Source organism: Lygodium microphyllum, chromosome 19, assembly GCF_053477565.2.
Source record: "Lygodium microphyllum isolate KBCC chromosome 19, Lygodium_microphyllum_v1.1.10, whole genome shotgun sequence".
Classification (NCBI taxonomy): domain Eukaryota; kingdom Viridiplantae; phylum Streptophyta; class Polypodiopsida; order Schizaeales; family Lygodiaceae; genus Lygodium; species Lygodium microphyllum.
The window spans coordinates 67,045,817-67,189,995 of record NC_141153.1 but is presented as its reverse complement, the minus strand read 5'-3'; the positions used below and the strand labels follow the sequence as shown (position 1 = coordinate 67,189,995).

General features: G+C 41.7%; 2 protein-coding genes across 8 annotated transcripts; one reads left to right on the top strand and one right to left on the bottom strand.

The window, feature by feature from the left end:
* Window positions 1-9,874: 9,874 nt before the first annotated feature.
* LOC148019976 (uncharacterized) lies at window positions 9,875-14,120 on the bottom strand. 3 transcript variants are annotated; one of them, XM_087700203.1, is made up of 11 exons: window positions 13,686-14,120; window positions 12,596-12,831; window positions 12,378-12,515; window positions 12,180-12,269; window positions 11,997-12,080; window positions 11,116-11,178; window positions 10,993-11,028; window positions 10,831-10,905; window positions 10,663-10,737; window positions 10,511-10,583; window positions 9,875-10,355 (listed from the first exon to the last, which is right to left on the bottom strand). In XM_087700203.1, the coding sequence occupies exons 1-11, from the start codon at window positions 13,933-13,935 to the stop codon at window positions 10,303-10,305; spliced, it is 1,173 nt and encodes a 390-aa protein (XP_087556329.1). In that variant the 5' UTR covers window positions 13,936-14,120; the 3' UTR covers window positions 9,875-10,302. The 3 variants fall into 3 exon arrangements, with proteins under 3 accessions (XP_087556329.1, XP_087556328.1, XP_087556327.1); XM_087700202.1 differs by having other exon boundaries at window positions 9,879-10,355; window positions 10,511-10,570; window positions 12,596-12,789; window positions 13,686-14,119; XM_087700201.1 differs by having other exon boundaries at window positions 9,882-10,355; window positions 10,511-10,570; window positions 13,686-14,119.
* Window positions 14,121-77,671: 63,551 nt separating this feature from the next.
* Window positions 77,672-120,905, top strand: LOC148019975 (histone acetyltransferase subunit NuA4-domain protein). Of its 5 annotated transcripts, none has more exons than XM_087700200.1 (8): window positions 77,672-77,830; window positions 78,016-78,128; window positions 102,296-102,396; window positions 102,530-102,599; window positions 102,819-102,849; window positions 102,999-103,062; window positions 120,356-120,467; window positions 120,553-120,905. In XM_087700200.1, the coding sequence occupies exons 1-7, from the start codon at window positions 77,800-77,802 to the stop codon at window positions 120,462-120,464; spliced, it is 519 nt and encodes a 172-aa protein (XP_087556326.1). In that variant the 5' UTR covers window positions 77,672-77,799; the 3' UTR covers window positions 120,465-120,467; window positions 120,553-120,905. The 5 variants fall into 5 exon arrangements, with proteins under 5 accessions (XP_087556326.1, XP_087556325.1, XP_087556324.1 ...); XM_087700199.1 differs by having other exon boundaries at window positions 102,996-103,062; XM_087700198.1 differs by having other exon boundaries at window positions 102,819-102,867.
* The last annotated feature ends 23,274 nt before the right edge of the window (window positions 120,906-144,179 follow it).

Here is a 144,179-nt window from a genome sequence, read left to right as displayed (position 1 = left end):
CTTCATGGAAGATCACCCGTGGCAGTTTGGTTTTTGCTAGAGGTGCCAAGATTGGTAGCCTCTACCCTTTGCTTCTGTCTGAGTCTGTCGACCATATATTGGATGTTACTGATCTTCCACATGTGTCTTAATGGCATCATTATCTTGGGCACATATCTTTGAAAGGAATGAAAGTCTTGACCCATTTACAGTATCTTCCACCCTTGGATTACTCTTGTTTTGATTCATGTGATCATTATCCTTATGTCAAGCAGACTCATAATTCACATAATAAGTTTGGTTCTACACATGTAGGTGAGCCTTTGTCTCTTGTGCATTCGCATTTTTGTGGCCCTAGCCCCAATGCCCTATCTCTTTGGGTTATGTGAAGTATTTTGTTACTTTTATAGATGATTTTTTGGGTAAGGTTTAGGCCTATTAGAAATGAGATGTTTTGCTTACATTTTAGTGCTTTCTCACCATGGTTGAGAACCAATTTGGGTATAGACTGAAATGCCTATGGTATGAAAATGGGTGAGTGTGTCTCTAAGGCCTTTGTGCAGATATGTGATCAGAGGGGTATTAAGTGTCAGTTGACTGCCCTATACACCCCACCTTAGAACACTATTATAAAGCACATGAACAAGATTATTCAAGAAGGATTCCATATAATATTCTTAGTCAAGCAGACTTATCATAGTACTTTTGGGCTTAGGCAATTACTACTTATGTGCATCTCATTAATAGATCCCCATTCACTCCTCATGGAGGTAGAGTTGTAGTGGAGGTATGGTATGGGAAACCTCCCTCGTATGCACACTTGTGAGCCTTTGGATATGAGGTTGTTTGCTATATTCCCAAAGATAAGCGCAATAAGTTGGGTCCAAAGTCTATCAAATGCATCTTTCTTGGATATGGGGATACAGGTGTGAGATGGACTATCATCTTTGGGATTCGAAAGCTTGGAAGGTTATTGGCAACCATGGTATTATCTTCCATGAGGATAAGATGCATATGAGACTAGAGCAAGTGAATGAGGTGTGCATGGTGATCTTTCAAGAGGAGCCTCATATTATCGTACAGCCAGCTTAGTGAGATAACCTACTATAGTTGTTGATGATGTAGTGGCCCATGATGCATGCATTGGGTAGGATCATGTTGTTAGATAGAAAGAACATGTTGTACAGGCCCCACGGCCAACTTTGAGGCACTTCACTAGAGCTTCACGACCTCTTAATTGCTATGAGCCACTTACCTATGAGAAGACTATGCACAAACACATGATTCTCATTCTTGGGAGAAGGCTATGTAGTCTAAGCTTAATTCAGTACAGAAGAATCATACATGGGATTTAGTTTTCTTTCCTAATGGAAAACATGCATTACCATGCAAGTGGGTATATAAGTTGAAGAGTACCCCTAGTCACCCTAAGCCAGCATATAAGACTAGATTGGTTTCAAAGGATTTCAAGCATGACCATGATATTGACTTCAATGAAGTCTTTTCTCCTATAGTCAAGATGACTACCCTACACCTAGACTTGCCCTTGATTGCTCAATTGGATTTGGATCTTTATCAAATGGATGTTAAGATGGCTTTCTTAGATGAGGACTTGCATCATGAGATTTATACGCACCAAGCTAAGGGCTTTGTAGAGAAAGACAGAGTTCACCTAGTGTAAAATTTGAAGAAGACTCTTTATGGGCTTAAGAAGGCACCTAGGGAATGGTACCATAAGTTTCATGCTTTCACGCATTTGCAAGGGTACTCCCACAATGATATGGATCCATGTTTATACACAAGGGAGGCTCGTGATGGTAGCTTTATTATTTTAGTGTGTTATGTTGATGATATGCTTATAGCTAGGAGTGCTCATGCTCGGCTAGATGCTTTAAAGACTCGGCTCAAGAAGAGCTTTGAGATGAAGGATATTAGTATGTGTATCATGTGCAATTGCTCTACTTGTCCTAGGAGTACATTCATAGAGTACTTGAGCAATTCCATATACAAAATGGTAAGCCTATTGGCTATCCTTTACCTTCTCACGTGAAGGTTAGTCAGAGCAATTGTCTGCAATCCAATGATGAGAGGGCCGAGATGGCCAAGGTTCCCTATGCATTTGCAGTGGGTGGTTTGATATATGCCATGATAACCACTCGTCCTTACATAGCATTTGTAGTGGGAGTTATGGCATATTATATGGCTATACTTGGAAGGCAACGTTGGGAAACTATGAAGGGTATCATGAGATACTTAAAAGGCATAGTAGATATGTGCATTTGCTATGATAGCTAGGATACAAGAGTTATAAGTTACACTGACTTAGATTATGCAAGACATGTAAATAGTAGGAAGTCCAGTGTTGGGTATATCTTTACCGATGCTAGAGCTACTCTCTTGGATGTCCACCTTTAGGTATGTCATTATCTATGCTAGAGTTCATATCTCTTGGATGTATGCTATAAGATCCAAGATACACACTTAACCTTCTTATATGCTTAAAAGATATATGGTGAATATTATGCTAGCACAGAGAGAGTAGAATAATGTGCCTTTCTTATTTTCCTTGGAATGAAAATATATAGTTTAACAATGGGGACCTATGGATTATGAATACTTGTCTTTACAAGACATTAACACACGTCCCATTGGATTTAAGAGCTTGTATTAGATGTAGGAATCAATAAGGAGTTATTATTAGATACAATATCACACCATTAGAATTAAGAGTTTTAAAGATGCCTTACCTACATAACTAGATAGATTTTGTGCAATACTTGAGTGTGGGAACTTGTTCTTAGCTGCTAAGTTCAAGCTCTTCATATGAAGAAACTTTGTAGAATAGTCTTATTTTAGTTCAATTTGTCACAAAGGTTGGCACTACCCCTTTTTTACCCTCAAGCTATGTTTGCAATGGAATTCGAAATTTTATTAAGAATGTAACTAAGTGTTTGATGCTTGAGGAGGAGGATGCAAATATGAAGTGTGGGTGTACTAAGACCAGAGACAAGGCACTCCCATGTAGGCCCTAATAATGCACAAATTAAGATGCAAAATGAAGTCCACCCCTCAACAAGGAATTGCAAACAGAGATATCAATCATAGTAGTGGTTCTACTACTACTAGCAAGAAGGTGATCAATAAAGGTAATGAAACTATTAAGATGCAAAATTAAGCCCACCCCTCAACAAGGGATTGTAAACAAAGATACCAATAATAGTAGTGGTTCTACTACTACTAGCAAGAATGTGATCAATAAAGGTAAGGAAACTATTAAGCCTAGTTCACATTGCAAGGGGAGTTGTTTAAGGATACCAAACAAGAGATTTCACTTAAAAAGTTGATGATAAAACATGTTTTTAACAAATGTTCAAAATACCATTGGAGGAAGGCTATGAATGAGTGCATGACCTATGGACACATCCTCTATGTGTGCATCAAATAGCTCTAGTGGTCGAGCCCTGAGATGGAGATAGCTTTAATTACTAGAATGGAGTTTGAATGCACAATCCTTGTAGGTGATTGGACTATCCATCCAAGTGGTAGATCACATCACATCTTGTGTGTGAGAGGGAGAGAGGGGCACTCTTATGCTCAAAGATTATTTGCTAGAGTTAGCATTGGTTTTTCATATCCAACCCCCCATTTGGCATTAAAAATATTTGAGCAATGCTTGGCAAGCTACTCAACCCTTGTCACGACGAGCTATAATTAGCACTACAATATTATTTTGACTATGGCTTAAGGAAGCCTCAAACCTCCAAAGGGCCTCCCAAACCTCCTCCCATCTCTCTCATATGTGGCTTCGCATGCACTCCTCTCTCTCTCTCTCTCTCTCTCTCTCTCTCTCTCTCTCTCTCTCCAACAACTTTTAAACATTTTTAATTATTTTTTTAATTTAATTAAATGTTTACTTAAAATAGCCTCAAATGTTTTGAATTCATATATTTTTAAATTAAAATAATCAAATTTTATTAAGTATATTTAATTATATATATTTTTAAATCATTTTTACATTTAAAATTAAAATTAATTTATTTGTTTGATATAGTTTGTGAAAAGAGAGAGAGAGAGAGAGAGAGAGAGAGAGAGAGAGAGAGAGATTTAACACACGCACACACATATATATATATAAAGAGAGAGAGAGAGAGAGAGAGAGAGAGAGTAAAGTGTGGATAAAGAAAGATAAGGCAAGTGAAATACAATGTGAGGGGAAGAAGCCAGGAGAGCGAAGCTATCGTGCATAACTTTCCGCTTCATAATGTGTTCACAATAACTTCACATGATAGCTATTGAGAAGCAACCTGACGTTCCCTGCGTGTGAATGGTTATGTCATAACGATGATGACTTTTAGAGTTACTTGGGTTTCAAAGATCTTCTCCAGGGCCGCACGTTCCAAATTTTAAGTGAACGTTTCGACAAGATGATCTATAGGACTTTAGAGTGTGCAGGTCGAGTGGCAAGGACTGAGAGAGTAGTGGAATGTCCTTATAATAATTAGGAAATCAGAAAACGTAATGGTCGATTAAGGAAGTGACACGTGTCACTCCCTGCGAGTGAGTGAACTTGCATGCAGTGCAATGCATGGGATCCGGTCCCCGGACCTCGCTCAGGCCAGGAGAAGAACGCAGAAGAGAGTGATCACATGGAAGTGGAGAGTTTGAAGGTATTGTCTCTGATGAATACTCGAAGATGGTAAGGAGCGCCGAGTCCAGCACTCAGAAGGGGAAGACAGAAGATATCTCCACCGAAGGTGACAAATCTGACTTGGCAACACAGGCCCTTGAAGCCGCTGCATAGGAAGAAGCTTCTCTTGACTTCTCTTAATGGTGAGGATGACCACAAAGTTAGGCTTCAAGCAAGCCCACAGTTGTTCTCGAAGATCCTGGCAATCGCCTTGTATGCAGAAGAACATGGAAGATCAGGCTGATGGTTTGTCCAGGAAAGTCAGCTTGGATTCTGAGAAATTCTATAGCAACATCCTTTGTTTTAACAAGAAGGCAGTCCTTGTTTGCTTCACCGTTAAGCCTCCCAAGGCTATGGATGCAGCATGCTGCTTCAATACAATACTTAGAGGTGAGGGTTCAAAGGATCGGTTCTATTATGGGGGTAGGAGCTTCTTCAAAGTCGTGTTATAGAAGTGAGGCAACACAGAAGATACTATTGCAAGGAGTATATTTATGGGGCCTTGACATTGTTTATGTCATGCCCCAGCAGATAATAGACACAGAGAAGGACTCTCTCAGGAGGGAATGCCCAATATGGGTCGAGATTCCAGACTTCCCAGCATATCTCCGGAATCATGTACCCAACACTGCTAAGGGTTTGGGAAAGCCGCTATACATTCCCCCCTTGGCACATCCCTTTAGGAACCGGGTTTACCGGGTTTGTTTATTATGGAATACTGAGGAAGCTAAACCGGAGTATTTGGAGGTATGTTGGTTCGCTCAGGCTCAAACTTGCACGGAGTAAGTTTTTCGGGGCATGCTTTAACTGAGGTGCGTGGGGGCACTATTTCTGAGAATGTCCAAAGGCTGCAAAAGAAGAAGAAGAGGAAACGCAGAACAATAATCAAGCTGCATGGAGGGATATTATTAAAGGAAACAACCTAAGGAAGGCGGGTAGTGGAATGGAGGAAACCAATCAGTTAACAAGGGTGGAGAATGAGCATCTTCAAAAGCCAGAAAGGGAAAGAAGCTACCAATAATCAAATCCCAACCATTCCAGATAGCACACCAACGAAGAATTTCAAATGTAATCTGGTTCTGGGGGATATGGAAATTATAGAGCCAGGAATGTAGGTGGTTTGAAGCGCAAACTCAAACTAGCAAAGCAAGTTGATTTGGAAAATAAATTGGCGCATGTCTAGATCAATTATCATATTAGTGCTTTGGGTAGCCAGGACAAGGGATATGATAGAGGGGGAAATGATCACTGACTGATAAACATGACTTGAGATCAAATTCAAATAGCAATAGCAACATTTAATGCCAAGGGACAAGTTGAACTGCTGCATCAAGCAAAGCCTATCCTGAGAGTGCTCAATCAAAATCTTGATGCTGTGTTAGTCCAAGAGCACAAACTAGACTCATGGAGTGGATTGCAGTTTATCTACAAAGGTGACAAATGCTTTGTTGGAGGAGAAGACAACAATAGTTCACTTGTCTAAAAATAGTGTGGATTAGTAGGTACCCATAACTTAAATTCAGCTTTGATGATGGAACAATCCTGGTAGTTTAGTTGCAATGTAATAATCATCTGATGGATTTCACTAATATGTGCACTTTAATTGTGCCAAGTTAAGGCAAGCGCTATGGAGCATGTTAGACCAATGGGTGGTGATTTCAACATGGGCACCACCAAAGAAGATGCTTCTACAGACATCACTAATACCAGGCAAAGAATTAGAGAACCGGAGAGCTTCTGAAGAGTGGCTAGGCCTGGTCGACATGGTGGAATACTTGCAAGCAAAAGAGAAGATTCACACCTAGGACTCTCTAAGTCATTGAGGCTATTGGGCACGCCTCAATAGATGGTATTGTGTCAATGCAGGGAACTGGGTACCTCCAATCATGATATTAGATGATGATTTCAAATGCTTGCTGTCTGAACATGCTTTTGACATAGTGGGTTTCAAAGTGGTCAAGCCAATCAAAACTGAAGGCAAGCATAAGTGCCTAGTCCATTTCAAGCAAATTGCCTTGGGGTAAAATGGTTTAGGGTGCCATTAGCAGGATCAAGGAGGATATAGCTGTGGTGCATGCTGACCTTGGGAGACCTTTCTATGCACCACCCAACAGTGTATTAATCTGCTGCAGGGCATATGGCTGTGGCAAGGAAAAGGAAGAATTGCAATGGGCAAAGGAAATATCAAAATTGTTGGCAATAAGGGTCAAAGGAAGAAGGCTAAGTGATTGGGAAGTCTCTCTGCTCAATCATGTGCGTCTTATTAAGAAAATCACATTGGTAAGGGAGGTAGAGAAATTCTCTATTCTAATTAATAGGAAAATGGTTGTTCACCTGCAGTGAAGTTTTGAAGAATTCCTGAGAAACCTTCAGCTCAGGAAGATCAAAGAAAGCGTGGTAGTGATACAGCAAGAAGATGGGTCACGGCCAACCAATCTGAAGGACATAGCCATGTGCCCAATGCATTTTCAGAATCTTTATGGAGAGGGTGGAATACACAATCATGAGATCACCACCAGCTTGTCTGGAGTTGTCAAGAGGGGGATCACCAAGGAGGAGAATGCAGCATTAAACAAGAGCTTTACCATGGAGGAGCTGGATGCAGCTATAAAAGGACTTGGAGCAAGGAAATCCCCTGGCTTCAATGGGATCACTGTAGAGATGAAGCATTTTTGGGATAAAATAGGAGATAAATTGCTCAAATGATAAACCACTATTGGGAGGAAGGTTGTCTCTATCCTCGTGGAAAAAAAAAGTATCATCTCTCTCATCCCTAAACAGAAGCAGCGGACCTTCAGAATCAACCATTCAAGGCCAGTTTCCCTTATGAGCACAGCATAGAAGATTATGGCAAAAGCGCTTGCCAATAGGTTGCTGGAAGGTGTGGTAAAGAAGATACGGCATCATTGCTAGATCACTCCATTAGTAAGGGAGTTGGAGCATGCAGTTTAAGGTGGTGATGAGGGGGAAGGCACCAGAGCCAGATGATGTTCCCCAGGTCTGCAATTTGGGATGCATGCAAAGATAATCTCTGGAGTGCACAGTCCTGAATAATTGCAGGTTTACCAGAACAATAGCCAGCTCCATCAATCAATTGTGATGAAACTGGTTCCTAATAACCAGGAGAGGAACCAAATCCCACCAACATCCTCGTAGAATGCTTGATGCCCCATAAGATTATGGTGAAAGCTCATGTGCTTAGGATCAAATCTTAGTGTGAGGCAATATGGGTTTGTCCGTCATTGTAAGATATATAGACTTGCTTATTCACGTCTTTGCAAGGCCCAAGGTTTTGCATGCATGCTATTAATATGTTAGATATGTTGACTTGAAGGCAAGTCCAGCTGTCAGATAAAGTTGCTTCTGCCAAATGTTTGCCTGTGACAACTGAAACTCAAATGCTTGCCAGCAACAATTCAAATGTTCTGCATACTGATCAGGTCTCTGTGAAAGAGCTTATGGAAGTCTATGAACAATTTGCCGCTGTCTCTGGCTCCTCTTTCAACAGGGGAAAGTCAAGGTATTGATGCTTGACTGGAACAACTCCCTAGAGTGGATTGCACAATTGGGATGTAAGGAGATCAGGAAAGGTCTTTAGGTCTTAAGTTGCCAAGTTGGTTTAGGGATCTCCATGAAGCAACACTTCACCAGAACAAATAAGAGCAGAGCTATACCTGAGAACCTTTGCACCTTCAAGCTGAGCAGTTAAATAATCATGACCACATCTATCTTGACTTCTTTGATGGTCTTTGTAGGATCTATTCCTCCCTTTAACTAATCATACTCTGGAGTAGAATCTAGAGACTGAGCTGTTTGTTTTGTCTGCCCAAGGGATCAAGACCTGGAATGCAATCTAGAATCAGTTCACAGTTACCAAGTTCAGGTTAGTATGAGAAGGATATAAGTCTATAACATTGATAATGTCTGGAGTAGAATCTAGAGACCTGGAATCAGTTCACAGTTACCAAGTCCAGCTTAGAATGAGAAGGATATAAGTCTATAACATTGATAATGTCGGGAGGATATTTGGATTGCATGCCTTCTGCCAGTCGCAATTTATCCTACAGAGAACTGTGGTCTACAAACTCCCTACCAAGGATAGGCTCTCTAGCAGTTTAAGTGCAATTTTTGGAATCACAGGTGCAAATTTTGGAATCGCATTGAATCTAGGACCTTCTGAATCAAGGTAAGAAACATAACGGAGTCACAAGGTTTGTAACATAATCAGTTGCAAGCAATACATTTTATAAAGATAAAGGAAACCTGAATGAGGACAGACCATGGAATTCCAAGCCTTATATGCATGTGCATGTATGCATGGGTGCGAGCCTGTGTGACAGATAAACATTACTTGACTAGGGTACAGGGACCAATAAGTTGATGTAGCCCAAAAATTAAATAATGAAGGGCCAATATATGTGCACAGCTTCGAGGGCTTGGTGGCATGGTTTTAATGATGTGTTAAAAGCTTACTCAAAGGTCACAAGTTCAAACTTGCCAATCTTTTGGTCAACACAATCTCTTTAGATCTATGGGCGTATTTTTTGTCTTCTGTGGCTATTCATTTCTACAACACCGAATCTGCAATCAGAGGGTGCAGGAATTTTTTTGCAGGGCACTACTTCATATGCACACTTCTGTGGCTATTCATTTCTACAACACCGAATATGCAATCAGAGGGTGCAGGAATTTTTTTGCAAGGCACTACTTCATATGCACATCTGTGCAGGTCATCAAAATCTCAGTCTATGGTACCTTCTATATGAATTCAGCCATCAATTTTGGTGACAACTTATCAGCCCTTTACCCTATAACATTAACAGCAAAGCACTTATTCTTGCCTTTGCTCTGATTGGAAAATCTCCAGCTTTAAGTCGGCACACTAGCAAAGCAAACTTATACTGTGCTTGAAGATCTAGGTAACGTTAACTTTCACATTGTAGCAAAGTTTTTGGTGCTTTGTAGAAGTATTTCATTAGTATTTTGTCATGCTAAATCATAAGGTCACACGTGTTAACTTTGACCTCCAGAATTCTCAAGGTTTTGGCTTTTGTTACTAATATTTTTATGCCTTTTATTGCTTAAGATCCTTGAATAACTCTCCAATAACATTATAATTTAGCTCATTCATCCAGAGATGCGAAAAATTTAATAAAAGTGATTAAGAACCTCAAACTCTTCAATGACTTCGTGAGTTGTTAGCTGGTTCATGCAGAGATGAGAATGAGATTCAGGTAAGGGACTGTCTCAGGGATTAATAACATTGAATAACTCTTCAATAACATCATGAGTTGTTAGCTGGTTCATGCAGAGATGAGAATGATATTCAGAAAAGGGACTAAGATGGTGTTTAAATTAAGACAGGCCAACATGGGAGAATTGGCAAATTATCTACAAATTGGCACACGGTAGAAGATTAGAGCTCAGCTATAGCATCAAACTTTGCTTCTGTCCTCAAAAATCCACTAAAAGTTATTTCCATGAGAGATCAAACAGCCTTCGGCGACTCCCTAGTCCTGTGTTGCTGATGATGCAACTCCTCACAGGCAATGCCTCAAGTCCTCATTCTTTTATTGAAGAAAAAGATTTCATCTGGACCTATTGCACGGGTCAGAATATTTGGATCTTCCCTTGCCTTAAATTCTATGGCAGCTCTCTTTGCATTTTTCACCACCATATTTGCATCTTCCTGGACACCAATCGACAAAGGAAGGTTGATATTTGCACCATCACAGTATACAAAGGAATACATGTTTGAACTCTCTGCAGCTTCCTGACTCAACCCTAGAAAGCAGCTGAGAACAACTTATTATGTAACAAAAAGAGACAGACTATGCTAAATACCTGAACCCACAGGCTGCACTTCTGACAAGACGTGCAAGAACGACCAGGATCTCTTACATGCTGAAATCATCAACTGCTCTCATAAGGTTTAAGGTGTCTAGATAACGACACACAAGGAACGCAACACCAGCATCTTAGAACAATAAACAAACCTCACAGAAATGGCGGTAATCTTTGATTGGCTCTCTGCATATGTAGCACATCGTCTGCCCACACCTGCAGACAATCTGGCCAAACATAAAGGAAAGGTATCAAAAAAATTTGTTTACAGCTGCTGATATCTGGAAGTTGAGAAACTGCAAAACAATCTAAATACATGCCTTGTTACAGCCGTCTTCTTTTATCAGCTTGGCTTTGCATGAAGTGCATTCCCTTATCAGAGTTTGTGACATGATCTGGCAAGTACTACTATTTAGATCCCCTTATAACATTATACTTATGGTTGTAACAGTGTCATAAAGATGAGGCTGCAGCAATTTTACCTCTTCCACCTGATTTCGGACGTTAGTGTCTGATGGCTGTATAGGAGAAATGTAATCAATGTTCCAAAAGAGAATCAAACATATTCTGCGTAACTAAACTTGCAAGGTCATCTATTAACTCACCTTCTCTACTTCCTCACAACGGAGTGGTAGATGGGCTAACTCCTTACATTTTAAGCATGATTCCTGAAAACAAGCAATGCTAAAACCACATGAAGGGTGAATGATTTCATTTTCATTCCAGACATTAAAAGTCACAAGGATAGCCATAAGTATCAACCACATGATGTGTGAGCTTCACGTACCACATGACAAGAAAGCATAAAAATTCACTAGACCAAAAGAAGTTGATCAGGGGATCGATTGAATGTTTTGAACGGGTATGTGAAGTTTACTACAAATGCAGTCAATACTTGTGTGGTCCAACTGGTGACTTTCACCACCATCTGCAGTGTCTGAACACCTACTGCAAAATAACACTGCAGTACTTGCAACTAGACTTGGTTTCCTTTTCTGGAAAAGTTGTCTTCCTGCTCAGCATCGTGCATAAATAAGAACCAGAGAATAAGATGCACATTGTGACCGTATGGCAAGGCAAACTAACCACACCTGCATTGGCAGCAGAATGATTGTGTTCCTCCATGAACTGAAAGAGGCATTCAAAGCCAAACACCGAAGTGTTTTGAGCAAGTTTGTGCTTACCAACCGTGTTTACAGGCCAATCAATGTATATTGAAACATTTCATTGGTGAAAGTGTTTGGTGGTTACCTAAAATGTACCTCACAAAGGGAAGAAATAGACCAGATTTGTGTCTTTTTAGGCCATCAAGCAAAAGAGACATGAAGACAAAGAAAAGCAAGCCATTTAAGCCCATTGATGTAAAATGCAGGTACTCTGAACAGGGCACAGTTAAGCACACCATTGCATATATGTTTCAAGTTTACAACAAACATCTGCTATCAAATGATTTCTCCAAAAAATGCTGCACCCTAACAAGTATCACCTTCAAGCATGATTTGTTTGGACATTTGAACACAACTATGCCTTCATCCACCTCACAGGCAAAATCGCAGACAGGGCAATAGACCTGAAAAACAATTGTTTGACCTGTATATTAGTAGAGTGAAAAAGCAGCAATAAACATCAAAAGTCGAACAAGGGAAATAATTCACAATGGGAGACCAACCAGGCCTTGAAGCTTAGCACGGGCCACTGAATCACTAGCCTGGCGTTCTTCAAACTTCGTGAGCAAATCAGCCTCTATTGCCCTTTGCAGCTGACAACAGAGAACACTGTTCGCTTTTACACGATCACTACAATGTACATCTCATATTGAAGCTTAAATTACGTGCAGAGCTTTCAAAATTTTCAAAGCTAGCTTTACCTCTGACCAGGGAATGGTACTTTCACAGCCACTCATGTCCATGCATGGAAGGGGGCCACAAGCTGAAAGACCTCCAAAGATGGACTCCTCTACTCGCCGACGTAGGCAACTGAAGCAGAAAAGATGCCCATCTGCACACTGATTCCAGTAGACAAGATTAACTGCATGTGAAACCATACAAGCGTAACAGTTCTCACAGTAGCCATGCAAACCTTCACCTGCACCATTTTTTGGAAGGGCACATCTAAGCAGCAGCATCCACATTGAAGATTGGGCTCTTCTAGGTCAATTTTGACATTCCAACAGCTCAGAAACAGTGCTGATAGCTGAGACCACTCTTTTTCAAAAACTGGGCATGGGGCATCAGGCACATCTGCTGGTATTGTTCTTGGCATTTTCATTAGCTTTAAGCCTGTACAAGGGAGCCATTTGACATTTCCTACTTTCTTGTTGCCTTGTACCATCAGCATACGAATAAATTATTAGTAAATGAAATTTCTAACCCAACGACGAGGAATATCTGAACTATTAAAGTGACTTCTCTACTGTACTTATGTTTTGCAAGGGTCATCTACCAAACAGCAGGTTTTAAAAGGCACCACTGCAGGGTAAATCCTAATAATCGTCAGGATGGAGTCAAGGAGCCTGTGAGATCCTTTGTAATGTCAATTGCATTTGCAAGAGGCTTTCTGTTATACCTGTGTATGAAATCAATCCAACAGGAACTGGAGGTAGAGCCTGCCACTATCAAACATATGAATATTTATCGTTCATGTCAAAAGACAGTAGCTGATGCAGACGAACCACTGTTGGCATCCATGCATTTCCAGTGAAAACAGAAGTAAATCCTTCCCTACAAACAGCTTTTGTAAATAATTGTGCATTTTTTTAAAGCCCGTATCCAATACAGCAGCTATGCGCAATCTTACGACGCATCCTCTAAGGCGAACTAGCAATTATCTTGAAGTCAAATCTCATGTCTGTCAACCAATCCACCTTTCATGTCATAAGGTCATAACTTAATAGCTGTATCAGCTTCTTAGCAGGAGCTCGAGAACACTGCGTTAATCAGCTTCAGGAATAATGCTAGCACTATTTATATCCAGCTGTGCTGAAGTGTTTACGGTCACAAATGGCCAACAGTGATTCCATGAAGGATACAGTGTCCTATAATAGATGTTCTATACGTCTGACATGAGAAAAATGTGTGTAATATATATCCGACATGAGACAAACAACTTTCAACAACGACTGATTGAAGAAGGGTCGGATCATTATATGAATGCAAGAGCGGGCGTACAATATCACCTTGTGGGGGAGGGAGCTTCTGCTCTTTTCGCACCGCAGTTTCGTAAGCGAGAGCAATGGCTTCATAAGCAGGAAGGAGGAGGCCTCCATGGCATTTGAAGGCGCTGCGGAGGTCCACCATCTTGACACGGGGGAAGTCTACACTCAGCCGATGGATGCTCCATTGCGCATACAGAGGCAAGCCATGAGGCCTGGCAAGGGGAGGGGAGGAGGCATCATCGTGGCCGTCCAGAAGCTCGATCACCTCCATAGGCACCTACGTTTTATCAGGCGCGCCACAAAGCTTGCGATTGGAAGTGCGCTGGCGGATTCAAACGCGCGTCCATGTGTCAAGGTGCGCCATGCCAGCCTTGCTGATGTCCAAGAACCATTGGATTTAATACATGTATCTGTGTATATATATCTGATACAGACACAGAGAGAGAGAGAGAGAGAGAGAGAGAGAGAGAGAGAAGAGACCGCCGCTGGGGGACAGAAGTTTATTATTACACTAGTTTTGAAAGGGATCTCCCGCCTTCCCCAATCATAAGATTTGGCCCAAAAACTTTGCCCTCCCATGCGCTTTCATCACAAATTATAATCATTAGGGTAAAATGGACCTTTATAACCTTAGATTTGGCTAATCCAAGACTCCATAGCCAAAGGGGCCTTTACTCTCCTAACATATCAATCTATATACTTATGCCAAATCTAGGATTAGATATTTCCTTAGCACATTAAGTTGCCCCTCCAATCGTGTTTTGACCTGCCTCTTCGTGAACATGCAACCTTACCCCTCACAATCGCAATGGTGGTTTTACAAGCTTGGCTTGTAGAGGTTTCTACATTTCTAAATATCATGCCATGCTTCATCACATGATTTGATATGAATCGCCCCTATTATACACAAAGCATTCCAAGGTTGAATCTTGATTGAAGTCGTGCAACTATACTAATTAGATATCAAATTGTTGGGTGTCCATATGTTGATGAAGAAATTACTATCTTTTGGGACACTAGTCTAAGCAAACCTTCATGGCACAAAAAGCCTCAATATCAAAATATTCGTACGAATGCATTTGAGATTGCCAAAGCCAAGGGGAATAAGCCTCTCTCTTGTTTCTTCATTCCTCACATACACGCAAATATAACTTTTTAATATGTGAATCAACATATTGAAAAAATATTTACATTAGTAGATGAGCAAGCATATGCCTAAATCCTTTCTAATGCTTCAACAAAAGCTTGACTGCTATCTCAAATGCATTATCTATTTTCCTAAGTGAATTAAAGACCACATGTATTTATGACTTACAACAATGAAATGTCACATTAGATACACCAAGATATAGTTGCACACATGTCAAATAGTATGCCAAAACAAAAACGTGTTCATAATCAAAGTCAATCATAGCCTTACTAGAAGTCTCCTCTCTATAACATTTCATTACATGATGCAAATTTATAAGATTATCAATTTAGAAATCTTTGACTTCACTGCACACCATTTGTAGTCCTATTTGACATATTGTTCAATGGCAAAGCTCGTGTGGAGCAATTGGCAAGCATAGGCAGCAACACAATCAAGCTAGCAAGGTGTTGTTGTTGCATGAGCATGCTCAAGACTTCCTAAATGTCATTCATGCAATAACTTCAATCACTATGGCATGGTTCATAGTGGAGGGTAGTTAAGAACAAAGTTGTGTCTTTTAACAGTAAGAGCTTTATAGAATTTGTTCCCATGTTTCTTTGATTTGTTGGGCTATCACAATTGTTTCTATGATTGTAGATTTTCTAGGATGTCTGAGAGGTGCGTTGTGTTGGGGTGGTGGGTTCTTGACCACTAAAGTATAAGTGGCGAAAATTATTGTACTCGTACTTGAATGTATAATCCCAACATTCTCTCAATTCTAGTACATTATGTACCCTCAAATGAGCATCTTCATCCTCGAGAGAGAGCCACTAGAACAAAACCTAGTATCCAACTTGACTCCGAATGCCCTCAACCAAAGTTATCACCTTAATCAATCCTACATGATCGAGATAGTTGTATCTTGGTATGCTAAGACCTAGAGGTCCTATTATGCTTACATCATCAATATACGTTTCTGTGTTCTAATGCCTAGAAGTCCAAATGGAAACCCTCTTAGTTTAACCCCAATAAAAATTTATAATAAAGGAGATATATCTAAGCAACAATAGAAGGAAGATCTTCTCATTGACCATACAATCATGAAGGCTAAATTTTTGTGCCTTTAAGACATAAAGAACAAACACTGGCCAAAGTTGCCTAAATAGGTACATATGCCCTCTAGCCATACCACCATAAAATGGCATGGGCGAACAATTTGTATTCACACACCCTCTCCCCCCAAAATCCCCTTGTGATGACATATAACAACATGACTTTTGCAAATCTAAAGCTATATAGAACGCCAGCAAGCAATTGTGAAAATTGTAATTAAGAGGTTTGCAAAGATTCTATAAATATGTATTTTAAAGAAACCAATAGGAGATTTTAACATAAATATGAAAAAGCAAACAACCACTACATCCCACCTACTAGAATTAGTTTTAAACAAAATCCAAAGCTACCAATTCATCATTTTCTAGATCTTCCAAATGCTTAGCAACAAATGTTATTGTTTGGTAATAACTAGTTTAATTCCTTATTTTAAAGGCAAGCCATTGCAATTTCATCACACTATTCTACATATCAAGTTGGTTAACCTCATATGTTAAATTATAAGAGTTATAAAGAAGGAAAAAAGATAGAAAATGAACCTTTTGCCAAACAATTTGATATGACCTACTAATTAAGCTACACTAAGTGTGTGCGAGAAGTGAGAATTTGAGTGAGCTTTTCTGGGCAACCTCCATTTCTTGTTCCACATCGTCCACTTATTTCTCCTTTTCTCTTAGGCATATATCAAGCACCACTATTGCCCCCCTAACTACTGCCACCATCTCCACCACCACCACCATGAGCTCTATCATTGCTATCACTACCACCTCCACTGTCACCATTCCCATCGCTTCCACTACCATCTCCACCACCACCTCTATCATCGTTGTCACTACCACCTCCATTGCCACCATCTCCACTGCTTCCACCACCACCGTCTCCACCCATGTTTCTCCCTCCATGTTAATTACCTCAAGTACAAGTCAATCTCTCTCTCTCTCTCTCTCTCTCTCTCTCTCTCTCTCTCTCTCTCTCTCTCTCTCTCAATTAGTGACTTCTCGCTTTCTCCCTCTCTTACACTCACCCTCTCTCTTGCTTGCTCTCTCTCTCTCTCTCTCTCTCTCTCTCTCTCTCTCTCTCTCTCTCTCTCTCTCTCTCTCTCTCTCTCTCTCTCTCTCTCTCTCTCAGCAACTTCTATTTCTCTCCCCCTCTTAATTTTGCAAGGGTCATCCATCCATTTTTCACAATCCTCTAAATTTTGAAAGGGTCAAGGGTTTGCATGAGATCCATTATCTTAGACAGTTTTAGTTGTTAATATCAGGACAAATATCACATTGTTACTCGCACACATATATATATACATTCACGTACCTCTCACTTTTAAGCGCATGATTTGCTATTACATCCTGATATATCGCTTCCATTGTGCACACATAAGCGAAACTACATCGCACGTGTTTTCACTACTTTCAATTGAGCATTATTGTGTGGACATACTACAAGAGAATACGATATCAAACAGTTTGCTACACTTATTACAATAATGTGCGATATCTATTGTTTTTCACATTGTTTGAATAGTTAATATCAGGACAACGATATTACCTCATTGTTACTCGATCCATTGTGCACATACACATTCACATGTGTGCATGTATCTACGCTCCACCCTTCCCTAGATTTTTCACACATGCTTTATTTACGCATCTTGTAGTACTGTAATTGAGCAAATGCATATACACAATCTCCTTCACTTACACATTCCTCTCTTTTTCTCCTCTTCCCTCTCATCCTCATTTCATTGCACTTGTAAATCAACACAATCAAACAATTATGAAAGTACATATTCATCATGCACATCAAGTATCAATCGAGTTTCATTTTTTGTTAGAGGGTGGAATGGGTGATCCCTAACAAAGTCTAGGACTGAACCATGGAAGCACACTAGCTTAGTCTCAGCTTACTTAAGTAGGGAAGCATGTGCTCTAGGAAGAGTGCGTCCATGGGGTTTCTCTCAAACGGGGGTGGACATGTAAAGATGTTGGGTGGGTTCCTTTGCATCTTCTCCATGCTATCATCCACAAATAATGTCATTGTTGGGCTGAAGTGTGGCCAATCAATGTCATCAAAACATTTAGGAAAAGGGGCTTTGTGTAAGTCCTTTCGAAAGAAGTGGCTATGGAAGTTGCTCTACACTTGCCTTATCCATATTGAAATATGAAGGTTGATGCTTGCTTTGACGACTTCACACATTCACTTCTAAGGAGTTAGAGTAGCTCACTTAAGTTGTCTTTCATCATTGAGCTCCAAATGTCAATGTCAAACAATGTGGATATTTTCTTTTAAAACTTTGCTAGCCCTAGCCACAAAATCACAAAATACCTACCCACTTCCAGGGGCTTCACTGGTAACAATCCCTTTTACTGTAGCCTATGTAGAAGCACCCCATTCACATCAAACACAATTAATTTTTGGGTTGTAGAAGGTAGTTATACATGGCACGGAAAGGTGAGCACCCATGTATTAATATGATGAAAAAGAGCACTACATCACAGTCAAATATTGTACAAATTTATGTAAACATGTTACCTTTGCTCTTAGATATCTCCTATCTTCGGCAGCAAAGCAACACATACATGCAAATTTCCTATTGAAATTTAGTGCTACTAATGCAAGGTCACTATATCTCGCATTGCAATCTAAAATGGTGCCCCCTTCTTTTGGGTATGCTTGCAAAAACCAACTCCAAAAAGTCTTGCCACATTGCTTGCCACCTCACTAGGGATCCTAATGTATATGCACCCACTCATTTGCAATAATGTCATCTTTTGTGAGCTCCTAAGGGATAATTCTATTGTAAGCAACATCTGAATGTATGTATGCTAGAATATATATCACATGTACGTGTATTTAAAGCATGAAATACTAATTTTAGCAATTGTGGACTTTAAAACTCTCACCTCTCTACCTCCAATGACATAGACAGGCGTCTCATAATGAACAACACGTGCCATGCGTAAGGCCTAAGACTTTTGCCCCGACTCTATCCATCGTCATCCATCCTCCACAACTTGCTCGATGAGCTCTACCATGGGGTGTGTGTGGGAAGAAAAAGTAACATCCTTGTGTCCTTGAGCACATGATTAGCTAGATGCATAGCATTGACTAACTCTGCCTCAGACATATGGGAGTTCTATAATGGAATTCCATCCCCTAATCCATGCACGGCACTATCTTCAAGGAGACAAACACCATGATATCACATGTTATGTTTGTAGTTTCTTCGTCAACCTCGACCATCTTGTGTTGGTTGATCTTCTTCAATGCCTCTATCAATCAAAAAAATGTCTCATTTGGCTTATCATTTCGTAATGCATTTCATGTCTCGAATGGGTCGCACAAAACAATATGCCACTCCACCTTCACCATCATAGTTGCATGGGATGCAGTGACTTGCAAGGGGTCTTCCATGTGGCTTTTTTTCTTCAAAATGTTACTGTAGATAATATTCTTGTGCATGTTAGTTCACCAGTGTTTGTGATTAGCACATCCTCCACCATTATAGGTTCATAATCAAAAATTGTATCCCCTCTACAAAAAGATAGACCATTCTTATTGACATTGTATTGTGAAAAAAAAAACCACAAGTCATGCTTGTTTACCGATAGTTGCCATATTCCCTGGTATGGCTAGTCTGTGTTCTTGCATTCTTTTCTTCCCCACATAGGTAGGCACATCACTAATAACATTGTATAATAATAGAATGTTTTTAAGCTCTAGCGTCATTTGATCATGACACATGTGAAATTCATGAGCATCGTTTCTTTGTCTCTCTACGCACAAGCCACGTCCATTTGTCACCTCAAATCCAAGACCTTCAATTCATTCACCCTCTGTAGAATAAAAAACGTTCTTGTTGTTACTTTGGTGATGAATAAGATTTACATGCTTTCACATGATGAGTTTTGTGCATAAGCAAGCTTACTATCTTATGCTCTATAATATGTGTGTCAGTTTGATGTGATACCATATCCTCAGTTATTGCCTCACTACTTCTCATCATTGTCGTGCATCTCTTTATAGTGGTGTGTAAGGTAAGACTCTCCATTGCAAGATCTAGAATAACTTGCTCTATCATTCTATCCATGCCAATGACACAGACCTTCTCAGTGGTGCATTTCACTACAAATCAAGTCCATTGGAAACATGTCAAGGAATGGAACAATATGGATAAACATGTTATAAATGGAAAACTTGCATCTTTTAGTTGTCTTACATCTACTGCTTGAGTGCATTGTTTGTTGCATCGTTGGGATTGCGATATGTTCTTCAATACAAGAGATGTTTAGGCTATAATACTTTAAACCTTTTGGTTGTGGAGAAACCAAATTAATTGGCAATGAGGGCTTTTGGCCTTTCTTCAATGACGCTAGGTGTGCACTTCTTGTAAATTGATCATGGTGTCTTTATCATGAGATAACAAAGTGTAATATACTCCTAAAAATGCAACTCATTTTACTTACCATGCATCTAGAAGCTTGTGTATTTTGTCTCATTGGAGGGGTATTCACCTTCTAGGTAGTCGAGAAAAATAGGGCATCTTCGATATACCTCCTCATCCCACCCTTGCTCTATCTGGTAATCCTCATATATGCAATGATCATCCTGCAGTCCACACCCAGTCCTTGCATTCTCTTGGTAGAGTTTGTATAGGTCCCCTCTCCATCAACCTGTACATGAACCTGATAGGCAAAGTCACCATTACATTTTTGGAATGGATCAGTAAGATAGCACTACAAACATGCTACAAAAGAAAGGATATTGTGAATTACCTATACAAAAGCCTTCATGAATGCTGCCAACTTTGATGACTTCTATGACTCTACTCTTGCATGTATTGGAAGAACAAATCGTGTTCCACTTGAATGTTATAATAGTTCTCCCAACTCAAGAGCAATCTCCTTATGCCATCTTGCAACATGGCCTATAAGGTCTCTTATCGTACCCAACTTCGAAACTGTGCATTTTCATTCGCTCAAATCAAAGTTATATCATTCAATACCAAATTGTCAAACTTACAATATAGATAATATAGACAAATAAGAATAACATATGTTCAGACATGCTCATAAATATTCGAATTTTCCTATCAAAATTCTCCATGGCGAAGGTGATAGGGATAATGTAAAACCTATTGAGTCGAACTCTAAATAGGATGATAAGGGGACACAAGTCCATAACCCTGATGTGAAAACGGATCCTCTAAATGACGTTGATGGCAAAGTTGACTCCAATAAGGAGCTACCAAAGAAGAAGATAAAAGCCAAAAAAGAGGCATCAAAGCCTGTTCAATATGACCGGGAGAAATAATGGTCTACCAAGAGAAGATAATCATTGCTAATTATCATGAATTTCTTAGCCAATTCTCTTTGCAAGGTAAAGCTTGATGTAAATCTCCTACATTTGATCAAGTTATCTTTAGGAGTGCATAAAGAGTTTAAGAATATCCTTTGCATTGGTTATATCACTAAACCCTTGGGAGTAGCCCGTGTGGGAGATGACTGATTTGAACATGCTCAAAAGCATTGTCCAAGGGTGGTAGCATATGTTGATGATATATTAGTGGATCATGCCATTGTGGGAGATCCTCTATCAATATTATGAGTTCAGAATTGATGGAAAAGTTGGGACTGAAAATCCAAAAGGATGCCTCTACAATTCCCCAAATGATTGATTGACAGTTTAAGGCAACCAAAAGGTTGCATTACCAAAGTCTACATGATTTTTGCTAATGTGTAATACATTTTTGTACATTAGGGTTATTAGGTTTGTAGGGTGGCCAAGCTATCAATTATTATTAGGAAGGCCATGGGTCTTACAATCCGATGATCAAGTTGATATATGTTAACCTCAAATCGAAATGGCGAAAAAATAAAGGAAAAAGTGCAAAAAGAATAGAAAGAGAGCAAAGGCATAAAGGCGGCCTCGAAAACTAAACTGAGGCAAGAAGAGCAATTTTAAAGGAAAAGCGCCTCAAAAACTCTAAAAACTCTTGTAAAAGAGTGCTCCCTCCTGTGCTACTTGTAAAGGAATAGACATGTATAGGCATGAAGCAAGAAGAGGGAATTAGGAAAAGGGACCTTGCCACAATGGCCAGTCATGTAACAAGGGATGGGCGCCCATGGGGGTTCTAGAGTTTGTATATGTAAAGTTCAAAAAGTGAATGAAAGCTTATTCTTTGGTGTGTGGCTAACAAGAGCCCTCTCTTCTTCTCTTCTTCTCCTCTTCTTGCTAGTGTGTGTGCTCTTGAGTGAGGGAGTGAGGGAGTGTGAGAGTGTGAGGGAGTGAGTGAGTGTGTGGAAGTGAGGGATCAAGAGGGTGAAGCTCTTCACCATCTCCTCTTCTCTTTTCCTCTCTCTTCCCTTCCCTTCTCTTACCTTGCACGTGGCTATGGAGAATGGAGCTTGGAGATGGAGGAGGCTCAAGGATGCTTGAGCTAGCATCTAGGATCGTGGGGCTATCGACTTGTGTGAGAGAGGAGGCAACTCATTTCGGCATCAAGGTAAGCTCACTACACCCCGAGAGGATCAACGACGCGTCGGCTAGGTGAGAGATACCCATGAGAGCTCGCTTGGAACGCTTGAAGCAATAAGCAATCCGTGGGTCTTGGCAGTTGAGTGAAAGCTCCCACATTTTGGTTCCATTGCCGGGACCAACGGATTCAAGCTTGAGCCCTCATGCGCCGCATATCAAACATCGAAGTAAGGAATTCATCCCCGAATCGGAGCTTGAGGTAGGTAGGAAGTTTGGGTTTTTTTTAAAAAATCTTCGAAACAAGTAAGTATTTTGGGTTATTTTGCTGGTTTGATGATTGGAAAAGATGAAAAAATCATTTCAATTTTTTGCCTTCAACCGTTGTTGCATTTAGAGTAGGATAGGATTAGGAAATCGGATAGGAAAAGCATAGGGTTTACTGCTGAAAAACAGGGTAAAACAGGGCATAAGTCAGGCAAAAATGGAAAAAAAAGAGTGCTTGGGATGTTAATGTCGGCAAGTGAGTGATTGGGGACACCGAAACCTTACCCAGCAAGGGATTTAAGAGCCAAGGGGACTGGGAAGAGCTCATTTCATGCCCTAACATTGAGAGAGAGTGAGAGTGTGATTCCAGCATTGATTCAATTCGATCTTGCCATTGAGGAGCTCTCCGCGCGATTCAGGTATGTCAGGACCTCTCTGCTATGTATTTATTGTGATCTGGAAGGCATTGTGCTCGGCGGTTGTGAGGATCGTTAGATTCGACAAAATCATTTTCGATGCGGCCGTCGTCGCGCACGGCTCGGCCCGTCGGAGTGTCGGTGATTCTGGGCCAAGTCCCAAAATTGGCCCTCGGACCACTCGGCCAATCGGCCCTCGGACCATTCAGCCATTCGGCCCACCATACTTGGATGCCTTTCACTCGGCCCGTTCAAGTGAAGCATTTAGACTAACTGTGAAATTCAGCCCTCGGCCCTGCCGATTAGCCCAACCCCACTCGGACAAGTTGACATTCGGCCTGGTCGAATTCACCACTCGGTACTTGGCCCACTTGACTCGGCCACTCAGCCTACAACACCATTCGGCCCTCGGCCCATTAGCCTTGACCCTCTTGACTCGGCCCTTGGCCCTCGGCCCATTAGCCTCAGCCCTCTTGACTCGGCCCTTGGCCCATTAGGGCTAGTTACCATTTGGCCCTCGGCCCATTTGAGTAAATTCACTCGGCCTACAACCCCATTTGGCCCTCGGCCCCCGTCCGAGTGACACACTCGGCCCCTGCAACTTGGACGAATAACCCAAAGATGGACAAGACGGCCAGACGCGGGTCGACAAGCCTACTAGGCCTAAAACGAAGCGAGAGGATACATAAGCCGTTTAGACACTTGTTTTTTACACTCACCCTGAATTTTCGCACCTGAAGTACACTTAAGGACAGCGGAAAGCTTGATTGAGAACAAGTGCACGGGAAAGAACACACACATTGAGAAGGGGTAAATTGAGGATTGGATGCAATAAGTCAAGGAACTCACTCAATTAAACACCTCAAGGAACCCACCAGTAGGAGAAGATCCCAAGACATAGACGGACAACCAAGGTGCAGGGTAGGACCAAGCAAGTAGCACTAGAGAAGTGAATCTCACCAACTTGTGCAATCTGATCGACAGCTTGGTGGAGCATGAGAATGCGATCATGTCAGAGGAAAGCTCAGACCGCAAGCCAAACGAGGAACTCGACTTAGGAGTTTTTCCAGAGGTGATCCAGTAGAGCTGGTAAGCAGCTATGATGTGTACGCTCAATATGAGCATCGGGGTAGAACAACAGAAGCCATCATAACAAACTTGGAGGAGGAACGGAAGCTAGCCCACACAAGGCACTGCAAGGCATAGTGAAATACAACCAGGATCGGCATGCTAGGAGCTTAAGGCAGAACACAGAATTGCGCGAGGTACAACGGGTGTTGAACTTGGCAGGTGGGAATCAGACCGATCACGAGAGAGCCTTGGAAGGAGACTTGACATTAAGTGAGATTCTCGTGAAGCTATTGCTCGATTACACCGCAGCAGAGCAGAGTGCTGCAGCACTAGTGACATCATTACTAACAGGATTAGGAACAAACCAAGTCTCTAAGGGCCAATCTAGAATCCCAATCGTTCCAAAGTAACTCGACAAGTACCAATCCCTGACGACCCATGCAGTTTTGTGGAGCAATTCGAGCCAAGGGTAGGACTTGGTATACACGAGTCTAGATGCCGGAGAACGAGTGAATTTAAATGGCCTCAAAGACCTCTTCATCAAGAAGTTCTCTGAACTTGGATACTCTGACAATCTGCTAGTGAGACTGATGAATGTCAAGCAGAAGAAAAAAGAGGACATTTGCAACTATATCACCCACGTAAGGAGCCTCTTCAAGAGAATCCCCGTGTGGGTGAACGGCCTACCGAGAGAGCGGTGTCCACCGTATTTATCAGTGGAATACGGAGCGAGGAGCTGTATAAGGCCTTGGCAGGTAATTCAAGCTTGTAGCGAGACTCGATAGCTAGGGTGTTTGAAGAGGCCATTTGAGTGGATGACCAGTTGAAAGAGCGGATCTCTAGGAGCTCAAATACATAAGAAACCAACTCGCAAAGTTCAGAGAGAGCGTCAGCCTCTAGCGAATGATTAGGTCCAAAAGCCCAGGACAAGGGGAAGGCGCCCGCACGTACAATGCGTGTATTGTGGCAAAAGCCACTTGCCGACCGAGTGTCAAGACCCTAGGTCATGACCTTGCGCTAATTGCGGTAGATTTGGTCACGACGTTGCGCATTGCAGATTACCAAGAAGACTCCCTTACTCACAACCCTACGGCCAGCCATACCTAGTGAGCAGACCCCAACAATTCTTCGAAAGGTCGGCCCCATTGGCCCTTCCTATGCCTAATGACGTTAAACCGACTGTTCCTAGAATGGACATAAATCCTATAGGTATACCAAGACCGCCTGGTCCCTACGTGACTTATCCACCAACTGACGCGCCAGTCCACTATGTGGAGGAGCCAAATGAGGAGGAGACTTACGTATACCCATACGTCTCGCACAATGACGAGGGCAATGCAGTCCTTATGGACTATCGGCCGTGCTAGTGATGGTGTTAGGAAGAGGCCGAGGTAGAGGCCTAGGAGGGCAGACACAAGATCCAATCATATGTTGGACTTGTGGTCATCCAGGGCACGTCTCATCACGTTGCCTTGAACGGGAGCAACCAAATAGAGATAAGGCAGACCTAAGGTGCCCAAAGTGCAAAATCACTCACCTATTCATTGACTGTCCCAAGCGAAAACCATCCTCAAGTTCAACCAACGTGCCATCTGTCCCATTGGGGCTGTTCGGCATCGAGAATCTCAATGGGGAGGCCACACCTATCCCATTGCATGTCATGACCCGAGCACAGACAAAGCAGGCCGGCATATCGTTTCCAGGTCCGAGCAACCTCGATGCAGCCTCGATCGGGAAGAAGAGTCGTAGATGGAGAAAGAAGAAACTCGAAGCTAAGATCACTCTGAAAACCAAGACTGCCAACACTCTGCTTGTGGGAAAGAAGGTTACCGATGCGGAGGCAGAAACCTTAGCCCCTAAGACGGTTGAAAAGGGAAGTGCTAGGGTAGGGGAGTACCTGCATCCTAAGCGCCAACTAGAGGCTATCAAGAAAGTGAGGAAATGGGTAAGAGAGGCCCAAGAGCACCTAAAAGATGCGGAGTTCATCCTAGAGGACAAGATCGAAGATCTCTCCAACATAAGCACGCCAGTCTCACCCCTCACTCAAAAGCAAGAGATATAACTGCATCACAAGCAGTACCGCTTAGGCAAAGCCTCGACGCTATAGGCCAACAAATCAGTCACGGCCATTGGCCAGGACAATCCGGAATAGGAGAAAGGCAAGCAGTCAACGACCTCCTTACCATGCTAGTGACCACCCCTGTGATGCTGAGCTTGGGAGACCTGCTTAGGTTGTATTCCACCCTTTGGCAAGACCTAAAGCAGTGGGTTGAAGGATCACGAGAGCAAGCTACTGTAGACATGCATGACCGTGACGCAGAGACACAAATACCAAGCCTGACGCTGCACTCTGTGCCTAAGTCCTTGCACGTTAATGCTTTCTGGGAAGGCACCGAGACGCATGCAGTCCTACCTGTCTTAGCCCTGGGCGGACACAACTCGAAAGGGGATTATAGACACAGGAGTGGGGGTTAGTGTACTGAGCCACACAGTGCTTTAGATGTGGGGAAACTCGCATGTGCGGAGACTGCTAGGTTCAATGTCACACTAGCAAAGGTATGAAAGTGAAACCATTCCGGGCACTTAAAAAACTGGTTGATGAAGATCGCAGGTGTCGAGTTCTCAGTCGACTTTATAGTCATGAAGGGAGTGGACTACGACATCCTATTAGGCCAACCCTGGATGCGCAATGCCAGAGTCATCAAGGATTGGGGTAACAGCTTAATCTTCCTGGGTAATAGGATAGAAGCTGTGAGAGTAGAGATGGACATGTGGAAAACCTCACCAATCGACTTGAATGCCATCTTCGCGATGCTTAAGGGTAATGCTCAGGTCAAGAAGCCCTATGGACCCTTGACCAAGTATATCCCATACTCAGAGGATGAGCGAGAGTGGATGCATGTCCTTTTTACGATTGACGTGCCATTCTCAGATCATGAGGCATACGGATAAGCCATCCAGACAGTTGGCAGGACAACAGACACACCCTCCACACCAATCTGTATGATGATAGGAACCCTTGTGGGCGACCTAAGCTTGTCATGTTCCAAGTGCCAATTAACAAGAAGGAACTCCAAGAGATTCTGGAGTATTTGATTGGCACGCTAGCTAGCAATCCAGCAGCAAACTTCAAGCCACTCTAGGATCTGCTACATGGACCTAGGTGGCAATGGACCAAGGTGCATGACTTAAACCTCATATACAATTGGGCTCTTGTCTTTGACCAAAGACAAGGGTTGTGCCAAAACTTTTAAAGTGTCAATTCCGGGTGAAACATGGGTGCATCCTAGGGCACGTGGTGTCAAAGAATGGCATTGCCACTGACTTCTCGAAAGTCAGGGTTATTGTTGATCTTCTGTCCCCAATTAACTATAAGGGAGTTCAATGCTTCCTAGGCCATACGGGGTACTATCGCCGGTTTGTGTTGAACTATGCATTGATTGCCAGACCTTTGTACAAGCTATTGATCATTTTCGAATGCATTGAAGTATGTCAATGAGTGTATGAGGAATTGAATGACTACTGCACCGATATTACGAGCCCCAGATTTGGACCATTATCTTCCACGTACATATTGATGCTTCGAAATTCGCCGTGGGGACAGTACTGTGCCAACTTGGCGAACACAACCTCGACTATCTAGTGAGCTTTGCTAGCAGACAACTCACTGAGACCAAAATGAACTACTCAATGACTAAGAGAGAAGGCTTAGCCATGGTATTTGCGGTAAAAAAGTTTCGGCATTATCTTTTGGCTACGCCTTTTACTTTCTTCGTGGAGCATCAAGCCTTGCTGCATCTAGTGAACAAACCTTGCGCTACAGGATGCATAGCTCGATGGCTCCTTCTACTTTTAGAATTTGACTTCTCCATGGTGGTATGGAAGGGAAAGCAGCACTACATGGCTGACCACATGTCACGCATTTCCACAAGAGAGGCCGTTGGACAAGGCATTGCCGATGAATTGCTTGATGCCCATTTGTTCAACCTTTCAAGCGAAAAAGATTTATTCAAGGCTGATCTAACACTATACTAGGTAGATGACATCGTCCATGTATTGGAGCATGGATTGCCTCAGCGCGGCCAATAGAAAAGGCCGACTTAGGTGACTCATCCTCAAAATCCAACCCTATCAGTTGATAGCAGGCCAAATATATAGATTAGGGCAAGACGGGTTACTGCATAGATGCATATGCGGGCATGAGATGCACGATGTGCTCACAAAGGCACATAGCGGAATTGCTGGAGGACACTTTAGCAGAGACACGACAGCCTATAAGGTGTTGTAGTCTCAACTATGGTGGCCCATGCTTTTTCGCAATGCAACACGATTCATTAAGCATTGCGACGAGTGTCAACGGACAAAGGTACCGATTCACAAGGATCAAATGGAGTTAACCCCAATCATTGCACGACAACCCTTCGAAAAATGGAGAATCGACTTTGTAGGACCCATTAGTCCTGTAGCACAGTATTTGCAGGCCAAATACATCATTGTGGCTACGGACTACCTAACGAAATGGGCGGAAGCGAGAGCGACACGCAAAAATGATGCTAGAACTACTGCTAAGTTCTTATGGGAACATGTGATCTCACGGTTCGATTGCCCCATCGAACTAGTCAGTGACCAGGGCATGCACTTCATCAATGAAGTCATAGTGTACCTTCTATCCTCCTATCTCATCATCCATCAAAAATCCTCCCCATACTACCCTCAGGCAAACGGACATGCAGAATCCACAAATAAGATCCTTGTAAATGTCCTGACCAAAGTAGTCTCCGCTTTGCACAGCGACTGGGATAACAAGCTGATGGGAGCCCTGTGGGCTTACTATACAGCTTATAAAACGGTTGTCAACCAAACCCCCTTTAGGATAACCTATGGGACTGAGGCAATTCTACCAGTAGAGTTATTCGTCCCTAGCGTGAGAATAGCACTTCAAGAACGGTAAGAAGGGAAGGAGGCATGGACGCAATGCATGGTAGAGCTTGAATGCCTCTCGAAAACATGCCTTCTGGCCACTCATACGCTCATATGCGAGAAGGCATGACGTAAGAGCTCGTTTGACAAGCATGTCAAATAGCGCGACTTTGAACAGGGCGACTTAGTGCTCCTATACTCAATCAAAGGACACAAGCAAAAAATGAAGTTTAGAGGTCTTGGGCCTTTCAAGGTTCGGGCAATTAGCTAAACCGGCAATGTTGAGCTCAAGACTCTAGACGGTGAAGCCATCGGCTTCTTTAATGGTAGCCGCGTTAAGAAGTACTACCCTCCCTCGCATCCGCTGCATGAGCCACCAATGTTGAAACCCCTTGTCACGATACAAGTCGCCATAATTACGAAAGTTGGTGATGAGGACGAGGAAGCCGTAGAATCCGCATACCTCCACATCACAGTCACTGCCAAGAAAATATGCGCTTTCAATGCCTTGATTGACGAGGGAGTAGACTTCAATGTCTTAACTCACAATCATTGGACCCAACTTAGTAAACCACCACTACATCCCACTAATGCCCAATTATACCCATATGGGGGCCGCTCATACGCACTCCTCGACAAGGACCGCTATTACTATCGAGTCTGAGACTGTACCAATGTTTTTTTAAATTGTTGCTAAACACTAAAAACGAGGGCATAGAGTCGCTACTAGGGTGGAACCTTCAAGAAGCAAACTCGCTGCAATGTCGATTATGAGTCGCAGCGCATCCACGTCACCATAGGCAACATCCATATTGATACAACTTCGACAAGGGCTACGCGATTTCGTTAAATTCTGCAAAGCCACCGGTAGAAATACTCGCAGCCAAGTCCACGAAGGGGAGTAGGGCTCAACCACCATGCACCAAGCCTCATGGGCCACCACTCACAGCGACAAAAGCTAAGGCCCAACTACTCGAGTTTCAATGGAGGCTTAAACAATTACGACCGCCACCTAGGAGTAGACGCCCACATCTTCGTAACTCAAGAGACTCTAAGCTCAGGAGGTCGAGACGCCGTTACGGAGATTGAAGCATGATCAAGCCGAGATGGGTTCCTTAAGCCCTCTTGCACGTGTAAGGATACTATGAGGGGAATGTCTGGCTATGGATCCCTAAGGCTAGAGTGGCCCACGGCATCACTCAAATGCCAGCCTCTTGTTTAACCAACTCGATCCTCGTGGAACCTTGAAACCAAAAGCCGCAGCGTTTCCTGAGCCTACCTACTACCAGCTCACCCACGCATGAGCTCCAAGGAGTTGAGCAAGATCATAGGCCCAAACCCCAAACAACGTTACCCCCTTCAACCCCTACTAATGATGACAAGACTTGCTAAGCCCAATCCAAGTGTAGCAGCCACTACTCCGACGTCTATCCACGGGACTCAACCACCGCATCATGGGTAACTACCACCATCTACCGCTGTGCTTACTAGCCCCATCAAACTCCAGCTACCTACGGGCCTTAAACCATCTTACGAGTGGAAATCATTCTTAACTTTAGCCGCAAACCTAGCTGAAGACACAAGGGATGACGTTATTGCTTGTCTTAGATGCTTGGATGCCACATTCATGTCACTTGCTTTAAGTTATGACCGCTTGGACTTGGGCCTACTGCAAGAGCCCTTAGCGACAGAAGTTTGCACGATGCCTTGTTCCTAGGAAACATTTGAATTTGCCTTTGTCAAAACACCCCACTCAACTGCTGAGTTGCTACGCATTGAGATATCAAGAGACCAAGCCATCAAACAATGCCTCATTATGTCTTACGATAAGCACGTGACTTCCTCCATCACTGACAAAGAAGTCGAGGAGTTGAAAGCATTAGCTGATACCGGCTCCCCATTTTTACGAAACTGGTACACTCTGCGATTGCAGTGGGAACTTGAAGGATGCCAAATCATGACCAACGTTGTGAGCAATGCCACGCAATCAAGACATTAGAGTACGACCTAACCTACGTCGCACCCACCTCATATAGAGTGTTAACCACTCTTTGTGGCTGACCCATGGAAGACCACATCAAGGGACACCCATATCTTGATCGCCTCTTGACTGAGGAGGAGCTCATATCACTAGCAGCATTGATTCCAGCGATTTCCTAACCACTGCCCTCACTTACATCACACACGCAAGTATCTAACCCTTCACTCTGGACCCCAAGGCTCAGTTGTAATACAACCCAGAATTCTATGCTTAGCTCATGTGCAAGTAAGCCTTATATCCGGACGCCGAACGCCTTGGATCTCCTAACCTTCGATCCTAGGAAGGATTCTTCTCAATCTGGAAGGGAAGAGGGTACGAGGGTAGTGTGAAGGTGAATAGGGTGAAGGTGAACCAAATTAAAAGCCCATCTAGATCAAGTAAACACAATAAACACCTAAGAAACGGGTGATGTAGAAAGGACGTCACAAACCAAGTCTGAAGAGGAGAATTTGTATTGGAGTTTAATGTTGTTCTTCAACAAACATAAAATCTCTCTTTTCATCAAATTCTTGTATGTATAAAAAGGTTGGCCGAGGAGACAAGGAAAATAGAAGAAGAGAGAGAAAAAAGAGGTAGGGAAGAGGAGGCAGAGTTGAGAAGACAAGAGGATGAAGACATGGCCAAAGCAATTCGCCGGTCGATAGAACAACAGAGCCGACTTGATGGCCTAGGGGCCTTAAGTCCACCTAGGGAAGATAGACTCGACTCAAGCGCACAAGTACCTGAAGCCATGTGTCCACAGTCATCGAGGGCAAGAGTAAGGCCCCCCTCCATCCCATCCTGACCCCCTTGGTACCCGACAACGAAGCCACCACTGCCATCCCCAGCATCCCGCCCAGCACCGACATGGATAGCTTTGTGGCATGGATACAATACTTTATCAATAAGGAACTAGCACAAGGAAGGAGCACAGAGGCCACAGCCATCAAGCACAGAAGGCCAACTACGGATGCCGAATCCAGGCAAGAGCCAAAACGCCAAAAAATGGAAGCCACCTAATCCCCACCACCATGATGCCACACGCAAATCATGACGATTACGTCAATGAACTGCTCTCATAGTTAGAAAGGGCAAGGGAGGAAAGAAGGATCGCGTGGTGTTAACCATTAGACAAACAAGGTGGAAAATCTAGAAAAGCTAAAGCAGAAGACAAAGGCCAAGGCAAAGTGAAACAGAAGATGAAGGTGCACCAAGAAAAATCTAGAAACATAAGAAGCGCAAAAAAAGTCCTAAATAAGGGAAAAAGGTGCACAAGGAAAAGCATAAGTCAATACTTTTGTAAAAGAGCGCAAGTGCATCATGATTTAATTTAAGGAGCATCGGGCTCTCACCCGTGCAATTTGTAAATGTAGAAGGGCGATGGAAAGGAAGCTAGGAAGATAGAAGGACAATGGGAAAAAGGGCCTAGGCCATGGCCCGCCATGTAAAAAAGGGGATAAGGGGATGATCCCCCAAAAGGGATTTAGGATTTTGTATATAAAGTTGAAAAGTGAATGAGAAGCTCATTCTTGTGTGTGGCCAAAAGTGGGTCTCCTCTTCCTCCTCTTCTTCTTCTTCTTCTTCTTCTTCTTCTTCTTCTTCTTCTTCTTCTTCTTCTTCTTCTTCTTGAGCTTGTGCTTGAGAGAGGGAGTGTGAGAGTATGAGGGAGTGAGTGTGTGAGGATGAGGCACCGGGGAGAAGAAGCTCTCCATCTTCTCCTCTCTTCTTCTGTTCTGTTCTGTTCTCTTCTCTTACTCGTGGCTATGGAGCTTGGAGCGTGGAGATTGAGGATGGAGCTTGCTTGAAGCTTGGACTTGGATCGTGGAGCTACCAGAGTGCGCGGGAGAGGAGGTAACTCGATCGGCATGGAGGTAAGCTCACTACACCCGTAGATATGGATGGCGCGTCAGCTATGTGAGAGGTAGCCATTAGTGCTCGGCTTGGAACGCTTGAAACAATAAGCGATCCATGGGTCTTAGCGGTTGAGCGAAAGCTCCCACATTTTAGTTCCGTTGCCAGGACCAACAGATTCAAGCCTTGAGCGCTTGCGCACTTCGAATCGAGCATTGAAGTAGGGTTTTTTCTGAACCGGTGCTTGAGGTAGATAGGTAGGAAGCAAGGGAGTTTGAAGAGGTATTCGATCTCCTTAGCAAGTAGGTTTTTGTTGTTTTGGACTTAGGAAAGCATGATGGAGTAGTGTACGTATTTTTCTTATAATTTTTCATTGCATTTAGAAAGGATAGGAGGAAAATGTTGGAGCAAACAATAGGGTTTTCTGTTGCTGTATAACAGGCTGAAACAGGGAAAAGAATGGCAAGAAATGAAAATTTGGATTAAATGTTAGTAAGGGAAGCAAGATTAAGGTGAGTGCAGGCCTAGACAGGGTGATAAGGGGCCAAGAGTGGCAAGAAAGGCCACATTGTACATTGCAGGGTTTCAACAGAGCAGGAGAGAGGAAGGAAGCTTTGTTGAGTGGATCCGCTTCGATTTGGCCATCCAGAAGTTATTTGCCCATCCTAGGTAATTTCACACCTTACACTGCATGACTAGGTTGAATCTGGAGCTGCTCGACTAATAGGACGGCCTTCATCGCTTGCGTGACGAATTTCATAAAGTCCGACGAAAAAAACACATCGTGCTCGGCCCGTCTGAGTAATCATGATTCTGTGTCGAGTCCCAGAATCGGCCCTCGGACTGCTCGACCATTCGGTCCTCGGCCTTGCCGATGCGGCCCAACCCCACTCGGACAAGTTGACATTCAACCCGGTCAAATTCACCACTCAGACCTCGAACCACTCGGCCATTCGGCCCTCGGCCTTGCCAACTAGGCCCACCTGACTTGGCCCTTGGCCCACTCAGTGACTCGGCCCTCGGACAACCAGATTCGAACTGGCCGAATTTGACATTTGGACCGGTTACATTCGGCCCTTTCTACTCGGCCCTCGGACGGGCCGAATCGGGCACTTGGTCCCTGCAATCCGAACCTATTGGGCCGAATTTAGATTTTTTCAAATTTAAACCTTAAGACAGTGAAACTGACTGAGAGACCATATAGAGCCAAAGCCATATCATAGATCGATCACTGGACTGAAACTTAGAGCAAGTAGTTCAAAATTTGGCTATAAACTGTCTTTCAAATCACGTATGGCATTTACCGTAACGGCCCTGCAGGCCGGGGTGCTGCCCCCCCGACCCCCGCAGAGGGGGCTCTGCCCTGTGCACCTCCCCCAAGTAGGTTGGAGAGAAAACACGCGCTGTGATAGGTCCTCCAAATTAGACCCTAGTGTAGTAATGACTCTACATGAGCATGGATTCTCACTTGCAAAAGAGCAACCAAAAGCCCATACTCAAACAGAGACAAATGGAGACCCTAGAACCTCAATGGGCCAATCTAGCCAACAAGGGCAAAAAGGCCACACTGCAAAAACATGTATGTGTTGCATTCGGACTGCATTTAGTCAAAGCGAAAATCAACAACATCAAGCTACAACTACGAGGATGACTAGATATGACAGTCGTGACGATAGATGCACCTTGAATAGCACTGCACAGATGATCCAAGACATTAATGGAGAATCCACATCTGGTCGTGCAGTTGGGGACCCAAGGGCATTTGTTAGAAGGCTTAAATTTATAAGCCAAGACCCAGAAGTTGAAGACATAGTATCGCCTACTTATCTTAGGGTCAAACTCACTGCGAAAAGAGAGCACACTATCGATGCTCTGATTGATGAAGGAGCAGATATTAATATCTTGACCTATGAAGCATGGACCCTACTAGGCTAACCAGAGCTCACACTGACTAATGCAACTCTTAGCCCTTACGGGGAACACCCACAAGCACTCACAGGGAAGTGCAAAATCCTTGCGACAATTGAAACTGAAAGCTTGCCTATCTTATTTCATGTTCCTCCAAATAGTGCTAATTGCGGCAAGGAAACCCTCCTAGGAAGACCCTTCAAAAGGGTGACCAAGTGTGAGGTCGACTATGTAGCATAGAGGATACACCTAACACTACCGGGTGTGAGGATAGTCATAACCTTTAGCAAGGGTGACCTCATCAAACCTCGAGGGAAAGGCAAGGAAGGTGCTGACATAACAGTCAAGCCTGCTAAAACGAGAGCAAGAACTTGTTGGAAGAGTTGATACAAGCACAGGTTGAACAACGAGAACCAGTGAGCGAGGTCATGCCTGAAACAAGAAGGTTAGGAGAAAATGCCAAGGAGGATGGCCTTTGGACTTACAAATATCGTAGAACACCCCAAAAGAAGCCCAAGCCTTATAGACGAAGGCATTGATGGAGGGTCAGCACAACACCGCGATGGATATCCAAAGCATTGCTACATGCTCAAGGGTATTACGCAGGTAACCGATGGATTTGGGTGCCAAAACCCCATGCTAAACCTCCTATGTCCTTTGAAGGCCAGATTGTATCAAGAGCAAAGAAGCGTAGGAGGAGATCTAAATGAAAGACCAAGTGTCGAGTCAAAAACATTGGACTGATCGAGCCCCTCACAATTGAAATCAAGAAACCAAACGGAACTAATCGGAGGGTAGATCCTCAACCTAGCATATTTGACAAGTAGATATCAGATGTAATCGTTGAGGATACACAAAAGCCACTAGTGCCCAAGGAGCCTTTTATTCCTCGAGAGGATAACATGCATCATAGGCACAACATTTCTCATGGCAAGGTTAAATGCTCAACAAAGCAAATGGTAAAATCATCTAATAGCCACCACGAGCAAATCTTCCAGCCAATGTCGGAGCCACTTAGGAGTCCCAAGTCTCCTACACCCTCTTTCCCTAAACGAACACAAGAAGCACAATAGCAGTCATCAAGTGTACTTACTCAATCCCAATCTCTATCTCCATCTAAGCTTCCAAATGTCCAAGAGGTGGGACATGACACCATCCGTAGCTCTCAGCCCAAGGATATGCCAGTACAACCTAATGTGACTAGATCAACTCATACTCAATCTACACAAGTGAATGCTCAAAGGGCAACAAAAGACACGACCGCTTCTGATCATCCTAGGGACTTGACACTACAATCTACTAACAGTAGCCAGTCCACTGAAATAGCTGCTACTACTTCCAATCAAGGATCACAACAGTCACAACCCCTGGCCGATACAACGCCCCTTGCGGAACGTGTCCTTAGCAGTTCACTTGTGGAGGAGGTGCCACAACCAGTATCCCTGACAACTCCAGCACTTTCAAAGTGCTTAAAGCCTAGGTTAGAGGAGTTAAACAGAAGGGAATTGGCTGAAGAGCTAGACTCTCCAAAAAGAGAGGCAGTTGTACCCTCACAACCTAGCGAGGCTATTCGGTAGGCCACGGCTATGCCCCATGAGGACACACTAGAGAAAGAGAATGCTGAGGCCCAGCCAAGTACATCAATGATTGACCTAGTTCAAGGTCCTGAGTCTTCAAGGGATACACCTCGATTGCCTAAGAAAAAGAAGAGAAAAGAAAGAAAACAACAACGGTAGTTGTAAGTGGCTGTAGACCCCAAGAAGATTGAAACCAAGAGTACCAAATAACTGAGGAATAAAGCATCGAGACTATCCACCAATGAACCCATTGATGTCTCTCATAATAGCGGTGAAACCGCAGACACATCCGTGTGTTCTGAAAAATCAAAGCAGTCGTTACCATCAACGGTTGCTTACAACACTCAATCCACCAACAACAGTACTCGCATTGACCAATCAAGAGTGGATACAACACTGTCACAACAAGGTGACAAATTTATACCATTCACATCTAAGGAGAACCATGACGCAATAACAAAGCCTCAGGGAAAACATGGAAACCTTGAGAGCATAAGCAACACTAGCGTTAAGCAATCTTGCTCATCTAGGCCTGAGCCCCTAACTATGCTAAAACCTAAGGAAACTCCTAGAACCTTACATGAGATAGCAACTGAGCAAGCCCTCATTGAACATAGAAGTGTCGCAGAATGCTTAACTGAGTTGGATGCTAAGCTCAAAGTATTCACACGTGTCTATGTCCTAGCAGACATGGGCGCATTTCCTAAGGAGCAGCTTGAAGAATACTTGCCATTTCCCCTATCCTGGAAAGAGAAAGAATATCTTAACGAGCACTGTGACAAGCTCATGCATGAACGCATGCGACTCACCTCTAACGAGGAAGCCAACAAACTACGCTTAACTATAACATTCAATGATGTGCTCTACCAACCAAATCTCTTAGGGATAGAGCAACTAAAGCGACAATCGGAGGGTCAAAGTCAATTTGAGAAACGTTGGTTTGAAAACCGTGTTGCAATGGCTGAATTAGGAGCCCAAATCATGACAATCTCAGAAGAGCGATTAGCCAAATGGCGGTCTCAAAGAGACCCAATCTATATGGCGCCAACTTCTTTTCGAGTGCTAACTGCCATTCGGGGTACAGACTTAGCTGGAACTAGCCAAGAGAACTCTTTGGCTGATAAGGTTCTCACTGAGGAGGAGCTACATATTGCAAGTAGACTCAGACAAGGTACCATGATATTTGATGTTGCAAAATACCTGATGTTATTAAGAAGGCTGCCACGAGTACTGGATGCGTGTTCCACACTCTAGTACAATCCTGAGTTCTACAATTGGTTTATATCCTTGTGAAGTGACATGGATTCGTAAACATGTATATAAATAAACAATGAATTTTGTGACCTTGTATAGATAATATCAACACACACAAGCAATGATAGTCCGCCTCCAATTGGAGGACATACAACCCTCATTATTGCCATAGAAAGCCTTGACCAACATCTTTGATGATGTAGATGGGACACCGTCCCTTTCTATACACCTTTTCCCTTTTTCGGTCTATCCTTCCAAGGATGAGCCCTGCTCCACTCCATGACAACCACTCTGTGCAACTTAGCATAAGCCAAGATCTGCTAATGGTTGGAGGCAAAACAAACATCAACAGGGGGCTATCCCTCTACAATAAACGCTGCATGCCTCACCTCACCCCTCCTCATCATATACACTTGATAACCCACTGTAGGCCTAATCCTTGGTTCACATTTTGCAGGTCCCCCTACAGTAGCAGTCATGGACCACATAGTACAGCTGGCATGCAAGGAAGCTCTTTGCCGTTGGAAAGAGCATAAGGCGCTAGCACCCCCACCAGAACGCTAAGTGCCTACTCTAAAGAGGTACGTGCCGAAAAGAGGCCCAAACGACACTGCCTAGGACGCAGACTGAAAACCCCCCAAGCCAAGAGGACGAGGGCTCAAGGGAGCACATGGGATGTGGCAACACCAGCCATGCAGGCTCCCACCAAATGCTCGGGCACCAGGTGCTCAAAAGAGGAGAGGGCAGCTCGAGACAAGCACGAATTTGCTGCATTATTTAAAAACATTCTGGAAACAGTTGCGGCCAGGGACTACACCATCCGGGTCCCGGCCGACATCTTTCCCACCCAGCCTCATAGGAGCCCCTCACTAGCAGAGCCTTAGTCGCTCAATCACCTGGACTCGCCCCGCCTCGTGCAAATAGAGTAGCCTCTATGATATATAAGCAACTTAACAAAGGCCATCCTACCATAATTTTTTTTCTTTAAATGATTAAAGGAGCAGGCTCCCCACCTGTATACACTTTCCTTACCTATTGCTAATATATGCCATGCCTTTAACAAGCACTGGAATATGCATCGCAATCAGCATCATATGATTTTAATAAAGTAATATCTTGACATGATTGTATCTATTCATTGTACTTGATGCATGCGACTTACATATAATCTCATGAAGTGACAAGTGGATGCAGGACGACACAAGTCTTCGTGCAAACGTGTTCAATGCCCAAGTCACCGCAAGACCACCAACCTCACAAAGAACTGCGACAAAGCCATGCTGCACTGAAATCAAAAATCACCCTTGCGAGTGCCCACATCGCATGGCCCAAAGCATGATTTTAACCACTTCCTCTTTCTGGGTTACACTCTACGCCGGGCACTCATGGCAGCTGTTACCCCAATTGTACCAACATCGCATGTTCCAAAGAGGGTTGCAATATCTCAAGTGTATCTCCCCATCTCAACGACTACTTCTCTAACAATGAGGCTAGGGCACAATCATCACTGTAATATCCATTTCCTGAGCCTTCGAAGCTTGACATTTCCCAATCCATTGAAAGGCTGATAGCCTCAACATATTGTAATGGTCGTACTCAGGCAAGTCCAAAAAAGAAATAAATAAATAAATAAATAAGAACAAGAAAAGGAAATGAAAAAGAAAACAGAAAAAGAAAAAAGAAAAGAAAAGAAAAGAAAAGAATGAAAAGATACGAAGTACCCACGATGATCACAGCACAGTACCTAGGGGTCCTCAAATTAGGTACGTCTAGTGACTTTGGTAGGCTGGTTCCGTCCCTAGTCCCCTAGCCCTTTAGCATCACCCACAATTGTTCAGGGCACATTGAGGGCAAGACATACCTAAGGAGCTTGTCTCGCTAAGATTAGACTTGTCACCTTGACCCATTCGCACGATTCCCTCTTACACTTTACCTTAATACCATTGCAATTAATTGTGGTAAGTACCGCACGAATGGCCATGAAAAGTACATCGTCCTCATCAAGCAAGTCCAATAGCTCCCAGCTACCGAAAGTGCGGTGTCCCTATGTTCAATTATGCTATGTCGTGCAGTCACAATGCAAAGGATGTCTCATACACCTTCACATGTACTTCTTCTCAACATGGACAACTTTGCTTCATCCACACATTGCTACGAGAAACCAGCCTACGGTCTTCTAACTACATAATATCTAAGTATGCACAAGCACTCACATAATATCTGCACTGAAATATATACAAAGTTTGGGTCCTTAAGTGTGGGACAATACTCTCATCTTGCTTAGAGTTCGACATTTCTCCCAAACTAATTGAGCTATGTCTTGTACACGATAGAGAAGACTAGCACTACCCCTAGGGAGAGACCACCTATGAGAGGTTTTCAATTGCAAGTATTAAAGAATCCAACAAAAGTCTCATTCACTCTTCATCGACACCCAACTTTGAATTCTTATCCTTTATTATCCTGCAAGCCTGCCAAGAATCGTCATGTGCAGAATCCCCAACAAACCAACACTTGTGCTGGCCATCAATGCAATCCCCAACAAAGAACAGCCCTACCACCAACTCCAACAACCCTAGCACCAGCCATCTATGCCACCAACGTGCCCCCAATGACCTTCCTCCACACCACCACTGACACTCCTCCACGGTAACCACCGATGTCCCTTCCACCCACATCTTCAGTGCATGCCAAAGCTTGCTACCTATGACAGCGAGTGCCATGGGACTGGCACTCATCTAGGAGGGGGGTAATGTTAACCATTAGACGAACAAGGCGGAAAATCTAGAAAAGCTAAAGCAAAAGACAAAGGCCAAGGCAAAGTGAAACTGAAGACGAAGGTACGCCAATAAAAATCTAGAAACACAAGAAGTGCAGAAAAAGTCCTAAATAAGGAAAAAAGGCGCACAAGGAAAAGCATAAGTCAATACTTTTGTGAAAGAGCGCAAGTGCATCATAATTTAATTTAAGGAGCACCGGGTGTGCAATTTGTAAATGTAGATGGGCGATGGAAAGGAAGCTAGGAAGATAGAAGGACAATGGGAAAAAGGGCCTAGGCCATGGCCCGCCAAGTAAAAAAGGGGATAAGGGGATGACCGCCGAAAAGGGATTTAGGATGTTGTATATAAAGTTGAAAAGTGAATGAGAAGCTCATTCTTTTGTGTGGCCAAAAGTGGGTCTCCTCTTCCTCCTCCTCTTCTTCTTCTTCTTCTTCTTCTTCTTCTTCTTCTTCTTGCTTGCTTGCTTGAGCTTGTACTTGAGAGAGGGAGTGTGAGAGTATGAGGGAGTGAGTGTGCAAGGATGAGGGACCGGGGAGGAGAAGCTCTCCATCTTCTCCTCTCTTATTCTCTTCTCTTGTCTTGCTCACGGCTATGGAGCTTGGAGCATGGAGATTGAGGATGGAGCTTACTTGAAGCTTGCACTTGGATCGTGGAGCTACCAAAGTGCGTGGGAGAGGAGGTAACTCGATCAGCATGGAGGTAAGCTCACTACACCCGTAGATATGGATGGCGCATCGGCTATGTGAGAGGTAGCCATTAGTGCTCGGCTTGGAATGCTTGAAACAATAAGCGGTCCGTGGGTCTTGGTGTTTGAGCGAAAGCTCCCACACGTGGCCAAGCTAGAGGCAAAAAGGGAAGTGGTAGCGGCCTTCCAACTCAAAAAAACAAAGCAAATGGCTGCGCAACAAAAGAAAATTCTCGACTTGAAGAGGGAACTGAAGACCAAGGAAGAAAAGGAGCAAAGCTGGCGGCGACAGCTCATAGATGAAAATCAAGAGCTTGAGAAGATGCAAAAAGAATATGACCTATTGATCATGCAATATGAGGATCTAGCAACGAAAATAGGGCGGATCGAGCAGGGCATGAAGGAGTTTACCACAGGGGAGGAAGGGAGGAAACAAGAAGAGGAGCACCACCACCGAGAAATGGAAACAATGATTGAAAAGCTGAGCCTCGAAAGAGAAGAACAAGAGCGAATGGGCAGAGACTTGGAAGATCAGTAGAGCGGAGGCTCACAGCCTTGGTGCAAAGACAAGAAGAAGGCATGGAAGAGATGAAGAAAAGGGCTGAAGTGTGGGCATGCCAGAATGATCAAAGAGTGAAGACCTTGGCACATCACCTAGCTTTGGCGGAGAAAGAGAAAATCCTAGCAGAAGGCAAAGCAAAGGCCGCCCAAGTGGCCTTCCACACTCAGCAACAAATCTTCCTGAACACCTTGATGGATGCCATGCATGAGGAAGAAGGGGAATCCGTAGAGGCAGTGAAAAAGAAACTAAGCATAGTGCGCAGAGCCCTATGCGTAGGGCTACACATGGCCTCCCAGCCCATGGCAGAGGGACTAGGCATAGGGGAACACCATAGGTATCTGCTATCGGCCGGCCTAAATCCCCAGGAAATTGATGCCTTAGGGTTCGTAGAAAGGATGCAACAGCAAGAGTGCCTAGGGAGTGAGACAGAATTGCACATTGACCTAGGAGGATTCGAAGAAGAGGTGGTTCCACAACCCCCTTCACCTCATCCTGAAGGGCAAGGGCAGCCAATAGACGCATCTACAGACATGAAAACCACCTGAGGGAGAAGAGGAGGAAATTGGTGGAAGAAGCCATACAAAGATTAAGAGCTAATCCTATGGCCCAACCGTCTATACCCCTCCCACCATGCCTAAATGACATGCCCCCAATTCTCATGCAGAGCTCATACTTTGGGAGAGATATGAATAGACGAAGCAACCCTTCACCTTCAGTTTTCTCAACCCCAATGCCCTACGCAGAGTTCTTTCCACCAAAATAGTGGACGAGGTGATCAACGTTGGAAGCTGCATGAGCCAACAGTGGCTACAAGAAAGAGAAAAGAATCCCACCCTCTGGGACACCGAGGATGCAGAATATTGGCAGAACAAAGTTTTTGAAGTGCCTCGGTCCATGCCTGGATATGAGTGCCAACCACTGTGGCGAAGGTGCATCTGGACGACAACATCTTCACATGGATGGCCTTCTGTAACACTCTCCCTTCAGAGAGGAATGACCCTGTCTACATGGCATATCCTCGATGAATAGGAGTAGACTTTGATGCAAATGCCCACGGCCGTTACAACTTCCCTGTAATATACAACCCATGTACCACCACTTTAGCCCAGGCCCTCACCTTCACCTCCGACAGCTTAGATGCCACCATGACACGCTTTATCGCCGATTTCTCCTCCTGCTCGGATCCCGCCTTTATCACCACTTATAACTATCTTAGGCTCCTAAGAATCCTACTTAGGCAAGACCCCACCCCGGCCGAACGTCGCCTTCCCTTGCTCTTTTTTAATCCTAATGCAATCGACAGCTGCGTGATGACCCGCCTCATGATGCGGGCTAGCCTCCTCCCTTCTTTCTGCATCGCTGTTGTTGAAGACATGAGCGACAGCCGGTTCACTCGCTGCAGCCATCCTTTCCTCTCCACCACTCCCCTCCAGGTTCATTCGAACCTTAAGAATTTCATGTAGGGTCGGAGATTTTTGAGCCACTCCATTAAATCTCCTTCACCACCCCCCTGAGGATGAGGACTAACAAGTCCCTACAACTAAACCCAATCCAAAAAAAAAAAAAACGCATCCGTGCACCGGTCCCGGCACACTGCTCATAATCCCTCCACCTAGGGGTCCTTAAGTTAGGCGCATCCGGTGACCGTGGTCGACCGGCCCCGCTCCTAACCCCCTAGCCTTTTTTGCCCCCACTTCACGCCTAGGGCCCACCAAGGGCAGGACACACCTAGGGAGTTAACTCTCGCCTATGGTTAGACCTGTCACCCTACGCTACACTCATTGCACCTCCCTACTGCATGAATAGGGTCCTCAAGTGTGGGACATCACTCAGGCCTACCTATGGTCAGACCCAGCTTCCCGTTCCACCAGCACGTGCACAGGGCATCCCATAATAAAGAAGACACTCCCCTTAGGTAAGAGCACCGCACTTTCTCCTCGCAGCCACTGCAAGATCTGCCCAACCATCAACTTTGGAGGCCCCATCACCCACTTGATAGTATTGCCCACGCTTCGAGAGTAGCCCAACCCACCTATGGCCCTATCACCGCCTGCCCTTCCCCAACAAACAGCTCGACGTGCCATGGGACTGGCACCCATCTCAGAGGGGGTAATGTTAACCTCAAATCGGAATGGTGGAAAAATAAAGAAAAAAGTGCAAAAAGAACAGAAAGAGAGCAAAGACGTAGAGGCGGCCTCGAAAACTAAACTGAGGCAAAAAAGAAATTTTAAAGGAAAGGCGTCTCAAAAACTCTAAAAACTCTTGTAAAAGAGCCCTAGGCTCCCTCATGTGCCACTTGTAAAGGAATAGACGGGTATAGGCATGAAGCAAGTATAGAAAATTAGGAAAAGGGACCTTGCCACAATGGCTGGTCATGTAACAAGGGATGGGCGCCCATGGGGGTTTTAGGGTTTGTATATATAAAGTTCAAAAAGTGAATGAAAGCTCATTCTTTGGTGTGTGGCTAACAAGAGTCCTCTCTTCTTCTCTTATTCTCCTCTTCTTGCTAGTGTGTGTGCTCTCTTGAGGGAAGGAGTGTGAGAGTGTGAGGGAGTGAGTGAGTGTGTGGAAGTGAGGGATCAAGAGGGTGAAGCTCTTCACCATCTCCTCTTCTTTACCTTGCACGTGGCTATGGAGAATAGAGCTTGGAGATGGAGGAGGCTTGAGGATGCTTGAGCTAGCATCTAGGATTGTGGGGCTACCGACTTGTGTGAGAGAGGATGCAACTCGTTTTGGCATCAATATAAGCTCAATGCACCCCGAGAGGATCGATGATGCGTCGGCTAGGTGAGAGATAGCCATGAGAGCTCGCTTGGAACGCTTGAACCAATAAGCGGTCCGTGGGTCTTGGCAGTTGAGCGAAAGCTCCCACAATATACCCATTGGTCATCTGATTTTTTGTGGAGGTGCCAAATGTATAATAGTGGATGCATATCCTGAATCTCCTCAAAGTGAGAGGATACCCTTATCTTTGACATAATTAGATGCATTAGAGGATCCTTCTCACAATGAGACTTCATTAAAGTGATGAATCAAGAGAGGGGTCCACTATAGAAGATTTCTACCAGGTGACATTGAATGAGTGGATAGAAGCTTAAGTTAGAATTAGAGGCAAAAATGTGATTGAGCTAGATCTTGGTACATCGGATGAGACACGACTGATTAATTAGGATCTATGCTTAGTCAGGAAGAGAGACGGACTACTTGTCCTTCATCTAAGAATTTTGTGATATTTTTTCTTGGATTCCCCTAAAGGAGTGTAGTTATCCTATTCGACAAAAAGTGAGGCATCTAATGGACAGATAATTTGAGGAGCTATAAAATTTTCATAAGGATCATCTAATATTTATTGTATAACACATAGAGTGGTGTTATCGTCTCACTATCACTAGCAACCCCACCAAGACCCTACAGACTGCTTATCAAGTCAAGTGTTGCAAGCGAGTGGCAATGGCTATCTCTCACATAGATGTGCACGCTCTCACTCTAGAATATAGTGAGCTTACCATTGAATTTGATCATTGTAGTCCTTTTTCTTTAATCCTTTGATAGCTCCATGATTCAAGGCACTCACTCAAGCAACCTTCATCTCCAAGCTCCAAGCTGCCTCCATAGTCGTGCGCACAAGAAAAGAGAAGAGAAGAAGGAGAAGAAGAGCTTCTCCATGGTCCCTCACTCTCACACACTCACACTCTCCTTCTCTCACACTTCGTCTCTCCCTCTCTCATGCACAAGAAGGAGGCAAGAGCAAGAGCAAGAAGAGAGCTAGTCTGCCTTACAATATAATGCATTGTGCAAGTGGTGGTGGAACTAGAAGATGGGTCCATAGGCAAGCATGAGGTGTTGTCCCACACTTGAGGACCCAGTGCATGGAAGGGGAAGAGGTTGTGCATAACTTAGGGAGACAAGTCTATCATAATTTTCTACCCTTCACATGCCCTAAGTGCATGAAGTGGGGAGGGGTTAGGGATTTAATGGTCCCTAGATGTAGTGTTTGTGGCACTCATACATCACAAATGAGAAAATTGATGTTTTTCTTTTTCTTTTTCTCCCTCCCTTTTCTTCTTTCTATCTTTCTTCTTCTACTTCCTTTCTTTTCCTTTTTCTCTCTTTTTTAATAAGAAGTATAAATAAATGACAAGGGATGATGCTAAGTTGTATCCTATTCTCATGCAAGGGCAGAGCTATGTGGAGGTTTAAGCGACCTCCTTGGGAAGGACCAACTTAGCATATAGATTTCTAAGTTAACCCTCACATTCAAAGGTGTAGTGGGAAAAAGTGCATAGTTACACCTCGTGAACCAACTATCGTTCGTATCCTCTAGGAGGTTCATACAAAAAATTGGCGATAAGGTAGCTCTCATCATGAGCCTAATCATAGCACAACTATCTATGTCCACGTTTATATTAAAAAAGAGAGACAATAGTCGCTCTTCCTCTGCTGCAATGTTTTTGCTTAAGAAGTATCCTTAGGAGGCGTAGATAGTTACAAGTGGTGATAAATGCCATATCTGGACATGAAGAGAATTCTTTAAGGAAGTGTGCAATGGATGGGCAAATACCTTTTTCAGTGAAGATCATGCACTCCTTAGTGGTCATGGCGTTAACATCATACATTTGAGAAAAATCATATTATCATGTGCCTCTAGATTAAAATCTACCCCGTATTTCCTTGGGTAGGGCATGTAGGTTAGATTATCCCTTTCATATGGCAATGTATTGCAGAAGGCAATCCATGCATCCATACTGGTATCCCATATGTTCCTTCTCCATTTTGGCTGGGATTCATAGCCTTTGAGTGCTTTGGGCTCCTCCATCACTTTATCCTTCCAATATCTAGCGTGTTCTCTCTGCCACAATGTTGGGTATCTTGCTCTTTCCTCTAGCCATCTTTTGTCCAACTGTATTGAGAGCTTGATCACCTCCTCTACTACCCTTGGTGTTAGCACCCAATTAAGTGATTGGGGGTAGGAGAAGGTGAGCTTGAAAGGATTATAACAACTCTCATATTGCTCCCATAGGGCAATTTTGTGACCAATTGATTGGTAAGCATTCTTCACGTTGAGGGATAGGGGCTTTAGGGCACTGGCTGAGTCTTGGCACTAAGCTTCCTCTGTGATAGTTTTGCCAACTCTCTTCTTCTACACCTCATTTCCACAATCCTCTTTGGGGTAGTAGGGTCTTTTTCATGCACTTCTACTTGTGATTCAGGTTGTGGACATGGGTTTGGCATGTTAGGCTGCTTGTCCTCATCACTGTGCTACTCAAAATCGGGCCCTTCTTCCAAATTTGGCTCTACAAGCTCTTGAGTGGGGGGTTGTGGTTATTACTCTTATTCTTCAAAACCCAGTAGGTGCCTAGATAATCCTGCCTTGATGACCAAATGATATTCCCTTTACTCTTCTATGCTTAGGCTCGTGTGTTGACTCTTGGTATCTTTTCATGGAGGTCGTATCTCAATGCTCTCCTTGTGAGTTCTAATTTCCTTTTAAGCCCTTCGATGATCTCTTCTCCTTCAACTTGAGTGACATGCAACACTATGTTTAAGAAGGCCTCTTCCTGTGCTAGCATCCCCGTCTCTAGCACATTCGCTTTTCCTTAAGCCATTATGTGCTCACTTTCTAAATAACATTAGGTGCTTTGCTAAATCCTTGATTCGAGCCTCATTCCTTTTTGCCCATCCTTCTGCTATCTCTTTCATATGTTCAAGGCTCTTGTTCGATTTCTGAGAGGATAGCTACCACATGCTCTTGCTCCTTCCATATTGCAAGCATTCTTTATTTGTCCTAGCCATGGCATTCCACCAACTCCCTTAAGATGCCCTGCTCATGGAGTGTTGCGTGGAGTTGATTATGTAGCTCCACCATTTTCTTCATGCCCTCTTCATCTTTTTGCATCTTTGTGGCGTGCAGCTCTTGTCTAAACTCCTTTCTCTACCTCTTCAACTCCTTGTTTTCTAACTCCATATGTTTATTTTCCTTGGAGTTTAAGGCACATAGTTATTCTAAAGCCATGCAGCTTTCCCTTTCTTCTTTGTACAGGTCCTTTAGATTTTCTTCGCCATGCCTAGCCTTCAAGGCCTCTTTTTGCAATGTCACTTCCTTAGTATATATAGTCATTTACCTTATTTTTTCTTATTGAAAGGTTGTGAAAGCCTCCTCTTTTGCTTCTAGCTTGACGAGCACAACTTTTCTTTCCTCATTCATCCTCTCACATTGGCTCTAAAGCTCTTTCACTAGCTCATCATATTCTTCTATGTTGCGCACTGCCAATGGTACAGAAGTGATGGATACCTCAAGTCATGGCACCTTCTGACCTCAGTGAGATTCCACATCAACTGCCCTACTAGTCTCTTGCCTCCTACAATTGTTGGGCCCCCTTTTGATGATGTTGGTGTTAGCTCATGCACTTTGCCCAGTAAAGGTATCGTACCCATGCCATCATGTTACTTTCGTTGAGTGCAATACCTTTGTTCAGCCTTCTCTACAGCAATACTTTTGCTAGGCACATCTTCACGAGTTGGGCTCATCATGGCTAATTCCTCGGATCGAGTGGGTTGTTCCACTGATCTTCTAATGGCAAGGGCCACTTGCTCTTTCTCCTCTCATCTCAACCTTTCTTCCTCCTCTTCTTGCCTCTTTTTACATTTCTCTTTGAGATTTTGACTCTTCTTCTCTTTGCTTTCTTCATTGGTGGATTTGGTTTTCCTGACAGGAATCTTCAGCATAATTCTTTGCCTGTCCCCATGGCTGGATGGTGCTGAGCCTTGCTACCCCTACTTGCTCACCGTTCTCTCACTTGAGATTCCTAGTTGTTGAGGCCATTGGTCAGGTTTCCTTTTCTTAACTGCTTGCTTTGCTTGTTCTTGGTTATTGAACCATATTAGCTTCTTCTTCCTTAAGGTTCATGTACAGTAAGAGACATAAGGGCTCACTGGAATGGGTGAGTGGTCCTCATTAATCGGCGATTGTTCTGGTGTTTCCTCCCCTTTCTCTTCTATGTGTGTCTCCCTAAAGCCCATGTTTGATGCCTTGGATGCAAGTTCTTTTCTTTCTGATTCGGCCCTCATCACTAGGGACTTTCTATCCGTGGCTCTTAGGGCTAATGCCAATATTATAGCTGACACTTGATTGTTGTTCAGACATAGGAGTTGAGGTTTACTTCATCTAGGGACTTGGCTGCAATGCTCTTGAGAGCAATGGTACCCTTATTCTATTCACGAGTGCATTGTACTTTTGGCTTGAAAAGAGAGCATGCACCATCTTGGCTTGCAATTTGACAGTAGGCTTAGGGATGTCAGCTCTATGTTGATTACATCATTCATGCATACTTATTACTTATTCATCCCCAGCATGCCATATACATATCTCTTTGGCCTCTTTTTTGGCTTGTCCACCAACCCTAAAGCTTTCTCAACCAACTCTGGGCTGAGCATAACTTCCATACTCCTCATGGGTTTGTCTCCTTATTTGATCGTCATCACTGTACCATTATTATTCCTAGCATTGAAGGATCTAAGAAATTGTGTGCACTTGTTGTTATCTATTTGCTGACCGACCTTCTCTGGGCACTTAGCTACATTGCATTGCTTGACAATCTACCTAGCTGCATCCTCAGTTGCCACAAGTTCTTCCAGGTTGTGTATGCTTCGGTATCATAACTGGTTGAATACTTCCATTCCTATGGTTAGGTAATATTTGTTCCATTCCTCCTCGACAAACAATAACAATGCCATTTGGATTCCTATCATAACACAACAGCTCACAATGAGTTCTCTTTGAAGGGTAATTTTTTCTTAAAAAGAAAAATGAAGTAGTTAGAAGAAAACACTATCATAATGGTAAATGTATAAGCCAAGGAACAATCCATACATTCCATGCAAGAACTTCATGAAAAATTTTTCATTGAATGAAAATTCAATTCATCTTTCTTTTTGGAGTTCAAGAAAAATGAAGGGTTATGGGTGTTGGGTACGCTCTTGATGTGCTCTGGTGTTTCAAGAGCCAATTGTAGAAGTTTGGGTTATACTTCAATGTAGCCTGGCTATCCATGTCTTGTGGGCAAATGCCTACATGTGCGATATAGGTCAAGATATCGGTCAAGAGATCACCCGGATTCATTATGCTAGCAACATGAAGTTCTTCTTCAGTCAGGATCCTATCTAAGTATGGATTCAACATGACATTGTCTTCTAATGGTCTATTTGATGTAATGGCTAGCACTCTAAATGAAGTTGGGCCCTTGTAGGTGTAGTCATATTTGGAAGTCTTGATGGCACATCTTTGCTCTGCATTGGTCATGATTTGACAACCCACGTGTTCCCATTGGATGTGAAGAGAGTATCATTTCCGAAGGAAATTGGACTCAGATTTAGCTAGCTTTTTCATCTCATCCAATTCATTAGGCAACGTCAAAACTTTGGTTTTCTTAAAGGACATTACTAGTCATTGGTTTAAGGATTTTTCTCGAAAAATTTGAGTGGTAATCAATTCCTCTATAATCGTAAAAGTTTTTGTGAATATGAATTCAAATTCCTCCCAAGAACAAGGCAAAGAGCATACATCACTTGCTATTTGTTCATCAAGCATGCCTAGATCAAGGCGTTCATAGCTTCTAACAAATAGTGTGAAAGTTGAGTTCAATCGTCTGATATAGGTCACTAAGTTAATTCCCATGTTCATGGCCATATCGGATGCCAATTTGAGAATCGATCGACATTGATAAAATGATTTAAGGCCTATGGGTGTTTGGGGTTTGACTCGATTAGACTACTTAGCTATGGGTGCCTTTGCTAAGAATTGGTCATTCGAGTGTTTGTTATTTGTTGTGTGTGATGGAGCTTGTGGTTTAGGGTTCATGTGGGTCTCTATTTGTGTGGTGGGTGGTGGGTGGTGGATTGGAGGTATTAGGGCAAGGCCCATCGATAGTGGGTTTAATTTTTTGGGCGAGACCCATCGAGTGTCCATGGATTGAGCATATTTTTGCTTGCTCTAGTTTTTACCTCGTGATGGCTCATAGGTACGTGGATGTTGGTTGGAAGGTCGCAGTGGATGGGTAGGTGTGCCATTCGTGGATTCAGGCAATAGGGCTTTTGGCACCCATCGCGATTTGGTCCTTTGCCTATTTGTCTAATGCCAGCTTTTTCTCTTAGGTCTAGTTTGTGGGACATGAGAGCCATATAATCTTGCAGAAGTACCCATGGTAGGATGCGATTTTTGTTTGGAAACCCACTTGGTTATTGAAATTGTAGCTTTGATCGGGGCTTCTAGTGTTGTAAGTATTTCCCAGTAGATGTCTATGTGGATTCACTACCCCCCTCCTTAGGGATGACACTGGGTTTAACAACCGGTGGCACTGTGGTCTTTGATGAATCCATGGTGCCCTTACTAAAATTTGTGACTGTTCTAATGTTGCCTATGGCAAGGTGGATGTGCTGAGAGTCATAGTCAATGTTGTAAATGACTCTCAATGTTGTAGTGAGTCTGTTTCTTGAAAGCACGACCCAAAAGTTATTCCTTGCGAATATCTTTTTTGTTAGGCAATACTTAAAAGATGATCGAGAGGCTCTCAATAGAAACCATTACTTTGCATTTCCCTAGTAGTGGATAGGACTGCCCCCCCCATATGGGATAAGCTGGGGCATTAGTTGGTTGTACTTGGGACTGACCAATGAGGGTGTCCAATGATCATATGTGAGGATGTTATTGTTAGATCCCTCGTTGATTAATGCATTAAAGGTATGTACCTTTTGGGCGTTTGCCATTATGTGCAATGGGCTAGTGTTATTATTTATTTGTCCTCATCCTCTATGCTTGTGACAATTGCCATGCATGTTCATGGGTGGTGTTATCATTGGAGGCTTGTGTAGTGGATGTGATGGAGGGTAGTACCTCTTGATGCAACTATTGTTGAAAAATCCTATATCCTCTCCTTCTAGGGTTTCAAGCTCTCTCATCATGTATTCAAGAATTCCATGGAGTTCAAGTTTATTGGTTGGTACATGGTAGGTGATAGACGCTAGTCAGCTGATGGAACTCCTAGCCATCATGCTGAGAGGTACTAATGATGTAGCATCGTTCTTGGGTAACTTAGACGCTATGACTTTGTTGGGTTTAGAGTTGCTTCTACAACTTTCCTATGGTCATCCTCATCATCTGAGAATGGAAAGTCGATGATTGCCAATACATGCATCCAATCAAGCTCATCCTCACGGCAAGGAGTATACTTAGTTAAGGGTCCACTTTCATGCTTTTCTTGTAAGTCACCCTTTAGTATTGTAGAGATAGTACCAATGTCAATTGGTGAGGTTTTCCAAGTGTCCATCTCCACTCAAATAGCTTTTGTCCTATTGCCCAAGAATATAAGGCCATTAACCCTATCCTCTATCACTTGGGCATTTCTCATCCATGACCTGCCTACGAATAGAATATTGTAGTCCACTCCCTTCATGACTATGAAGTTAATCAAGAATTGGATTTATGCTATCTTTAGAGGCCACTCTTTTAGCACTTCGAATGATCTAACTTTCTTTCCATTTGCTAGTGTAACATTAAACTGTGTAGTTTCACTAGTGGGCTTCCCCAAGCTTGTAGAATTGCATGTCTAAGCACACTAACTCCTACTCTTGTATCCACAATTTCTTTTCATGTGGCATCACCTAATGCAATAATAGGTAAGACTTTGCACTTCCTTGCCCTCCCAAAAGGTATTCACTTGTAGGGATCTAGATAATGGATTCAAGGTTAAGCTTGGTATATGAATCTCTGTGGCATCAAGGTTGGCAAGTCGGTTGCTCTATGTTTGTCGGGTCTTTCCACCCATTGCTTCAACACTTGCCATAGTATGGCGTTTTGCCTAAGCAATTCTCTAATGGCAAGGTTACATAAGTTGATATTAGTGTTGTGAGCAAATTACCAACCTTTTTCTTTTTTCCTAATTTAAGGTCTTTTTTGCCAAAGCTCTTGGGTGGTTCATATGTTTATGGCATTTGGGTTCTACTTGTGTGGTGCTACATGGGGTATTGATGTGCCTCTTGATCTTAACTACACAGGGGAGATCGGTGGACTCACACTAGAGAGCTCATTAATCTCATTCTCCATGATAGGCTCTACATCCTGTAGGTGCACTTGAGCTTCTCTCACCCACTCTTTAACTTTGTTTATGACTTTTAATTTGTGTGTTTTGGATTGGGGTATTCTCCAACCTTTGCACTTCCCTTTGCCACTATCTTTGTTGGGGTAAAGGCGCCTCTGCCGTGCCGCCCCGTGTATTACTACACTGACAGTACCCGCCACTGCACACTGCAAGTGGTAGGCGCCCGCCACGTCACTTTATTCTTTACATTCATTTTAGTGACTAGTAAATAAAGGAAGGCCCGGTCACACATTGTGACTGTTGGAGTTCCCATTTCTTGTCTCTCTCTTTCTTGCTCTTGCTCTCCCGCCATAGCTCGCGTGCAAGCTTCGATTCTTCTCACCTTTCAACTGGTATCAGAGCTTGGCTTCTTCTTGCTCGAGCTCGACTCGGTGCTTCTCTACCTTCGCATCGACTCCCTTCACGCATTGGATCTCCATCCCGACAGCCATATCCGATCTCCCCGAGCTCCCGTCACTCCCCGGCTTCCCGAGCACCTTCCCGGCCTATTGAGGCACCTTCAAGGCATTGGTATTGAGGTATTTGATCATTCTTTCAGGGTTTTATTTCAGTCTACAGGTTGCAAACAGCAAGGGGAGCCATGGCTTCAAACCCTTGAAGCTTATTCCCCTCATATTGTGCCTCACACTTATCAAGGCTCAAAGAGGCTTGTCATAGGCCTTTGATAGGCCCTTCTTGAGCCCCCCATTACCCCCTTTCAGCCCATGTGGAGCAGTAACAAGTTCAGCACCAACATGGCAGATTGCACCATTTTTTCCAGGCTGTTAGCACTCGTCTACTTCAGCTCCACACTTGGCCATTGCTTCTTGCTCTATACCTTGATCAAGAGGGCTATTAGACTTCATGTTTGATGTCATTCAAGCTTTGGGCATTGGTCTTGATCATTCGGGGCTGATTTCTTCAGATTTGGGATTGTCATAAACTGTCATAACAGGCTGAAAACAGGGCAGCACCATTGGCATTAGCATTTGTTGCTTACACTCCATTCCGGTTGTGCTATTTGATGCCCGTATGCGGTCTACTTGATGCCCGAATGCCTTGGGAATGTATGCACATGATTATGCCATGATTTTGGCCTAAAATATTGGCTGATTTGGGAAACAGGGTAGCCACACTTGGCATTGGCATTTGATGCTTATACTCTACTCCGGTTACCTTGTTTGATGCCCGTATGCGGCCTACATGATGCCTAGTGCCTTGGGAATGTATGCACATGATTATGCCATGATTTTGGCCTGAAATACTCGCTGAAATTTCTCAGTTTTGACAGTCAAACTTGGCTGTAATAACAATGGGCTGAAGATACTTTGGATGCTTTGTCACTTACCTATTGGTACTGGATGTATGCTTTGGGATTTGCCATCATGTATCTGACATTTGGGGACGACTTTGAGCTCATGTTTGAATCTATGGAATGTATTTGAGCTACGCATAAGCTCCATCTTGGTTGGTATTCACTGGCATTTGGACTTGACTTGGCATGCTCTTGGACCGCTTATGCCTCATGTCTATGCTTAATAGTTAGGCTTCATACATTACATGCTTTGGTTCGTGATATATGTCGCTTGGTTCGTCTATGCTTTACCGACATTGGGAGCTTTGCCTTGGATGTATTTGAACATTTCTGACTCAGTTTGATCATTTACTTGGTTGCTATTGGATGTCATTGAGTTGACAGAGATCTTATTTTGGGATTATGTATTGCTCGTTGGTTGCTTCCATCAGTTGCTTCATGTATGTCATGCTCTTGGGATGCGTATGACACATTGACTTGGTCACTTGTCACTGGTACTTTGTCTTGGGTTGCTTGAGCCCTTAACTCATTTGTACACCTTTTGTGCCAGTGGGAGCACCTTGCATGCTTACTTGACCTTGAGCAGGGATTACATGCTATTGGAGCAGTTACATGTATTGGAGCAGTTTATGTCATTGAGCAGTACAGATGTATTGAGACTTTGGAATTATACTCCGACAATTGGATGTTGCATTGAGTATATGTCTTGGTTCACAGGATACTTATGAGCAGAGTCTCAGTTTTGGATCCGCTTTCTTTTGAGCAGACACCTATTTGTGTCAGGTTTTGGCAGTTGGTTCTACATTTTGCCTAGATTGTCTGGGGGTGTGCCTCTTATTGGCAGATGCTATTTGACATCTCTCGGTGTTATGCTCATGTATTTTCACTGTCATTTGGCTTTGCTTTGTCCTCTTTATGCCGGCTTTGGACCTAGCATTGTTTAGTTGACATTAGATCCAGTTTTGGGATAGTTTGCTCTCATTATTGCAGTTTTGAAATTTATTACAACAAGCATTTATTGGTAGACTGAGCAGTATTTTTTATGCTAAAATATCCTGATTTGGTGTACCGCACCTAGTACTAAGTGGGCAGCATCTTTTGGCACACTTTTCTCGCCATTTGGAGCTCATTTCAGTGGATTTTGGGCACTTTCTGTAGTAAAACAGCAAGCAGTTTTAGACTATCTGTGCATTTCCAGCCTGCATTATGGCATCCTCTTCGATTGATAATGCCATATTTAACATCACAAAGTTGGATGGTACCAACTACTCTTATTGAAAGAGTCAAATTTGACAGGTCTTGGTGCAGAAATCTCAGATTAAGCCACTTCGGTTGAGCGGGGAGCAACATGAAACTATGAACAATGACGACTGGCTTGAACTTGATGAGCTATGCAAGTCCACGATTGTATTGTCTCTCACTGAACATGTACATTATAATGTATTTGAGGAAGCACAGAGTACATGGGATCTATGGAATAAGATCAAGAATCTTTATGATAAGAAAAGTCCGGCGAGTCAGATGTACTGGTTGAAGCAACTTATGGATCTGCGCATGAAGGATAATGCGACTATGTCTGCTCACTTGAGCTAGTTCCATGCTATACTGAAGAACCTGACTTCGCAGGATATCACCTTTGGAGAGGAAGTAACTCCTCTTTTCTTGCTTGGGACTCTGAATGAGTCATGGGATGTATTCCGCACTGCCCTATGTGCCTCTAGTGCTACTCTGAAACTAAATGATGTTGAGAGTGCTCTTCTGCAGGAAGAGGTTAATCGCAAAAACTTGGATGCCTCTCGTGTTTCACATGCTTTGACAGTTAGAGGCAGGAATGACAGGAATGATCGTGGTCATGGCCGTGGCCATGACTCGCAGAAGGGTCGGTCTAAATCTCGTGGAAAGTCGCATAGTAAGTCGCGTGGGTGCAACGCTAATGTCACTTGTCATCATTGTGGGAAAAAGGGCCATATCAGACCACAGTGTCATGAGTTGCGCAATGAGAAGTGCAAGGATAAGGGGAAAGAGAAAGTGCAGGAGAAGTCCTCTGATTGCAGCATAGTACCTGCGAAGTCCAGCGTCAAGATTGAAGAAATTAATGTCACGCAGATCGAGGATTCCAATGGTAGTGATGAGTTCATACTTGCAGCTAGTTCTTCTGATGCCTCACACTTGAATGAGACACCTAGTATATATGCACAGTGCTGGTTATTGGATTCAGGTGCGTCCTTCCATGTGACGCCTTATCGTGAGTAGTTTCACTCTTACCGTACTGTATCTGGATCAGTCAGACTTGGAGATGACAGGTCTCTTGATATTGTGGGCTGTGGAGATACTCAGTTGCAGTTTTCCACTAGCAGTTCCTTTTTGCTCAGGGATGTACGTCATGTACCTGTGCTTATGCGCAGTCTTATGTCTGCAGGACAGTTGGATGATGCAGGGTTTCATGTCTGTTTTGGGGATTCTGCCTGGAAGATTACCAGAGGCAGACTTGTGCTTGCTAGAGGCGCCAAGGCTAGCAGACTCTATCCTCTTGTTGTATCTGGGTCTTCTGTAGACCATATTTTGACAGTGGGCTCTATCCCACATGTATCACTTTGGCATGCCCATTTGGGGCATATGTCTTTAAAGGGAATGAAAATGTTATCTGGTTTGCAGTATCTTCCGCCTTTGGACTATGCACGTTTTGACTCATGTGATCATTATCTTTATGGTAAGCAAAATAGGTCTACGCATAAGAAATCGGGTAGGCCATGCATGAGTGAGCCCTTGGCTTTGGTGCATTTAGATGTTTGTGGGTCCATGCCGTGTATCTCTATGGGTGGCGCGAAGTACTTTGTTACCTTCATTGATGATTTTTCTAGGAAAGTGTGGGCTTATCCCATAAAGCAAAAGTCCGATGTCTTGGCAGTCTTTCAGCGTTGGCTTGCTCTTGTTGAGAACCAAACTGGGTATAGGCTGAAATGCCTTAGGACTGACAATGGGGGAGAATATGTCTCACGTGCTTTTGAGCAATTTTGTGATGACAGGGGTATTAAGCGTCAGTTGACCGCCCCTTACACCCCCGCCCAGAATGGTTTGGCTGAGTGCATGAACATGACTATTCAGGAGCGTGTTCGCTCTATGCTTAGCTATGCAGGCCTACCACAGAGCTTTTGGGCTGAGGCAGTTAGTACGGTAGTGCATGTCATAAACCGATCGCCTTCTAGTGGATTGAATTTCCAGGTTGCAGAGGAAGTTTGGGCTGGTAAGCCACCCTCTTATGCGCATCTCTGTGTCTTTGGATGTGAGGCATTCTGCCATGTGCCCAAGGACAAGAGGAGTAAGTTGGATCCAAAGAGCATTAAATGCATCTTTCTTAGTTATGGTGATTCAGGAGAGATGGGCTATTGCCTATGAGATCCGCAGGCACGGAAAATAGTACGCAGCCACGATGTAGTCTTCCATGAAGACAAGATGCACAGGCAGCTTGAGAAGGTGGTTGAGATCCGCAGAGTGATCTTTCAGGAGGAGCCTAGAGCTCCTGCACAGCCAGTTGGATAGCCTACAGCTGCAGCAGATGCTCATGGTCAGGGTGTTGGACAGGCAGCTGGGTAGGCAGCAGAGCCTGCAGTGAGACGGTTTGCTAGAGATAGACGATAGATTTTAGCCCTCTATGCATTATGTTTTGGTTACAGATGCAGGAGAGCCTTTCACTTATGATGAGGCTATGCACAGGGGTGACAGTCACTCCTGGGAGAGGGCTATGCAGTCTGATATTGACTCCTTGCATAAAAATGAGACATGAGATTCAGTTGCCTTGCCTAAGGGCAAGAAGGCTTTGCCATGCAAGTGGGTGTACAAGCTGAAAAGTACACCTGGACACCCCAAGCCGGCATACAAGGCTAGATTGGTAGCAAAGGGTTTTAAGCAAGAGCATGGTGTAAACTTTGATGAGGTCTTTTCTCCTGTGGTTAAGATGACCACCTTGCGCTTGGTCTTGGCTTTGGTTGCTCAGCTTGACTTAGATCTATATCAGATGGATGTCAAGACGACTTTCTTACATGGGGACTTGCATGATGAGATCTATATGGAGCAGCCTAAGGGCTTTGCAGAACCTGGCAGGGAGCACCTAGTGTGCAAGTTGAAGAAAAGTCTTTATGGCTTGAAGCAGGCACCTAGGGAATGGTATCATAAGTTTGATGCCTTTATGCAGTCACAAGGCTACACCAGGAGTGCTATGGATCCGTGTCTTTACACGAAGAAAGCTTGTGATGGTTCATTGCTTATTTTGGTACTCTATGTGGATGATATGCTGATAGCAGGAAAAGCTCATGATGAGCTAGATGCTCTTAAATCTCAGCTAAAGAAGAGCTTTGAGATGAAGGATTTGGGATAGGCCTCTCACATACTTGGTATCCGCATTAGACGCGACAGGCATCAGGGACTCCTCTACTTGTCACAGAGGGAGTATATTCATAAAGTCCTTGAGCGCTTCCGCATGCAGGACATAAAACCTATTGGCTGTCCATTGCCTTCTTATGTGAAGGTATCACAGGCTAATTGTCCACATACAGATGAGTAGAGGGCCGAGATGGCCCAAATCCCTTATGCTTCAGCCGTGGGTAGTTTGATGTATGCCATGATAGCCACTCGTCCAGACATTGCCTTTGCAGTTGGTGTTGTGGCACGCTATATGGCTACACCTGGCAGGAAACATTGGGATGCGGTGAAGGGTATCATGAGGTACCTGAAGGGCACAATAGATATGTGTATTTGCTATTGTGGGAGCTTTCACTCAACCGCCAAGACCCACGGACCGCTTATTGATTCAAGCGTTCCAAGCCGAGCACTAATGGCTACCTCTCACATAATCGATGTGCCATCCATATCTACGGGTGTAGTGAGCTCCTGCCCAACATAGAGTTTGGCCAAGAAGGAGGAGGTAATCTTTGGCCATGCTCAGTTGCAATATGTGCTTTTTCTACAGAGGTGTCCTTGGGTTGTCATTCAGTGGCATTTCCGTCATGGCTTTTGTTTCTTGGTATTCCTGTCACTTCCTCCATAATGGTTCTTTGTGGGGTTGGTGGTCTTGTGGTGACTTGGATATTGAACATTTTCGCACAAGGACCTGTATTATCCTGCATCCACTTGTCGCTTCATGAGAGTACATGCATTGTATATGCCGCAACTATAATAAACCAGTGCAATGCAAGGAGACATCACTTATCGGAATTCTATGGTGTTGACTTAGATATTTATCACCTGCGCTTGATTAGCTTTTTCTTTTGCTAAAGACGTGAAATATATTAAACGCAGATATGAGAAGTTCATACAATTCGAGAACATGTCAACACTTAACCATTTAAAGACAAAAAGTCATGGCCCGGTAGCATTTGATAAGCCCTTTATACAACATGGGGCTACTCTATTTGTATGAGGCGGGGCGACTCTGGGTGGCCGGGTGATTGGGGCTCTGCTGGTGTGGGGCTCCTGTAGGGTTGGGCAGGGAACATGTCGGCCGGGACATGAATGGTGTAGTCCCGGGCCGCTACCGTTTCCAGAATGTCTTTAAACAATTCATTAAATTCTTCTCTTTCCCGAGCTGCCCTTTCTGCCCTTGAGCATCTGGGGCCCGAGCGTGAGCTGGGGGTTCATGCCACTAGTGCTGCCACCTGTTGCGCATTTTGAGTCTCGGCTTCCTTGACTCGAGGATTCTTCAACCTTCGCCCTGGACAGTGTCGCTTAGGGCCTCGCCTCTTGGCATACCTCTTGATGTTGGGCACATAGCGCTCCGGTGGAGGGGCACGTGCCACATGCTCCCGTCTTTTGCGAAGAGTGTCTTTGCATGCTAGCTCTCCATGATTCTCCATGCGTTCTGCCACAAAGGGAAGCCTGCAAGATGCAATCCAAGGGTCAGACCTGGATATAGGATAGAACTGTTTGCATGGAAGGGATTTTAGTGTGGTTTATGAAGCGCATATGACAAGAAGGGGAGGGGTGAGGCATGTAGTGTTTGTTGTAGAGGAATGGCCCCCATGCTGATGTTCACGTTGCCTCCAGTCATTAGCGGATATTAGTTTATGTTAAGTCACGTGGACTGGTTGTCGTGGAGTGGGACAGGGTACATCCTCGGAAGGATAGACCAAAAAGGGAAGAAGGTGTATAGGAAGGGACTACACCCTGTCTACACCATCAGAGTTGTTGGTCAAGGCTTCCTATGGCAGCAATGTGGGTTGCATGCTCTTACCTGGAGGTGGGGCTGGTCACACACTTTTAAATGCGTGATGAGAGGAGGACTTGAGGAGCTTAGTTTATCTGACCCCACTCTTCTCCCTGTGCCTGACTATCATTGCTTGTGTGTGTTGACGTTGTTTATACACGATGACACAAAAAGCAGTGTTTATTTATATACATATTTATGAATCCATGTCACTTCACGAGGATAAGAACCAAGTGTAGAACTCGGGGTTGTACCGGAGCGTGGCACACGCATCTAGTATTCGTGGCAGCTTACTTAATACCGATAGATATTTTGCCACATCGAGTAGCATGGAACCTTGTCCCAGTCTACTGGCTATATGTAACTCCTCCTCAGTGAGAACCTTATCAAATAGAGCGTTCTCTTGGCTAGTTCCAGCTAAGTCCATACCCCGAATGTCAGTCAGCACTCGAAGGGAAGTCGGGGCCACATAGGTTGGGTCTCTTTGAGACTGCCATTTGGCCAATCGCTCTTCTAAGACCGTCATGATCTGAGCCCCTATTTCGGCCATTACAACGCGGCTTTCACACCAACGCTGCTCAAATTGACTCTGGCCTGCAGATAGTCGCTTTAGTAGCTCTATGTCTACGAGATTCGGTCGGCAGAGCACTTCATTGAACGTGACGATTAAGAGTAGTTCGTCGGCCTCCTTGTCAGGGATGAGTCGCATGTGTTCATGCAGAAGCCTGTCGTAGTGCCCGTTAAGATATTCTTGTTCTTCCCATGATAGAGGAAAGGTCAAGTAATCTCCAAGCTGCTCCCTGGGGATTGTGCCCATGTCCGCAAGGACGTATACACGCGCGACCACTTTGAGCTTAGCCTCCAACTCAGTTAAGCATTCTACGACACTTCTATGTTCAACGAGGGCTTGCTCGGTTGCTATCTCATGCAAAGTTCTAAGAGTTTCCTTAGGCTTTAGCATGGCTGGGGGCTCAGGCCTAGATGAGCAAGATTGGTCAACACTAGGATTTCTTATGCTCTTGGGGTTCTCACGTTTCTCCTGAGGTTTTGCTGCTATTTCGTCATGTTTCTTCTCGGATGTGACTGGTATAGATTTGTCACCCTGTTGTGACAGCGTTGTATCCACTCTTGATTGATCAATGTGAGTTCTATTGTCAGTGGATAGAGTGTTGCAAGCAACTGTTGATGGCAACTGTTGCTTTGATTTGTCAGAGCACACAGATGTGTCTGAGGTTTCACCTCTATTAGGAGAGGCATCAGTGGGTTCATTGGTGGATGGACTCGATGCTTTATTCATAAGCTCTCAAGCGCCCTTCATCTCAATGTTCTTGGGGTCCACAACCACCTGCAACTGTTGTTGTTTTTCGTTGTTTTCTCCTATTTTTCTTGGTCAATGCAGGTGCATCTAACATCTTAGGACCCTGGGCTATATCGACCGTTGATGTGCTTGGTCGGGCCTCAGCATTTCCCTTCTCTAATGTGTCCTTATGGGACATAGCCGTGGTTTGCTAAATAGCCTTGCCCGGTTGTGAGGGCACAACTGCCGCTCTTTTCGGAGAGTCTAGCTTTTCAACCAACTCCCTTGCGTTTAACTCCTCCGTCCTAGGCTTTAGGCACTTTGAAAGTGCTGGAGTTGTCGAGGAAGTTGGTTGCGACACCTCCTCCACAGGTAAACTACTAAGGACATGTTCCACAAGGGGCGTTGTCATGGCCAAGGGCTGTGACTGCTGTGATTTCTGATTGGAAGTAGTAGCAGCTAGTTTAGTGGGCTGGCTACCCTTGGTGGATTGCGGTGTCAAGTCCCTAGGGCGATCACGAGTGGTTGTGTCTTTCGTTGGCCTTTGCACGTTCATTTGTGTAGGTTGAGTAGCGACACGAGGCTGCTGTTGCCGTGCTTCCCGTGCCCATTTAGGTGAAGAGGATGTAGGAGATCTAGGACTCTTAGGTGGGCTTGGCACTGGCTGAATGATTTGCTTGAGGCTATTAGACGATTGTGCCATTTGCTTTGTTGAGCGATCAGCCTTGCCTTGAGTAATGTTGTGCCTATGATGCTTGTTCTCCCCTTGGGAAATCAAAGGCTCTTTGGGCACTAATGGCTTTTGTGCACACTCAATGGCTACATATGACATCTGCTTATTAAGCATGCTAGGCTGTGGCTCTTTCTTTTGAACACTCATGTCTGGTTTCTTGCCTCGAGACCTAGAGTTTCTCTTAGATTTCCTCCTATACCATGCTTTTGATGCACTTTGGCCTTCAGCTGATAGAGGCGATTTAGCAAGGGATTTTGGTACCCAAATCCATTGGTTACCTGCGTAGTACCCTTGAGCATGTAGCAACGCTTTGGATATCCATCGTGGCATTGTGCTGACCCTCCATCGATGCCTGCGTCTATAAGGCTTGGGCTTCTTTTGGGGTCTTCTACGATACTTGTAAGTCCAAAGCCCCTCCTTGGCATTATCTCTTAACCTTCTTATTTCGGGCATGGCCTCCCTCACTGGTTCTCGTTGTTCGACCTGTGCTTGGATTAACCCTTCCAACAAGTCCTTGCTCTCGTTAGTAGGCTTGACTGTTATGTCAGCACCTTGCTTGGCTTTCCCTCGAGGTTTGCTAAGGTCACCCTTGCTAAAGGTCGTGACTATCCTCACACCCGATAGTGTCAAGTGTATCCTCTGAGCTACGTAGTCAGCCTCACACTTGGTAGCCTTTTTGAAGGGCCTTCCTAGGAGGATTTCCTTTCCACCATTCTCGCTATTGGGAGGAACATAGAACAGGAGTGGCAAGCTTTCTGTTTCAATTGTTACAAGGATTCTGCACTTTCCTAGAAGTGCTTGTGGGTGTTCCCCGTAAGGATTAAGATTTGCATCAGTCGGTGTGAGCTCTGGTTGGCCTAGTAGGGTCCATGATTCATAGGCCAAGATATTAAAATCTGCTCCTTCATCAATTAGAGCATCAATAGTATGCTCTCTTTTCGCGGTGAGTTTGACCCTAAGATAAGCAGGTGGTACTATGTCTTCATCTTCCGGGTCTTGGCTTGTAAATTTAAGCCTTCTGACAGATGCCCTTGAGTTCTCGACTGCACGACCAGATGTGGATTCTCCACTGCTATCTTGGATCTTCAGTGCAATGCTATTCAAGGTACATCTCTCGTCAAGAGTGTCATATCTAGTCATCTTGGCATTTGTAGCTTGCTGATGTTGCATTTCGCTATGACTAGACATGGTATGAACACAATGTACATGTGTTCTTGTGGTGTGGCCTTTTTGCCCAAGATGGCTAGATTGGCCCATTGAGGTTCTAGGGTCTCTGTTTCTCTCTGTCCGGGTATGGGCTTTTGGTTGCTCTTTTGCAAGTGAGAATCCATGCTCATGTAGAGCCATTACTACACTAGGGCCCAATTTGGAGGACCTGTCACGGCGCGCGTTTTCTCTCCAACCTACTTGGGGGAGGTGCGGAGGGGGCAGAGCCCCCTCTGCGGGGGTCCGGGGGGGTAGTCCCCCCAGCCCGCAGGGCCGTTACGGTAAAAGCCATGCACAATTTGGAGGACCGTTTATAGCCAAATTTTGAACTAAGTGCTCTAAATTTTAGCCCAGTGATGGATCTATCATGTGCCTTTAGCTCTAGGTAGCCTTTGGGGTCAATCTCGGGGTTTAGATGTGTCAAAATTTGTGTTCTAGATACCTGTCCGATTTTGATACTTTTTTGTCCGATTCTCAGATGTCCAATTTTCAGGAGTCCGATTATTAGAATCGAACGTCTGATTTTGGGTTGGTCCGATCGGCCCAGTGGTCCGATTTTGGTCACGTCCGATTCTAGGACTCGGAACGAAAAAGTGGTCCGATTCTGGGAATCGGATCGAACAGGGTGGTCCGATTCTAGTAGTCGGACGGTCCGATTCTGGTTGGTCCGAGTGGTCTGATCGGACAGGATGGTCCAATCAGACGGTGTTCCGAGCGTCCGATTTCCAAAATCAGACTGGCTGGTCCGAGTGGTCCGATCGGACGGTGGTCCGAGCGTCCGATTTTCAAAATCGGACGGATTGGTCCGAGTGGTTCGAGTTCCAAAATCGGACAGGCTGGTCAGAGTGGTCCGATCGGACAAGATGGTCCAAGCGTCCGATTATGGACTAGTCCGAGTGGTCCGAGTCCGAGTGTCCGAGTATGGACTGGTCCGATTCTGGGACTCGGACGACCTGGTCCGACTACGCGGCCGACGGCCCGCGAGTTGCACGCGATGCCTCTAGACTGACGTCTACTACACCGAATCGTCCAGCGCCTTCCAGATAGGTGCGAGACACTACAAGGGAATGCCAGACATGCTTGGAACCACTGTGGTGCTTGAATCGAATGGCACTCCAAGGATCTGTGCCCCTATTTCCCTGTTTTAGCCTGTTATACAGCAACAGAGAACCCTACTGTTTGTTTCCTTTTCTTTGTTTTTTCTGATGCCAGGAGGCATATTCCACGGTGGATTCCGTGCCACGATGGATTTCGTGAGGTTTTACGGTGGATTCCGTAAACTTTGATGACCGGGGCTCATACACAAAGTGGATTCTTTGTGCGAGAAGTTGATGGGGACGCCTGTCCTTTTCGGGCGTTTCATTAATTTAGTGTATGCATGGGTGATTCCATAGCGGGTGATTCCACAAAATGCATATTAAATTAATAAACATTTATGAGTTTAGAGTGCGCACTCGTAATAAATTAAGGTTAGGATTTATTTCTAACCAGTTGATTTATTTATGTAGCTGAAGACTGCTAGGTATTCACTGTTGTCGGTTTAATTGTATTATTTTACTAACGATTGTGAATGCTTCAGTTGATGTGTAGAGATAGCAGCAGTGGTGGAGGAAAGCATTGGAGTCTAGCGAGTATTCGATCTATGGATTATATTTTGATAGGCGCCACGCCTATATTTTGTCATGTCTATTGAGGCATCGATTATTTATTATTATTTTGTATGCGCCTATGCACACGGATATGTTATTTCTATTTAGACATTGTGTTGGGCGTGCCAGACTCTATGGGCACCGTCCATTAGCTTTATCTCCTATTTTTGTAAAAGCAAACTCAAAAGCTAAAAGCTTGTCATATTTTTGTTAATTGGGCTATTATTGAGCATGAAGAAGAAATATACATAAAATACATGCTTTGTGAAGCGCTCACACAAGGCATGGGGGGAGATTGAACACAATTGGTCTCTTGTTCTTGTTGTTCATGCTTTTTACATTGTAATTTGTGCAAAAAGGTAGAGTTCATTGTTCTTGGGGACCTTCCAGGATTCACTACGTGAGCATACTGCGATCGATCTGCGCACCATTTTCCTATCCTAAATGCATCCAAAACACAAAGTAAATACCTACACTACTTCATTCCACAACATAAATCTCAAGAAAGCAAAACACCTACTTGCTAAGGAGATCGAATACCATCTTCAACCCCCTCCCTTCCTACCTATCTCAAGCACCGGTTCAGGGGAAACCCCTTACTTTGATGCTCGATTCGAAGCTCACAAGCGCTCAAGGCTTGAATCCGTTGGTCCCGGCAACGGAACCAAAATGTGGGAGCTTTCACTCAACCGCCAAGACCCACGTACTGCTTATTGATTCAAGCGTTCCAAGCCGAGCACTAATGGCTACCTCTCACATAACCGACGCGCCATCCATATCTACGGGTGTAGTGAGCTTACCTCCGTGCCGTTCGAGTTACCTCCTCTCCCGTACACTCCGGTGGCTCCACGATCCAAGTGCAAGCTTCAAGCAAGCTCCATCCTCAAGCTCCACGCTCCAAGCTCCATTGCCCCGAGCAAGACAAGAGAAGAGAAGAGAAGAGAAGAAGAGAGGAGAAGATGGAGAGCTTCTCCTCCTCAGTCCCTCACCCTCACACACTCACTCCCTCACACTCTCACACTCCCTCTCTCAAGCACAAGCTCAAGCAAGCAAGAACAAAAAGAAGAAGAAGAGGAGGAGAGCTACTTTTGGCCACACACAAGAATGAGCTTCTCATTCACTTTTCAACTTTATATACAAAACCCTAACTCCCTTTTGGGCGGTCATCCCCTTTTCCCCTTTTTACACGGTTGGCCGTAGCCTAGGCCCTTTTTCCCATTGTCCTTCTATCTTCCTAGCTTCCTTTCCACCGCCCATCTACATTTACAAATTGCACAGGTGAGAGCCCGGCGCTCCTTGAATTAAACCATGATGCGCTTGCACTCTTTTACAAAAGTTTTGACTTGCGCTTTTCCTTGTGCGCCTTTCTCCCTTATTTAGGACTCTTCTCCTTGTGCGTCTTTGTCTTCCATTTCTCTTTACCTTGGCCTCTGTCCTTGTCTTCTTATTTAGCTTTTCCGAATTTTCCACCTTCTTTCGTTTGAGGGTTAACAGCTATGGCAGCCAGGATACAGGGGTTATGGGGTACACTGACTCCGATTATGCAGGACATACAGATGGTAGGAAGTCCACTTCTGGCTATGTATTCACCTATGCTGGAGGTGCTATCTCTTGGATGTCCAGGGTTCAGAAGTGTACGGCTTTGTCTACCACTGAGGCCGAGTATGTTGCAGCCACTGATACTTGCAAGGAGGCCATATGGCTAGGCCGTCTAGTTGCTGACCTTGGGATTGATGCTATACCTACACTGCATTCGGATTCAATGAGTGCCATTCAGTTGGCTAAGAATCCGGTCTTCCATGCGAAGACGAAACACATTGAGGTGAGGTATCACTTCATACATGGTGTCGTGGAGGACAAGTCTGTTGACCTTGTCAAGATCTCCATTGACGAGAATCCTGCAGATCTGCTCACGAAAAGCCTCACTACTGAGCGCTTTGCCTTCCTCAGGAGATTGATGGGCATTGGATGAGATGTTGCCTTTCCTCATCCCTTGTACCTATGTACAGTTGTACTGTCTTTTTCTTTTCTTTTCTCTCTCACTGGGGCAGATTCGCCTTTAAGTGGGAGGTTGTTGGAGTAAAGGCGCCTCCGCTGTGCCGCCCTGTGTATTACTACACTGACAATACCCGCCACTGCACACTGCAGGTGGCGGGCACCCGTCACGTCACTTTATTCTTTACATTCATTTTAGTGACTAGTAAATAAAGGAAGGCCCGGTCACACATTGTGACTGTTGGAGTTCCCATTTCTTGTCTCTCTCTTTCTTGCTCTTGCTCTCCCGCCATAGCTCTCATGCAAGCTTCGATCCTTCTCACCTAAGAGCAAAGGTTTCTACGTTTGCATTCATAACTTGTTTCCCTTTGTTTAGTGTGGTAGCACTATCAGTTTTGAGTGTTATTTTAGCATTTGGCCTCTTACTTCTCCTTCTTCGGCTCTTTTTTTCCTCAAATGTTGCATCTAAATTGTTAGGTCCAAGTAATGAGATACTGGCTTGCTTCATTTGGAATTAGATCATGATGTTAAGTGGGATTGGTACGGCTCCATCATCAGGTGTTTTGACACTAAGAGTCCAAGTGGTACTGATGGCATGTACTAGTGGGAGCATTTTTGTCTAGGGCAATCAACATGCAAATGTGTAACTCCACACTCTGGACATCTCAAGTCGGCCTTGTCATTTTGTTTGTGTGATCCTTTTCAAGGCAATAAGATGAAATGTACCCAAGATGTCCACAAGTCCAACATGATAGTGGTTCTTGGTTTGGGGCCCCTCCTAAACCTCTAGCTCTTCCCCTCGTGCCTAAAGCTATAATCGACACTGGTTGAAAATCTATTAGTATAGGATTACCTTCCTCGTCATAGGAGACATAATTCACATACATATTGTCCACCAATGGCTCCTCTACAAAGTGTATCGAAGCATCGCTTGGTGTATGATTCACTATGGATCCAAGTGCACTTGGGATTCCCATGGGGTTGATGTCTATCCTAAGGGCAGCTGCCTTTGAGTCATTGGGTGCGCTGGTAGAGCTAATGAAGCTTCTCTTCCAAAGTTGCGCTACCTATACCTTGGATAGTAGGGCAGTTGAATGTAGAGTTGTGGGTATGGGAGCCTTCTTGGCAATCGGCAGAGCAATGCATCATATCCAAACCTAACGTAGTTAGCACAAAGCTATGATCTAGGTCAGGGCTTTTAGCTAGAAGTTGATTCCCACCACAATGCACACATATTGCACATGGGATCGCACTAGCCTTCTCAGCATCTCTTGTAGCTTGGCCAACTCTAACTTCAAGTCAGCTATTTCTTGGTTTTGGTTGATGTTTCCTTATCATGTGTGCCATGCTTTGATCGATCACTAAGGATTGTGGTTCTCTCGGTATTCCTAGAGGTGATGTTCTCTTGCATTGTAACCCTTGAGCTTCTCTCTGTTAGCAAGTCATCCACATGTATTGCCTCATTAAAGACCTTGGCTAACACATCCCTTTATAGGTTTAGGTTACTAGTAATGGCCTTATAGAGCTCTTCATTTCAGATTTCATTGATAAACACAGTGAAGAGACTACTCTCTCATTGGGTCACTTTGCAACTGGAATCCTCTTGTAGAGACTTCTCAGGTGAGTGACATAGTCTCAGATTTCCTCCTTATCTTTTTGGTTGACATTCATTGACCTCCTCAATATCAGCTATGATTTCATTTGCAAACCTCCCATGGTGTGTTATTTTTGTTTGATGGCTGTATTGTGATATGAGTTATTGTATGCCGATTGGGAAATCGCCTAGGTTGAGGTCTTGGTTGCCTGTGTCCATTCTAGCACCTGCCATGTTGGTAGTCTCTTGAACCACTAAGGTGTCAATAAGGGTGATTAGGTCACGGCTAAGGACATGTCTCTAATTGTGGTTTGTTCCTTTCTTCACTCGAGTATCGGGTGGTTTAAGGCTATTCACCTCTCTATGTTGGGTGTCTTGGTTTGTCCGCGTGACCCGAGAGATGTTGCAAGTCCTACTGGTGGGCTCGTTTCTTAGCTTAATTCCCCTTTACTGTATTCCTTATTAATGAAATCACTTCGCCATTTTACGCCTACTCACACACTCCGATGGTACAATGCAAGGTGAGTTGTTCACAATCAAACTTTCAACTTTTCTCATGCACTTAACTTCCTACAATGCAATGTGCAACCATTAATGAAATCATTCACACACAACTGCGCATTCAAATAATCTCTCCTACTAGAAAGTAAGCTACAAGTGATTGGCTAATTTGGTCAACTCTTAGGCCTGTCTGGGTAAATTTCAACATTGGTTAGCTCTATGGTCATACTCGCAGGTTTGAGATCCAACTAGGATCACTCAATATTTAGCTCATAGCCTCTGGTATGTTTGGGGGTCTGGATGGTCCCTAAGAATGTGTTTTGGTTCTGGTAGCCTTCCAACTCGAGCATCTGAGTTGCAGATCTCTACCTGTTCAAGTTCTAGATTCGACCATCTAAGTGGTGAGTTTGGCTTGTCCGAATGATCAGATCCAACTCGGACAGGGGTGCCCGTCTAATTCCAAGAAGATGTGTTTGAGAGGACAATTTGTGAATTTGAGAGTTGAGAGTCCGAGGCCATTCGAGTGGGCTGTTTGAGGGGACTTGTTGCTATTTGAGTGGACCGACTCAACAGCCTAAGTGGGACTACTATCCAAAGTCACTAAGTGTGTTTGAGTGGACTCAAGTGACTTGGTCGTCCAAATGGGATTGCTGGTTATTAGGACTCAATCATTCGAGGCCTAGAGATGCTGTTCAAGCGATGGAAAAAACACACCGAATGACAAAAATTTGATGAAAATGAATTGTTCAATCACACATGTGCCTAATTATAATCCTATCCCCATTCATTAATCACATCAAGGAGGGTTTTGAGCATGCTTGGAACCACCAAGGGTGATAACACACGGATTTTAGCTGCTCCCTTGGCGTGCTCCTCTTTTTGATCTCATGCTCTCTCCCTCAATCTCTCACAAGGTGAAATAAACTCTCCTCCCCTTTTTCTCTCCTTTTAATGCTCTCTATCTTTCTTCCCTTACTCTCTTTTTTCCTTATAAGATAATCAAAATTTTTTTTCCTTTCTTTCTCTGCTCCCTTGTTTCGTGGTTATTGCAGAAACTTATCTTTTCTCTCTTTTTCTCTATTTTCCAAGCCTTAATGCATCCTACTAATGGAAAACTTCCTAGCAATGATCTAAGTAATGTTCCTAAATCTTCCAACACCTAAACTATTTGGCAAAGGAGATCAAACACCTTCCAACTCCCTCACTTTTCCTACTTATATCAAGCATTGTTTCGGAGATGAACTCCTACTTCATTGTTTGATTTGGAGTGCATAAGCGCTTAAGCTTGAATCCGTTGGTGTCTCGACAATGGAACCAAAATGTCATCGCTATCACTACTAGCAACCACTAAGACCCTATAGAATACTTATCAAGTCAAGAGTTTTAAGCAAGTATCAATGGCTATCTCTCACATAGCCATGCACACTCTCACTCTAGGATATAGTGAGCTTATCGTTTAATTTGATCGTTGTGGTCCTCTTCCTTGAATCCTTTGATAGCTCTACGATTCAAGGTACTCACTCAAGCAAGGCTCCATCTCCAAGCTCCAAGCTCCATAGCCCCACGTGTGAGAAAAGAGAAGAGAAGAAGGAGAAGAAGAGCTTCTCCACAATCCCTCACACTCCCTCTTTATAACGTGCATGATGTCCAAGCATGTTTTTAGCAGTCCATCGAGAGACGAGTCTAAGTGATGCTCCATTTCTTGAGTTCGCCTTGCAACCATTTGGTTTCTTGAGTCCGCCTCGCAATAGAATGTTCGCGATCGAGAACCCACTAGGATCAACCTAAAATTTGGGTCTCTAACGATCAAGGCCTCCTGACGGTATTCTAGCATCGAGTCTTGGACATCCTACTCTACACAAAGATAACCAAGCCAAAGCAAGCCCATACCACACTTGGTTTAAAGAGAATGGAAAACAAGAGGGATGTGTCACTCAACCTCTCTGCCCGTAGGGCATAGTCCCATTTTGGTCTCCTAAAATGGCATGAATTGGGTTCTAACCTATATAGGTCGAATGTCGGTAAAACCTTGTGAGAAGCCTCCCAGTTCTCTTGGACCACCTTGCTGTAGGACAGACCCATCAGGGTTCCGCCCACCCACTTCCCTCAATAGGCATTCTTTAGTTTTCTAATTAGATCCTATCAAATTTATGTGTGACATTGAAAATCAACTTCCTTAATTAGGCCTTTTAGGGAACGGGGTTCATTTGCGTAATTTATGGCACACACATGAATACAGAGCAAGCAAGTTCCTTAACTTATCTTCGAGTTAATCTTCGTCTCTTGCCCATGCAGGAGAAATTATGTATCCCTTCTATCCAATAGAAGTACCCGATCCAAATCACATGGCACCATAATTTCTGTCATTTATCTAGAATAGGATCTTCCAACACCACAGACGTTGGGCTCACGGCAGTCTTCAACTCCATTTTGGACTAGGCAAGGGGTGGCCAGAGCTCCGCCTGACCCCAAGCGACCTAGGAGTGAGACACAACTTCCGTGGTTGGCCTTTTCACCACTCGACCTTCGGCCCATGAATTGAGTAGTGCTCTCTCGGGTTGAAACGCGGAATGACCTTGGGGATGATCCACCCGCGTGAAATATCCTTCCTTAATTAATCTAATTAAGAATCAAGCACAATCAAGACAATCAACCTAATATCCTTTATTCCCCATGGCAACTTGTCATCACTGACCCCTGCCATGCATTTACCATCAAACATAAGCACTTGGAATAATAATCCAAATCACATCCAACAATCACTTTAATGCAAAAGCATTTAGGACGTTATTTGATCAATCAACAAAAACAATGGTATCCTTTTCCAAACATTGCAAGAATAGTCACGAGAACCTTTCCATCACATATTTGCTCTCCCCCTTAGGATGAGGAGAGGTTTTATGTAAAATTTACCTAACACATCCTTCTTTTTGGCTAAGGTATATATTAAGGTTTCAAACACTGTAGAAGACATAAGTTCTATTAATCACTTACATTGATTGATAACCCAGCCTTCTTCCCAACAAGTACAAAAGCATCGGTCTTTCCCTTGACTCGGGTTCTCCTAACCCCTTGAGCTCTCTACTTGCCTTTGAGGCCCGGAGTTGTTGTTTGTATCTAGCCCAATCCCTGAATTTGGATTGATAAACATAGTCACTATCGGACGGAACTCAAGGCATCGTAGTTTTAATCTTAATGATTTTTATATGTACTAGCTACGCATAACTTCAAGATCCCAATGGACTAATAGTTTTCATGATATAGCACAACTTTAATGCAATATCAATTTGTGTACCATCGATGTATGCTTCATATAATCTTTCCCATGCATGTACCGTCTACGTGCATCTACAAACCTTAACAATATTGTCCTAGGTAAAGATTAATCGAAGACCTATCGATGCTTAATACTTTAGGATCTTACATACTGCTTTTGCTATGTATGGACTTGTTGCATAGCAACTAGATGCAATTAAGTTCCCTTGATACAAGCACTTGAGAATTTCAATCCTTCAAATAGTCGAGACGAGGTTTACCTTTTACAATGAACTATTCTCACGTGATAAAGTTTGGAACCTAACATATCACATGCGGAAAATTAAGTAAGCATCTATCAAATTTGGGAATACGTTAGTTACGACCAGTGCCGCAGTTGGATTGGCAGTGATGCCCTCACCCGAGGCTTTCTTGCTCATTGTGGGGTTGCCATCTGCGCATGACACTTTCCGCTTGGGGACCATCTTGTTGAGATATTTGCAATCACACCTACTTCAGTCCCTTTGTGAGAAGCAATGAGGGCTTAGGACCAGAATCCCATATGCATAGTAGGAGAAAGTACCACCACTCAAATCCTATAAAGCATTGTACTTGCACTCTTTTTCTAATGCAATGATAGTACTCTTTTCTTTCCAGTAAAGTGTCATGTCACTATCAATACAGAATATTGTGTTTATGAGTCCAAGTCTCAATCTTGGAACCTAATTCACTTGTGTAATAATTTGTCCTTGTCAGTGTCAATGTCTTCATGAGTTTCCTTTTTCTCTTTCAACCTCCATAGCTTCCGCCTTTGCCATGCTCTAGATCCCGCATATTTTAACATGGTATCAGAGCTCAGTCGGGCATGACACTGCTCCTCCACCTTCATTCTACTCTCATCTAGCTTAGCTTTAGCTCAAGACAAGTCCAGGACCTCATCTCCCACTGCTTCTTCTCCACTTGACCTTGTGGCAGCCATAGCCAGCAGTACCCTGCCTGCTCGAAGCTCTCATAACTTCCTCTATTGGCCAAATCTTATCGAGCTTCCTTCTGGAGAAGTGTTCTCCAGCTATAATGGTTCTTTGTATCATATAAGATCCTGACATTGTCCTATTTGGAGCTCAACATTGTCACTTCTGTCAGCTATTGCCATAACCTCAGTCTGTGGCCTGCAAGACATACCCACCTTGGAGGAGTTGGATCTCTAAATATAGAGCATATCTTCACGAATCCTCTTCTAGACATATCTTCCCCTACTTATGGCGCTCCCTCATGGCCCATAACTTAATGACATTAGCAATCTATGGTCTCAGCATTGTAGAAAAAGATGAAATCTGTCAAAAACTATGCTTGTTGCCGTTGTTCGCCCTGCACACCTGAATCCGCCAGTGATCTGGTCGATTAGTATAGGTCTTTGATAGAGCTTGAAGAGAGCTACATTTCCATTAAAAAACTTTTGAAAATGATCCACTGTAGCTCTTGAAATCAGTAAAAACCGGGCTTGGGTCAGAAACCCTAATTCAGAAGCCATACAGAAACCTCACTGAAGCTAAAAAATCTCATCATTTTCTCTCTCCTACCACTTGGAATAATCCATTGCCACTCCGATCTACTGTCCCAACATCAAATCAAGGAGAAGAATAACCTAGATACTTGGATCAAGATGGAAGAGCAACGACCTTGAAGATTATTCGAGTTTCAGACAGAGTTGTCACATAGTGTGTTTTTTTACACTGTCATTACTTATGTCTCTTGACACACTGTAATATGCCCTTCCACTAATAAAATTTGAGAATTCTAAAGTTGTTTGCTGTTGCTCTAGCCATCTAACATGGGCAAAGACTCTCCAACTGCTCGTTTCAAAGGAGTCGAGTTTCATACTTGGCAGACCCGCATCAAACTCATCTTAATGAAGAAGGACCTCTGGGCCATTACCATTGGAAAAGAAAAGAAGCCTCGTGATGTGGACCTTGCTGTCACTTGGCAAAAGAACAATGATAAGGCTCAAGCCATTATCAAACTGGAGCTAGACGACAGCTATATCCACCATGTGGATAACTGTGAGCCCTCACAGGATACATGGAAGAGACTTGATACTTTGTTCAGTGCACTATCTAAATGATCAAAGTATGGTCTCCTGATAGAGTTTTGCAGGCTTGAAATGAAGTCCAGCGCATTACTAGCCACACATCTAAATTACATGGAAGGACTTCTAACCCAACTTGTAGAAATCAACATTAAAATGGAAGAAGATGTTTGCATCGATGTTCTACTTAAGAGTTTGCCTCCTGAATATAATAATGTATCAACAACTCTAATTAATATGCCAAACCCTGAACTTGTTGATATCCAGCCATCACTGTTAGAGGAGGAAAATAAGCTAAAAACAAAGGAAGAACCAAGTACATCTAGAGATGAACATGCATTATATGTTGGCACAGGTACAAAGGCAAGAAGAATCAGCTCTTTTGTGACTTTTGCAAAAGGACCGGACACATAGAGAAGTTCTGCAATGCCAAAAAGAGGTCCCAAAAGGCCTATCTAGTTGCAGTCAAGGAAGAAGAAGAAAACGGAGCAAATGAAGAAGAAGAAGACCACCAGGAGAAGGACAAACCTCATCAGTCCTATTCAGATAGACTTTTTTAGTTTTGTATTTCCTAGTCATAATACCTCAAACATAAACTTGTAAATTCCTTAGTTAGCCTTATACTACAGCCTCTGTACACTTTATGAGGCCCCTGCTATAGCCTTTAGATGTCCATCATGTTTGTGGTACCCACACTTAGCCTTTTCTACGATAGCCTCTGGTGTTCTACCATATTTATGGTGTGCCCACACTTTGCAAGTGTTGCTTCCACTAAAGCCTCTATACACTTTGTACTTATAGTTATGATTAAGGAGGGGTGTTGAGATATTTGCAATCACACCTACTTCAGTCCCTTTGTAAGAAGCAGTGAGAGCTCAGGTTCAGAATCCCATATGCACAGTAGAAGAAAGTACCACCACTCAAATCCTATAAAGCATTGTACTTGCACTCTTTTTCTAATGCAATGATAGTACTATTTTCTTTCCAGTAAAGTGTCATGTTACTGCCAATACACAAGATTGTGTTTATGAGTCTAAGTCTCAATCTTGGAACCTAATTCACTTGTGTAACAATTTGTCCTTGTCAGGGTCAATGTCTTCATGAGTTTCCTTTTCCTCTTTCAACCTCCGTAGCTTCCGCATCTGCCATGCTCTAGATCTCGCATATTTTAACACATCCTTAGTCTTCTCCTCTTTTAGACACGACTCTCACAAGACTTCAACAACCACTTACTCGAGAAGAGGGTCAATTGGGAAAAAGTTCAGCTTGCGGGATGGAGGACAATGTTGCGAGAGGTATGGGGAATAGATTCGCGGGCAAAGGGGAAAAAAGATGCATGTGGCCACCCCCTTAGGAGGGGAAGAGAAAGAGTCTCTCTCTCTCTCTCTTTCCCTCTACTTCTTCTTTCTCTCCCTCTCCCTCTCCCTCTCTATCCCTCTTCTTCTTCTTCTTCTCTCTCTTCTCACCTCTCTCTCTCTCTCTCTCTCTCTCTCTCCTCACCTCTCTCTCTCTCTCTCTCTCTCTACCCGTGCAGCAGGAGGTCGAGGCCTCGTTCTCTTTCCTTCATCCATGCTACTGCTAATACCCAATACAAAGGTAAATTGTCGAAGCACCAACATCGTGAAGGGTAGAGAGCATCCTTTTCTAGAATAAGAGTGCTCCCATTTCCCAATTGCATGCATTAAGGAATGATTTGTAGCCCTCAAATTCAAAATTGATGACATTCTGTCCTAACTCAATTTCTTGTAGGCAAACAACATGTAGTCTATACCTTTTGAGCATGCACCGAGCAACATTTTGCTTCTTCTGTAAGCTACTATGTGCAACATGTAGTTATGTATTAGCATCCAAATCTAGTGAAGGTGCATATATATTTGTGAAAGCTTGTTATTTTCTAGAAAGCTTTTTGAGGAAAGTCCTTTGCTCACCTTTTCAATGACAAGTCCAATGTAGGGATAATGGCTTTCTTTGAACAACTTCACCCCTTTTCAAGTCAATGTAGGTGATTTCTTTTGTCCCATTCCATGGACTAGGAAAGTAGCCAATAAAACTGAGTTTGAAACACCATCACTACTCGTTCTAGGGTAATAAGGCTTTAGCCCTATCATGTGATCCAATGGTACCGTAACTTGAAAAGGAATCGTACAATTTAACTTGTTAGCTTAAAGAAGGATACAAATAATTCATCAACTACATTCAAAAGACATTTTGATATAAGGCATACAAAATGAGAGTCACAAACCAAGTACTTAGAGCAAAGTGGGAAGTTAAACAACCTTCATAGGTGCACTTGCGAAGGAGGGCACTCACAACTTACTGACTAGAGTCATCATCTTCCACTAACAACACCTTTAGAGGTCCCTTATGAAGATAGGAACTATGGGGTCTTCTTCCTCATCTATTGCTTATTCTTTCTCTTGATGTTTCTAGAAGCTTGCATTTTCTAGTAAAAACCCAATTGTCTTAGTTGAGGTTGCCTTCTTCTTGTTCAGAATTCCCTCCTTCTTAATCATTTCAACCAAAGGAGACTCTTATGCTCCTAGGATGGCACTTTCAATTGTGGATGGTAAGGCATGTAGCTTTATTTGTTGTTGAAAATAGTTGAATTCATAAAAGCAAGGGGGATTGAAATCATATAACATAAGCAAGGGAAGCATTGGCCATAGCTAATAGGTGATGGCAAGACTACAATTGATGAAGGAGAGAAATGGCAATGAACAATTGATATAAAAGCCAAGCAAAAAAGGGAGCCAAAATTCTATTCCTCTCTCTCTCTCAAAGTCTATGTCACAACATGTAGAATTGGAAGGAAAGGGTGCAATGATATTGAAGATCAAAATGTAATAACTTTTTTACTACTATTTATTCCAATATGTGAGTCAAGGAAAAATATCATCCAAACTCTTAGTAAAACAAAAGACAAGCCAAAGTCAAGATCTAGATAATTAGGGGCAATTCTCCATTTCAAGGTCCCTTTACCGTTAATTCTAGTATAACCTTTCGGGCAACGCTCAATTGAAAGGCTATACAAAGAAAAATCGCATCTCAACAAACTCCTATAAAAGTCTGTCGTCCTTATGAGAGAGGGAGTCTCTATATAGACCCCACGTGTGAACGAGGAGGAGCGTCGAAGAGAGAGGAAGAGGATGCGTCGCAAGTGTGGAACAGCCTTTGATGGTAATGCAAACGCAAAGCCTGATACAAACAAGAACAACAACAATTCAAAACAAATGAACGCTATAACACCATCATCATCACCATCACCATCACCACCTCTCACGTCTTTTGCATCACAGAAAGCACCCGGTCTTTCTTAGTTCCCGCCTTTCTAGCATTTTGACAGCAAATCATGATGATTGTAGACCGTGCCATGTCCGGCCCCCGCGCTGCACCGGCAAATCCTCAAGCTGCTCTGTCAGCCCTCATTGCGAAGAAAGAGAGACTGCAGGAGGAGCTCCGACTGGTGGAAAAGCAAGTATGCTCTCATTAGGGTTCAGATTTTCCCAGTTTATGGATTCAATGATAAGTTTCTGGAAAAATCAGGTAGATTTTCCTTTTTTCGTTCTCTGTATTTTTGGAGACAGAGTTTATATTCATCTGTTTGAACTACACATGTTTGCATGGACACTTTGTGTATTACTTGGAGAGAAAAAGTACTCATGTATTAGCAAAAACATACACCATGTTAGAACATGTCTAGGACAATAAGCATTTAAGAGATCGACAAAATCCCAAGTTGTCTAGAGAGGTGAGCCACGATCTCCTTTTCAGAGTATTTATTGATCTGAACTTCTGGAGCTGAGTAAGACAAATAACGTTAGAACACAGTGGTTCTCTTTGCACAATTCCTTTCTTTCGTTTATTTATTTTTATGTTAATGAAGCCTAGCTAGGTTTGGGGGCACTCCCAAGACAAAGGCCCTTGGTGTGTTATAGGAGTGACTTATTTGCGTGATAGAAGGTGAAGAATACATGTTCAATGCCGAGAATTTAGGATCTTTTTGATCCATTGGAAGAGGCAAAATTCTTCCCAAAGATAGGTGTAAGATTTGTCTACTACCAAGCCAGAATTAGGGTCAATGAACTTCCTAAGATAGCATTTAGGACTAGATATGGGCACTATGAGAGTTTGTTAATGCCATTTGGTCTTACCAGTGCATTGGCTACATTCATGAAGCTCATGGATAGTGTCTTAAAACCATGTCTAGGTCATTATTGTGATAGTCTTTTTTGATGATATCTTGATCTATAGTAAATCTAAAGAGGAACATATGGAACATTTATGAAACTGCTCCAAATTTTGCGAACACATTTCCTTTTTGCAAGGCATCAAGGTAGTCATTCACGATTTTGTATGATGTGTCCAATTTGTGGGCTTAATATGGTTCCAAACATTCAAAAAGAACATTGGATAAAGTACGGTGTTTTGTATGGTCATTAAAAAAAAGTTAGACAATGAATTAAGGTTGTAATCTGCTAAATATAATCTTTTGCTTGTTATGCTCATCTCAGTTGTATTTATGGGCATGGGCTAGGCAGCACATGTTGTTTGCTGTCTCACCAGTGCATTTTCTGCATGGGTGGCATCCTTATCCACTGGCTGATTTGTTGCTGACCAACTTGCCCTATTAAGTGGCATTGATGCTGGCTGTACATAGCCTACTCCTCACTTTTCACTTATTGTTGTGGAGTTTGTGGGACATATGCAGAGCATTGTTGCCAATTATATTGGGGCTGTATTTCCCATGGTATTGTACATTGTACTCATGGTTTATGTGATGGATTCAGTTGCTTGTTCTTGATCTTCTTTGAGTTTTCTTTTTTCTGCTTTCATTGTTCATCATTCATGTGTTAAATGTTTTATGCTTTCGCTTCCATTGTGCACTCTCACATGGCATCAGATGTCTAGTCTATACTCTATGCTGCCCTTGGTTCTTTTTGGTCCACATTGACGTTCCAAGTTGTCTACCAGCTGTGTTTTGGATTTTTGATGATTGTTGGCTGTGTTCTGTTGCTCCTATGACCTTCTTTTGTCAAGGGCAGCCTGTTTTGCAAAAGTGGCTTACATTGTGTCATTATCTCTTGCCCCATATGGCCTTGCCTCATGGTTGGTTGCTTTGTGGATTCTTTTCCCTTTTTTGTCCCTCTCCTTGGGCATTTTATGCTGCTATTATGGTATCTATTTATGTTTTTCTACATTTTTAACCTTTAAAGAGGGTTATTCTATGTTGATTTAGTCTTCGTTCATTAACCTCAATTAATTGTTGAACCTTTTTTGATTGGTACACGTATGTAGTGGTCCTTGAATTGTGAATTACTAATGGTTAAACTTTGTGTTGTTTTTTGCTCTCTTAATTGTAGATATCTCTATATGTCATCATTTCAATCTTCAATTTTTGCCTCTATCATATATTAACAAAGAGGATAAGCTCCAAGGTCTTGACTATCACACTTGGAGTGCTACGATGAAATCTTAGGTTATGTTGAAAAGAAATATATTGTCTTGAGTTAGGCTCTTGACCTTAGTGATTGGAATTGATATTTATCAATTTTGATGAAGAGGATTTCCAAGAGAATTCTTTGCTTTGGGACCAGGACGATACTTTGGCATGTGTATATACTTCTACAATGCAACTCCAAAGAAGTTCTATTAGTAGTTACGACTTGTGGGACATCTCTAGGTGCGTAGACTAAGCTTCAGCTGATGTATGAGACTCCATTCTCCATGTAGGCTATTATCCTTTATGGTTAGCTCTAGACCATTCGCTATGTAAGTGTGAAAATTTATGCGAGATGTCCTTCTACAAGTGATGACTATCCATGATCATCTTTGGAACATGTTAGTTGCTCTTTCAAGAGCACATTTTGTGGGGGCTGCCCTCTTGAGCTCCCTTCTAAGTATGACGATGTGGTGAAAGCTTGGAGGCATCAAACCTCATCTCAACTAATAAGCTTTAATCATGTGACACCCATGTTGTTGGCTCTAAATCACAAAATAGGAAGTCTTACGCAGCCACGTGCTGGGTATGGGTAATGAAGGAAAATATAGAAGTAAATGCTGTACGCTGTTATATGAGATATTGCCATTTGATGTGCCGCAAATATGGTGGATCCAAAGTCAACCACTTTGTAATAAAGGAAAATAGATGGGATGCATAATTGCAAGGAGATGCTCATCCTAGTATGGGTGCATGTAAATATAGGTTTTTCCCTAATTCGAAGTGCTCAGTTTACAAAAACACCATGCCAATGCAAGATTTACGCAAGGGATAATGCAAAGTGCCATTCTCAAATAAAATGCTGTGCAATGGTGCTGTTTGGATAGTGTCCTCATAGGGAAATTGTTCACTTGCTCATGATCATCAAGATAGAAACAGATGATGATACAAAGCACAAATGTAGTGACCAAATCCTATAAGCACCAAGAGAAGACTGCCGCCGCCTCTTACCATTGGATGGTGGAAGACAAGGAAGCACCTCCTCTCACCCCAAGATGGTGATCTTGATGGGGAAAGGAGAGGCACCCCAAAAAAGAAGAGAGAAACACATGCCTAGCTACAAACTTGAGAAAGGCTTCTCTCACCCCAAGATGCTGATATTGATGGGGAAAGGAGAAGCACCCAAAAAAGAAGAGAGAGAGACATGTCCAGCTACATACTTGATAAAGGAATGGTCTCCAAGGTATCCTCAAGCATAGTGACTAGAAACATTTCATCCTGTTTTGTGTTTCAAGATTTCGTTTTGAAAAATATTATATATAATAATTAGTATCATTATATGTAAAAAAAAATAGATCCATAGATAGTATTATTAGAGTAAGAAAACATATCCATAAAATGAAAATGTTCATTCCACCTAGATCCTAGAGTCAAAAGTCAAAAGCCTAAGACTAGAATATCCATTTCACCTAATGCTTTAGAAATTAGCATTCATGACTCACAAATCAAAATGTATAGGCTACAACATACATATAATACATAATATCAAGTGAAAGTAGAAAGTGATGTTGATGAGTATGAACCTTGTGAGTTGAGGTGAGAGGCCCAAGGTAGAGGGGAAGGTGGAGTGTGTGGAAGAGGTGGACGACGAAGAGAAGGAAGAAATGAGGTGGACATGGAGGAGGATGAGGTGGAGCAGGAGACAAAAGGAGAACGACAAGAAAAAATGTGGATTGTTATAGAAAAACAGGTTGCATGTTCTTTTAATAAAAGAAACTTTGTAAAAACTTTTTCGTTTCACGAAACAAAACAAAGCATGAAAAGATGGTGGAGGTAATTGGGCAAGCAAGGAGGGTGGAAAATATGCTATTTGTAAAAGAAAAACAGCCTCCATGTTCTATTTGATAAAGAAAAACCTTAAATTTTTTTTTTTTGGTTTGCAAGTTTTTTTCTTGGTTTTGTGACCTTGTTTTGCAAAATGAAACAAAACGTTTCGCATGCTTTGAGGTTTTGCGTTTTGCCAAGACAAAACGCGTTTTTGGTTGCTATGTCTTGAAGAAGGGCAATAACTTAGTCTCGGGAGAAGAAGACTTCATGCTAGTTTAGTACATGAAGCCCTACCAAAGAGGGCAACCAAGATAAGGAGCGTGGAACGATCCAAGTCTCCACTCCGATCAAACTTGGTAGAGCTTGTAGGGATCAATTCTAAATTGAAAATGTAAGAAGAATAAGTACCACGTAAGACCATAAAACAGGCATACCTCAACTTCAATGAAAGTGCTTTAGGGACTTTTTTTTTTGGGGGATGGAGATGGCAACTTGGAAAGAGTAGAAAAGGACACATCCAATTTGTCCTCGATGGAGACACGGAGTGCTTGAGGACTGAAGTCCAAAGTAGGGAAGGTAGTTTAGAATCTGTGTGACCAGCAGGTGTCCACTGATTGGTGCGGTTGCCCTATTGGTGTGTATGATGACACCCTTTTGGCTATGGAGAGGGGTGCCATTGCTTGATGTGCCCAAGTTTCTAGGTGGAGAGGAAAGTTGAAAGTTTTGAATGGACCGCCCTTGGCGTTTGAGTGATACGTGTCAAAATGACTCTGTGAAAATATATGCTAGGGTTTGCATGGAGAAAACACAAAATGTATAAACACAACTAAAACAATTAACTGAGACAAGAATGCTAAATTGCAAAAACTCAAAACGCAAATAGATAAGATAGAGAATGAATGAATGCTATAAATGTTGGCAAAGTGTGTGGCCACCGTGGGAGATGGGAGAGTGGGATTTTGTATACCATTGTGCAAAGGTCTGTCAGAGTGCAGCGATGCGGAAGTGTAGGACAAAGACTGAGAGTGAACACAGAGAGGAGAGAGAGAGAAAGGAGAGAGTGAAACATAGAAAATCTGCAGTGTAGTATGCTGTATAGGAGTGCAGAAATATACACGGGTGCAGAGAAAATATCTGCGTGTGTCTCCACCTTGAGAACCTCGATCTCCGTCAGCCCGCGCAGTCAATCTCAGCAGGCTCTCTCTGTCAGATGCCAGATGTGTGTGTGTCCAAGTGCTGGACTGGACTGCTATAAATAGCAGAGAAAATACCACCAAAAATGACCAGAAGCAGGTCGGCTGTAATTAATGCAGCTGACTGCATAAAACAGTCCGACTGCTGCTGTACGTGGGTCCTGGCCGACTGCTGTACCTGACCGACTGCTGATGTGGCTGCGACTGTTGACGTGGCATCGACTGCACTGTCCTTACTGCCTGCTGCAATACTGCTGTCCAGGGAATGACACTCTAACAAGGTCTCCATTGATGCTTGATATGGGGGAAAAACCCCCACCATTGCACCTCCATTGCTTGATTGTGCATAAGCAAAGAGCCTAGACAGATAAGATGCATCTAAAAACAATGGTCCCTTCGGTGTGGGGTGTGGAGCTATAAATGTATGCAGAAATGAGGGTGCCTTCAAAGAAAAGGTGGGATGGGTGCGTTTGAAAGTGTGGCCACCGTGGGAGATGGGAGAGTTGGCTTGGTATAGCCTTGTGTGTAGGTCCCCATTGATGCTTGGTATGGGGAAGAAACCCTCACCACTGCACCTCCATTACTCAATTGTGCATAGGCAGAGAGCCTAGACAGGTAAGGCGTGTCTAAACACGATGGTCCCTTAGGTGTGGGGTGTGATACTATAGGTGTTGGCCCAAGCGTGGAGTAATTGTGTGATTAATTTATGGAAATTGAATGAGAACGAAAGAATTAATCAATGCACAATAATACTCGATCATGAATGAGAGATGATATTAATGAGTGAGAGAGAGTTCAATGCTCAAGGCGATCACACTGAATAATGCCACACTTTGCAAATGAGGCACGAAGTGTCTTTAAATAATACATAATGAAACTCTAATGGCTTAAATGTCATAGGAAACCCTAAAATAAACCCTAATCCTAGTGTCCTAGGCACTAAGTGACACTGGGGGCAACAACTGCATTTAATGACAGTTTAAATGCCTAGGGAGCCCAGATCATGGATCAAAGGACATCAATGCGTTAGCCTACAAGTGTCAAAGTGCAGCGATGCAGAAGCGTGGGACCAAGATTGAGAGAGTAGAGTGAACAGAGAGAGAGAGAGAGAGAGAGAGAGAGAGAGAGAGAGAGAGAGAGAGAGGTAACTCGATGGCTTAGAGCCATCATGTATCTTGTTATCATGTAAACTTGTACCTTTTTTTCGTAATTAATACAATTACCTTTTATGAAAAAAGAGAGAGAGAGAGAGAGAGAGAGAGAGAGAAGAACATTTACGAGAAAAAAAAAGAGACAGAAGAACAAGATCTGCTGTATGAAGTATGTTGAATACAAAGGAATGCAGATATGCACACGAGCGGAGTGCGTATGTTTGCGTATCTCCACCTCGATTATGCCACCTGCTGTACACCTCGAAGTATGCTGCAATTTGCCCGATCTCTACCTTGAAATCTGCAATCGCCAAGTGTACAACAATGTGCTGGAGAGCTGCAAAAAAAGAAATGCCAAATAATGACCAGGTTGGCTGCAGCCGAATGATGCAGAACTGTCCGAAGTGTATTTGTCTGATTGCAGGCTACCATGTGGCATCTGACCTGGCAATGATGATGTGGTTGCTAACGTGGTATGTGCACTTGATTTGACTCTGACGGATTTGTCAACCTCCTCCGTACACTGTAACACTCTCGAATGGCTGCTTGGTTGGAAAATACATATGTACACAGCATGACTGAGGAAAATGCTTGTCCAAGGGATAATAGTCTGTAACACCCCCTCTCAGATCTTGGACGAGACATAAGGCTCATAGGGACAAGCTGAATGTCAGATTCGTTCTTTTCTTTTTTTGTCTTGTACTATAGCCGTGATAGCCCATATAGAGCACTTGACGGTGGTTTGGGAGATATGTCTAGAGCTTTGACTAGATGTACAACCGGATGATCCTTATGAAGAGGGTTTCTTTGGAGGTGCAGATGCGGACCCTTTTCGTGAATAAGTCCTCTTTGCTTTGGGAACACATCAACAAGCTTCGACAGCTTTAGATGCATGTTCAAAATGGGGGGAAGCCAATTTCCTCCAAAGACATGGCGATCACCTTATTGTCCCAGTTGCCGCTACGATTCAGTACCTTTTATTCCACTCTTATTGCTTTAGGGTGGGAGTCGACTCTTCGTTGGGAAGAGTTAGTTCCTATGGTCTTGGATCAAGAGGAACAATTGAAGGGATAGAATGTTAGGGATAGAATGTTTCCAAATCGGAGGCATTGATCGGCCAAGCCTCTCAGAAGAAGGGGAAGGATCAAAAGAAGGAGAAGGAGGACAACAAACCCAAGGAGGACAAATAGAAAGAATCAACATGCTATATTTGTGGTAAGACCGGCCATTGGAAGGACTGTCCTGACAAGGACAAGAAGGACACCAAGAAGGACACCAAGAAGGACACAAAGGATTCTGGAGCGGTGGCTGCACCCTCATCAGTTACTTTTCTACATTTAGTGGTCATTGAGGACTCTACAGCGAAGACTTCTAATTCTGCGATGACGGCTCCCCAGGCTTAAGAGTGGATTGTGGACAGTGGTGTCTCACGGTACATGACTCCTTCGATAGTTGGTGTTACCCATTTGCGACGCTCATGTGGGCAGATTCTCATAGGAGACAACACTTATGTGTCTATTGCTGCACGGGGTGAGATGTAGCTGATTCCAGATGGATGTGGTGGTACCCATACTTCCGAGGTGTTGCACGTGCTTGGTTTAAGGTATCATTTTCTTTCGGTACACAAGATTTGTTCTCTTGGTCTCTTGGTGGAGTTTGACAGTGATGTTGTTCAAGGTTCTCTCTTCAGGGTATGAGGAGAATGGCATATACAAATTGAAGTCTTCTTCCGCTTTTACCTCTCAGACATAGTCCGAGCTATGGCATGCTTGGTTTGGCCACCTGAACTATGAGTATCTTTGGAAGGCGTCGCGAGGATCTCTTGTTCGAGGTTTGCTGGACATAGTGGTGAGCTAGTAGCCATGCGTCTCCTGCATTCGTGGGAAGCAGCATAGGGATGCGATTTCCAACTAAGCTTCGAGGCAGTCTACTTCACCTATGGAGCTTGTATCTACGGATCTTTGTGGTCCTATGAGGAACGAGTCCTTGAAGGGGAGCTTGTACTTCATGTTGATGGTAGATGACTACAGTAGGATGACATGGGCCTATTTCTTGGCGCTGAAGTTGGAGGCTTTCTCTCACTTCAAGGATTGGCTTCTCTTTGAGAAAACTGATCAGTCCGGAGATTGGAGACCTTGTGATTAGACAAGGTTGGTGAATTTGTTTCTAATGAGTTTGCTCGTTTTTGTGTAGATAGAGGCATTCACTAGGAGTTTGCTAATATCAACACTCCTCAAGAAAATGGCATCTTGGAATAGAAGAACCAAAGTGTGATCGAGATGGCACACACCATGATGGAGCACCGACAGACACCTCAGTTTTTGTGGGCTAAGGCAGTGGCTACGGCAGTTCACATTCTCAATCGATCCCCCACTTCGGCCGTTGACGGGATGACATCTTTTGAGGCTTACTTTGGGACTAAGCATGATGTCTCTTATTTCAAGATCTTTGGGTGTGATGCCTATGTGTACATCACAAAGGCGGAACGCGACAAATTTGAAGCGGCTTCCCGACGTTAGGTATTTGTTGGCTATAACTCCCGGTTCCAAGGTTATCGCTTGTATGATCTTGTGAAGTGGGATGTCTACACGAGCTGAGATGTGCGGTTCGTGGAAGTTCTGGCCACAGAGGGGGGTGACGAGCATCCCATACTTGGAGATCCAAGAGAGAGTTGGGCTCCCGAGCTAGCTCCTTTGGAGCCAGAGCCTCTTGTTGGAGATTCTTATTTAGATACAGAGTCTTTTCTTCCATTGGCCACCCCAGTGGAGCTTTGGTTGGTGGATGTCCCTGAGTCTTCAGTAGATGGAGAGCGACGAGGAGAGATCCGGCCTCCTCCTCGTTGGGCCCTTGACACACTCCGAGATTCAGGGATCGAGGGGGGACCCTGAGGGGTGGGAACCGTAGGATGGACCGCGGAAGTCATTGAGGCATAAGGCACATTCTACGGAGCTCGTTTGCTCTAACTACTGTTTGATATCCTGTGTTATGCAGGATTAAGAGCCCACATCAGTGAAGGAGGCTTTACAGTTTGATCATTGGCGGAAAGCAATAAAAGCCGAGCTGGAGGCTATTGAGCGGAATGGCACTTGGTTCCTTGTGCCTCGTCCCTCTCATAAGAAGGTGATTGGTGTCAAATGGGTTTTCAAGACTAAGTACCATAGTGATGGCTCCTTGGACAAGCACAAGGCTTGCCTTGTCGCTAAAGGTTTTGCACATCGCCCAGGTGTTGATTTCCATGATACTTTTGTCCCTACTACTTGCATGGCAACTATTCGTGCTGTTCTTGCCTTGACTGGTCATAGGAGATGGCTTGTCTTTTAGTTCGATGTGAAGTCGGCCCCTTGAATGGTGATTTGAAGAAGGAGATCTATGCCAAGCAGCCTCCTGGCTTTGGTTCCTCGGGAAGGTTTACAGGTTGAAGAAGGCCTTGTATGGCTTGAAGCAGGCACCTCGCACTTGGAACGAGAAGATTGATTCGTTTCTCTAGGCCAAGTTGGGATATCGGCGCTCTGGGCTGATCCACAGCTCTATGTGCACACTTTCGAGGGTGATCATGTGTTGTTTGTTTTGTATGTTGATGACTTGATTGTTACAGGTGATCATGCCCAACAAGTCGACAAGACGAAGGCAGCCCTACATTAAAAGTTTGAGATGATGGATTTAGGACTTCTCCATTGTCAAAAGATGACGTATCAGCGAGAGAGTAGGGTTTGTAGGGAGGAACATGTAGTGAACTCTCGGCAAACACGGAGAAGAGGAGAAGAGAGAAGAAACATTGATGAATGAAATGATGAATTTCTGAATCATGGAGTGATACAAGGGAACAAGAGTGCCATAGCACAAGGAAGATGATGAAGATAGCCACGAACCACAAACTGCAATGTCCTCCTAGTGTGAGGGTAGTGAAGAGGCTGGAGAGAAGAGGTGACGGACTGAATGAATCAGCCGTGAGGAATGAATGAGAGAGTGACCTATAAATAGGCACAGTCAGTCTAGGATGGCGCCCCTTTTTGGGGCTGCAAACCCTAAACGCAAAACGTAGAAATGCAAAAACGCAAACTGCGGGTGAAGAGTTTCTCAACACCCCCTCCCAAGCCCAAAAAGGGGAATAAGAGAAGAATGAGGTGGAGATGCAATGCTACATGCTGAAGAATGCTCATGCAGCAGGTGTTACTTGGACAATGTCCCTCGTGGGGAAATCGTTCACTTGCCCAAGCGCCCTAGTACAAAGATGATGAAAACATGCAATGTATAGGAAGAATGTTGGACTTTGTGTGGTGCTGAGAACCATAAGGATATGCCCGTACTCGATCTTGGGAGGTGGCTCCATGCTGACCAAGGGACGAAGAAGATCCACCGTGTAATCTGAGAATACCATCTGAAAGGAAACCTTTGAAGATAGTTAGGTGATTGGATGAGCTCTAGAACCCAAAACTTAATCTTGGGAGAGAAGCCACTAGCTCCGTGACTCCATGCTGGAAGGAATACGAAGGCCTAGCCACCAAGTCGTTGCTGAAGACCCAAGGGCCCCAATCTAGGTAGATCCTCTAGATCCTGGGTATGAGTAGAGGAAATGATTGCTCAAAGGAGAGCCACTCCTCGAAAGTGAAAGGTGGTGGTGTGTGAAGAACCTCATGGCACATAGGGTCCCTCTCTAAATCGGAAGGAGTAGAAGTAGGAGCCCTCTCTGAAGCCAAAGAAGAACTGGAAGCCCTCTTTGAGAGCGAAGTAAGAAAATCCCCTTCTGAACCCTAGTCTGAGAGAGAAAGGGAGTCTAACCACTCATGGCTCATGGATTGCGAAGCATCTGATGATGAAGGAAGTGCCGCCGATTGTGCTGAAGAAGGTATTTGGGGCTCAGAAGAAGAAGCTAGAAAGCACCTAGAAGTGGCCTCTCAAACCTGAATGAAAGAGGGTGGGGAAGGCGGCTCAGGATGAGCGGCTTTGTACTTTGGTGAGGAACCAGAAGTAACCTTCATCTTGTAAACCCATTTGCATGGAAGTGTTTTTTGCCCTTTAGGCAACTGCACCAAGTCCCAAGTGCCATTTTTCTCAAGAGATTCCATTTCTGACAACATGGCTTTATACCATTTCTTGCTGTCCTGTCTGTCCATTACTTTTTTGAAGCAAGATGGTTCACCACAGTTTGTCAACATGACATAATCAGCCATATTGTTTGCACTAGGAACAAATCTGTCAGGTTGTCTAGTAGCCCTAGACGATCTCCTAACCCAATGATCATTGTTTGGCTGGCTGTTCCTGCAAATTTCCATTTTCAGCATGTTGTCTTGGCATTTCAGCTTGCAAATCAGCATTAACAGCTTGCTGTCCTGGCTGTTCCTGCACATGTAGTGGCTCATTTTCATGAGCAATAGCTGGCTGATCATTTTCAGCATCATTTTCTGCATTTACAGGTTCATTTACAGCAGGGATTTGTTGCTGTACAATGGGCACATTTTACTATCCAAAAGGTATTTCTTCCCGGAATACAACCCTACGGACCTCCTTAGTCTTTTCGGGTTGTTTATGCATGTGATCTTCTCGGAAGATAATATCATTGTTGCGTACTACTTTTTTCTTGGGATCTCACAATCTATACTCCATTTCACCCTCGTCACCACATCCTAGGAAAATACATTTACAAGACTTTTGCTCAAGTTTGCTGTGTTTTTCTTTACGAATGTGCACAAAAGCCTTGCAGCCAAACACTTTCAGGTGAGTATATGAAGGTGGCTTGCCCCGGCAAAAAAAAAAAAAAAAAAAAAAAACCCTGTTTGGTGACCGATTAATTAAGTGAACGGCCGTCATAACAGCCTTTGCCCAAAAACCATGGGGTTATGCAGCATGAGACAGCATCGTACGGACCTTATTCTGTATGGTCCGATTCATAAGCTCTACAACTCCATTTTGGGGTGGATTATGAGGGGCAGTGAGCTCTCTCTTTATCCCTTTGCTGTCACAAAATGGCTGAAAGGCCTTGGACACATATTCCCCACCATTGTTAGAGTGAAGACACTTAAGTGTCATATTAGTCTGATTTTCAGCCAATGCTAAGAATTTTTAAAACTTGTCTAGCACTTCATCCTTGCTACGAATAGGGTAAATCCATACCTTCCGTGTAGCATCATCGACAAAGGTGACAAAATATTTCTTTTTCCCTAAAGATAATCTTGGCATCTAACATACATTTGAATGTACTAACTCTAGAGGAGAAGATTTTAGCGAAAGAGACTTTTTATGAGACGTCTGTGCATGTTTGCCATAAATACAATGATCACAGCGCTCAATTAGCATAATGAAGACAAGGCAAGTAACCCAAACGCGAAAGTACTTTCATTCTAGTTTGACTTATGTGTCCCAACAGGCCATGCCACAAAGAAACGCTTGGCTGCTCGGTCACGGCAACAACATGGTCACGCACACTAGATACATGAAGTGGATACAAAGTATCACTCTTGCAACCCCTGGCAATAACCCTAGATCCCTTACAGATCTTCCATTTTCCATCACCAAAGGTGGTATGAAAACCATCATCATCTAGCTGCCCTGTGCTAATAAAGCTCTTCTTGAGTTGAGGTACATGCCGTACATGCTGAAGTGTAAAGAGAGAGCCATGCTAAAACTGTAATTGCACACTGCTAATACTTGCAATCTCACATGCATAGTTGTCCCCAAGATGGACAACACCATGTCGATCCCTTGTATAGGTGGAAAATCACTCACGATGAGAGGTGACATGAAAGGAAGCACTTGAATCAAGAATCCGGATATGCATGTCATTATCTGTATCTGCAAGTAAAGCATGTGCATCAAAGTGTGAAGAGACAAAGAGTATGTCACTCCCACTTCAGTGTCATGAGTGACTACATTCACCTCTTCAATTTTTACACTGCTCTTCTTAGGCTGACTGTCCTTCTTCTCTTCCTTGCTATCATCTATCTTCTTGCTTTTTCCTTTCTCTTTCTTCCATTTGTAGTAGTCACGTTTAAAGTGACCCTTCTTGCCACAATGATGGCATTCAACATCTTTGCCACTGCGTCCCTTGCCATCATATTTGCCCTTTTGTTGTGATGTGTCCCTAGTATGCAAAGCACTGGAAGACTTACTGGATGCATTGTTCTGCCGATTCATCTCTTCCATAAGCAGAGCACTCTCTACATCAGCATACAAAAGGATTACATTAGAATTGCTCATAGTAGTCCTAAATGTATCCCAACTCTCTGGTAGAGTGCAAAGCAAGAAAGTAGCCTTAAATTCCTCATCAATCATGAACTTCAAGGCAACGAGCTAGCTGAAAATGGAGTTAAACTCACTCAAGTGAGTAGACATTGCTGTACCTTCTTTCATACGCAAATCCATAAGCTTTTTCAGCCAATACACTTTGCTTGCAGCACTTTTCTGTGCATACAGTTCTTCCAGTCGAGTCCATATAGCATATGCAGAATCCAAACTTTCAATGTTAAACAACAAGGTATTAGAAATCGATAGCTTGATGGTTGAGCGTGTAAGCTCATTTAACTCATCCCAATCGTCCTATTCCATATCTGCGGGCTTTGCCCCTTGTGTTTTGATCGGCTTTACCTGCTTCTTTTGCAACAGGATATTGTAGCACTGCTTTTGCCAAATTGCAGAGTTATGTGCTCCTTCAAGCTTCTGTATGTGCGTGAGATTACTGCTGTCACTGCTGCCAGCCATGATTTTCAGCCCAAATGTGACAAAAAAATCAGCAAATGCAGGCCCAAACTATCAACCAAGTGAGCAAGGTACAAACAAGTACCAATCAGCAATAAATGACATGTAGAAGCACAAATTTCAGATCTGTAATTAAATTTTCAAAAGCACCAAACCATGTGCTATAGCATTCCACAACTCATTACAGCTGTTCCAAGGGCATATACATCACATTACATGAGAAATCCCAAAATTTTAGCTGCAATTTTTGTTGTACATGTACGCACGGCATAAAATTTGACACGCACGGTTGAAAGAACCAAAAATTTTGTGCTCAAAGCATCAACCACACATCTGCATTTTCTCTATCATGCATAGAACAGACCAATTTTGCCAAAATAGAGCAATTTCAGCAAAACCCCCAAAATTTACCAAGTGTTGATGTCCAAATTGTGTGGAATTCAACCTACATGTACATAAAATGACTTGTGCGATTAATTTAATGGAAAATGAACGAGAATGAAAGATTTAATAAGTGCATAACACTAGTCGTTCATGATTGAGAGACTACCTATTAATGAGTGAGAGAGAGTACAATGCTCAAGGCGATCACATTGAATAATGCCACACTTGTGCAAATGAGCATGAGGTGTTTTTAAATAATAAAGAATGGAACCCAAATGGCTTAATCATCATAGGAAACCTTAAAATAAACCCTAACCCTAGCGTGGCTTTAGTGCCTAGGACACTAGGGGCAACAATTGCATTTAATGATAGTTTAAATGCCTAGAGAGCTTGTATCATGGATCAAAGGGGATCAATGCTTAGTCCACAAGATGGCTACAATAGATGGATGCACAAATGAGGGTGCCTTCAAAGAAAAGGGTGGGATGGGCGGGTTTCGAAAGTGAGGTGTGGATGGAAGTGAAGTGTATGCAATGGAATAATTTTTGGCATGTATGCACAAATGAGGGTGCCTCCGAAGAAAAGGGTGGGATGGGTAGGCTTTGAAAGTGAGGTATGGATGGAAGTGAAGTGTATGCAATGGAATAATTTTTGGCATAAGGTGGAATTGATTGAAATTGAAATGGCCTAGATATTTTGAGAATTGGATGAGAAAATAACAAAAGCAAACCGACTTGTAGAAGGAAAATTCAAAGAAGATACACCTTACTTTTTCTTATAATCACCATTTTTTTGTGTCAACATATTGGTAGGGATCTTCTTGATGAGAAAATCCAAAGGGAGTTTTTCATATTTACCTTCAAGGAGGTGTTGGGTCTGATGCATAAGAATCAAGTCATATTCTGCTTGAGTGATTTGATATGTCTTGTGTTGTCTAGACTCCAAAGTAGTCAATCTTATCTCCATTTGTGTAAGAATACTTTGGGAGTTAGTTGTGAATACCGCTCGTGATTGGTCCTTGACACGGGTTGGGTTGGAGACTGCTTTGGTGATGAATTGTTTGAAGACATCTTCCCTTCTGCATTCTTACTGTTAGTGGATTGTACACGTCATGGGTGAGTCTATGTATTTATGTGGGTATTACCTTATTATGTGCTAGAGAGGGTTGAGGTCAGTCGCCTTGACTTTGGCTGCTAGTTCCTCAGTTGCTTAATTGGTGTTTGGGCACCCAGTTTTCGGCTGCCCAGCTGATCACCCACTTTGATATAGTTATTGCCTATTTATAGGCAGGCTCCGTCCTGCATGATTAGTCACTTGATTCACCACAGTTGCTTCGTTGTGGAGAGGGAGATTTTGCCCCCACTGCTGGTGACTCAGAGCCTGAGCATTGGTATATGTATACCACTTCCGAGCATGTTCTTCTTGTGTTATTTGTTCTTTGCAGTGTTTTGTGTTTGTGCCATCTAGTACAGCAGTTTCTCATGCTTTCATTGCTGCCCCCTATTCTGACATCGATCATATCAGATGTCCGTATTAGAGTTCTCGGTGCTGTTTTCTGCTGCAGTTCTGTGTTTACCCTGTTCTGTTGCTGATTTGACATGTATTTATCTGCTGTGACTGCTATTTACTCATCTCAAGACTGGATGAGTTCTCTGTGAGCTGAATTGACCTGTTTTGGGCGCTCTCCAGCCTATGTTTACTGGCCTGCCACCCTATTTTTAGCTGGCAGCCCCACATTTCTCATCAAGCCCCTCCGTTTGAACTTTTCAATCTTCAGCTGGGCTGGGTGACCCCTGGGTGCTACATGATTGCTAAATTCCTCCCTGAATGTCTGTGTTTTTAAGTTCAACTGCTGCTTCATTGGCTGTTCAATGCCACTTGTTGATTTTTCTAGTTTGACGTGAGCCTCTTGACTTTCCGTTTTTCTGTTTTCGGCTGATGCGTTGTGGGCTGACTTTCCATTCCTTTCAGCTGTGGACTCGTCTATAGGCTGGTCAAACCTTTTGTTTAATGTTTTGCTTTAGATAGGGTTTACGTGTAACCAGTGTTTCTCTTGTATGCAGGCTACAATGAATTGTGAATGGGTTACCTCTTAGATTGGCTGCAAATTTCTTTGCCTTCAATTGCTACAAAGAGTACAAGGTCTTCAGTAATTGGGCATGAATCTTGAAGAGGCTGTGGAGACCCTAATTTCTGCTGTAAATTAGGGTTTAGGCAGCAATCTCTTCAATCGCTCCTCACCCCATGTTGGAGATGGCTGAGAATTGCTGAGGGATTATCAATAGATGATAGAGGAAGTTGAGGAGAGAGAAAATTCTGATTTCTATTGTAAGAAATTGCTTCCACCTACAGTTGCCCATGGTAAAACAGCAGTAAATGCTGTCGCCTAGCTGCATGGAGGCTCTAGATGACCCCCTACACTAAATGCTGTTACCTCTTGCCGCCCAATGTCTAGATGTTGTTGCTTGCTTGTAGAGCTTCCTTTGATGGCTACAAATGGCCAGGAACCAGCTAGTGCCTGAAGTCTATAAGCTCTCTTGTATCTCTTAATCTTTACCAGCTTTAGAATGGGTGGAATGACCCTCAGCCAGCCCCCAAACAATCCTCATCCAGTTTGCATGGGAAATTTTGACAAGTGGTAGCTTGTTTTGCCACTTGACAGCCTTCTAATTTGATTTTCATAATTAATTAACTATATTTCAAAATTTAATTTCTGAAAATGAATTAAATATTCCTTTGACCACGGCTAAGAATTGGCCAATGCCTATTCAAAATTAATGTAGTAGTCCCATGGGACATTTAATTTTTCCAACTTTAATTGTCTTTGGACTAGGATTGACTTATTAATTAATGCCTAGTCCCTTAATATCACCACAAGGCATTTCAATGGTCTCAACTAATGGCATAGATCCAAATTGACACAAGGCATGCACAAGTACTTAGCCAATTTAACTTTATATAACTTTTGCTAATGTTACCCATTGATCACTTGGGATACTCAGGTCATCAACGTGGCTTAATTGACATGTACTTCACGTGTACACCTCGCATGCATACAACTTAATAATGTCAAAGCTAAGCATTAAAAATTTCATATCGTCATTGTCAAAAGTGGTGTAGCAATGGAAGTATAGACAAGTGCTGAAATAAACTAGAGAAAGAAAACAGAAGAACATTGCAAAAGAAGAGAACTCAGAGATGTGCTCAAGAAATGGAATCCATATACTAAACACGAGAATGACATGTACCAACAATGAGTCTCTGGCTCCAAGGCATTGGCTCTGGCTCCCTCTCTCCATAGAACTTGTAGGTGATGATGCGTTTGAATGAGGAGGGAGCTGAGTATATAAAGAAGAAAATAATGGTAAAATAGAGGCATGTCGGCTAGCATAAAATGCCCCAAATAAGCATCATAGTAACCATAATAAAATGCCTAAATAACCTAGCCATGCTCAACCAGACTCACACGAGTTGTTTGAACTACTAACACTCAAATAAGCATCATAATAACCATAATAAAATGTCTAAATAATCTAGCCATGCCCGGTATAGGTTAGAGATTCATAAGAGCTGTTTGAATCGCTAACACCCTCTCTTCGATCATGGGTGATTCGATACAATGAAATGATACAATGATAAAGACTCATCATAGTCCATACAACATAGAACCACCAGAGTAGAACCATGAATATTCAAGCAGTGGGTAATCAAGCCACCACCAAGGTGCCTTGGAGAGAACCTGATGTCGATGTTGATCATACTAGCTCTTGAAAATAGAGAAGAGTCATAACAAGTCTTTGTGTCTATCAACAATGTCTAGCAGTAGCATATAAGATCAGCTTGCCAAAAATGCCTTTGAACATATGTGATCATGGATTCCCTGCCTTTGGCCAAGACCACCAAAGCATCCTCTCATGTGAGCTCGGACTATGAGGCCATCAAATGCCCCTTAAAGGTGACTAAGACTCTTGGCAAATATCACACAAAATCTATAGATTTATGTCCCATCCTTCCACAACTGTGACACTTCACTCTTTGCTATTTATTCCACTTAGAATATTTTTTAAAAAATAGTGGAGATTACATTGTCTTGGTCCATTGTTAAGTGGTTATCTCTTCATCTAAGTCTATTGATTTTTTTCTACAAGCAATACTATGAGAACTTTTGTAGATAATTCAAAGCTAAACATATTAAGGGAGTTTTAAGTAGTTCATAGCCCAACCTATAAAGTGAGTATGAGGTTTTTGTTTATAAGTTCAAAGAACACATATCAAGGGAGTTTCAAGTAGTTCATAGTCCTATATATTAATAGATTTTCTTGAAACACCACACTTCTTGTAGACTTTTATGTAGCATTGTCATCCCTTATTTGTTATTTGGCAACATTTATGGCCATTGCATTATTTACAATTGAATTGAACGTGGTTATGTACTCAACAAAATATTGGTCTTGGTGCAACGGCCAAGGTTCTCACACTCCTACTATGTGGCAGAATAGAAGGCCTTGTGCATGATATCAAAGAAACAATCCATCATGAACTTGGATGTCAATCCAAGCTCTAGGATTTAAACTTGCTAGACTTTGGTAGACTTTGGTCGATGCATTAGGGATGTTCCTCTTGGGAACCTATGTATCTATATACTTGTATAGATAAGGCTCAACTGCCCCATCTCACCACCCTCTTACACTTGCTTTCTGGCACTAGAGAGTCTTGAGGGATGATTGCATCACTTGGACTAGAAAGTAGCAGAGGAAGGGGCAATCAAGCCCTTTCCTTGGTCTAAAGAAGTGGATCTTTTCTGCCCCTTGGACTTTCCCTTGGTCGGAGGATTGGAGTCAGAGTCTGAGGAAGAGGATGACTCGTCGGAGGAGTCTGCATCTTGCTTCTTCATGTGCTTCTTCTTCTTCCATGAGGTTACTAACTCCTTGCAGTCCTTTCACAAGTGTCCCTTCTTACCACAGTGATAACATTGGGCCTTCAACTTCTTTGTCCTAGCACCCCTCTTGAAAACTATAAAGGCCTCACTGGACCCCATAATGAGATGGAAGCCGCCCCTTTAAATGCAAAGATGTCTCCGTTGAAAATGCAATCCAAACTTGCTAGAGAAAACTAGCTCACTATTGGTGCAATGGCGATGTGTTGAGACTAGGTTTGAATCCTAGGCCAAATGTAGGAAGATTTCCATTATTGGATAGACCGAGGTTATCCATCACCTTAAGGTTTTGGGGGCTATATGGCTAGCCCAATTATGGGAAAGTTCTGGTTAAGCGCACATTGGCGTGAACAATACTAGGATGGGTGACACTAGGACCTCAACCACGGTGTGGCTTGAGGGGGGGTGTTGGAAATGCAATCCACACTTGCTAGAGAAAACTAACCCACTATCGGTGCAATGACAATGTGTTGAGACTAGGTTTGAATCCTAGGCCAAATGAAGAATGATTTCTATAATTGGATAGCATCCATTACCTTAAGGTTTTGGGGGCTAGACGGCTAGCCCAATTATGGGAAACTTCTAGTTAAGTGTGCATTGGTGTGAGCAATATTGGGATGGGTGACCTCCTTGGAAGGGGAGGTACATGGGCTCACACCCAGTTTCTACTTGCCTCATGCTCAAGCAGCATCAGGACGTATGTGTAAAGCCCACAGGTGTAGAGGATCTTTACGCTTGCAAAGCATTGGCCACTCCATCAAACTCTAGGGGGAGCTTGTAGAGTACTGTTCCCACTAGATGTACCTTTGGAAGGGTAGATTGCATGTGTCGAAGCCGGTCTTGTACCTGTGTAACACGGAGCAAAAAAGATTGAATGGTGTCCTTTGGCTTAAACTTCATTTGTTGAAGTTTTTCATAAAGGGTCATTGCACAAATGGGAAAAGATGCATCGTACAACATCTAAAGCTTCGATCGTACTTCGGGAGATGTCTTGCAGGAGGTAACCGTCAGTAGAACATCTTTAGAAATACACCGAAGGAGTGCAAAATATACATGTGCATTGTCCGAATCCCACATAAGCATAGCTTCCTCATTGTTGTCCTTATCAAAATCTTCAAGAAGAGGAAAAGGACGTTGAGGCCGAGGAATAGCTCCCACACATTCTACCAAATCCGCTTATGCACAAATCAAGCTTTCATCACATCACTCCATGTAAGATAGTCAGGTCCATGTAACTTATCATTTGTAGAAGTGCACGGAGGAGCCATTGGGAGAGGATAAGAAAAGAAGATAGAGAATAGAAGGTATATAGAGAGAGAATTCAGCCAAACCAATGGCAAAGCTTCACGAAATGAGAGTTCATATGTAGTGTAACTGTCATGAGGACATGTATTTTTGAAACCTTACCCAACATGTGGATTAATTTTTAACCATGATTAAGTAAATGTTGCACATGTGAGGTGGAACTGGGGTTAGAGTAAATTCATGAGCCCGGGACCCGAGAAAATCACGGGATGTCAAAGGTAAAAGTTGCTATAGGTTATTTTGCATAGGTACTTGGTGGTATCTGGTGTCAATTGTTGGCCTAGGTCATTCATTTGGCCATAAGTGTCAGTTGGTGACACTAGAGTTGTGTCGTTTAATGGTACCTAATATTGATCTAATGGTCAAAGATGGCACAGAGAGACTTGGGAGTGGAAGATGCCTAGTCAATTTAATTATTGGCTAGTCAGATTATTTTTCTAGGCATCGAAATAATTATAAGATTAATTTTCAGTAATTAAAGACTGAAAATTAATATTTAATGATGGATAATGTTGGAAAAACCATTTGGGAAGGCTGCCAAACTTGCTCGTACAGGCTGGTAAAAGGCTGAAGAAGAGGTAAAATGAGATCATTCTTGTTGTAGCAAATGTGGGAGAGCTGTGAGGAGCCATGGCAGCCTATTTCAGACCATTGCAGCCAGCCGCGAGTGATTTTTGAGGAGGTGATTTTAGATTTGGACCCTCCACAGCTAGACGATTGCATCTAGGTACAAGGTGACAGCTGATTTGGATATCTCAGCTGTAGGTGACAGCATTTAATGCTGTTGTGGTAGGGCAGCAGCTGCATTTGACTAATTTTCAGTCATTCTTCACAACAAAACTCTGAATTTTCCCTCTCTACAGCTTTCTCTCTCATCTCCCAGCCATTTCTTAGCCTTGCTTCGAAGATCTCAGCATTTGGACCCTTGGAGGCTGAGAAATTGTAGAAATTGCAAATTTCTCAGCTGTAAACCCTACCAGCAGCCTCAAGAAGTGTGCCGAAAATTGGAAGCTCCAAGACTTGAAATTTTCAAGGTTGAAGGTCAATTTCAGCTAAATTCAGGTGGAGGACTAGCCAGCCATTGAATATGGGGCATTTCCATGGTCTATGAAGTGGGTTTCGCATTCACAAGACTCTCCATTCAACTGCCTGAAGGCCAATTAAGTGCTTGAATCAAGAAGGCAATTCAGATTGAAGACTTGCTAGCCACTTTGACATCAAGGGGAATTTGGATTGCGAAGGGGATCTGGAGAATCCCATTGTAAATCTTCAGCTTCTTCAATAAATCTAAAGAAATACCGAAAGGGGCGCCAATTTTGGGGCCAATCGGGTGTGCATTGTCAAAGATCAGTAGGTAAATTTGTATTTTCAGATTTGCATTTATTGTTTGCTGCTATAATTAAGTTGTAATCAGGGATTTATCACCCATTCACGGAAGGAAGGTTGGTTTCAGTAACCAAATATCTGATCAGAAATGAAGGGGAATTATTGCAAAATGGAGAAAAACTAGTCAAAAACTGCTAGAAATAGCAAAAATGGTCTGTACAAACAATCATCCAGCCATGGTTAAGGGCAGAAAATGAAAAACGCAGGTTGGAATCCAAGTGCATGGTGAAAATCAGGTGGTTGGTTTGAAAAACGCAAGCTTGATCAACAGGGGGAAGAAAGGCTTGTAATTAGCATAAAAATCACAGCAAGAACCTAGATTCTGCAATATGATACCGTGTCAAAAGTGGTGCAGCAATGGAAGCATAGACAAGTGCTGAAATAAATTGCTGGACACAAGACAAAAGAGAAAGAAAACAGAAGAACACTGCAAAAGAAGGGAACTCAGAGATGTGCTTGTGAAATGGAATGCATATACCAAACACAAGAATTACGTGTACAACAGTGAGTCTTGTAGGTGATGATGTGTTTGAATGAGGAGGGAGCTGGGTATATAAAGAAGAAAATAATACCATAATAGGGATAGGTCGGCTAGCATAAAATGCCCCAAATAAGCATCATAGTAAAATGCCTAAATAACCTAGCCATGCCCTGAGACTCAATGCATGAGTTGTTTGAACTGCTAACACCCATGACACTATCTCGTAGTGGCTTCTTCAGGATCTAATACTGATGACAAGCTTCATGACATTGTCTACTCATCTATGTTCTTTTGGAAGCTTGCTATGTATAGACTGTGGTTTAGTTGAGGATGTTTTCTCTAGCTGTTATTGTTGGAGGTTCAGAGAGGTGCCATGCGGAAGACGAAGAATGTATGGTGCTCTCATTGTGGCAAGAAAGGAGATCTCTTGAAAGTTTGCAGGTCTGTAGGGGCACAATGGTAGGAGAAGGAACATATGAAGAAGATGGATACCAAGTCCTTCGACAAGTCATCATTATCTTCATGTTCAGGCCCGACGGCCAAGGTGATGGCTGCGTGAGCTTTCTCTTTTGCAGTGAAGGTTAAGGCCAATGCATAGTTGCCATCCCTCATGACTCTCCAATGCATAGTTGCAAGGAAATGCATTTTCTTTAGGTAGGAAATGCTAGAAACATCCAATCGTTTCTTAAATGTAGGAAACAACTGAATTGAAAATTTGTCCTTGAAGATTATAGTGAGCCGAGTTTTGCATGGCGGATCAAATTGTCCATTTTTGCCTATTAAAAGATTGCCTATAGAGACATGGATTTGAAGTTTGGCTATTAAAAGGTGGCCTATTGGATTTGAAGTTTGAACACATTTAGTAGTAGCTTTAGGTTACATGAGGGGACACCTTGGTGGTGTGGCCAATGGTGGCAAATCCATGGTCACATATGTATAAAAGATATCAAAGTCATTTGATATTTTTTGTCACCACCTCTAGTTGATACGGATTGGTCATGCATTGCAAAGTTATTGGGAGGAAAATCAGCTACTCATTAGGCCATTTGAACCAATTTCTCCAACTTGATCGACAATTCAGACTTGTTAATTGGACCCTATAGCCTAATTAGCCCGCTACCAGATCATTATGTTTAAATTAAATTCTGCAAGAGCAATTATTGGCACGCACTTCCTTTCTTGACAGATAAAGAATCATTCTAATGTTCTATGGCATTTGGCAAAGGCTCAAAAGTAGTGGAAGAATATTTTCTAGAGCATTGGAAAAGCAAGATACCTCTCAAGTCCGGACAATTTTTTGTGGCAGTGTTTAATGGACGTGATGCCCATCAAAACTGCCCTTATATTTTGTGGTTTTGCTCTTCAGCCTGTGATCTTCTGAATAATGTGGTGGAGTCTTTGAGAGTTTGATCCCCTTGCCACAATTTTAGCAAAAAGTTTTGAAAGTTTGGGTTCTGGATTTTTTGGAATTCTGCCTTATGCTTTTAGGATATCTTTGAAGTTTTTTGCTCGGGCGAGGTTTTGGGTTCTCTGACCATTTGGAAATCTCGAAACCATGTGGTCATTGGGGAAAATTTTTGTGGGTTCAAACTTCATACACTTTCTTTTAGGAGATTTCTGCACAACCGACTGATTTAGATTCCATGATATTGATAGGGTTTGTACACTCTTTTTTCAATGTTTCTGATGTAGGCTAGGTTCCTAATGAGCATAGCCCTCACTGTAGATTAATATGTAGCATTCACCAAAAAGAAAGCATGGAACAGATAGATACATAGTAGACAAATGAAGTGTACATCCTCAAATCTATATTTTGTGCTTCTTCTGAGCAATGGGAGTTGACAATACAGGTTTTTGATCTTGAAACAACTTATTTACAAGACTCTAGTCAGGTGGGAAATGTGCTGAAAGGGTTTGATGGTTTTCTCTCGTCAACCAAAGGGGCAGGCAAGTGAGTACTATATAGAGCATGTTTCTACATTATTTCTTAACTTGGTGGACAGTTCAAAACAGAGAACCAGTATATGTAAATTGGAGATTGTATGCACTGCTTCAAAAAATAATCATTATATCTGTTGTTGCAGTCTGAAACGTCCCAGAAAATTTCAACCAGAAGATAGATTATTCTCCTTGTCATCTGTCACTTCTCCTGTGGTAACTAAACAAACCTGCTTCTGGTCGTGTTTTTCACTCCATTGTATTTATCTGTTTATGTTGTTATCAGTTAACTCTTCCTGATAATGCGTTTATTGAAGCCTCTATACTTTGGCAGTACTTTGGTCATTTTATACTACATGCTAGGCTTACATTGCACCAGTTTGCTCAACATCTGCGCTTTCTAAACTGTAATGTCTGTGGTCTATTATCTTGCAGATGGAAGAGCATGGAACTGGTCGTGATGTAGGTATGGAAACATTTAACTGTAGGTATAGAGGCTTTTTATTTTACATTTTGGGTTTTACTGTGTTGCACTTGTTTTCACCTTAAGACTACTGTCAATGCAAGCAGACAGCATGTGCCATAGGTATTTACTCTTATGTTCTCCACTAGCAGATGGAAGGATAGATGGCATAGGGCAGAGCCGAAGTAAAACAGCAGGGCTGCAAGCAAATGGACCGTAAGCTATCGTTGCTAGTGTGATATCTTGTATTTTGAAAATTTTCAGATCATAGACTTTGCTCAATGCTGTACACTTAGTAAAATTGTTAGAAATTCTAATGTTGGACACTAGCTGAATAAATGCACGAACACTATTTCTTTGGTTTACAGTATTCTTTTCAAGCTGTATCATATGCCTAGCTAGAACACACAATTTAGTGGGTGCATGGCATGCTTGCCTCAATTAAAGGTAGTGAGTTGCTTTGCTGTTGTGCCTGGCAGAATGGCTAGGACAATAATTGTTGAATCTTGGACTTTCCATCATCTTTTTCTTTGGTACATTTGCTTTCAGATTCTGTCAAAAATCATGTGAAAGTGATGATTATTGCAACATGTTTGATCTTGTGGGAAGGAATGGATTCTGTGGGCCTTTTTGTGTGGCACATTCTTGTATCCTTGACAACTTAATTAAACACAGGTCTCAGCATTGGCTGTAGCTTTATTCAAAGTAGTGCGAGTCTCAATGGGGGAGGAAAGAAAAGAGGTTTGTAGTTTGTGCAGCTGTTGATAGGTGCCCTTTTTTTGGAATGTTCAGTACAGGTGGTGCATGGAGTGGTGGTTGGTGTGGGAACCTTGTAAGTAGCACAGAAAGTATGCAATTATATTTCATCTTCCCAAGGGTGCTTTTGGGGAGGGTTGCTGTGCGAGAAGGAATCCTTGCAGTGGGGTTGCACCTTGTAATAGGCTACCTCTCTTAAGTATCAAAATTTACCTCTCTTAAGTATCAAAATTTAGGAGTGCCTTGGCGGAGTCGAATATGGTGGTGCCTAGAAATCCATTTGCTGAGGGTAAGACTCTGATTGCCAAAAAACACCACTCTCAAAATGGATAATAGAACCTGAAGGAAAACATGATTGTTCTCCTCATATTTTACAATAGTAATTATGATGAATATGAGGGCAAAGGCTGTCAACAGCTAATCCTTGCTGCAATGTAGGAGGCCACCCTATACACAAACTTGCACACTCTCATACTCATGGAGCATGCCTGGTAAGTGGTCTAGGACAGGTGTTCTAGCAGTTTTGAATTTTGAAATTCTGAAGCCCCTAGTCACGAAGCATGATCCGAGCAGACATTGATGCATGAAGCCTCTAATGCTTTGTTGTTGGTCTACAGATCAGCCACCCCTAGACTATCCCAAACAGCATCCATGTAGTATAGGTATGAACCATATCATTGATTGCATGCTTGACCAAGGGCAAGTATTTCTCCCATGCTAGCACCATAATCTTGACACCATTATATGCATAGTAATCATGGTCTAGTTGGAATTCGATGTCTGCCTCACTCATATATTTAGTCACGATATTTTTTCCATGGGGGCTTTGGTTGATATAGTTAGTGGTGTAAAGAAATGGTATGGCAAGCATAGAAAATGCTGTGTGCAACATGTAGAACACAATCTGTAGAATGCTGAATGAAAATGAATGAATCAGAATACAGATGATACGATCGAGGAGCTTTGAACCTCCATGTCTCTAGGACCGGGGAAGATGTGTTTGAGTGGTGTCAGAGTATGTTGTACTCCAGATGATCCTCAAACACAGCAGCAGCCACCAAAGGCTTTGACACTGTCGACGAGATGGGAGCAGAAGAATGTAGGTCCAGCAGGCTGAAAACACAAATGACCACTTTGAGAGATGTTAGGATGTTGGGCAGCCTGCAGAATGAGCAAAACAGAGCCAATAATGATGTTGTATGTTGGAAACAGCCTCTAAACAGCAAAATGCAGGTGTCAATCTGATGTTGACAGTTAAGATGAAAGTCATAGAAACCAGGGCAGCCTCTGATCAGCAAAAACATAGGGGAACAACTGCTCCTTGGTAGTTGTGATCATGTCACTAGGCTGTATGCAGTCTCCAAATGAGCTGATAGCAGTTGGGACAGGTTGTGGGCAGCAGGTTGAGGGAGGTCCTCCACTGATGGCATTCTGTCAGCATTGTTTTGCTTGCTGTTTGGTGCTTTTTCTTTAGAGCTGCTGTTGTTCACTGCTTGTTAACCTGTTTCATAAGGTTAGGAAACTTGTTTCATATCTGGGTGTTTCTTAAATGTATGAAACACCTATGTTAAACTTCCAAAAAAAAAAGTTGTGTTCAAAATATTAAATTTGAACTTTTACACTCAATATTTAGTATTTATCATGGATTCATTTGATATGCTGAGCTGTTGTCCATCTATGCTTGGTATTTAACTCCATTGTTGGTCATGGATAATGAACCATGATGCATGTAAATTGATGTTACAAACCTCATTTTGTAGGTTTTAGGAGCTGTATTCCTAATGTCGTTCATTCCCAGCCATAGCACAAGAATTTTGCTGCAATAAACATTAAGACAAAAAGTTCTGTCCGACACGCTGTCGCCATCGCAACCGTTGAATCCCCTCCCTCGTGGATTGACGTCGCGCGCCCCCCCTCCGTCCTTGGCGCCGCCGCCATCATGCTACCCCCCTCCCTCTTGGCACCTTGCTGTCCCCCATCTCTTGCGCAACCATGTTGGGCCTGGCGCGGCCCCCATTTGCAGGGTGACTCCCACCCGCTTGCATCCATCCACGCTGCCCCTTCCCTCCTCGCCTTGGGTTTCTTCTCCCCCGCGGCCCCACTTAGACGCTCCATCCCCTCCACATTCAGCGACACCACTTTGACCCCCAGGCACGCATTGGCCTTCACCTTGTGGCTCTAGGTTCCCCAACCGTGCAGCTCCAGCCTGACGCAATCAGCCCTGGGACCCGGTGCCTCCATCGCCGGCAAAATAGAACCCCCCCCATCCTTGCCATCCCCCCCCCCCCCCCCCGCTCTACTGGACCCTTGCTGTGCTGGACCTGATTTAGCGCCTATTGAAGTTGGCTCTAACTGAAAGGCATCTAGGTAAAGTTGCAACAATTGAGGATGTTCTGTGAAGTTATCCTCTTTCATCCATTTTGTATCCATTGGTGAATAGTTCTAAAACTTCACCAAATATCTTTTGGAAACTTTATCTTTGACCTTTCTTTTTTGATGTGCCAAAATTTACTCGGGCACCAAAATCTCTTCCAACTTCTTAATCTTAGGCTGAATTTCTGTAGATACATCCTTTGGCACATCACCACTAAAAGGTCTCCATAAATTGACATGAAAGGCATTGTGTATCTACCAATATGGAGGTAATTTCAATCGATATGCCAACCACATCGTTGATCTTTTCCAACACTTGGAAGAGTCCATAGTATCTCATCTTGAACTTAGGATACAATCTCTCTCTTTCTTTTGTCTTCTTTAGCCTTGTCTTTTTTAAATACTGCAATACATAATCGCTCTTTGCAAATTGCAAAGCATGTCTATGGCGATCAACTCCCTTCGTTTGCTTTTTTGTGACCTCTAATGTGCATATTTTATATTTGCATTAGCTATATCTAAGTTTTCCACATAATGATTAGTTTGAAAGATCTTATTGTCCATCCTCAACCATTTCAAATGGGGCTTTGCCAGTAAACTATGCACCGTGTTGTTGTAAGTGAACTCAATCAATGGCAAATACTGCTCTCACCGTGTCTTGTGGTTTGAAACATAGCGTCTCCAGAGATTTAACATTGTGGAATTTGCTTCCTTAGATAGACCATTTGTCTGTGGATTGATGATAATTTTAGCGTGGTACCCATATTCTCAAACAATTCCTTCCAAAATAAACTGGTCATCCAAGGGTCTTGATCACTGATGATTGACTCTGGCATACCATGATACTTAAAGATGTGCTGTAAAAACAATCGTGCCATATGATTGGTCTTTATTTTCTCTCTCATTGGAATGAAATGAGCTTGTTTGCTAAACTTGCAAAGAATAGTCCATATCCCATCATTTCTTATAGATATCCTAGGAAGCTAAAAAGTAAAGTCCATCTCAATGCTCTGCCAAGGCCTATCTAGAGTAGGCAAGGGCTGCAATAAGCTTGGCATCTTTTGCCTATCATGGTTTATCGTCTAACATACAATGTATGTTCTAACAAATTGCTTTATGCCATGCCTCAAAGCTGGCCAATAAAAGAAATGCTCCACTACCTTGACTATGGCATCAATACCTCTGTGTCCTACATACGAAGGAGCATGACTTTCAGTGATAACCCTAGGCCTCAACTGCTTTGTGACACACAGTGGTTCATGCATAATAAAAAAATTTATCTCTAAGCTCAAAGTGCTCATGTCTCTAGCCATTGCAAAGTTGATCATAATACACAGCGGTTGATGCATCATAAAAAATCCATCTCTAAGCTCAAAGTGCTCATGCCTCTAGCCATTGCAAAGTTGATCATAAACATTAGCAAAGTCCGAATTAGCAGTATATTGCTCTTTCATGGCATCTAACTCAATGTGATAAACCGTTAATATGTACAATGCATCATTCACAATATTATTTTTACCATTAATATGTACAATTTGAAAATGAAACGTTCAGAGAAAATTTGCCCATCTCATATGTTGCTTTGACAACTTTGTCTGTGTCAGGAAGTATCTCAAAGTGTGATGGTTTATTTGCGTTGTAAAATCAGCCCCAACACTTGATGTTTCCATGTAGATAATGTATGAATTATAGAGAGCTCTTTCTCATAGAGTCTAGACTTGCAAATTCTTCTTTGCACCGTGGAGAATACGGCTCTCATAAGCTGCAACTCCACCATCTTGCCTAAGAATAACCCCAATGCTATTACCACATGCATCACATTGAATCATGAATGACACATGAGTTAAACTCATCTTTTCCTTCAACTTGTCAAATGCTGAAATCCCCATTGCTATCCATCTAAATGGCACATTTTGTTTTGCAAAGCATTGAATGGAGATGCAATTTTAGCAAACCCACACATATACTTCTTGTAGTAAAAACATAAACCAAAAAAGGTGCTGATCTCATGTACATTTCTCAAAGGTGGCCATGATCGTATTGTCTCAACCTTTGGAGGGTCCATGCTTGCATCAAAAGCATTGGAGAACAAAAAGGAGATGAGCTGGGTTGAATCAGCTCTTTTTCTAAAACAACTCATTCACTTGACTCATAATCTTCTCCTATTGGACTTCACTGTCCTTGTAGGGTGGTTTATTAGGTAAGCTACTTCCAGGGATAAGATCTATTCCATGATCTTTAGGCCGTTCAGGCGGTAGTTACCTCGGAAGTGATTGAGAGAAGCAATCAAGATACATTTTTAGAAATGACATGCGATCCTTCTCTAACTTAGGCATATTTGCAACATTCTCTCTATCATCCTTATCCTTAGTAAAAGCCAAGTATATTGAAAGATGATTTTTCACTACTTTAGAAATGATAGTTGTAGATTCAGTAGGGATAGATTCCCCTTGTAACTTTACATCAACTGTGAGTGTCTTTTCTTTATGCTGAACAATGATATCTTTTGTACGTGAATCAATCAATGCATGCTTGCTGTGAGATCATGGTATACCAAGCAATACATCACAACTCTCAAGTGGAACAATGAAGAACTCTTTGCTGTCCACATATCCTTGTATATGCAACCGAAGCTTTTCAATGAGTGGTGTGACGGGCTTTGAATGGCCTTTCCATGCCATTCCAACTTTCCCCATAGGCCCCATCTCATCATCTCTGATGTCTAGACAAATTGTTGTAATTTCTCAGTTGAGAACAAAGATTAACACTAGTACAAAGCTTTGGCTTGCAATCGGGTACCTTAGGCCCAACAATTCTAGGGATTGAGTGGTATCCTGGCAATGGAACCATGAAACCAACCTTCCATCTTGAAGAGAGTGGTCCTTGATCAAGCATTTAATTACAGCAATCGTAAATATACATAAATTGAAATGCACACTTTATCTTAATAATCTTGGACATTGGATGCCTTGTTGGCCCCAAAATTGATGCCCCTTTCAATATTTGCTTAACTTCAATTGCCAATGGATTGATTACAAGCTGAGATTCCACGATCTCCTTGGCTAATCCAAAAGCCCTTTGTTGTTCCAACAATCAACAAACAAATTTGGCAAATTGCCCCTTGATTTTCACCTAGGACTTGCTCTAATTGGATCCCAACTGGCCAAATGCTATACCAAATTTACAATGGATGGTTGGGCATCTGAAATCCCTGACAATACAATAAAGTGCAAGTGCTGATTTCAGTAGACGATGCCTTCTCTTGTTGGCATGGTCCAAGGTAGCTGCTAAATTGTAGTTTTTCAAAAATTCAGTGGAAAATCCTTTGTTGTCCACCAAATATGGCTGAGCTTTGCTCCAAATGGCTGAGAAATGCTGAGATCTCTTGAGAATGGGCTAGAATAAGTGAGAGAATGCCAGAGATAGAAAATTCAGAAATTCAATCGGGAAAACCTCGAAATCAGCCTGCAGTGTGCAACAATCAGTGTTTAATGTTGTCTCTTGTTGCTTGGAGTCCTCCATTTTGTTGTCTCTTGCATTAAATGTTTTGCCAGAATTGCTATCGCTTGCTTCTCCTGACCTCCTAGCTGCTGTCTACTGCCTCCAATGGCTGAGAACAGGTCTGAAATGTTACCAACAGCACCTTCTCTCTCTTTCCCAAGCTGAAAATTGACTAAATGGCTGAGAACTAGCCCCCAAAAACGTTTTCTCAGTTTGCATGGGCATTTTTCCCAAGTGGTAACCTTCTAAACCCATTTTTCAGCATTATCCAGCCATTAAGTAAATTTTCAAAATTAAATAATTTTGAAAATTAATTTCAACCCTTCTGACTTTGCCCAAAATTGAATGTGCCCATCCATAATCAAATTGGCTAGGCCATTTGCAACTTAGAGTGGTCCCTAACCTCTGTTGACCCCTAAACTAGCGCTAATTAATTAATTAATTAGTGCTAGTCCCTAGTGTCACCATTGATACTTATTGGCCAAACAACTGTCCTAGGTCAAAATTGACACTAACTGACCACCAAAAACCAATTGGCATAACTTATCTCAACTTTTACATTTGACACCCAATGCATCCTTGGGTCCTTGGCATGTTACTATGAAATAATTGCCATATGCATCACAAGTGCCAAACTACCTTGCACATTTCCTTAATCAAAAGTTATCAACAAGATTAAAACATCTCAAAATTTCAAGTCTCTGTGACATTTTGCTAGTTTAGCAACCTATAACTCTCTATTCCTTATTCTTCGCCGCCCACATTATTTGGAACTGGTTTTCTATTTTTTGGCAAGTTATAACTCTCTCTCCTTCATATTTTGCTATCCACACTATTTGCAATTGGTTTTCTCTATTTCTTGCAAACTACAACCATGGTGAAGGCGACATTCTGGAGTCACACATGCATCCTAAGAAACTACTCGAGAAATGAGGATGAAACTCAGCAACAAAGTAAACATGTCTCAATTGCACCTCTTACCATAGTTGGTAGTGCCCCAAAGAGGGGTACTACAATTGAGGACTGTGAAAATAGAAGGCCCGAGGAGGCATTTGATTGATGAGATTGGGACCAGCCGGATGGATAAAGATAATCATGGAAGTTGAGTATGGATAGATGTTGATGCCTTAGGTTGTGTCAACAACTCTATAGATGCTGATGTAGAGGCAACTGTTTAAGTATAGGTGCATCTGTGGAGAGTCCAATCATTTAAGGATTCCTTTGCCACATCCTTCAAGGGGTGGGCATAGTGGTTTTAGCTCCTTTGCATGTGCAACTACATTGGGGCAGCAAAGGGATCATTGCAAAGGGGCAAGTATTAAAGCAGCCCTTCAAAGGCAAGCAAAGTAGAGTCTACTTGTGGGATCACTGAGACTGTTTATACAATGTACTGATCCTTTACTTATTGCATGCACAAACATGTGGAAAAAGACAATTAGGACTATAAGTTGGATTGGATTTAAGTAGGAGGATCCATCCTACGAGGCTTTGCACACATGGGAACTTGTTAGAGAGAGAAACAAGTTGCAGAGATGGAGGAGGAATGTATACCATCTTACTATCCTCCTTTAGAGGACCATGTTATTGCATGCCATTTGTACATCAGCAATAGAGACAATGATTATACAAATACATTTATAGATATATGAGAGCCACCATGAGATTAGTGTAGAAAATATATTGCAGGTTATCACATTGACAATGGCAGTACTTGTGTAGCTATAGGTCTTTTGTTAGAGAGAAGAGTTCTCTAAGATCGTGTGGATTTTATGCGCTTTCCATTGCTTGGATATACTCATTGAGGATTTGCAAAAGATTAGATGGATATATGATATAGTTTATCACAAAGAGGACACAGTGCATGCCATGTATAGAGCAAATAGTGACTTGGATCTTTTGAAGCCATTGATCTCTCATTTTGCTTATATGTTCATTGTTGTGGAGAGGCTTGTGAGAGTTCATTAGGGCCTCATGAGGACAATCGTTTCTAGAGAGTGGGCTGTATGGAATGAGAGATATCAACCAAAGGCTCAAAAACTTGTTAGAAATGTTATAGACAAGGGTTATTGGGATGATGAGACTGTATTGGTGAAATCTCTTACTCCATTTGCCAATTATTCAGGATCATTGACTTGGAGGCCAATACTTTAGGCCTTTTTGTACCAGTACATGGATAAGATTAGAGAGGCACTAGACATAAACATCTACTTCTCTCGAGATAGGTAAGTTTATTGTTCATTCTCTTTTAAGTTATATAAATATGCGAGATAAATAATTACTCATGGGGATCAAGTTTCATAAATGCTATAGTGTACAAGAGATCATGTAGTATGGACTACGAGATGAATTTGGTTTCCCAAACCAATCCATGTTGTTGCACATTTCTTGCATTCCCTATGGCATAGTGAATAGTATGCAAACGAGGAGCTTGAAGAGGGAATGCAAGTTAATAAATGGACTGATAGAGATGTTCCCATCCTCACACGTTTTGAGGATGATCTTACATTTTGTAATCACACTTTCATTTGCACATCCCATTGTAGAGTTCTGTGAGACAGGACTTCAGCTTGTTTCTTGGTGGAAGAAGTATTAAAATTATGCTCCAACTTTGATAAGCAAGCAATCAACATGTGTGAGTATGCTGAATTTTTTCTTGTTACTGCTTTAGCGCTTAAATTTAGCTATTACTTCCTAATTGTATTGATAGAAATAGATAACTATCCATGTTTCCTCACAAGATTGTTAGTGGTGTTGTTGAAAGAAATCGCAGCATGTGAATTTTATTTCATACAAAGAAGAGACAAGTTAAAGATTGCTCAACTAGAAAGATTAGTGTTTTGCCATTGCAACTTGCTTTGATTGAGAACTCAATTTACATTTTAGAGCCAAACTTGCTTTGATTGAGAACTCAACTTGCTTTGATTGAGAACTCAACTTACATTTTAGAGCCAAACTGGGTTAAAATTGACAAGATTGACATAGAGAAGGTTAATGACATTCCCACCATCAAGAGTAGTTAGATACAACTTGTTTTTTGTGGAGATGTCCATATGTGTTGATTGGAAATGGTTTGGCTACTTGTCATCTAGAGCGAGAGGAGCTCGATTTCAGTGTGTAACTGCTTCTGCCTCTTTATTAGGCTCTTATAGAACCTTTGTAGCTCCATTGGCTTTTGATATTGATGATGATACCTCCTCTTCCTTTACTAATAGTAGTGCTAGTGCCATTGATAGTAGCTAGGAGGAGGATGAGGTACAGGAGATACCTTTAGACGATGTAGTTTGGGATGAAACATCCTGCTAGGATAGGTCATATAATTTGGTAGTTGCTTGGGAAACGTGAGGCAAAAGTTTTATGAACGAAATTATCTTTTCTAAAGGCTTACATGCAACTTGTACACAAGGCTTAACAAAAACTGTATTTGCAACAAAGTACTTGAAAGAAATGGACACTAGACTCACCGCTAAACCATGGAGCCAAATAGGCATCCCATACTACCAATACATATTGTCTCAGTCTATGAACGTGCTAGCGTATAGGCCAAGAGTCCAAGAGCAGTGATCATACAATGATGTGCATCATAGGGCTTAGAGTCTTATAAATAGGATTTAGTTGCCCTAACCTTGAAGTGCCCCCCATGTATTTGTTGGAGATTAGTCATCCCTTGGATCAACATTCTTAGGATACTAGACTCACCGCTAAACCATGGAGCCAAACGGGCATCGCATACTACCAATACATATTGTCTTGGTCTATGGACGTGCTAGCCTATAGGCCAAGAGTCCAAGAGTGGTAATCATACAATGATGTGCATAATAGGGCTTTGAGTCATCCCTTGGATTAGCATTCTCAGGATATAGTTGGTGCAACTAGTTCTCTCGGAGGGGCTTACACATTTTTTCCTTTTAGTTAGGGGGCATTTTCAGTAGTCATTATACATGCGCTTTATCACTTAGGTGATTATGCCACGTGGCAGCTAGGTTGGTTATCACTGATTATTTTATTCATTTATGATTAGGTAGCAGCATTTATGATCAGATTGGCCATTTTTGCTCGCTACCTGCATTATTTTATTGCTTTGCTTTATGCTATTTATGCCCCAGTGGCAGCTTGTCCCCATCACTTGTCTTCCAAGTGTTGGTGAGAGAGATCCAGCTCGAGGAGATACATTGACAACCCTTGTATATCTACCCTCTTCATTTCAGCATTCATTGATTGCATATTTTTGTGCTCTTCTTTCTCTTTTTTCTCTCCCTTTCTCTTGTGTTCATTGTCTTTCAGTCTTGTCCATATGCTTCCGCATGTGCATGCACATGTGCTGCACTCTAACATGGTATCAGAGCAGTATTGTAGAAAGACCCTTGTGGGCAAACCTGATCAGGAGGATTCTTTGTGACAAAAGTTTGCGTTTATAGTCTACAAAGGCTCAGGTGAATAGGTACATCGTGGTTTCATCGCGTTTGGCGAGTGAAACTCTTTGAGGATGAGCGGAGGAAGCCCTAGCAAGCACTGACACCATACGCGGAGTTAGAGGGGGTTGACCTTGTTTTTGTGTAGGTTATTCCATTTCCAATGTTGATTGAAATTGATGCGGAGTTTCAAGCTATTATGGACCTTAATGTCCCCATGTTGCCTTTTTTCAGATCAAAAGCTTGATAGGGAGAACTGCTGCATTCGGCACATAATGATTCGTGCCATACTAGAGTCTTATGATTTGACGGAGCTTGTGATCGAGGCTAGAGACTATCCTACAGCGTGTGATGTTTCCAAGCTTTCTGTAGATGAGAAAGTTGAGTTGATGAAGGTCCAGGCACGTTGGGATAAATCGAATGCCTACATCCGTTCTTCCTTTTATACATTCTTTTGAGGAGTTCCACCCTTTTTCGTTCCTTGGGCATGTGGTATTAGGAGTTATGTGGGGCTCTACTCACACAAATATTTATAATTTTTATGGGAGTGAGCTCGGCTCTCAACTTTTATAGATCACATTATTCAACTTACATTTGTTGGTATGTATTAAAAAAAATAGAAAAAATTGAATTGTTCCTATCGTTGGGCATTCCCTTGCATCTCCATTTGCATTTGATTTGTGATGGGATTAACACTAGCCATAGGAACAAAGGGAAGTCTTTGCAATCATCAAACTGAAAAGGTTAAGGCAAATCAGCCCCTTCCACAAACTCTTCAAGCACCAAAGATGAGAGTGCTAAGAAAAAGAGATGCAATTATTGAAGGAAGAAGGGGCATGTTATTGAAGAGTGCAAAAAGAGGATTGCAAGTGAAAAGAGAAAATAATTAGGCACGAGTGTTATTGAAAATTAAGTGCGTGCAAAGGATACAACACCACATTTAGCAAGTTTGGACATTGGTTAGTCTTATGCTTTTGCTGTGCGTTATTCATATGATCCTTCTTGACATGCACATGGTTTATCAATGGTTGAAAATAGTCATACATGGTATTTTGACAACGGAGCTTCCAAGTACATAACATCCTTTCATGAATTATTTGTATTATGTACAAATGTATAAAAGGGGAGATTAGTTGTATGTGAGAGTAATGCTTTGAATGGAATTCAAGACATTGGCAGTTTCGCCTTATTGCAGTATAAGGGAAAACTACCATACTTGAAAAGGTTTTGTATCTACATGGTATAAAGAAAGATTTGCTTTCAGTTTTAGCTGTTGCATGCGCTAGTTTTGTGGTTAAATTCCACATGGATCTATGCAATCTCAATGATTGTAGTGATGGGGATCTCATTGTCACTAGTACATTGTACAATGGACTCTGTCAACTTGTTTTAGATGAGAGGAGAGCATTAGAGGATGCATTATAGGTTGATGCCACCGTTATGGATAACGTTGAGCTATGGCATGCTCGGTTTGGTCATCTTAATTATGGCAGTTTGCTTCGCTTGAGGAGCAAAAACATGGTGCTTGATCTCCCTCTATTGAAGGCACCTACTTAGAATTTATATGAGAGTTGTGTACTTCGAAAAATACATCATGCTTCATTTCCTAAAGATGGATCTATGTGCGTTGATGAGAAATTATAGCATGTGCATAGTGATGCTATGGACCTATGTGTGTCAAATCCATCAAAGGATACTTCTACTTTGTTACCTTCATTGATGATATGATTCGTCATCGTTGGACATATGGTTTGAGACACAAATCAAAAGTGCTTGCATGCTTTAAACCTTCTTGGCCTTGGTTGAAAGAGCGGTGGATGCAAGCTGTTACTCTTGGTATAGATTGATGGAGGGAATATGTGAGAGTTTTACTCTTTTTTGGTTGGAAGGGGCACTACACATCAATGTACTATGCCTTTCTCACCTCAACAAAACGGTGCGGCTAAAAGAAAAAATCACACTTTGCGGGAAATGGCACATTGTATGCTTTTACACAATAAGCTGTCCCCAAAGCTTTGGCTTGATGCTATTGTGTGTGCATTGTATGTGCTAAATCGTAGCCCCACTAAAGCATTGGTTGAATGTATACTTTATGAGGCTTGGAATGGCTGGAAACTAGTGGTGTCACATATTCATGTCTTTGGTTGTTTGGCATATGGTTTTTTGCCATAGGCATGAAGGCATAAATTGCAAGAGAAGGCTGTCAAGTGTATTTTCATCGGTTATAGTGCAGAAAGTAAAGGGTATTGCTTGTAGCAGACCCCCACAAACAAGATTTTTGTTAGTAGAGATGTGGGAGTGCAAAAATCAACCCAATGTGGGCCTATGGGCATGTTTGATAGTTTGTTGCCATTGTTTCAATAAAGTGCACCCAAGTTTTGGTCAATTCCAGCAACTCATTGAGGGTTTACATAAGCAAAATCAATACCAAATACATGCTGAATAGTAGCCGGATTTTCAGCCCATTGATCAAGGCATTGTTGATGATAAAGTGGCTGATCAGAGGGTTGCTATTTGGGAAGCCAAAACAATCCCGAGATGGCTGTTCATGACAGGACAACAGACAGTCCCCGTTCCACTTCACGGTAGAACTAGAGTAGCCACTCGCCATGCACAAGCTAACTTGGTTGCGCAGACACGTGCAGCTACCGCATGCAATGAGGAACATGTCTCTTTACACGATGCTTTATAAGATGTGAAACCAGCCTTTCTTCCATGGATGGGTGGTAATTCCTTGATTAGAACTTAGTTACAGAAGCAATATTTATTAAAAAATTGAGAAATGCAAATTAACTCACAATCTTGGACGATGGACACTCTGTTGGCTCCAAAACTGACATCTCTTTTGGTATTTCTTTAACTTAATTGAAGAACAAGTTGATGCACAATGGGATTTTTTCAATCCCTTTCGGTATTCCAACTCCCCTTGTTCTTCAAAATAACTAGCAAGTTTTCAATTTGATTTGCTCCTTGATTCAGACAGTCAATTGGTCTTCACTTGCTTTGATGGAGATGGAGAATGCTCCAAATTCATGGATTTGCTGGTTCCTTTACTTGAATTTGATTGAAAATAGTTTTAGCCCTATTGAATCCAAGTTTTGGAGCTTCCAATTTTTGGCACACTTTCCGAGGCTATTTCTAAACCCTAATTTTTACTTTGCAGATCAGGGTTTACAACGGAGAAATCTAAAATTTCTTAGCTCTGGTGAACTCAATGCTGTAATTTTCGAAGCAAGGCAATAGAAAGGTTGGGAGATGAGAGAGAATGTTGAGGAGAGAGGAAATTCAGGATTCTTCATGAAGAACTCAGTCATTTATTGTTGTTGCCCTGTCTCAAGAGCCTGTAGATGTTATCTCTTGCTGTTGATTGGTCTTCTCCTATCCCTAGCTGCCTTGAAAGGTCCTCCAATGGCTGGAGATCAGATAGCTGAATCTCTTCTGTCTCTCTTGCAAGCTGAATGCACTAAAATGCTTCTCTCCAACCTCTTAAGACGTTTTTCGGTCTTGCATGGGTATTTTTGACAAGTGGCAGCCTTCCCAAATGGTTTTTTCTGCATTATCTATAATTAAATATTAATTTTCAGTCTTTAAATACTAAAAATTAATCTAATAATTATTTTGGTGCTTAGAAAAATAATCAGACTTACCAATAATTAAATTGGCTAGGCAGCTTCCATTCGTGAGTATCTTTGTGTCATCTTTGATTATTAAGTGCCACTTCTCTAGTGTCACCAACAACTGACACTTATGGCCAAATGAATAACCTATGCGAACTACTGGCACTAGATACTACCGGCAAAATTTATAGCAACGTTTACCTTTGACACCTCGCCAGGCTCATAAATTTACTCTAACCCTAGTTACACCTCACATGTGCAATATTTACTTAACCATGTGATTAAAAATTAATATACATGTTAAGTAAGGTTTAAAAAATACATGTCCTCATGATAGGATGAGCATTGGTTGACAGCTATGCAATCAGAAATGGACCTTAATCATAAAAATGGCACAAGGGGGGTATGTGACTTGCATATTGGCAGACGTGCTATAGGCACAAAGTGGGTTTACAAATTAAAATATAGATTTGATGGTAGCATTGATCGCTACAAGGCATGTCTTGTTGCGAAAGGGTATGCCTAACAGTAAGGGATTGACTATGATGAGATGTTTGCACCCACTTTACGTATGACCACCATTTGTAGTGTCCTTGCTTCGGCTGCTCATTTTAATTGGTATGTGCATTATTTAGATGTGAAGATTACTTTTTTGAATGGTGATCTTCATGATGATGTTTTATGTCGCATAACCTCTTGGCTTTATTCATAAAGGCTTAGAAAGCAAAGTGTGTTAGTTGCGTAAGGTGCTCTATGGTTTAAAGCAGACACCTAGGGCATGGTATGAGAAGATACATACATATTCGATTACTCTTGGCTTCAGTAATTTACACACTCAAAGCATGCTTTATGTTTGGAAAGATGGGGATAACCTCTTGATTCTCATTCTTTACGTGGATGATATGTTGTTGATTGGATCTCGTGAGACACAGATTTCAGCCTTAAAAGTTGAATTGCTGACAAATCTTGGTCATTTGCATTACTATCTTGGCATACAGATAGTCTAAGTACATTGGGTAGTTCCTTGAGTGTTTTCAGATGCAAGATGGCAAGCCTATATCTATTCCAATTGAGATAGGCCACAAGTTTACACTTGAGGATGCAGGAGATCTATTTGATGCTTCTCTTTATTAGTAGGTTGTATACGTTCATATCATTCACTTGAGGGGGTTTGTTACACTTATCGTGTTTCTTTTAAGTTTTGGTGTGAATGCTTCCTTATCCATAGGTACTTTTAACCTTCTAGCTGGAGAAGGGTTTTAATCTTTCAACACTCTCTTCTCTTTTGCTGTTCACTTGTTCATTGTGAGTGAGTGTATGTGTGTGCACACGTGTACGGCACGTGTTGCTAAATCCTAACCTAACATTGATTGTATGGCTTGGAGGTGAGTTTGATGTTACTTCCTTGTGGTTCTGGCAGAACAAGAGCAGCCATCGGCCATACATAGGGTAATTTTCTTGCATAGGCACTTGTTGCTATCACATGCAGTGAAGAGCCCTTTTTTCTTTGAGAATGCTTTAAATGTGAAGATTGTATGTGGCAATGACGCAATCGGAATTGGACTCCATTAACAAGAATGCATGTGACTAGCTTGTAGGCAAACATGCCGTAGGGGCAAAGTAGGTCTATAAACTCGAGGCAAATCAGATGGTTGCATTGAAAGGTTGGTTGCCAAAGGGTTTTGCCCAACATTGTGGGATTGGATACATTGAGACCTTTGCACCCACTTCACATATAACTACTGCATTCAATGTGATTGCATTGGCACACATTTTTATTGCAGTTGGATGTGAAGAAAGCCTTTTTGGATGGGGAGTGGATGAAGAGGTTTATTCACTCAACCTCCCAAGCTTTGTTCAGAAGGGGTGAGAGGGCAAGGTGTGCTATTTGCATAAGGTCTTGTATGGTTTGAAGTAGGCACCTCGGGCCTAGTATGGGAAAATCCATCCTCACTTGAGTGCTCTTGGTCCTTGTAACTCATGTAGAGAGCACACTATATGCCCACAAGGATGAAAATCCATCCTCACTTGAGTGCTCTTGGTCCTTGTAACTCATGTAGAGAGCACACTATATGCCCACAAGGATGGGACGAGCTGCTAATTCCAGCTCTTCGTGTGGATGACATCCTATTGGCTGGGATGAATGAGTCAGACATTGCAGCCTTAAAGGCTGATTTGCAGCCATCTTTTGATGTCACTGATCTTGGTCTGTTGCACTACTATCTCGGCATTCGGTTTGCTTTAGTCCAGGGGACACTTGTCAGGCATCAGTGCAAGTATATCAGACATTTACCTTAGCATGTCCAGATGGACTGTAAGCTCATCTCTACACCTGTTAGATAGGGCATAAGTTCACACTCCAAGGGGCACAGGAACCACTTGTTTAGAATATCTTGGAAAGGAAACCACAACTTACTGAGCCTCTAGGCTCTAAACTTGAAGTTTATCCATTCTGATCTTGTCTGTAACGTCATTAGAAGAAAAGAGAATATTTTGGAAGGAAAAGCACTTCTTGTCTCAACTATGAAGTTTATCATGCTTGCTATAATGACCATGCATAATTATTTAGTATTGCTGCTAGCATTTCATAGTCATCACTTTGAACCAAACGTATTGGCTACTCAAAAAGTCAAAACATAATGAGAATGTTTTAGTGACATTGTAGTGTTGTGGCTTTGCAATGCTGCCAGTTATTTTGTAAGTTCATAAAACAGCAGTAAGCTAGCTTGTGGCTGTCAAATATCTATTGATCCTTGATTTACTGAAAAGCTTGTTTCTTGCTACATATCCTTTAGGATCTTACAAGCTGCTGTTCTGATTTGAAAACATGACACACCTGGGTTTATTTTTCAGAAGCAAACCAAAGCGTGGACGCACACAATCTAGGGATGGAAAAAGGATAAAGCAAGCAAATGAACAAGACCTGGATGATGATGATGATGGGGATCGTGGCTCCCGATGAGTTGTAAGCCGTTAGAACCTTTTACGGTTCTTTTTTTTGAGTCATATCATTGTTATTAATGAAATCTCAGATTAAATTTTTTGTGCAGATGCCCAATGTGGTTCTCTTTCTGTGCTGCCTTTTTTTTTCAGGGCCGGGTGGGGGAAGGGGGTTTGCACAGTTTGCCTCAGCATGCTTGAGATAATATATGCACAGTCAAACCTCCCCTGTTGGCTCTCTCTTTCCCATTTCCCAGCTGTTATGTACACGGGCATGCATGCTTTGCACCAAATCCCAAATGTTTGGCTTACATGTAAACAAATCATCTGATGTGTCCTCATACATGTTCCCTCTTTCTCACACATTCGACATTGCCAATGCTGCTGTTGTCACCATATGTATTATTTGATAATGGAGCTTAGAATGGACAATTACATATTTGGAGATAAAGTGACTGCATTATCACTGTATCTTTTGGTGTGTTCTATTAATTGCATGGTAACTGGCTTTGTTTCTTGCAATTGACAATTGAATGTATTGGTCTTATATCAGTAGACTTGACTTAGTTAAGGAATCTTGCATACATACTATGTGTGTCAGGCATAATGAGTGATCAGTCACATTTTCTTTCATGGTTATTTATTAGCTTGGATGTGACACATCCATGTATGACATATCATCTTGTGGGTTGGGTGACTCGAATTGACAAGTCTCTTGGCAAGAAACATCTTGGATGGTTTTGGAGATGGTGTGCTTGTAACGATATGCATGATTAATGAAAATTCATGGAAGAAGTATGATTGGTTGGCTTTGGCTTTGTTTTGATGTTTATAAATGTGAATGGATGGAAAGGAGCTTGGTTGGTGTGTGGGACAACCTCATTATTTTTGTGCTTGATGGATTGTTAAATGGTAAACATGAACATGCTTGTGAACCACCTTTGAAAGGGTTTTAACTTGGGTGGTTGTTCAATTGTGGTCAAAGCATCCATTTCTGTTCCATGTCTCATGAGTCATTTGAATGAAAAAGAGAGTACACAAGTTGCATCATGCCATTAGACCTTGTGCTATACATATGATGTCTATGCCTGCATTGTTGGCTTGGTATGCAATTGTGCTTTTGTTCCTAAGGTTGTATTGAACATAGTTACTATGACGAGCCCCAATCTACCCTTGCACAATCTCAACCTCCTCAAGGGTAGGTTAGTGTTTGCTTACATTGCAAAATAAAGTAGTTATGCCCTTAATACTAGACTTGATTCACGAGACCGACATGTGGATCAATAGCTTCTATTGTCTAATGGATGGTGGATAAAAAGGGTCCCCCATCTTCCTTAAATTTGCAACAAGCTATGAGTGTCTTTGTAAAGGTTGTGCACTTCAACTTTTGGTTCATGTTTGTTTTCTTTTTGTCGATTGGAAGTTTGGACTCTTGCTCTTAGTGCTTTTGATTTTTGGGATCTTCAATGTCTTTGGTTATCTTGATGTTTGTTTTCTTGTTAGCTTTTTTTTTTTGCCTTTTGGTTTTGCTCATGCCTTTTGCTTTGGCTTCTCATTTGGTCTTAAAGTCTTCTTTGGTGGACTTCTTGTTGGTCTCCTTGTTTTCTTTGTAAACTTGATGTTGGCGTTTTTAGTCTTGTTCTTTATTTACTTGGATAGTCTTTTGCTTGTAAAACTAACAATGCCAAAGTAGTCTTTGTACATGCAGCTACCGTATTTAAGGCTCATGGATGGCATCCAACTTTAAAGGTAGGGACTTTTCTTTACAACCTAGGCTACAACAATAATACTTTTGAGGACAAATTGTATCATTTTTGACTTCAAAGGGGGATCATGAATCTGCTACAGGACCAAAATACAAGTGAAAATTGTTGACTAGAACAGTAGTACATGAGACCTTAACAAGTGAAACCTCTTGTTTAAAGCATATTGTAATTAAAACTTTTGACATCATGTGAGGTTAGTTGCAACAATTGATTGCCCCATGCCGTTTTGACATTTAGGCAAGTTTTGACTTTATCCTAGCCACCATAGCGAATGCTGCTATTTGTACAAACCTTCCACAATTTTAATGTAGCGGTGTATATTTCTACCTAGTTTTGGAGGACATCTTGTAAGAAAGTGATATTGCAATTGCATGGAGTACGAATCTAAAGTATGAATCTTTGTGTCTAGTGGAAGCATCTTAATCTGATGTGTATCTAAGTAATGAAAAACATTGAATTTCATATTTGGAATTTAAACTTTCTTATCTTGATCATGGAAGTGACATGAAAGACCTACTTATCATACGACTAGGTGATAAACTTTGTGGCATGCGTTTGGAAAATACATTTTTTATGTACTATGATATTGGGAGTTTTTCTAGCTAGCAACTTTCTTGGGTTGTGAATTGGAGGGGGCTAATTTAGTAAGGATGCTTTTTTATCTTGAAGAGAGATCACTTTCAAGTGAAGTAGATACATTAAAAGTGTAGAATCTTTGACTATAGTAGGTATGCTAACTTCCTTACAAAAATGCATTGCAAGTATGAGTGATTCAACTAGCAAAGTTAGGGTTGAATATTGTGGCACATTTCACGTTATCATCAAGGTTGGTCTCTAAAAGTCATCTTTAACTTTTTACACAAGTGATTCGATATAGTCATACACACTAGATGAAATATGGACTCAAAAAGGGTATTTTTAGATTAGAAATTAATGAATTTTGTAATTTCAAGAGATTCGATGTGGACCAATGAGAAGGTGGTGTGCACATTTTATCCCCATCTTCGTAGATGTAATTGTTTGATAACATGTGGCAAGTGGCCAATTCAACTTTCAAAAAGAGTTTTCAAACATGAAATTCCAATTTGAAGAAAAACAAGGTTTTGCTACTTGTACATGGACTATCGAATCAAACAAATCACGCCATGTGGTGTATGCCCCTACCATGACCCTTCAATTTGAAAAAGGAGTAACAATTTAAGTGGAGGAAAGGGTTTTGAAAAGTGGCCAATTCAACCTTCATAAATATATATAGATATATATTTAAAAGTTAGTCATTTGAAATTTCAATTTGAAGAAAAATTTGATTTGTAATTCCACATGTACACAGGAGGTTATTGAGATTAGATAAAATAACACCATGTGGCATAGGTCCCTAGTATGACCCTTCAATTTAAAAAGAAAAATAATAGTGTGCACATGTAAAAGGGTTTTGAATTAGGGTCCCCAAGTTTCTTTATCACGAGCCGCACCATTAGGAGAAAGTCACTGTTGAGATGACAAGCTCAACACATACGGACATTAATGATGGACCGCTTGGTTAGATGGGTCCACACGTCTACACTTAGCACGTTGGTGGTCATTATGACTCACATGGCCACTGACTCATTACTTATGATATTCAGGTGGTTATATCTATTTACAGCTGGTATAGTTATAGTACCTGTTGACTAGTGCAGTCGGTTATGCATTGTTTGACTTAGTAGGCCACTTTCCTTTATGTTGTATCTTATCTATACTTTGTGTACATTGAAAAGTGTATGGAAGAAGAAGAAGAAGAAACCAGCAAGAAAACGTTTTGCCTCCATATCTCTTCTTGTCTCTTGAGTGAGCTTCTCCTTGTGCATTCTGTGTGTGTTCGGTGTAACATCTTGAGCAAATCCCCCCATCACACGATTCTTGACATGGTATTAGAGCCGTGCCACCGAGAGAGGCTGATTAAAGGCTAAAGCGAAGGAGAGGAGCCAAGGATTCGAGCAAGCAAGCAACGGGTAAGAAGCTCTTCCATTTTCTACTTCTTCTCTTAGATAGTGCATGTGGAGGCACCGGAAGCAGGACAGAGCAAAAATCTCAGATTGCAGTGAGATTTGGTGTGCGCGAAGAGCGCTGTGTATTCTATAGATAGGCCCTTAAGAGCTTTCCCGCTGCTATTTTGGCCATCCAAGGTCATTTCAGGCTCCGTTTTAGACTCGCAAGGTTGCGGACAGTGGTTCGAGGTATTCTGCAATTTCAGCTTTGTCTGCCGTATACAGGTATACAGGTTACAGATTTCAGATTTGTAAGTTCAAAGGTGTTTATCAGCGAATAAATACAAGGTTTATTTGCAAACTTGTTGCAGATTGCATGTATTGTTGAGTAGACAGTGAAAAAGGCTGTTTGGTGTATTGCTGTGCACTACAGGTCGAGGGTTGAAGAAGATTTGCTTGCTGTTTGGTATTAGTTTTGTGATAATGACAGAGAACAGTGGAAATCCCATTATTGAGAAGCTCGACAAGAATAACTACCCTTCATGGAAGTTCAGTGTGACGAACTTTCTTATTGAAAAGGGCCTTTATGAATTTGTTTCAGGTGAAGAAAAGGAGCCAAAGCTGGGTATCTCTTCGACTGCAGATGAGTTAAAAGCATGGAAATAGTGGAATGCGAAAGACAAAAATGTGATGTACTGGCTATTTGCAGTAATTGATAATACTATGCTGGGACATATCAGGAACGTAGAAACTTCACATGCAGCTTGGACAATTTTTGAGAGCATGTTTTCAGTAAATACAAAGGCACGAAAGATTCAACTCAAGCAAGAGTTAAATGCCTTGAAGAAAGGGAAAATGTCTGTCAACGAGCATGTTTTGAAGGTGAGGAGCATTGCAGATGCCTTAGCAGCGATTGATGCAATGCCAGATGATGACGATTTGGTTTCATCCACTCTGAGTGGCCTTAACAATGAGAAGGCATGGAAATCATTTGTTACTTCAGTATATGTACGGAAGCCATTTTTCAGATTTTGATGAGCTAATCTCTCTCATGATTACTGAAGAGATCAATATGCAGGGTGATTCGTCTGAAAGAAATGGTAAATATGTCCAAGCATTTTACTCAAGTTCAGGAAGGGGACGTGGAAGATTCTCTTCGAGAGGCCGTGGTATGGGACGTGCTGGCGATAACCAGCAAAACAGGTTCAATCAACAGTTTGATGAAATGCAGGTTTCTGGAGGCAGAGGAAACTTTAGAGGCAGGGGGAGCTCTAGAGGAAGAGGTGGATGGCAGAACAGAGGTTTTAACAACTCTGGTATTGTGTGTCACTACTGTGGCAAAACATGTCATATTGCAGCCCGATGTTATGCTAAGAAAGATGATATTCGCAGTGGTAAGTTGTAGCAAGGAAACAATGCATCGTCTTTACGACAGAATGAAGACAAAAATGAACGTCTGTTTGTTATGCAGCATATGTTGAAAGCTGTTATAGGAAAGGGAACATATAATGATGCTTGGTATGTTGATTCAGGTGCATCCAATCATATGACCAGCCATGTAGAATGGTTTGGAGAGATGCAAGATTTGCAAAATGCAAGTTATGTACAGACGGGTGATGATTCATGCCACCTAATTTCACACATTGAAAAAGTTCCCTTGTCCTTGTATGATGGTAAGACAAAGAGTCTTTCAGATGTATTACATGTGCCATCTATTACAAAGAACTTGGTGTTAGTCGGTCAGATGGTAGAGCAAGGGCTGCAAGTCAGATTTAATGCAAAGGGCTACTTTGTAGAAGACTTCAATGACAAGTACAGGTTGGTTGCAAAGGGAAGTAGAGTTGGACATATGTTTACTCTGGATGCTGGAATTCCTACTATGAATGCTGCTATGTATGCCAAAGGAAAAGGTGTTGTTGCAGATATTGAAATTTGGTATAAACGCATTGGACATGCAAATGTACAAATGTTGAAATTAATGCAGTCCAAAGGGTTGGTTACAGGTTTGCCTACATTTAGAGTTGCAGAATTTCATAAGGTATGTGAAGCATGTCAGTTTGGTAAGTAGGCAAGACAACCCTTTTCACATGACAGAGATGTAAGCAAAAATATCATTGATGTTGTGCATACAGATATTTGGGGGTCTACACAAAATGTATCTCTTGGAGACAGTTCATACTTTGTCACATTCATTGATGATTGTTCTAGAAAGCTGTGGGTATATTTTATGAAGAAAAAGAGTGAAGCGTTTGAGCAATTTAGAACTTTCAAGGGTGCAGTTAAAAGAGAAACAGGCTTGAAAGTAAAGTGCTTGAGGTCAGATGGAGGGGGAGAGTACCTCTCGAATGAGTTCAGTGATTTTCTGAGGTCTCATGGGATAAAGAGACAGTTCACATGCAGGTATACCCCACAGCAAAATGGGGTTGCAGAAAGGAAAAACAGGCATATTGCAGAAGTTGCACGTGCCTTGATGGCTGAAAAGAATATACCTAAGCATTTTTGGTCTGAGGTTGTTCATACTGCTGTTTATATTATGAACAGAACTCCCACAGCTGCAGTTCATGGTATGACCCCCGAAGAATGTTTTACAGCCAAGAAGCCTGATGTATCATACTTGAAGGTATTTGGCTGTGTTGCATATGTTCATGTGCCAGATGAGCTACGGAAGAAGCTTGATCCAAAGGCAGAAAAATGTATCTTTATTGGATACTCTTTAGAGCTGAAAGGGTATCGCTGTTATAACCCTATCACATATAAGTTCAGAGTAAGCAGGGATGTCATCTTTGATGAAATGAGCAGTTGGTATGCATCTAGTGGTGATGCATTGGATGATGATGATGATCACGACACTCATGTGCAGGCTGAAAAAGCAAGAATCACGGACTCTTAGTGAACCAGAGACATCATCTGGTAGTCCTTGGTCTGGGAGACTAAGGACTAGCTCTACATCTTCAGGTGCATCTAGTAGCACTACAGGAAAAGACAAAGGAAAGAATAATGTATCAGATGGTATTGATGCAGTTCTTGATGGAGACTCTAATGGCTTAGAGAGCTTGGATGATGAGCTTGGCATTCCTTCAGTGAGGACTCCAAGTGTGCAGAGAGCACGCGTAATTGCAAAGACTCCATTGAGTGATCCAGTGGTACGCAGGTCTAGCAGGGTGAGATACCTTGTTAACAGAGATTTGGTTTTGAAGGTTATGCAGCTCACCATTATGCTTATATGGTAAAAGTGATTGAGGATGTTGAGCCCACATGTTTTGAGGAGGCTGTTGGTCATGCTTATTGGGATGCAGCAATGGATGAGGAAATGGCTGCATTAGAGGCCAATAAGACTTGGGATCTAGTATTATTACCGAAGGGCAAGAAAGCTATTGGATGTAAGTGGGTTTATAAGATTAAGCACAATGTAGATGGTTCTATTAGTAGGTACAAAGCTAGGCTGGTTGCAAAAGGCTATGTTCAGACATATGGCATAGATTATGAAGAAACCTTCAGTCCAGTTGCTAGGATGGCAACTGTCAGATGTGTGATTGCTTTGGCAGCAGCCAAAGGTTGGAGGTTGCAGCAAATGGATGTGAAGAATGCCTTCTTGCATGGTGATTTGCAGGAAGAAGTGTATATGGATCAGCCAGCAGGTTATGAAGATTTAGAGCATCCCACGTATGTGTGCAGGTTAAAGAAGGCGCTCTATGGGCTCAAGCAAGCACCTAGAGCATGGTCTGACAAGATCAGAGAGTATCTTGTCAATATTGGCTTTTATGATTTTGATGCTGATCACTCACTTTATGTGAGAAAGGGAGATGCAGGTTTGGTCATCATAGTCATCTATGTGGATGACTTGATTATTACAGGTGATAGTGATAGTGGGATTACTGAAGTCAAGGACTTTTTGAAGAAGAAGTTTGAGATGAAGGATTTAGGTGAGCTAAGGTACTTCCTTGGCATTGAGGTGATCAGATGTGATGATGGTATATGGCTATCCCAAAGACAGTATGGCTTGGATATGTTGTCCAAGTATGGTATGATAGCATGCAAACCACTTTCAATCCCGTTGGAGCAGAATGTAAAGTTGAGTGCTGATGTTGCGGATGAGATAGAAGACCCTACTATGTTCAGGAGGATAGTGGGGAGTTTGATCTACATGACCATTACAAGGCTAGACTTGAGCTATGCTGTTGGTCTTGTGAATTAGTTTATGTAAGTACCTAGAAAGCCACATTTGGATGCAGTCAGAAGTCCACATTACATTATGGACTTTTCTATGAGGCAGGTACAGATGTACAGGTGTTTGGATACACAGATGCAGATTGGGCTGGCACTATGTCTGATAGAAGATCTACCAGTGGACACATGTTCTCTCTTGGTAGTGCAGCAGTTACTTGGAGCAGCAAAAAGCAATCTACAGTTGCTTTGTCGAGTACAGAGGCTGAGTATAGAGGTGCTGTTGCAGCATGTGAGGTAGTATGGCTGCAAAAGTTATTGGCTGATTTAGATGTGCAAGTGGAAGGTCCAGTTGTCATTTATTGTGACAACATGAGCAGTATACAGTTGGCTAGGAACCCTGTGTTCCATGCCAGGACAAAACATATTGAGGTACACTACCACTTTGTGAGAGAGACGGTAATAGCAGGTGAGATTGACTTGGTGTATGTTAGCACACAGGATCAGATAGCTGACATCTTCACGAAGGCATTGGGTACAGAGAAGCTTCAAAAGTTTCGAAGCTTACTTGGAGTTGCAAAGATGCAGTTGAGCTTGAGGGGGAGTGTTGAGATGACAAGCTCAACACATGCAGACATTAATGATGGACCGCCTTGTTAGATGGGTCCACACGTCTACACTTAGCACGTCGGTGGTCATTATGACTCTCACATATCCACTGACTCATTACTTATTATATTCAGGTTGTTACACCTATTTACAGGTGGCATAGTTATAGTGCTAGTTGACTAGTGTAGTCGGTTACGCATTGTTTGACTTAGTAGGCCACTTTCCTTTATGTTGTATCTTATCTATACTTTGTGTACATTGAAAAGTGTGTGGAAGAAGAAGAAGAAACAAGCAAGAAAACGTTTTGCCTCCATCTCTCTTCTTGTCTCTGGAGTGAGCTTCTCCTTGTGCATTCTGTGTGTTTTCGGTGCAGCATCTTGAGCAAATCCCCCCACCACGCGATTCTTGACAGTCACCATGTAACACATTTTCAAAAGTTTAATAAACAATATATTGTTTATCATTTTTTTCTTCTTTTTCAAGCGAATGTGTTAAAAATTGGCTTGTGGAGGAAAACCATCTTTGAAAAAAAAACCAACTCCATTGAAAAAACTTAGCAAATAAATCTTTTTCCCAACCAACTCCTTACAATGCCCTTTTAGAGTCCATGTTTCCCCTAGTCATTTAGCAATTTATCTAGTAAAGTCTTTTCTAGATAGTCAAAACAATTGGAGACTTTTGCTAGGGGAATACGTTGAGGCACGTTCTCAAGGGGATGAACTTGAATGGCTCTCACTTGGATGGAAAGTTAATAGGGACATTTGTTCTTTTTGAGCGTGACACTTACTAGTACTAGCACATGGGTGATAATATTAATAGGTGATTAAGGTGCACTTGAGCCATTGGTAGCAAGAGTATGCATGTGGAGTATGCGTTTGATATTTATTTTTTTAGTTAGGTACTTGGGAAGTATCCTTTGGATATTTACTTTTGTAACAAATAGTTCTTTATTACTCGATATTTTAGTGTTGCTTAAAAATATTTATTTTTATTGATTCTCACCCTAATTCTTTTTGATCCTAGACTTGGCCGATGTGTAAAGATAGATAGGATACATCTACGGTGTTGAGCTAATCATCCACTCTTACATTTTATTATTTAATATGTATCCATATTTTTATTTTTTGACGTAGTTGAGATTATTTTTAAGAGAAGTTGATGAATTTTCTTTTCATCTATCACCAATTATTGAGCTTTATGAGGCAAGTAGTATATCATTATTTTTGTTTTTGATAGACATTTAGCCTTGAGTTACAATTCAACATAGGATACTTTATATGAAGGTCTTATATCCTACTTACAAGATACAAATAGAAAAGGTTAGTTACTATTTTTGTTAAAAGGGCTATTTTGGGCATAAAACTTTTTAATACAGCTAATGTACACATTGGGGAGAGCTGTCTCAGTGCATAGGGGATCTTGCATGAAAATTTTGTAGTGCAATTGTTTTGGGGTTTTTTCTTGATTTTTTAATTTTTGCGTGCGTGTGCACACACAGACATACATGAGAGAGAGAGAGAGAGAGAGAGAGAGAGAGAGAGAGAGAGAGAGAGAGAGAGCTTTTGATATTTGCAACACAAAAATCTTACTTGATTTGCACACTATTGGTATTAGAGCAAGACTATGCTCCAAGCTTCCAATCGCCTGGCCTCTTGCATGAAGGCAAGCACCACACCCTTGATCAAACAAAGTTTATATTGCAAATTCTCATGGACCAATATGATGGACATGAATATCATGATAAACAAATTCCTACAACCAAAACACGGGAGGCCAACTTCACAAAATTCTTGTTGCTCTCTCCATTCTCATGGCACTTCCTTTGGTGCTATGACTCCTTTCTCTTCAAGGTGAGATTTTCATTTAATCAACCTTAGTCTTCTAAAAAGATTTTAGTTGGACAAAGTTTTGATTTGGTTTTGTAATTAACTTATATTTCTCTATTGATTTTAATGGGCTACCTATCTAGAAACTCAAAGTTGCCAATGTTGCTCCTCACCTATACCAAGCCCACCATGCTCACTACATATATTTTCAAGTACTACAAATTTTGTGTCTTCAAAATTTGAGAATACTACAAATAGGAAACTTTTAGCCCTTAATAAGATCTACACTTTTTTATGATATATAATTCTTAGAAGTACTGAATGCTCAATGTGATATTTCAATTCTAAAGTCAATTTGAATTGATGTCATAGTAGTAATTATAAAATATACTTTTTACCAACTTTGGGGTCTACGTGGATAATATTTCTCTTAGAATTAGCAACCCATCAGTAGGAAATGATTTATAGAATTATTTCTCATCTAATCTTTGAAATAATTCCTAATAGTTAGAAAGATAATTGTCTCTAAAGTATTTCCTAGTTGAAACTTGTACAAAAGAGTTGACTTTCCACCAAAGTAAATTTCAATATATTTAGAATTTGAATATACTATAGAAAGTAATGTTGTATCTTTGGAGAAAAACCTACTAGTGATATTAGCAATTGTTCTAACTAAATATGTTTGTATTTCAAGCCACTTTTAGAGAAATATAGACTTAGTCTAATTCAACAAATCTTTGCAAAAGTTTGATTTTAGTCATTTTTAGGTACTAATTTGGCAATTAGTCTTCGATTTCGGATGATGCTTTAAAAAATGAGTTTTTTCAAGTACATTTATGAGATCCATATTTTTCTAGTTCTTAGAGATGTTTGAAATATTTTAATCCACATGAGTCCACATCCTTAAATGTCTTCAATAACTAGAGTATTATGTTCTAGTGATCTTTAGGTCTCGAATTGATGCACATATACTTAGAATTACCTATTCTTCAATAGTTTATGTTTTATAAAACTTTTTAAGCTACAACTCTTTAGTTGTATAATTCTAAACCATAAGTAGGTCATCTATATTCCAAGTAGGTCTTTCACCTTGATTCAAACTTTGCCAACTTCCCATATTCATAAGTTTTGAATATTTGCATAGTATATGACTAAGTTTCCATATTATAAATGTAATACTAGAAGTCAAATCAAGACTAATAGATGATTAGATAGTAAGTACATCTATTGTATTTGTTAATCAAAGAAGATTATAACCTTAGAATATAAAGCTAGTCATTAGCCACCACTGTCTACTAACCTAGCTTTAGCTCACATTTGCATGCAAACATACTTCAATAGCAATCTGTTTTAATATTTTGATCTAGTACTACTGTTGATTTTAAAGCTTAGTTATATTACTCATTATTATGCATTTCTAAAGATAGGATTTACTTTAAGCATGTTTGTTTAGAATCCTTTTGAGTATACTTTGTCTTTTTGGGCAAGATTAGGTACTCTTTTCTTCATATTCAAAGCTATAGTAATACAGACTTAAGTAAATTTTGCATATCTAGCCCAAACTTTTCATTATGATAAGTATTCTTATACACTAGATTACAATTAAACAGTTATCTTTACAAAGCATGATAAATTTTAATGAGCTCTTTAATACTATTTTGGGAAAACATTTATTTAAATAGATTTTTTAAACCAAACATGCTTGGTAACTTTTGTTAAAAATTAAAAAACTAAATACATAATTTCTTTAAGTAATATCACCAAAGAAAGAAATTATTGCAAATGCTAACGGAAGTAACTTCTCAAGAAAAAAATCAAAATTACATCAATGTGTCTTCCTTGATGAAAGGAGAAGAAACGGAGTTTAAACACTTGAAGTAGGCTTTATATGTCTCATATTTCATTTGTACTATGATAAGGTTATTTCTTATATTGTTTGATCATTAGAGGAAGCCTAAATCATTGTTGTCTTACATATTCTTATAATCATATGTTCATTTTTTCTTTAACATGACACACACACACACACACACACACACACACACACACACACACACACACACACACACACACACACACACACACACACACACACACACACACACACACACACACACACACACACACACACACACACACACACACACACACACACACACACACACACACACACACACACACACACACACACACACACACACACACACATACATGTACCCACGTATGTGCACATGCTCGTGCACACGCACACGTGCGCGCGCACGCACACACACACACACACGCACGCACGCACGCACGTACGCACACACACACACACGCACGCACGCACGCACGCACACACACACACACACACACACACACACACACACACACACACACACACACACACACACACACACACACACACACACACGCACGCACGCACGCACACAGACACACACGCATGCACGCACGCACGCACGCATACATGTGTGTGCGTGTGCATACATACATACATATATTTTATTTGTTTCATGTCCAAATTTTATCTTAGCATTCATGAAGCAAACCACAATATAATTTGTTTCATATCTTTCAATGAGCTTTGAATATAATACCAAGCTTATGCATTTATAGAGGTAGATAATTATTTCATATCTTAAGGTTTTAACTTAGCACTTGTGAAGTAAAGTTGTTGATTCTTTTGTATTTCAAGATGCATTTTGAGGCCACTAAGCTAGTACCATTGAAATCATTGATACTAAATGAGCCCATTTTGCAAGACCATTTATCAATTCTAGCCCAAGTCTAGTATATGATTGCTAAAGCCTAACAATGTTCCATTGCTCAAGTCAACAAGAAAACAAAGGCTATGGAATTTAAAGGTTATGATGTTGTTGGGTTGAGAATTGAATAATGTTGATTGAGAAGTGAGACAAAACCCCTAATGCTAATCTTGTATCTAGAATTTATGGGCCTTTTAAGCTCTCTAGAAAAATCAAAGATAATTTTCTTTGAACTTGACCTTTCCTTTCATTGGAATATTCTAACAACTTCCTTCTTAGTCTTCTTTAAAATTTTAAGGGGACCTTACCTATTTCATAGTTTACGATCCCCCTTCTTTTGCTTCATGAGGATACCAAACGTTCAAAACAAGAGGTTGGTATATATATTGACCATATAGTATCTCAATATGTAACACTTATCAATACTTACTATAGACATTTTGTCAAATTTAAGGACTACCCTATTAAGGAATCCAGTTAGATAATAGCATGTGCTTTGCACTCTCATGTTGCATTACTCTTTACACATTGTGTCTTTCATTAGCTCGCCACTAGAAATGAGGAGAGATTCTTTTGCACCTTGAGGACCTGCTGCAAAAAGGCATTATTTTTTTGCGGAACATTCTTGAGGAGATGATGGACTTAGATGGTTTTGACTTGTGTGAATAGTTGAGGGAAATGTTTACCATTTTCAAGTGCGACAACCAATCTTGTGCAGATGGGCGATACCATCAAGGATGATTTCATGATGTTTACATCAAGTAGTCCTAGTATTTACATATGTTAATAGTTCTTTCCAACACTATTTTATAGTTGAGTACTTGTGGAGTATCCCTTGACTATTTACTTTTATGACTAACCATTTCTATTAATTAATATTTTTGTGTTGACCTCACATAATTTGATTTATTGCTAGGCTCAATTGATGTGTAAATATAGATGGAGGATATATTCACATTGATGAGTTGAGTGTCCATCCTACCTTTGAGTATTTTATAGTTATTTATATTTTTTGATATTTTTGGGATTATTTATTTGGCACATTTATGAATTTATTTTACAACATAAGTCATTATTGAGTTCTATGAGGTGCCTAGTAGTGCGTCATGTTTTTTTATTGTTGTGGCCATTTGATATCTTTTATAAAGGTTTTATACCTTATTTTTCTTAGCAAGCATGAGTAGAAAACAATTTTTACTATGCAACCCTCTCAATGCATGGGGGTTGTGGCACCTAATTTATGTTGTGCTTTTATTTTTGGCTTCTCCTTTATATATATATATATATATATATATATATATATATATATATATATATATATATATATATATAGAGAGAGAGAGAGAGAGAGAGAGAGAGAGAGAGAGAGAGAGAGAGAGAGAGAGAGAGAGAGAGAGAGAGAGAGAGAGAGAGAGAGAGAGAGAGAGAGAGAGAGAGAGAGAGAGAGAGAGAGAGAGAGAGAGAGAGAGAGAGAGAGAGAGCTTTTGACATTCCTTACACACACTATATCTGATCTATATAATATTCAAGCCATGAAGAAAATAAAATTTGACTGAGTTAAACCCTTGCATGCTTTGGGTTTGGTAAAGTATGGATGAGCTTGCTCCCCTTTATTGTCACCATAGTGTATTTTTAAGGTAGTACACATGTTTAATATAGAAGCTTTATTCACCTTTGCACACATTTTCTCGTCCATGGTTCTTTGAATGCCTTGATGTTAAGACTCTTCATTGTGAGACAACTATCATCATCTTGGGTCTATAGCTATATCATAATTGACTTAGATATAACATCAAAATATATTACATGTCTTAAGAATCTTGGATAAGACACTTTATTGTCATATTTCCCTTTAGATAACATATGTGGTGAACAAAGCATTTGAGCATACTCTTCATGAATCCAACTACGCATAAGCATCACAACTAATCCTCATCCTCCATGTGCACCAAGTACAATTGGATTATCATAAAATTTATGGCCTAGAGATAATTCTTGTCCATGATATAGCCTCTATTTTGTTCACACGATTTGCCTCCAATCTTTGTTGATCTCCTTGTTAGAGATCCAACACACTACATCAAACTTGTATGTGGTCTTTGATATCTTTGGAGTAAGGAAATGTTTGATTGCTATTAGTAGGACCATTGTATGAATTTATGCTAACTTTAGACCACCGAGTTTTCAAAGTTAGTGAAGGCAAGGTTTTGAGCAATGCATGCAACCAATTGGGTGTCAAACTTTGAGCTTCATATTTAATGTTGCTATTCTTTGGTCAATGCCAAAGACACTTGAAAGATAATACCTTTACTATCTACAATGGTGATGTGCCCATAGCTAATATATAATGCCCACCCTTTTTCAAATAGTCTCTTTCTACCTTAACTATCCCTCCCAAAAGGAATGATGGTCTAAAAGGTCTCTTTTTGGATGGCCCTCATACATGGCCTTGTTTAATGAGTTTTACATCTTGACCATAACCTAATCTCACATAAAGGGTATTCACTATATCATTATAATGGGAGTCATGCCAATTTTGGTCTCCACTCGACGAACTATCAAATGCGGACAGTAAGTAGTTCTTCTCTACTCAGTCCTTCCTCCCAAGGTAACACACTCCATGTGGCACCCATCTCCTCAATAGACATAATACACTTTTCTCCATACATTAATTCAATAGGTGTATACCCAATCACTACACTATGTGTTGTCCAATCATCCCATAATGCATATGGTAATAACCATGGTGGTCACTCCTTTACTTTGCCTCTGTATGGCCTCTTCCAAGAGAAATTCGAATACAACCTATGTTGTCTTGATGCCTAGAGCTCTCCCTCCCACTTGATTAGTCAAATCCTCATGGCAAGCACTAGGTATCTCATGCATCGAAGTCCTATAGGCATGGTGACCAAATCGACCACCCATTTATAATGAAGAGACAAAGGATAGGTTGGGAGTGTGTGCAAGAAGCGAGCTTTGAGTGAGCTTTTTTGGGAAACCTCCAATTCTTGTTCCACATGGTCCACTTATTTCTCCTTTCCTCTTAGGTATATATCAAGCACCACTATTTCTCTTCCACTTCCACCATGATCTCCATCACCACCAGAGTCACCTCCACCACCACTACCACCACCACCACCACCACCATTACCACTGCCACCACGATCTCCACCACTTCACTTCTACCACCACCACCACCACCTCCATTGATGGTTCTCCATCCCCTCTGACACCTCTAGTAGCACCACTACTACCACCATTGCCACCACCACCATATCTTACTTGCCCCCTCCTCACATCAGCACCATTACCAATAGCACCACTAGCACCTAGTCTCATTTTACGCCCATGTTTCTCCCCCATGTTAACTACCTCAAGTACAATTCTCTCTCTCTCTCTCTCTCTCTCTCTCTCTCTCTCTCTCTCTCTCTCTCTCTCTCTCTCTCTCTCTCTCTCTCTCTCTCTCTCTCTCTCTCTCTCAGCGAGGGATCTCTATCTCTTTCTCAATTAGCAACTTCTCTCTTTCTCCCTCTCTTGCTCTCACACACTCACACACACTCTCTTGCTCTCGCAAGTAGTGATTTCCCTCCTGCACGCGCGTGCGCGTGCGCGCGCACACACACACACACACACTCTCTCTCTCTCTCTCTTGCTCTCGCAAGTAGTGATTTCCCTCCTGCACGCACGTGCGCACACACACACACACACACACACACACACACACACTCTCTCTCTCTCTCTCTCTCTCTCTCTCTCTCTCTCTCTCTCTCTCTCTCTTGATTGCTCTCATCCTCATTTGCCTAGACTCACACATGGATTCACATTATGCATCTAATTTTTACAATCCTTTTGATTTTACAAGGGTCAAGGGTTAGCATAAGATCCATTCTCTTAAACACTTTTAGTAGTTAATATTTGGGATAAGAATATCACACTGTCACTTGTTTATGTATGCACATTTACTCTTGCCATGCACATATACATTCACACTCCTCTATGCTCTTATATGTCAGAAGATTAAAACCTTTTTCCAAGTTTCTACAAGAGCGTTTGCCAATGACACACTCCAAATGTCTCAAGCTAGTAGCAATTCTTCATAATTCTCTAAAAAAAACATTCTCTCATAGATTTCCCTTGAGTCTTTTTTTGTTCTCTTCAAATATACATGCCTTGTCATAATGCAATGTATCCTAGAGAACATGCTTTGAAAACGTATGCCATGCTCAACCATACATGACATTGAGAAAAAAAATGCAAAATTGGATCATGCTATACAATCATACTAGCCACGCTACACTCAAAAAGATGTATGCATTGAAAGAATAGTGCCTAGCCTATCTACGTGTACGTGTGTGCCATGCAAGATGCAAATACAATTCCTTAATTCCTTATGATCCTTAACCTTGCCTCTCATTACTCAGCAAGACAAATATTGTACTCTGCTCTATCCTCCCAAAATCTCATATTCTCTCAATAAAATAATGGTCCTCATCAAGATGTTGACTAAGAAAACAACCTGCCTCACAATTGTAGGCATCCTTCATGATCCTCAAACTCACCCAATCACCTTTCTCACTAAACCTAAGGCTCCTATTTTGGTGATGAATATTTCAACTCTCATGCATGCAAAAAATTGTGTGTGCACAATGAAAGGTACTCGCTCAAGTGCATGTACATCTAAAATTTATTGCATATAGCTACAGAAGTGGGCATCATGCCGTGTTAATGCTCAATGATGGTGCCAAACGTGCATCAACCCAACCCTTGGCATGGAAGTAATTGATAAAACGAGGAGATGACTCTCGACTATAGTGTAGTGGACAAGTGCAATGTGAAGTGCTCGTGAACCCAAAATCCCTACGATGTGCAAAAGTATTGGTAAGAAAATATACATATTTCAAGATATTCAATATCTTCCAACATTCATTATCCACTTGAAGCAATGCATTAAGTTGGTATATATTTTGAGTAAAGTTTCTCACCGACATAACGTAAGACTTGAAATTTCTAGTTATTTTACTTTTCTTAAGATGTAGCTTGTGACTTTGCGAATTTTGATGTTGTGCTTTTTGTATGATGTCTTTTTCAACTTTATGTAGTGCTTTGAGTTACTAGCTTAAATCAAAGTACTTAGCTTGAACTTCTTAGCATGAATAAATTGACATTAGATACTATGGATTTTTCTACTAATAATTCATGCATTGAATCAAATAGCCAACTTCTATGCTTTTGTTTTCATGTAGAATTTGTTCTTATGGATTTTTTTCACTAATAATTTATGCATTGAATCAAATAGGTGACTTCTATACTCTTATTTCCATGTAGAATTATTCTCTTTCCTGTGAGTTTATATTTTACTTTGTGTTAGTCAAGGACTTGACGCAATGCATCAAGTTTGTTGGATGTTTCTTCAAGTTCCTATTGAATGTGTCATGTTTAATGTATCTTATATAATAATTCTTACATATTGTTGTTGATTTTTTATCAATTAGCTCAAACTTTAAGTACAATGTTTTCCTAACTTCATGTTGTGTATCACCTTCTTTCTCTTTTTGTCATTTTTGTGATGGACAAGATTAGGAAGATAGTAGCAAGAAGTTCAAGAGACTTAGAATATGCCATTTGATGCTTCTCCTTCCATTATTATGACAAAGAAGGGTAACAAAGTTCAAGTTGAGAAAGGTGGCCAGACATATCCTAGCGGCAAATTGCGTAAGGCACTAAAGTATCAAACCCTTGGTAAGAGAGAACTATTTTTAGGTGGTGCTTCTGCTGAATGAAGTAAGACCGCACAAGCATCAAGGTAGAAGAATAATGAAGGATCTCAGGATCGACCCTTAGGTGTTCAACAACAACCTCCTCTACCATCAAAGTCCTCATATAGAAAATGAAAACTTGAATAGGAGCCACAAATATGTAAAAGTATAAAGTTTAGAGCTTACTCTTTGACATAAGATTATAGCTCCAGTTGTGAGGAGGAGCCAATGCGGCCTTGAATAAAGCAAACTACTTGATTTATTGAGAAGCCATGACAAGTTGGGGTATGTCTTCTTGCAATTGAAAGGCCTTCAAAAAAGGATGTCACATGAGAGTATCCTAATCATGAATGGTGTTTATCACATCCTTCCCAAGCAAATCTCATTTTGTGCATTGCAAGAAATCCTAGGTCAAAGATGCTATCAAGTGACAAGCCAAAGCAATGTGGAAAGGTTATGTTATGTAATTAAGTAGATCCAGGTAGCTCCATGGTTTACTTGATAGTTTCTAATGGTTCAATGGTCCAAGATTTTGTCTTGGATGAAACAAAATTAGTTAAAACTTAATGTAGTGCAGGGCCTTTGAGAGATAAAATACAATAAGAAGAAAAACTTAGTGTGGCATTGTCTTCTTTTATCCGAGGTAATGCACTATCACATATTATACATGCATCTCAAAAGTCTATTCAAGACAAAGAGACCTCTCATCCTATAAAAATCAAGACTAGTGGGAGAGAAGGTTGTAGCCCTATACAAAAGAAGAGGAGTCCACCAAGGCCCATATATCCATTAAAGAAAAGACCACAAAAGAAATCTAAGCAACATGTGGAACTTGAGCCAAGTACTAATGTTGATTCTCTAAGGAGTTCAAGGATGAGTCAACTATTGAAGGAGAGGAACTCTCATAATGCTAGGTGGGGAGCTCAAATAAGGTATCTTTCTTTTTTAAAAAAAAAACTTACGACATATATAAAATAATGTAAGCTTGTCAAAGATAATTTCATATTTCTTCCAGTCAGGCAAATACATCATGCCCCCATAGATGAGAGTATTGGGCTTAAACCATTAGAGGTGCGAGAACCCATCAAAGGACATGTTAGTAACTTGAAGAGAAAAATGAAAAAAAATCCTTATGCTATAGTTGTTCATTTGGTGGTTATGGTGAATCCTTACTAGTGTACATAAAAAGAAAACTTTGATGTGTCCAAAGTAGAGACATATGACTATTATGTCATAGGTGCCTCTCACTCAATTGAAGCAAGAAGGTAACTCCTAGAAGAGTATCCTCATACACATCACTTTAAATATGCTAAGTATAAATTATATGTAGGATTGAGTTTGATAAAAGCAAAGATTTTGACCTAGGATCACAATAATGACAATGATTTTAGGAGAAAAATATCCTTCATCAAGAAGATAAGATTTGTTCATACAGATATAAGGAGTATATGTAAAAGCATGGGAATGTAGACATGACTTTTAGAAGACTATGCTTATTAGAGGTTGGTGTAATTGATGAGAACTCAAAGATAGAGGGTTTTTGTAAGTATGATCCAATGTTCCAACTTACATTCAGGATGGGCCGAATTTGGGATTTATAGGATCAAATCTTCCATATGTGGGAATAAATATAAGTAATTAAAAGGTCAGAAGCCAAAGAAGGCTCGGGATGATGCAAATGTAATTTTGAAGGGAAAGGCTAAAAAGATAGATGTGTCCATTGAAGAGCTTGTCGATAATATGAAGTTGTTACCATGGCTCTTGCTTCAATTTGTGAAGAATGAGAGGGTACTTATATCCACCTTATCTAGAGCGATAGCATAGAAACTCTCCTTAGATGAGATGGTCAACGAACTGAACTTGTAAGTTTCCTTTTCAATATGTTTATCTTATTTTATAGTCTACTCTTTCAAATTTGTAGACATAAAGTTTATATGGAAATACAAGAGATGATGACAAAGTGCCTCAATTGTTCTTCATGGGATGAAGTTACTCCTGAATATCCAAAGTCTAGTTCTATGAATATAATAAAATATTTCTTCCTAGCATTTAAGGATTGGATAAGCATTGATGCTTCTTAAATTGAAATATAACTTATTTATAGTGTATAGAGAGTAATAGTTTTCTTTTTCTATTAAAGAAACCAACGAAAGATAAAAGAAATAGAAAAGGACAAGCCACATTGCAGGGTGATGATTGCCCTCCATAGTTCTTGATCCATTTGGAGAGGGCAAAGTAAGAGAGATCACACACATTACTAAAGGAGCAATGTGTAGCACAACCTGATGATGTAGATATACGTTCTTTCTATCATCCACAATGTCCTCTATAGGAGATACCTTACAAAGTTATTCATGGTGATGTGAATGACTTAGATAAATTGGTAGATCCATATTACTTCACCCTTTTAATTGGAGATATACCATATGGATTCAACATGCCGGGAGACTTACTAATGATTATAAGGATTTTACAATCAAAGAAGTCTCATAGATGATAAAAAAACTTCAAGAAAATAACAAATTCTTCATTGTTTAGATTTGTTATCTTCCACAATATACGCGGAGCTGGTAGTGTGGCATTTTCTTTCAAAAATGAATTATATGGAGTAGAATCTTTCATTTAGTATACTTTCTTTACTTTCTATAAAAAATAATTTATAGTCTTGTATATATTAATGTTTTTAATATGCTAAAGCTAAGTATCTTTTTATGTAGAGAGAAGACCAATATTAACCATATACCTCAATTTCGATTCAAGAGTTGCTTTGAGATGATCATTGTAGGATATTAGGATGAGATTAGGATGAAGTAGAGAAGAAAAGAGTCAAAGCACATGTAACTGGAGCAAATACAAAGAACATCTCTAAGTATCAAGCTATCACAAGAAAACTAAAGTGCATGAATGGTAGCAAGTCTATAGTGAACTCATATTAAAAGCCACAAATTTTGATTAATAGATTACTTGACTTATTTTCAGCACAAGACGATTGGGTGCTTGATTTATTTTCAGGGACAAGTACATATATAGTTGTTTTATTAAGAAGAAATATCTAAATAAAATAACAAAGATATATATAGTCCATGGTAATTAAATAATATCTTTAAATTCTACATAATCAATAGGAACGACAATCACATGTGCTATTAAGAAAGAAAGACATTGTATTGATATGGAGAAGGATGATCTTCAAGTGGCATTTATTAAGATGCGAATTCAACATGTCCTTGAGTTGCTAGATGAGGATCAAGAAGTAGGTATAAAGATCATATCATACATTAAAAAGGTCATCCCTACATCTAAGGAGCCCATGCCTCCTCTATCTAATGAACCAAGAGAACTTGCAGAGCTTGCTGATATTGAAATTGTTGAAGTAATCGAGGAGAATGAAAAAGAAGAAGATGATAATAATAGTGATGATGGAAAAAAGCCCAAAGAGTAAGAGCGATACCTTGAAGATGAACAAGCTGCGAATGTATAAGACAAGCTATTTATGCATTAGAACAATATAGGTTTTGAAGATGAAAATAAATTTCCATTTTCTTGAAGTGAGGGCTCTCAATCTATCGTATTGTTTTGTATAGTGCAGTTAAGCATTCACCAAAATATACTAGCTCATACTAGTATACTCAATAGTTTATGTTTTGATATTATAGTGTGTGTGTGTATAAAATATCATGAAAAATATAAATATTTTTTAATTGTGTAGCATACTAAATAGTACTTATAGATTTACTAACTTATACTAGGATTTGAAAAGTTTAGTTTTCATATTTTGTCATACAAGATTATTAGATAGATATTACTTTTTGTTTGATAATCTAAAGCTTTACTTATGTAAAAGCAAGTTGACAGTTTATTTTTAAAATGATAGCATATTAATGGACATTTTTGTTGATAAAAGATATGAGTTGGTTAATGATGCTACACTTTAGTAAGTAATTATAAGAAGTCTATTCTTGTCAATTAAGGATCAAAGTTTTGTTGAATAAATTTTTTAGTTTCACAATAATTATCATGTATCATGTTTAATTAATTATTAAGTTAAAAAAATAAAGTTATGCTATGTGAACTTTATTATATCAAGATAACTAGATTTTCTATTTAAAAATATTTTAAAAATGATTTAATATTTAAAAAAAGCATTTTATCACAACAAGTTTTATTTAAAAATACATAAATGTAAAATTTTTAGAAACCTATATGTTATTTTTCATTTAAGTTTTCAAAAGGAGTCATTTTTCTAATTTTTTTGAGAGAATCCAAGGAAATCTCCTTAGGAGAAACATGTAACTTATCCAAAAGGTTTACAACTATGTTGTTAGTATTAATCTATTAGTTAGTATTAAATAGTTAGTAATAATTAATCAGTTGATCTCTCTCTCTCTCTCTCTCTCTCTCTCTCTCTCTCTCTCTCTCTCTCTCTCTCTCTCTCTCTCTCTCTCTCTCTCTCTCTCTCTCTCTCTCTCTCTCTCTCTCTCTCTCTCTCTCTCTCTCTCGTATAACCATATCCTTAGCATTTTCTTTTTGCTTTTTTATGTTGATATTAATTATGTATAATTAATATAAATTTAAATAATCAATTGATTAATTAATTAATATTAAGAGTATAAATTAAATTAATTAGTATAATAATATTAATATACTAATTAGTATAATATTAATTACTATTTATTAGTACTAATGTTAATTACTATTGTTCATGATTAATAGTAGTTAGTGTTACTAAATTAATGAATTAATAATTTGTATGAATTTATAATATTAATTAGTAATGAATTAATAGTAGCAATTAATAATGATTTGATAATTGATATTAATGAATTAGTAAATTAGTATTAACTAATTAGAATAGTATAATTAATAGTAGTAATCAATAGAACT

Coding starts and splice junctions, on each gene's coding strand:
- LOC148019976 (XM_087700201.1), bottom strand. CDS start 13,935: ATGGAGGTGATCGAGCTTCTGGACGGCCACGATGATGCCTCCTCCCCT. Junction 12,516..12,595: donor CCTTCCAAAAAATGGTGCAG/GTGAAGGTTTGC, acceptor TACTGGAATCAG/TGTGCAGATGGGCATCTTTT. Junction 11,029..11,115: donor GTTGTGAGGAAGTAGAGAAG/GTGAGTTAATAG, acceptor TCTCCTATACAG/CCATCAGACACTAACGTCCG.
- LOC148019975 (XM_087700197.1), top strand. CDS start 77,800: ATGCGTCGCAAGTGTGGAACAGCCTTTGATG. Junction 78,129..102,295: donor TCCGACTGGTGGAAAAGCAA/GTATGCTCTCAT, acceptor TTGACAATACAG/GTTTTTGATCTTGAAACAAC. Junction 103,063..120,355: donor GGGCTGCAAGCAAATGGACC/GTAAGCTATCGT, acceptor TTTATTTTTCAG/AAGCAAACCAAAGCGTGGAC.